This window comes from Hordeum vulgare, chromosome 5H (genome assembly GCF_904849725.1).
Source record: "Hordeum vulgare subsp. vulgare chromosome 5H, MorexV3_pseudomolecules_assembly, whole genome shotgun sequence".
Taxonomy (NCBI): domain Eukaryota; kingdom Viridiplantae; phylum Streptophyta; class Magnoliopsida; order Poales; family Poaceae; genus Hordeum; species Hordeum vulgare.
The window spans coordinates 398,532,608-398,676,786 of NC_058522.1; the positions used below are offsets into that span (position 1 = coordinate 398,532,608).

General features: G+C 43.6%; 1 protein-coding gene across 1 annotated transcript; it reads right to left on the bottom strand.

Moving 5' to 3' along the window:
* Positions 1-119,215: 119,215 nt before the first annotated feature.
* On the bottom strand, positions 119,216-121,207 carry LOC123396768. Its single transcript, XM_045091603.1, has 3 exons — positions 120,509-121,207; positions 119,999-120,425; positions 119,216-119,811 (listed from the first exon to the last, which is right to left on the bottom strand). Exons 1-3 carry the CDS (start codon positions 121,205-121,207, stop codon positions 119,216-119,218), a joined length of 1,722 nt encoding a protein of 573 aa, XP_044947538.1.
* Between the last annotated feature and the right edge of the window lie 22,972 nt (positions 121,208-144,179).

Genomic DNA, 144,179 nt, shown 5'->3' on the forward strand with positions numbered 1-144,179 from the left:
TCACTTTCAAAGTCTTCGAGGAAATACCAAAGTCTTCAGCCGAAGACATACATTTTTAGGGGTCGATATTCTTCGAATAACTCAAACTCATCAGCGACTTATGGAGCCTATGTACACTCACAAACACATCGGTCTCTTAACCTATAAGTCTTCCAGACACCAAAATCACTAAGGGGCACTAGATGCACTTACAACGGTCCATTCAAATCATTTCCCTTTTTGGTGTCTTGATACCAGTAGGTGGATAATTGAGTTCTATTCAGTTTCTCTAGGATTTTTATTTTGTTGTGTGTTGGATGATCACAAGCTCCCGCTCCTTGATTTTCTTCTTATTTGAGTTAGTGAAACTCTTTTAATAATCTTGCACTCGACTTTATTTGTGTGTGATGGCTTGCTACTCATTATTTATCATATATTTCATACTATGTGTTGTCATGCTTAGTTGATAATTGTGGATGTAAGTTGAGTACTCTTATAGTTGTCGTATCTTGGCCAATCTATCTCTTCATGATTATATATTGCCAGGAAAAGCTAGGAGAGGGAATGAGTGACCCCTCCCCCCGTAACCCCCTCATCGCCTCCGTGAGCGAGGCGACCAGGGTGGCCCCTTCTCCCCCCTCGCGCCGCCAAGCCTCCCCACCTTCCCACCCTCTTGTTGCTATCGTCAGCATGCGCGGCCGGGCGGTTGCCCTTGCGGCGCCGTGAGGCTCGCGATGGATGCCCCTTCCTTTTCCCATCGCGGTTCCCGATTCGGGCGGCGAGTTCCGGTGGCGGTGGACCTGGGCGGGTCGTGCCCCGATGCAGATCGGGCGTTGGCGCGACCCCTTGGCGGTGATGGCGGTTGACGGAGGGCTTGGTCGGCGGCGCCATGCTATCCCAAATCTGGGCCTTATGGCCTAGATTTGGATCAGGGTGGGCCGGTTCGGTCTTCGACATGCCGTCTTCGGCTGGTCTGGCATGCCATGGGCGATGGGGGCGGCGGCTACTGCAGCACAGTGACGGGGGCTTAACGAACCCGATCTGCGCCCGACTGGGCAGTTCTTCTAGCATGCCCCTGCTCCTTCATCTCGTGTGCTACCGCTTGAGCCGGTGGAGTTTGTCCCCTCCCATGCGGTTGTGGTACTGTCGGTCCCTGTCTACGGTGACTGTGTCTCAGTCCTGCCGGCCTCACTGCGTTTGTTGTGGTGACACGACAGTGGTGTCCTTGTGACTGTGGTGGTGCATGTTGGTGGGTGGTTAGCACGGTGGAGCTAAGGATTGGCCCTGGACACGTGGGTGGTAGGTGCGAGGGGTCGGGAGAAATCTTTATTGGATCTGGCCGATACCAATGTGGTGATGCGTGCGGGCGCCGCCACCCTTCTTGAAGGGCGTCGGATGTACCTCTCCTCACTCCCCTCCGTGTGCGGGGAGAAATCCTAGGACTTGTCCGGGCTGTAGCGTCGTCGTCGTCACAGTCCTTCTTGAAGGCAAACCGATGGCACTAGAGTTGGTGGAATTCTCGAGTGGGCGCAACAATTGCGGGACACTATAACTTTCGTTGATTTGGTGCTGCTCGCATTTTTTATTTTGTTTTATCTTGTCTTTCTTTCGGGCATGATTGTGTTGTCTGCCTTAGTACCTATCGTTGGTTGTATCGGTTGGCTGCTTTATAATACAAACTAGGAGAAACCATTTTTCGTGATTTTATATTGCCATGTTCTATATCAAGTATTTTTACGTCATGGTACACGCTAGTGCAAAAATTGTTTATATTTCATATGTTCCACACTTTGCACCCTCCACTCCTAAAGATATGATGGGATCACATTCAATTCTAATTTGTCCATTATTTATATTCAAAAGCAGAATTTTCAATTGTGGAAAATATAGGGAGAAAACTCTATATCGAAAGTAACCAAAACATTTTATGTTAACATTCTATTGTCATCAACCACCGAAACAGGGAAGATTAGAAGGACATGTTTGTGGGTTTTGTCTTAGTCACAAGTGATGAGGGTACTAATTGTATTCATGTGTATATGACCAATGTGGAGGATATTTTATCAGGTAGCTCACGAAAGTACGGTAGTCACACCTATTTTGGTAGTGGAACATGACCTAAGGTCATCAAACGAACAAGGGGCACACATTTTCATACCCGTGATGCAGTTAATAACCCTACTCATGATTATAATGGGTTGATATAGATGTAGAGCACAATGTGGGTCTCGGCGAGTTGGGTGACAACTCGGCGAGTTCTATATGAGCAATTTAGATGAGATGCCATGGACCAATCTTAAAAACCGTAAATCATAAAAGAGACACAGTTAATAATTCAATTGGAGGTAGCGATGGGGGGCGACTCGGGCTCGTCCTTCCATCACCGAGGCTGACGGCTATCGGCGAGTGGGTGGTCGGTTCTGGGCTCTAGCGGAGGAAGCTGGAGAAGATGAAGAGGAGGACGACGAGAAGCCAAGCTCCGTCTCGTCTGAGATAGCGCGCCGACTTCATCAGATACGATCTGCGAGGCTTTTGATGTGGGTTATTCGGAGGACGAGGTGGCGCTACTGTTGGATGCGGTGATCCCGCATGATGATCCGGCGAGGCTCGGCCTAAAGAAGACATATCGGGTGGAGGTGGCACGGCATGTAGTTCGTTGGAGGACGGCGGCGATGGCAATCCGGCCATGGCATGGACCTCTCCCAAAGGTATGTCTTCCAAAACATACACTCCTCGATTTCATTCGGGAAGAGTCCTGGAATGTGGTACACAGGAAGAACGGACGGCGGAAAATGGTGGCGCCGGTGCCTGATCCGGTCGTGGTGATCCGGGAGGCCCGGGCGAAAAGATTGATTGAGATTTTGGGCCATGATGGGCCGGTTGCGGAAAGGACAGACTTGGGCTCGCATTGCACTGGATATTTGGCCCAGTGTGAGTCCAACCTGTTACTTCTGCTCTTCGTGAACAAGCCGAGTCTGGGTCCAGCGACGTTCTTCCTATACGTGCGTCGGCTGCTCCTAGGGTTCTCGCTCGACCTTGGTTTCCATCGCCGAGTTCGGGACGTGCGCCCTGGATTCTTACGATGGAATGGTGATGCTAATGGCTTGCCGCGGAAACGCACAACCACCACCGCCCAAGGGTCCGCCGGCTAGGGCCGATGCCCAGCGACCTCAGGCTCCTGCTAGGGACGGGCAGGCAGCGGCCGTGAACGCGGGTTCGCAGGGACCTGGATCGCTTGGGACTGGTCATGGCTGCGGGAACTTTGGGCCGAGCCAAAGCTATTCAACGCAGGTGGACGGTGGACACTACGATTGCCGGGGTAACAACACCTTCAACGCCTCATGGGGAGGTAATGGTGTGCATCAGGGATCTTCTTCCAGCAGTGCTGGCCGAGGTGACGGAGGAGGCTGGGGATTCAATGGCCCTCCTGGCGAGTTCGTCAAAGGAGCAAAGGGACCGATATATCGCGAGCGCCACCAGGTGCATCGCCCGAATCATGGTGGGCGCGGGGGTGGGAGACGGACCTACCCGCGTCAGGATCCACCTAGGGTCGATCCTACCCCGCCACTGGAGGACGCTGAGGCTGGGACGGGGCTAACGACAATCACTGATGGTGCGGGCACTAGTTCTACATCTCTTACAGGAGCAACCATGGAGGCGGTTCGTGCTCTAGGGGGTGAAAGTGCATACTGTCAAGGCTACTGCTCGTCGGGATGTGGTGTCGGATAAAGCCAGTGATAAGTCTGATGGTGAGAGGGCTACGAAGTGGGCTCGCAAGAACGAGAAGATGACCTGCTACCGATGCGGAGGACAAGGGTATTTTGTGGCTGAGTGTTAGGTTGAGTTATGTGACTTATGTCGTAAGCCGAGGCATAAGACGGAGAATGTCCTTTGCTCCTGGGGCCGAAGCCAGTGGTTACTATTTATGGGGCTTGCTGTTCGGAGCTTATGTTCTTTGAGTCTCCTCGCTCTACTTCGACTACACTAACTCAGGAGAGTTCCCGGACGGGTGTGGTTCGGGTAACCCATGGAACAATGACTATGGAACAGGTTGTCCAGCGCATGCGCGAGTTGGTTTCTGCTAGCTTCCAGTGGGATCCGGTCAGACTGGGCGAGCATTCTTTCAGGATGGATTTTCCTACTAAGGAAGACCTTGCGAGGCTGCTAAAGTTTGGAATGAGTAGGGTTCCAAATAGAAACTATGTTCTTGAGTTTGATGCTTGGACTCAGAAGGAACCTGAGGGAACTCCATTATCTCAGCTTTGGGTCAGGTTCATTGGGGCTCCACGTGCGGCCACAGATGATTTTTTGGTAACTTGGAGCCTTGGTTCTCTGATGGGAAAACAGAGAAGGTGGATATGCCTTTCACACGCGCGCAGAGAGTGGTGCGTCTGCTCGTTAGCGTGGTTAGCATCGAGAATATCCCAGACATTGTCAGATGGACTTATGCTGGCAGGAGCTTTGACTTGGATATTGAGATAGAGGAGAGTGAGCACTTTCAGGAGTTGGCCCGGCACACCGATATGGATAGTCATACTAGAGATGGGAACCAGGACAAGGGTTCAGATCAAAGGGATGCTCCTGATAGGGGTCCCGCGCCAGAGGCCAAGTCACATGAGATTGTTTCTGTGAAGGAGACACCACGTGGTGTCACCTTGACTCATCAGCTCAGGTTTGTGTCATTTGGGTCTTCTTCGGCACCGGGCCGACTTTGGGGTGTCGGGGCGGAGTCAGATGATCTGGTGGAGGAGGAGCTTCCACCACTAACTCCACCTGTCACTTCGAGGGCATTGGGGGTGTTGTCGCCTTCCGCGAGACCAGCGCCGGAGGAGGCCCCGCCGAGGAGGATCAAGAGCTCTCCCTCACAGTCCTGTTACCAGAGTCAGGTTCATCGCTCGTTCACGCTCATGACGGCGGACGTGCAGAATGGGTCTACTAAACCACTTGTTAGTTCTGGGGCTTCGGATGCGGTTGGGATGCTGGCAGGAGGCCATACGCCAACTGCTTTGTCCACGAGGCACTCTGCTGGGGCCGTGGTAGGATACCACAACCGATCTAGGGGCGTGTCTGTTGGGGGCGGAGCTGATGGGCAAGTTTGCTTGCCCATCCACGTGATGGGTGACCGCGCGATTGTTGGTACCGCGCAGGCTAGTCCCGTCAGACTGGAGGCAGGAGACCACGGACTGATGGGACCCACCGCAAAGGAGATTATTGCCTTCGGCGGGATCCCCAACCCGACGACGGGAGACAGGCGGACAAGTATGCGTCTCCAGACTCAGCCGGACGTCGATGATTTGTAGATGGGCCGTGCCATGCGGGCGTCTAAGCTTCGTGACATTGAGGCCACTTCACGTATGTCCATCAATGTGAGTTGTTCTATTCTGCATTTTTCTGATGATGATATTATTTTAAATCCAAACGACCTTGGGGTATCTCTGGGTAATAATAGTAAGGAGGTATCAAAATCGATGAATGATCTCTTAGACTTAGTAGCTAAGCGAGCTATGGAGATGATTAAAAATATAGCAGTGGTAAAACCTATGAGTGATTCGGACATTAATGCATTAGGGATGGAGGCGCTAGATGGTCTATGTGAGGACCTTACGCCGCCATCTTTGATACCTGAAGAGGTAGAAATTTTAGATTCGGAGGGGTATATGGCTCCTTCGCAACCACATGCTTCCGCACAATATGAATCCAGTTATATGGACACGATGACTGCTCAGGATAGGCCAAAACGTCCCTCAAAGAGGAAGGTCTATCCTGAATCTACGGTTCACATAAGCGCAAGACTTAAGACTGCAAAAAATTCTATGATGAAACATGAAAGGGATCTTTTGGAATAGTAGAGGTCTAGCGGACTTGGCTAAAAGAAGATTTCTTGTGGAAGCAACACTTGAACACAAGCTAGATTTTATTGGACTTTTGGAACCCGATAGAGATAATTTTACGTCACAATTCCTTAGCACTCTCTCTGGTGGGATTGATTTTGATTGGCATTGTTTACCGCCAAGAGGAAGGTCTGGTGGGGTCTTACTTGGTGTAAGGTGTGAGACGCTCGAAGTCCGAAACGTAGTGTACGGGGACTTCGCCGTCAAATTTAGGGTGCACTCGAAGGAGGATGGGTTCCAATGGGCACTCGTCGCAGTGTACGAAGCTGCTCAGCCAGAACTTAAGATGGACTTCTTGGCTGAACTAGTACGGATGTGCGGAGCCGAGACGGTTGCAATCTTAGTTGGGGGCGACTTTAATATCATTAGGCGCAGAGATGAAAAAAATAACGATAACTGTGATGGTCATTCATGTTTAATACAATTATTGAGAACCTAGACCTGCGAGAGATAGAGCTCTCAGGCAGAAAATTCACTTGGGCAAATAGCTTGCCCAATCCAACATTTGAGAAGTTGGATTGGGTTCTCACTAGTGTGGATTGGGAGCAAAAGTTCCTATTCGTGACAGTAAGAGCGTTGCCAAGAGCGATCTCTGATCACACCCCACTGCTTGTTGACTCGGGGGAAGCAAAACACGTAGGTAATAAAAATACTCTCTCTTTCGAGGTGGCATGGTTTGAGAGAGAAGGCTTTGTGGATCTCATAGCCACAGAATGGGCTAGGGACACACGAGGAAGATCGAACTTGGATAGATGGCAAAATAAAATCAAAAACCTAAGGCAGTTCCTTAGGGGATGGGCAAAACATGAGAGTGGCAAATATAAGATGGAGAAAGAAAGATTAGTCAATCTTATAAATAGCCTAGAATTAAAAGCCGAAACCACGCTGTTAGATGACAATGAGAGGGCATCTAGAACGGCGGCTGAGCAAGATCTCAAGCAGCTTCTGAGAGAGGAGGAGTTGAAGTGGGCACTTCGAGCGAAAGCACGACGCGTCATATTAGGTGATGACAATACGCAGTATTTTCATTTGATTTGTAAAGCACACACACATCTGAAAGGTTCAGACTCGTTGAGTAAAACCTCTCTCACAAGCAAGACGTGACCAAACCCCAGAACTGTATGGGTGTTGGATTCGTTAAAATCACATAGTGATGTGAACTAGATTATTGACTCTAGTGCAAGTGGGAGACTGTTGGAAATATACCCTGGAGGCAATAATAAATTAGTTATTATTATATTTCTTTGTTCATGATAATCGTTTATTAGCCATGCTATAATTGTATTGATTGGAAACACAATTACATGTGTGGATACATAGACAAAACACTGTCCCTAGTAAGCCTCTAGTTGACTAGCTCGTTGATCAAAGATGGTTAAGGTTTCCTAACCATAGACAAGTGTTGTCACTTGGTAAAGAGATCACATCATTGGGAGAATAATGTGATGGACAAGACCCAAACTATAAACGTAGTATATGATCGTGTGAGTTTATTGCTACTGTTTTTCTGCATGTCAATGTATCTGTTCCTATGACCATGAGATCATGCAACTCCCAAACACCGGAGGAATACCTTGTGTGTATCAAACGTTGCAACGTAACTGGGTGACTATAAAGGTGCTCTACAGGTATCTCCAAAGGTGTATGTTGGGTTGGCATGGATCAAGACTGGATTTGTCACTCCGTGTGATGGAGAGGTATCTTAGGGCCCACTCGCTAATACAACATTGCAACAAGCCTTGCAAGCAATGTGACTAAGGAGTTAGTTACGGGATCTTGTATTACGGAACGAGTAAAGAGACTTGCCGGTAACGAGATTGAACTAGGTATGGTGATACCGACGATCGAATCTCGGGCAAGTAACATACCGAAGGACAAAGGGAATAGTATACATGATTATATGAATCGTTGACATAGAGGTTCAACCGATAGACATCTTCGTAGAATATGTAGGAGCCAATATGGACATCTAGGTCCCGCTGTTGGTTATTGAACAGAGAGTGTCTCAGGTCATGTCTACATAGTTCTCGAACCCGCAGGGTCTGCACACTTAAGGTTCGGTGACGTTTCGGTATAGTTGAGTTATATGTGTTGGTGACCTAAGATTTGTTCGGAGTCCCGGATGAGAACCCGGACGACACGAGGAGTTCCGGAATGGTCCGGAAATGAAGATTGATATATAGGAAATTGGTATTTGGATTCCAGAAGGTTTTCGGGCATTGCTGGCAGTGTACCGGGAGTGACGAATGGGTTTCGGGGGCCCACTAGGTGGGCCCACCACGCCCCAAGGGGTCCACATGGGTTTATTGGATGCGCAATAAGGTATAATGGGCTGACAAATTCATCCAAGTAAAGCCAATGAGGAAAAAGTGGAAAATCCAAAAGAGGTGGGAAATTAAGGAAGGAGTCCTAATCCAAGTGGAGTTGGAGGAGGACTCCTCCCTCCTCCAATTCGGCTGACCCAAGGGAGTCTCCCTTGTGGCGCCAAGGCTTCCTCCTCCCTCCTCCTATATATACTAGGGATTTAGGGCTTTTTGAGACACAAATTTGCCACGTGCTGCCCTCTCCTCTAGATCGTAGTTCTTCCTCTAGATCGGTTTTCTACGGAGCTCGGGCGGAGCCTTGCAGGAATAGATCACGACCACCACCGGAGCGCCGTCGCGCTGCCGAGGAACTCATCTACATCCCCGTTCTCTTGCTGGATCAAGAAGGCGGAGATCGTCATTGATCTGTACGTGTGCGGAACGCGGTGGTGTCGTTCGTTCGACACTTGATCGGGACAGATCACGAGACGGTTCGTGGGACGGATCGTGGGACTGTTCGTGGGGCGGATCGTGAAGACGTACCACTACGAAAACCACATTTAATAACACTTCCTCTTAGCGATCTACAAGGGTATGTGGATCCGATCTCCCTCTCGTAGATGATCATCACCATGATTGGTCTTCGTGTGCATAGGAAATTTTTTGTTTCCCATGCAACGTTCCCCAACATCTATATCACAAATGAAGAATAACAAAGTGCCTGGACCAGATGGGTTTCCGACTGAGTTCTATAAGAGGTGTTGGCACATTATTAAAGGTGACTTACTTCCGATGTTCCAAGATTTGTTTAATGGACACTTGCAGCTTTTCCACCTAAACTTTGGGAGGATCACCTTGTTGCCAAAGAAGGAGGGGGTGGTGCCCATTGAACAATTCAGGCCTATTTGCCTACTTAATGTGAGCTTCTAAATATTTACAAAAGTGGGGAAAAATAGATTGACGTAGATTGTGCATGCTGTGGTACAGTGGAGTCGGATGGCTTTTATGCCGGGCAGAAACATACTAGAGGGTGTTGTTATCCTTCATGAAACCCTGCATGAAATTCACTCGAAGAAACTAGACGGGGTTATTTTCAAGGTGGATTTTGAGAAGGCTTACGATAAGGTTAAATGGCCTTTCTTACAACAAGCCTTACGTATGAAGGGATTTGACGAGATATGGAGGAAGCACGTTCAATCCTTTGTACAAAAAGGAAGCATTGGAATGAAAGTTAATGATGATATTGGGCATTACTTTCAAACGCTAAAAGGTCTCCGGCAGGGAGACCCAATGTCCCCCATCCTATTTAATATAGTTGTGGATATGCTAGCAGTGTTAATAGGAAGCGCTAAGGAGAAAGGCCATGTAGGTGGATTAATACCACATCTAGTGGATGGTGGTGTGTCTATGCTACAATATGTCGATGACACTATCTTGTTTATGGAACATGATATGGCAAAGGCAAGAAATATGAGGCTTATTCTCTATATTTTGGAACGGTCATCAGGATTGAAAATTAATTTTCACAAGAGTGAACTGTTCTGCTTTGGGAGAGCCAAAGACGAACAAGATAGGTATAAACAACTGTTCGGTTGTGAATTGGGAAGCCTACCGTTCAGTTATCTAGGCATACCAATTCATCACCGTAGGATTTCAAACAAAGAGTGGAAGTGTGTTGAGGATCGATTCGAGAAAAATCTTAGCTCATGGAAGGGCAAGCTTTTGTCTTATGGAGGACGGCTAATATTGATTAACTCGGTGCTTACGAGTATGCCAATGTTCCTTCTGTCCTTCTTTGAGGTACCGGTAGGGGTACGCAAAAGGCTGGACTTTTTTCGATCCCGCATCTTTTGGCAATTTGATGAAGTTAAGGGGAAATACATGCTTTCAAAGTGGGATATTATTTGCAGACCCAAGAAACAGGGAGGACTAGGGATTGAGAATTTAGAGGTAAAGAACAGGTGTCTGCTAAGTAAATGGTTGTTCAGGTTATCTGTAGAGACTGAAGGTCCGTGGGTACAAATTTTCGGTAATAAGTACCTACAATCTAAAACCTTGGCCCAGGTCACAGTCAGACCCAATGATTCACCTTTCTCGAAAGGCTTGATGAAAATGAGATCGGCTTTTTTCCATAGAGCTAAATTTATCATTGGAAGTGGAGAGTCCACGAGATTCTGGGAGGATACGTGGTTGGGGGAACGCCTCTAGCCATTCAATATCCCTCTCTTTATAATATTGTGCAGCGTAAGGAGGCATACGTTGCCACAATATTACAGTCTACTTCTCTAAATATTCAATTCCGTAGAGCTTTAGTAGGTCATCGATGGGAGGCTTGGTCACATTTAGTCAGAAGACTCATGGATATTTGATTAACTACCGAGTCCGATAGGGTTCATTGGAAGCTAACAACTAATGGCATCTTTAGAGTCAAATCAATGTATTTGAACTTGATTGACACAACACCAATCTCCAAGTCCATTCATATCTGGAAGGTCAAAGTTCCCCTACGAATCAAAGTATTCATGTGGTTTGTTCACAAGAAGGTGATTCTTACTAGGGATAATCTGGCAAAACGAAATTGGCCGATAAGTATGCGTTGTAGCTTCTTTGATCAGGATGAATCTATGAACCACCTTTTTATCCCGTGTCCGCTTGCAAAATTTTTATGACAGACAGTTCCTATAGCTTTCAATATAAGACCCCCGGATAGCATTGAGATGTTGTTTGGGACGTGGCTAAATGGAGTGGATATAGATATTGCAAAGCATATTCGTGTAGGAGTATGTGCATTGCTTTGGGCTATATGGAACTGCAGGAATGACATGACTTTTAACAGACAAACAACTATAAATTTTTTCCGCCGGCTGTGGCATTTTCAGTTTGTCTTTATTTTTTCATTGAACCTTGAGAGGTTGTTTGAAACCGCATTTGATTGCTTTATCTAATAAAGTGGTTGCATGCATCTCATTGATGCAGAGGCCAGAGGAAATCCTCCTTTACTAAAAAAACAATTCAATTGGAGTAATTTTTCAAAATTACAAAGAGCATTCCAACGTTTCACGTCAAATCAACACATTACCTTAGGCCAAAAATCAGTAGAAGAACAATCAATCAATTTGCAGCTTCGAAGAAAAGAAGCAGGGGTTGCATTTCCTTTTCCTCGCACATACTGAGCACTTGAATCGAATCACCAACAACCTGGATAGACCAAAAGCTAGGTCATAGTAAGCGAAAAATCAGGAAAGCCCTTCACTTTAGGTCATGTTTGGAACCACTCAGATTATGACAATCCAGTTTTTATAATCTATATTGCCTCCAAACAGGATATATTATGTTGTAGATTATAAAAACAAGATGAGCAGATTATTAGAAACCCACAATCTACTCTACCCGAGATAAAACCAGATTATGGATTGCTAACGATCCATTATCCTTGTAAAGATGGAGGTAATTACTAATTTCTACCACCGCCACCCTCCTCCTTTTTTCTCCTCAACACGCGCATAGGACACACAGGTCATTATGCAATGTAAAAATCTGGATTACAATTTATATAACCTGGCCTTCAAACATGCCCGCCTAGATTATTTTTATAAACTCGATTATATAATTTATCTTCATAATCCAAATTATCATAATCTATTATGGTTTCAAACAGGGCCTTAGTAGGTGTAGGGTTTATGTCTGGTTACCTCAGCAGTTTGGCCATCATACAAGACCCATTCCTCGCCATCGATAGCAAAACAAATATTGCGCTCGCTGTAAAAGCAAGACTGCAGGAAAATAGCAAACCAATCGATATTAAGCTTCTTAGCATCTCCAACAGATGTGCGCTAGCGCGGCACCTTAAAAAAGTTATACAATGTCAAAATAACCTTTTTAACACGTTAAAGGACATTTGCTCCAACAGACGCGTGCTAGCGCAACGTCCAATCCAGCAGCCCGACCTGCAGCAGTTCAGAGTTTGCAGCGTGGGCTAGCGGATGCACCAAATACGCAGCATGCGATGCTGTTTTGATCCACGCGTTGGATCGAGTATAGTGCACCCATAATTTTTGCGCAGCCGGTGGAACGCCCAAATTGGGTCAGCATGTTAAAAACAGGTTTTTTTTACAACGCCCAAATCGGGTCAGCATGTTAAAAACAGGTTTTTTTTACAACGCGTCGCTTAGATAACGTACCTGTTAAAGTTGCTCTTATGAATATAATCATATCAAATCTATTTTACGGGCAAAACACATTTTACTAGGCAGTCTGTAATTATGAAACAGCAAAGAGGGGTCTTTTATAGGCGTAACATTGACACCACGGAGTGTTTGCTCCGTCGACTTGTATCAGGGTAGATCTTCTTTTTAGAAGGAAGTTAAAATCCTTTGCCTCGACATCAATCGATTCATGCAGCTATGTTTATTAATTATTTTACAAAGATTTGATAAAAATATGCATTAATTCATCTGATCATCCATCACTCACATGTATTAACTTGATAATGTGAAGTGCTCTCATTTTTTATATTTAAAATCGGTGTCGTTCTCAATTCATCCACTATCGGGACCAACAGCAGGTGCAGCATACCTAATAAGCACATCACATGCACATGTTTTAGAAATCGTCATCATCATTGAACCACTGATCCATTTCTAGAAAAGAGATCCGCATCATCCTTGCCGGTTTGAACATCCATCGATACCACCACGGTGTCCAACGACGCCACCGCACCACGCTTGTCCCTCCAGACGCGAAGACTCTGAAAAATATGTTGTGTATAGCATCTGTCAACCAGACACAACTCAACGTAGCACCTGTTATCGGAGCAGATAACTCCCAAATCTACTTCTGTCCCAAGGGCAACCAAAATATAAGGTAGCATGTCCCTCGCACTCCCATTTCCAGTTTGCCATCCCAAAGCTAAACAGGTAAGGAGGGATTCATGTCGATTAATAATCTTATTAACAAACGAGCACAGAAGCAGATTTTATAGTAGTTGCTTTAATGATCAATTCCGTGGGCAACGACGAACGTTTTTTAGTCATCGACGGCCTAGTCCACTAGCCTGCGGTGTGATGGTGGTTTGCTGCTGGTACTCGACTAATAACCCCCCCTTCCTCTATTCGTGAAGCCCACCTAACTAGACACTCGACTAACCAGACACTAAGTGTCCAAGCTAGCTGCTGACTAATCAGACACTAAGATGTCTTGACACGGCATGGCGACGCAAGAACCTTTTCAGCACGCAAAATCCTAAAAAAACAATTAAGCTAAACACTACGAAAAAGTTTAAGAGTACAAATGACCAAATGCGTGTTAGAATCTCCAGACCAAATATGGATATATATAGAAACTGTGAAAACATGAGGGGAACTAGACAGAGTGTGGCTCATAGGATTTGTTTTTCCACAGCCACCCGCATCAGGATCACAAGTTCTGTACCCATCCATTATCACAGTCTTCAAAAGATCATTAAATTGATTGCCTGGACATATCCTCTGTACCATGGAACAACCAGTAAACCCAGGCGGCAGGGACGATTCCAAGGGGGAAGCTTTTTTTTTATGTACACGGTTTGTGGCCTGTCTCGCCGCAAAATGCTACTCCCTCCGTCCCAAAATAACTGTCTCAACTTTGTACTAGCTCTAGTACAAAATTGTACTAAGCTCAAGACACTTATTTTAGGACGGAGGGAGTATTTGACACTTTGTGTGAAGCCGGGATTTAGCATAGAGTAGGAGAGCTATAGGACTGGCCCACTTACCGGGGTTGTAGTGCCCGGTTTTGGGAACCTTTTAGAGTTTTCAGCCGGTTTTTTTTTTCTATTTTGGAAGGTTCCTTGAACCGATTTTTCTCTTTTTCATTATTCTTTTCTGTTTTTTTCTATTTTGTTTCTGTTTCAAAAAATATTCTGGATGTTTAAAAATGTTTATGGATTTTCAAAGAACCTTCTTAATTTTTAAAAAATTGTCCTCGGTTTCAAAATTTGTTTTCCTTTTCAAAATTTTGTTCTCAAGGTTTAAAAAACTGTTTGTGCTTTAACAAAATGTTTGCGCTTTCAAGTTTGTTCAGGATTTTTCAAAATTGTCCTCAGTTTCAAAATTTGATCTCAAAATTCAAAAAATGTTCATTCTTTAATTTTTTTCGTGCTTCCAAATATGTTCTCAGTTCCAAAATTTGTGTTCAAGATTCACAAAATGATCATGTATTAAAAATGTTAATGTTTTTTAAATTGTTCTCGGTTTCAAAATTTGTTCTCAAAATTCAAAAAATGATCATGCTTTAAAATTGTGTTCACACTTTCAAATTTGTTCTTCGTTCCAAAACTTGTCCTCTTCTTCAAAATTTTGTTCTTGCTTTAAAAAATTGTTCGCGCTTCCATATTTGTTCACTATTTAGAAAAAAATGTTCTCTGTTTCAAAATTTGTTCTCAAATTTCAAAAATGTTCGTGCTTTCAAATTCGTTTTGAGTTTTTCAAAATTGTTCAAATTTTCAAAATTTTCTTCTCAAGATCCAAAAAATGTTCTTGCTTCCAAATTTGTTCATGTTTTTTAAAATCATTCTAGGTTTCAAATCTGTTCAAAAAATTCAAAAAATGTTCGTGCTTTAAAAATTTGTTCGCACTTTCAAATGTGTTCTTTTTTTTAAAAATTCTTCTCCTTTTCAAAATTTTGTTCTTGAGATTCAAAAAATGTTCGTGTTTAAAAAATTTGTTCGTGGTTCCAAATTTGTTCACGTTTTTAAAAATGTTCTTCGTATTCAAAAAATATTTTTTGCTTCAAACAAAAAAAGAGAAGCAAAAGGATAGAAAAAACGAACAAAAATATAAAACAAATAGAGAAGGAAGATAGTAAAAGGAAAAAAGAACAAAACTGGGTCGGCCCATTCGGCGCGCCGGCGAAGGGATCCCTTCCGTCGTGAGCGGCAGGTATCCCCCCCTGTGTGTGCCTCCCATAGTCAAAAGCCCATGTATGTATTATGCATCCGAGTCAGCCGATCAAAGGCCCAAATATCAGGAGAAGAGAAAAGGAATAATAACCCACCGTGGAATAGAAGGACCCATGCTCAATCAGGACGCACATATATGGTAGTTTTCCATCTCGGCTAGGTGCTTTCCTTTCCAATCTTCTAGTCCTTGCAATCTGGAAAAAACCTGGCCGCTGCCGCCGGTCGCCTAGCAGATTGTCTACCGTCGAGAAGGAAAGGCAACAAGCAAGCACCATCCTGCCAATCCACGGGCCTATTCCAGCCGGCCGGTCGGCCACACGGACGAGCAACCAAACGAGAAATAGAAAGGTTTGTTTATTTTCACGACCAGTTTACTTTGTGTAGACATTAAAAACTAATTAGAAAATTTTCAATTGTCTAATTTTGTTTGTGTAGACATGACTGAGGTAGAGAGGGATTAAGGGGAAGCGCATCACCATGGGTGACCATGGTCCTAACTCCTAAGGATGAATGACATCCTCTATGCCACCATGGTACGGTCCCTCTCATGAACTTCAAACCTTTCTTTTTTGCCTAACATGACTGATGATCGTTTAGTGACTGACATGAAAATTGGATTGGAATCAGTTATTTATAATACAGTTTACCAAATTTTGCTATATCAAAATATATGCCTCGTCAAAAAATGGACAATTCGTTAGTCTATCTTTCAATCTTTAGATCAAGGAAAACATGATTTTAGTTTAGGCCCCTTTCACGGTCTAAATGTTTTATAGCTTGGGTCAATGCTCATTAGTCCGTAAGACGTGAGGTGTGGAACTCACCCCCTCCCCCCCCCCTAATACCAAATTCCTGGCTCCATCCCTGCCAGGCGCAACATATCAGCAACCATAAAATACATAATACAATAAACCAGTAGAAGAACACAACAAACCATTGCACAAGTAAGTGAACAAGTATTGATATGGTGGAGAAATGATGTATGTTTAGGTTGTCTAGACTCAAACCCACAATTGTAGCAGATCATCCTTTCATGCACGTCTGCACCGAACATATATATATATATATATTTTTGGAAAAGAAGGAACGAAACCCCCATCCTCTACATCAATTGATGCATGCAACCATACTATTAAACACGTATAAAAACAAATTCATATGTCCAAGAAAGGCTCACAATCTGAGCATGACAAAAGAAAAATACATGAAATAAAAAAATGCCACATCCGATGAGATCAAAATTAGACTATGATGCCTATACACCTAGTCTATTATTAGCTCGTCATCCAAATCGGCTGAAGATAGTCTGTGCGACCGTCTATCACCGGTTGCATCCAGTAATCATAAGCTCTATGTAGTCCGCATGAATGAGTAAAAACTACGTACGGATCCAAGCTGTAGCTCCAAAGATAACTTACAAAAAAGTATTGAAGATCTTGCAATTAAAAATCATGTCATTTCTAGTGTGATTCATTCATTGATTGCACAGTCCCATAAGCCACCACAATTACGCTCGTGAGATTCAGCATGGTAGTCACCACGATAAGTGTATGAATCATGCATGCGCCTTAAGATTGCCTCCAGTACCTCAGATGCATCATTCATTTGTCCCTGATCATGGTCAAAGAGTATTAGATAATCAAAGGAGTCATCTGTAGATAGAGGGATCAACATGATAGCAAAATGATGTATAAATATGTGTAAGCAGAACCATGTGTAGTTTGTGTTTCTGATACTTCTGTGTATGTGCGTGGCATGTACTCTCTGATGACCCTGGTGATTTGCTTTATCTATAAAACGGGATGGCAGCCTTTTTCCTTAAATATGTGTAAGAGCGAAACTATGTATAAAAAAGATAGAAACATACCATCCGAATTAACTTCTCAGCACGGAATGAGATGCTCAAAGCTATCCTCAAAGAATTAGGTGCAACAACCTCTCCTTCCCCTTTGAAACTTTGCTCAACTTGGTAAAAATATGACACAACGGGAGGGGAACTTTTAAAACCTGGGTGTATATACACCCTATAAGCAAAAGAAAAAAAAAATAGAAATTCAATAAAAACTCAAAAAAATCTGAAGATATTTTTGAAATAAACTTGACCTTTCATTGTATTTGTAAGAAAAATTCCATAACACAAATTCGACTTTGTCTTATTTTTAAAAATACAAAATTTTGGTCAAAATAGTGTGAATAGTAACCTATAATAGCTAATAAATTTGTCTTTTTTGCCCAAAAGTCAATGCTGACTTTTTTCATGAAAATTTATATACTAGTGCAAAACAAAGTGAAGTTTAATCTAAAAATACTTTGGAATTATTTTAACTTTTTAATTAATTATTAAAAAATTATCTCATACAGGGAGCATATACAACCAGAAAAAGTGTATTTCCGTGACACAATGCACATACAACACAAGAAACAACACGAGGATCTTCAACATGTTTATGGTGTGATGATGTTTTAAGAAACTCCTCTTGAAATCCCCTTAAATGCCATAATGACTGAATATAGAGAAAAATAATGGTCATTATGTGAAACAAATTAACAGATGCATGTGTCATAAGTCGGATAGTTACCTGGATAATCCCATTCAAGAGACAACTCTTGTCGTTATCATCAGTTTTAAGACCATACCCATGAACTACTTCCCCATTTGTAACAAATGCTGCAATTGCACTAGAGGGATCTCAAAAGATTATTGTAAACAACTAAGATGACGAAGAGACTGGACAGTGTTAATATCGTAGCATATTGTTGGTATGGAAGATACAATTATGCATACTGTTGATATCATACCTATTGTTGGTATGAAGGATACAATTATCATAGCATACTGTTGATATAGTATGCAATTATAAATGTACAACAATAGTAAAGCAATACGGAAGAAGACATAGTATCATAGGTCCTAATCAAACATATATCCATATAAGTTGCTACTTCTATAGATCAATTTGATAACCTGTAATTGCAGCTCTTACCAGATTCATTACATATTGTTGTATTGATTATATTAGAGTCAGTTTGTACAAACTATTTTATCCCTAAAACTAATCTTCTCTATTTCCTAAGGCATCAAAGTTTTGTTTGTGATAATCGAACTCTTATTTATCAGGGTAATATAATATCACCAGCTCAACATAAACTACTTAAATTACATGGTGGGCACGAGGAAAGCATGTTCTGTGATATCTGAATAACAAGTAAGCATCCGTGGTAAAAGTATCCCTCGTCGTGTTCTCCAATCGTGTATACACCTTCGTAAAAAACATCTGTAGTAAACTAGCAATAAGAACACATTAACAAAACATAGCCGTTGTTATGATGCTAATTGGTTGTTGAATGGATAGGATATATGCACTATCCGTGGCTATTCAAGGCCCAAGATATGAGATTGTTGAGAAGCAAAAGGGAATCAGCAGCAAGAAGACAGTACTGGTATACCAATGCTTTGGCGCATGTCTTCCAGGAAACGTCTGTCATAATCGTTATCATAGTGGTCCTGCATGCGTACAATTTCTGATGGGATTGCGCCATCACTAAGTATGAAGGGAACAACTTCAAATATGTTCAAATGAAAAGTGTCAAACACCTGAAATACATATCACGTTAAGATAGATACATATCAGGTTAAGATAGATCTAGAGATAGACCAATGGTTGTTTAAACTCTGATCTTAACTGACTTAGCTTATCACTTCCTTCCTTTCTTCTTCTCCAATATGTATCTCAATATTGTACGAGTATTCAGGTTCGCCCCCTGCTTATATAACATGCAACGGTCTTCCACGATGGGTAAGACGTTTCCTGCATTGTTGCACATGGTATAGAGCTACCTTCATCCATTAATCTAGCTAGTCCACCTCCATCCAAAGTGCACAGCTGCCATGTCTTCCTCCACCTCCCACCACATGTTGCTCAGCGGCGGAGTCCCGAAAAAACTCTCCCGCACCAACTATGTTCTATGGCGAACACAGATTACGCCACAGCTGCGGGGCGCGGGCGTCTACCACTCCGTCGACGACACGACACCTGAACCGGCCAAAGTCCTGGTCACCAAGGACAACGTCGGAAAGGAGATCTCTAAGCCAAATCACCTTCATCTGACCTAGGTGAGGGAGGATCAGCAGGTCCTTGGATACCTGCTCCAAAACCTCTCCAAGGAGGTGCTCGTCACGGTGACTATGATCACCACGGCGCGAGAACTCTGGGTGGCACTGTCGAGCATGTTCTCGTCGCACTCACTCAGTCGCGTCAACAGCATCCAAACTGCGCTGATCAACGCGCAGAAGGGAAACCAACCAGTGGCCTCCTACTTCGTCGCCATGCGAGACTTTGCTGACGAACTCGCAGGAGCCGGCAAGTCCATCCAAGATGACGAGCTCATGTCCTACATCATCCATCGGCTTGACCAAGATTACCAGCCCCTGGTCTCCGCCTTGGACGCTCGCGTCACTCCGGTAAACCTCGACGAGCTTTTCACTATGCTTAGTAATTTTGATCAACGCATGGCACAGTACCACGGCTCCTGCGGCGGCTTCAAGTCGACGGCCAACTCTGCCTCCAGGGCCCGCCACGGCGGATCTCGCTCGCGTGGCTCCTCCCGTGGGAGGGGACGTCGCGGAGGTAGTGCTCCTCATGGCAACATCAACGGGCGCCGCGGTGGTGGTTCCAACAGATCCTGTCCGGACATGCCTCGCTGCCAGATCTGTGGCAAGCCTAGTCATACGGCGAAGGACTGCTGGTACCGCTACGATGAGAATGAAGACTCCTCGCAAGATGAAGAAAAGGTTGTCGCGGCGGCTGATGGCTCCTATGGCGTCGACACAAATTCATATGTCGACAGCGGCACCATCAACCACATCACCAACGAACTCGAGAAGGTCACCATGGAGGAGAAATACCATGGCAAGGACCAAATCCACACTACCAGTGGTGAAGGTATGGGTATACGTCACATTGTCCATTCAATTATTAATACCCCTAGTCGAAAAATTCATCTTAAAAGAAGCTTGCACGTTCCCCGTGCCCACAAAAATCATCTTTCCGTTCATAGAATTGCCATCGACAATCATGTTTTTCTTGAGTTTCATCCTTATTTCTTTTTTATCAAGGATCAGGAGATGAAGAAAGTTTTGTATCGAGGTAGATGTGTTCGAGGGCTCTACCCGTTGATTCTGGAGTTTAGAAGATTCAATAAGCAAGCTTGTGGTGCTATGAACCTCTCGTCCACTCGATGGCACGCTCGTTAGGACATGCCTTTTTTCTTTAGTTGAAAATTTTCTTAGGAAAAATAAGCTCTCATTTGTTGGTGAGCGCAATGTTGAAACTATTTGTGATTCCTGTCAATGTTCTAAGAGTCATCAGTTACCTTATCCCATATCTACTAGTGTTTCTACCAAGCCTCTATAATTGATTTTTTTCTGATGTGTTCGACTAGCCCTATATGTTCATGAGTCCTTCTAGTCTCCTTCAGATAGAACTAATAACAGTTGAAGACTACGATGTTTGGTGGGTTTTCACCATAGAATTGAAGTTCATAAATTACTTCAACTCTTCCATAATACTCGATACCACCTTCGCCGATAGCAGACACACCACAATTTGTAGATTTCTGGTACAACATAGATAGCTCTTTGCCAAAGGTATGAAAGTGATACCCGTTGATGTTTTATTTCTCAAATGAATGGACCTTATAGTCAAAACCATTACGGCTTGTCTCAATTCGGTGTCCATAGACTCTGAATTAGCCTACAATTTTAATATGCAACGATTGTTGCATTAGCCGCAAGTTAGACCATGGAATGAAATGGTCCATTATTGATAATTACCGTTTGTTTGAACCAAGAGATGAAACCGGGATAGCCGCCTCCATGCTTTGCTATAAGATCATACTCTTCGACGGAATAATTTTGGATCACCGCTCCATGTGCGAATTTGGCGATGTTCGACTGTATCAAATATCCAGGAATAATAGCAGTTCAAAGGAACTAGAAGTTACGAAAAAGTGTGCCGAGAACTTACTCGATGTACGGCCGCACTTCTGTTAGGTTGTTGAAGATATACAATGAAATGTTCCGTCATTCTTCGACATCCAACGTTATTGGTTTCGAAGCACTGGCTGGTGCGAGCTTCGCTTTGAATAGGCTGAGGTTGGATCTACCTTTTTTAGGGTCGGCATCATTGTACCGAGGCTTCGGATTATGCAAGTGACGATTTTTGGCTTCATAGTGTGCTGTCACAAAGTTAGCCACCTCCTCAGTAATGAATGCATCGACCATTGATGCTTCAACTCTATATTTATTTTTACATTTAGCTCAAAGCGTCTTCCGCTTCCTCTCAGCTACATAGCACCAACGATTTTGCACGGGCCCACCCAATCTTTCCTCGCTGGATAGATGTAAAATCAAATGCTGCATTGGATTAAAGAAGCCCAACGGAAAGATCTTCTCTAACTTGCAGATAAACCCCGGCACAAACTCCTCCATGTCATCTACCACGCCAGGCGACAGTTCTTTCGCACAAAGAACACGGAAGAAATAGCTCAGCTCCGCCAGTACTAGCAATTCATCCTCACGAATAAAGCCACGTAACATCATCGACATTACCCGCTCAAGCCATATGTGCCAATCATGACTCTTGAGACCAAATATTTTTAATTTTTCAAGACTCGCTCCCCTCTTTAGATTTGCTGCATACCCATCGGGAAACATCAAGTGCATTTTGACCCACAAGATAATTTCCCTCATAGCTGGCCTTCCAAGATTGAACCAGACCTTTGGCTTCGACCACTTCTTCTTTCCTTTGCCTTCTCGCACGTTTTGTAATGGTCTATGACATAGTGTCTCTTGATCGACTCTAGCCTTAGGATTATCCTTTGTCTTCCCATCTATGCCAAACAATGTACCAAAAATGACCTCTCCGATATTCTTTTCAGTGTGCATCATGTCGATGTTGTGTGGAAGAAGGAGGTCTTTGAAGTAAGGCAGATCCCAAAAGCATGACTTGTGAGTCCAGGCGTGTTCTGAATTATACCCCTTGAAATACCCTGGAAGCTTTGGATCAGGCTCGAGGGCTAACTGATCCATGATCTGTTGGCCTGTCAACACAGGTGGTGCCAAGGTTTTGACAACTTTACCTTTGGTAAAGTTCTTCTTGTCTTTTCTGAACTGATCGTGAGGATCCAGGAACTATCTATACAAGTCAAAGAAAGAGAACTTCCCACCCGCCTGCAACCAATGAAACTGAAGAGCTCCCTTGCACAAGGGGCACAGGAACCTTCCATGCACACACCATCCAGAGAATAGCACATATGCCGACAAGTCATGCATCGAGTACATGTACCACACATGCATTTTGAAGTTTTCTTTTCTAGTGGCATCGTATGTCTTGACCCCATTATCCCAAGCTTCTTGCAATTCGTCCTTAAGCGGTTGCATGTACACATTCATATTCTTCCCTGGATAGTTGGGCCCTGGGATTATCAACGTCAGGAATATGTTCTTTCTTTGCATAATCTGACCGGGGGAGATCGAGTGGAATGGCAAATACAGGCCAACTACTGTATTGGGTTGTCGTCATGCCGAAGGGATTGAACCCATCCGTGGTGACGCACACTCGAGGATTCCTTGGATCTGCCTTTTTATCCAGATGTAATCCACTGAAATGTTTCCACGCTTCCCCATCCGATGTGTGTACCGCCATCTTATTCCCATCCGCATCTAGTTCAGTTCTTTTTCCCAATTTGGGCTATGTCATCTATCTGGATGTCTCTTCTACCATGAAAAGACATTCAAGCCTTGGTATGATTGGCATATACCGAAGAACACTAACTGTGATTTTGGTCTGCCTCTTCTCTCCCGTACCGTTGTCTACCACAAGATATCTGCAAGACTCACAATTGGGACAATAGTCCAAGTGTGCATACTCCCTCCTAAATAAGACACATCCTTTCTCATAGGCATCTATCTTCTCATAGGGCATCTTAAGTACATAAAGTATTTTGTCCGACTGTTACAGGTTTGCAGGCATGACATGGCCTTTGGGTAGAAAGCATCCAAATAGTGTCATCATCGCGTCGTAGCATTCTATTCCCAAGTTTAACTGAGCGTTCAGAGACATTACTTGTGCAATTTCATCTAGCTGACAAAGCTTAGTGTGCTCGTGGAGAGGACGTTTTGAAGACTCCAACATTGCATAGAAGGCCTTTGCAGATTCCTCCATCTCTTCGTCTGAATCCCGAGCATCATCAAAGTCTTGCACCATGTCTTCGATCCCAGTACCATGCTAGTCAGTGCAACGATGAACCACCTTAGCTCTGGTGCGTTGTATAAACTCACAATGAAATGTCCACACCGTATAATTAGGCTTAAAACCCCTCCTCTGAAGGTGTTTAATCATTACAGCTTTTGTCCTCTTTGTATAGTTGTCGCATTGTGGACACGGGCACCAGTTTGTTTCCTGGCCATTTTCAAATGCAACTTTGACAATGTCCTTGGTTTTTAGAAACCATTCTTTCGTTATCTCTTTCTCACTAGGGTGACTGGTGTACATCCACGCACGATCACTGATCTTGCCTAGCTACTAAACACACAAGAAATATATATATATATATATATATATATATATATATATATATTCAGCATATATGTTCAACAGTTAATCAAGTTCGCTAGTTTTATTACGTCCATGTAACCTACACGCTAATAGGTAAAGATAGGTCCTAATCCCACCCGAGTATGTATAGATTGGGTTCGTTTTCCCATGCTCTACTCCGGATCCAACACAAAATTTCGGCAGCACCTCCCCGTTGTTCTCTTGATACATGTTTCGGCAATAAACAAAGAGGATGTGTATCCGGAGAACAACAGGGAGGCACTAACGAAATTTTGCATCCGATCCGGAACAAAGCATATGGGAAAATGAACCCAATCTATACATACTCGGGCTGTCCATGGATAACGTTGGACAATTCAGAAGAATCACGGTTATAAATATATGCAAATGCATGCATATTTATAACTGTAACCCTTTCGAATGGGAGACGCATACTGGTCATGCATACTAATAATTTAATGTACATATATCTAGGAAGTTTCATGTACAGACTGACCTAGAGGAAATTAAGGGGCGAGGAGAAGATGTCATTTGTACTCACCCACGAACGCAGGGGCGGAGCTCGTCGAACGCACGGGGAGGTCTTCAAACAGCAGACGAGACAACTGCACATGTAAATCCATCCGATCAACACAAATTTTGTGTGTTCATTAATAAAATCAAAAAATATATGACCTAACACAAATATATGACCTATATAGATGTCATCTAGGGTTCCATCATCGTCGAGGAACGCCCTAACTCTCTTCTTTGCCTCTCCTATCCTCTCCAAGCATTCTCGTGATGAGGTCTGCGGCCGGCGGCCACTGGAAGGCCGAATATCACATTTTCGGTCAACAAGAGGCCGAAGAGGTGTCGGGGGTCGGGGGTTGGTGGTTGGGGGTCTGTGGCATCGGGGGAAGCGTATAAACAGCTGCGCGGAGTTTTGTGCTGGGGTGTCGTCGGGATGTCGTGTCGAGGTGTCGGGCGTCGTGCCTGGGTGTCGAGGCATCGGTCCGGGGTGTCGGGGCATTGCGCCGGGGTGTCGGGTCGTCGTGTCGGGGTATCGGGATGCCACCTTCTTCTTCTTCTTCTTCTTCTTCTTCCTATTCTTCCTTCTTTTCCTTTTTCCTCTTCTTCTTCTTCCTTCTTTTCCTTTTTCCTCTTCTTTCTTATTCTCATCTCTCTTCTTCTTCTTGTTCTTGTTGTTGTTGTTGTTGTTGTTCTTCTTCTTCTTCTTCTTCTTCTTTTTTTCTCCTCCTCCTCCTCCTCCTCTTCTTCTTCTTCTTCTTCTTCTTCTTCTTCTTCTCCTTCTCCTTCTTATTTTCCTTCTTCTTCTTCTAATTCTTTTCTTCTTTTCCTTTTTTCTTTTTAATTTTTTCCTTTTTTTTCTTCTAACCTAACTAACTAACCTAATTGACCTAATAAACTAACTTAATAAACTAATAATACTAACCTAATTAGCCTAAGAAACTAACCTAATAAACTAATAAAACTAACCTAATTAGAAACTAACTAAATTAACCGAGATAAAAAACATAAAAATGGAAAAAGGGGGCGGCCGGCGGTGGTACTCACCAGCGGGGGGCGGCGGGGCGTCGTGGGCGTTGCTGGACAGGGGCGGCGCGGGGACGCCGGGGGCGGGTGTGGCTGCAGGGGTCGCCACGACGACACGGGCGTCCGCGAGCGGCAGGGGCACCGGGGGGCAGTGAGGGTGGAGTGAGGGGAGCGGTGCAGGGAGGAGGGCCAGCGAGGGTTGGAGTGGGTGGCCGGTGCGGGGGGGGGGGGGGAGCAGCTCCGGTGGTGCGGCAGAGACGTTGGGGTGGGCAGGGGCGAGAGAGAGAGAGAGGGTGCGAATGGGTGGAGAGAGTGGGAGAGAGAGTGGGGGAGCGGGCGGGGCTGAGGACCGTTAGGGGGCGCCCCCTTTGCCGTCTGCAGCGCACGAGAAAGGTTGGGAGGCAGACGACAAAGGGGTGGGGTGGGCTCCGACTGCCAGGTCCGTCCTCTTTGCCATCTGCCTTTAGCTTTTGTGCCGTCTGTTGGCAGACGACAAAGAGGTGGCTGATGGCCAATATATTTTTTGCCAACAGCCAGCTCTTTGCCATCTGCCTCCACCTTCTCTACCGTCTGTTGGCAGACAGCAAAGAGGTGGCTGATGGCAAACAGGCTCTTTGCCATCAGCCAGATCTTTGACATCTGTTTTCTGAAAGCTGACGGCACAGAGGCTCTTGGCCATGAGCCAGCAGACGGCAAAGAACTGGCTGATGACAAATTCCCTGATTCCAGTAGTGCACTTTTTTCCCATCTCCATTCAATTCTTTGAAGCCTAATGTTGCGGTTCTCTTTGGTTCTTTGCCATGAATTGCCTCATCAGGCATGTAATAGTCAGCATATATTTCTTTAGGTATCTCGAAAGCAGTATTGATCTTTGGCTTCTTGCCACCTTTGTTCTGTTTCTTAGCCATTTTCTTCGATTGAGGAATTTGCTAAGGAATTTGAACTCTTGATGAATCTGATTACAAGGGCAGATTTTCTTCAAGAAACGCTGCAAATGAGTTAAGTTGATGAGAACCTAGTGATTCATCAGCTGACATTTTGTATCTGTGAACAGAGGTTAGGTGCAAAGAATTTGAAGAGGTCATATGCGTTCTCAAAGTTGAGGAATTTTAAAAATGACTCAATTTGAGGAATTTGACCAATACTGTGTTTGAAGAATTTCGCTAAGCATTCTGGTATTGGGTTCCATAGTTGTGAAGATTCAAAAATTTACACAATGGAGGAATTCCATGAAGAATGTGGTGTCTTAGGGAAATTCGTCGAGTGTTCTAGGCATGGATGTTCATCTAAAGAGTTTTCTGAGGAATAACAGTTTTCCCGTAGCAATGTAAAAATGAAGATCAACATGGGCAGTAAAATTAGCTTTAATTTACCGCGTGCGAAGAACACGATGAATTGAGATGTGTAGAACTAAAGCTCGTCGGTTCATATCTACAGTACCCTAACTTGGTGACTGAAGATAGCTACAACGACGGCGGAGGAAGATGACGCTAGGTTTGAGCTCGAGTGGAGAAGATGGGAGAGAGAGAAGAGTTTTTACTAAAGTGGTAAGGGGGGCTATTTATAGCTCAGGTGAAAATGGTTCGGAGCGAAAACTTCGGACAGAAACACCCCAGACTCTTCCTCTCCGCATGACACGCGTCACCCACATACGAAGCGGTGGATTTAATGGAGATCGTGCTTATCTACCATGGGTAGTGGGTGCGGTTAGAGTGGTAACGCCCGGGAATTTTCGTTTTTGAAATTTTGACGATTTTTGTTACCAAAGTCTTCAGCTGCCACACGATTCAGTGAAGACTTTGAACAAGTGTCAAATAGAATGCATATGAAGAATTTAAAATAGTTTGGGTTGAGTTTAGCATAGAGGGGAGACAGGTCTGATCATATTCACTTAGAAGAAAAACCAAGTTGAAGACTTACCAATAAGTGAATGTTGTTGAGGACATTGAAAGCTCCTAACTTAGAATATAGTCAATGAAGATTATCACATAAAAAGTTGAAGTATTGACATTTTGAGGAATTTGGAATCTTGAGGATTTTGAAAATTTGAAGACTTCCAAGATCTGAAGAATTTGGAAAAGGTCTCAATTTTGAAGAATTTCAGCTTTGAGGAATTCCAACTTGGGTGGTGGCGTGACCCACCGTATAAGAATGATGATTTTGGGCACCACGTACAATTGTCATAGGGCCGTGAGAATCGAAATTTTCACACTTAGAGTGTTATTCTTCATTGATTGAAGAAAAACGTTTCGTCATGTGTTGCACATCTAAGTCATCAGTTTTGCATAAGTGTTCCGATGTGTGCGTATTTCATAGAACGTTCGAAGATTCTAAGATATTTAGCTCATACCACAATTTGCAAAATCTCTTTTCATAGGGCTTAGTGAACATATCCGCTAGCTGGCCTTCACTCTTCATGTGGTCGATGATGATGTTGCCCTTGAGTACATGACCACGAAGAAAATGATGTCGAATCTTGATGTCCTTGGTCTTCCAGTGTTGTACTGGGATGTACGCAATCTTGATTGCACTCTTATTGTCATAGTAGAGGGGCACATTGTTCATGTTGATGCCATAGTCCTTAAGGGTTTGCTTCATCCACAGAAGTTGAGCACAACAAGAGCCACCAGCAATGTACTCAACTTCGGCAGTGGAAAGTGATACGCTGTTCACCTTCTTTGAGGACCAACATACTAAGGATCGTCCAAGGAAATGGGAGGTGCCAGAAGTTGACTTGCGATCCACACGGTCACTGGCATAATCAGAATAAGAATATCCAATGAGGTGAAGATTTGAGCCCTCAGGTACCATAATCCAAGTGTTGGTGTGTGAGCTAGATATCGAAGAATGTGTTTCACAGCCTTATGGTGTGATTCCTTTGTTTTTTCTTGGAAACGAGCCCACATGAAAACACTAAGCATTATGTCTGGCCTAGATGCACATAGGTACAATAAAGAACCAATCATAGAACGATATACCTGCTGATTGAAATCTTGATCTTGTTCATCAGTGCACAGGTGGCCGTTGGTTGGCATAGGAATTATAACGCCTTTGCATTCATTCATGCCAAATTTCTTCAGGACATCCTTGAGGTATTTCTCTTGAGAAACGAAGATGCCGTTGCGTTGTTGACGAATTTGAAGCCCTAGGAAGAATATCAGCTCCCCCATCATAGACATTTGATATTCTTCACCCATCATGTAAGCAAATTCATCACTGTAACATTTGCCAGTACAACCAAAGATGATATCGTCCACATATATTTGGCATACAAACATTTCATTATCATCGGATTTTTTGAAAATAGTGGGATCAAGTGAACCGGGTTTGCCTTTCTTCACAAGGAAATTCCTTGAATGTATCATACCACGCCCGAGGGGCTTGCTTGAGGCCATAGAGTGCCTTTTTGAGTCTGAAGAGTTTGTCTAGATTCTTCGGGTCTTCAAAACCTGGGGGCTGAGCAACATATACTTCTTCCTCAAGCTTACCGTTGAGGAATGCACTTTTCACATCCATTTGATAGAGAGTTATATTGTGATGGTTATCAGAAGCAAGCAATATACGAATAACTTCAAGTCTAGCAACAGGTGCAAAAGTTTCATCAAAGTCAATTCCTTCAACCTGTGTGTACCCTTGGGCTACAAGTCCTGCCTTGTTCCTCACTACTTGACCATCCTCATCTTGCTTGTTTCGGTAAATCTACTTGGTACCGATGATATTGTGCTTGCGAGGATCTGGTTGTTTGACGAGTTCCCAAACATTGTTTAGCTTGAATTGAAGAAGTTCATCTTGCATGGCTTGAATCCATTAAGGTTCCATGAAGGCTTCATCAACTTTTGAGGGTTCTGTGATACACACAAATGAGAAATGCCCACAAAATTTAATGAAATGTGAAGCTTTTGAGCGAGTGAGGGGGCCTGGCGCATTGATTTCATCAAGGATTTTGTCAATTTCCACTTCATTTGCAATCCTTGGATGAGTAGGTTGAGGATTTTGATCTGGTTGAGGAATTTGATTTAGAGCAATTTACTCAGGTGCACCCGCTTGAGTTTTCATCATTGTTGGGGATGACTTCTTCAACGGGAGGCTGTTCCTCAGTAGGAATGATATCTTCAGTAGCTTTGAGTTAAATGGCTTCCTCATGAGTCATTTTATATGTCACACAAGGCAGTTGCTCTCTTTGTGAGCCATTAGTTTCATCGAACTGCACATCTAAAGTTTCGAAAATCTTGTTGTGATAGTTGTTGAAGAATTTGTAGGTGTGCGAATCCTTTCCGTAACCGAGCATAAAACTCTCATGTGCTTTTGGTGCAAATTTAGAACTATCGTGAGGATCTCTAATCCAACATCTTGCACCGAAGACTTTGAAATAACTTACATTGGGTTTTTTGTCAGTGAGGAGTTCGTATGAAGTTTTCTTGAGGAATTTGTGAAGATATACCCTATTGATGATGTGGCAGACAGTGTTGATTGCCTTGGGCCAGAAGTGACGAGGAGCCTGATATTATTCAAGCATTGTCCATGCCATTTAAACAAGAGTCATGTTCTTGCGCTCGACGATGCCATTCTGTTGAGGAGTATAAGGGATAGATGATTCGTGAGTAATACCAAGTTCATCAAGATAGTCATCAATGCATGTGTTCTTGAATTGTATCCCCTTATCACTCCTGATGTGTTTGATCTTGACGCAGAAGTTCATCGAGGCCCTTGAGGAAAATCGTTTGAAGACTTCCCGCACTTTAGTTTTGTAAACAATGATATGTACCCAAGTATAACAAGAATAGTCATCAACGATGACAAAGCCATATATAGATGTTGCATTTGTTAGAGTAGCATAATGAGTAGGTACAAAGAGATCCATGCGAAGCAATTCAAAAGGACGAGTAGTAGTCATGATAGTCTTCGACGGGTGCTTGGATCTGGTCATCTTTCGAGACTCACAAGCCCCGCAGAGATGGTCCTTGAGGAATTTAACGGTTTCGATGCCAATGACATGCTTCTTCGTCGCCAATGTGTGAAATTTCCTCATGCTTGCTTGACCTAGTCGTCGATGCCATAACTAGCCTTCTAAGGCTTTTGCAAGAAGACACTTGGCTGGTTGAGGGCGTGCAGAGAAATCGACAATATACAAGTCTCCTCTCCTAAAGCCTTTGAAGACTTCGGATTTGTGAGATTCCATGATGACTACGCATCTAAACATTCCAAAGATGACAATCATACCAAGATCACAAAGCATTGAGACTCACATGAGGTTAAACCCAAGGGATTCGTCAAGCATGACTTTGTCCATGTGTCGATCCTTGGAGATAGTCACTTTACCAAGTCCCAATACTTCGCTTTTACTTTTGCCAGTGTACGTGATATGCTTCAGTAGTGATGGAGTCAATGGGATATACATCAGTAGGCTTTTGTCACCAGTCATGTGATTTGTACACCCATTGTCAAGAACCCACTCTGTGGTTTTGGGTTTGTCATCCTGCAGATGAATTAGTACTGGTTACCATCTCATATACTTCAAAGTGAAGAATATGATATCAATTTGATGAGACTTGAATTTGATCACATGATATAGAGTTAGGACAATATGAGGACTTGTGAAATGAGAATTATTTCATCATGATTATCTTGAATCCTTTCAAGCAATTTCCTCAGGTCTCCAGCAAATTCTTCAAATGATGACTTTCATTTGGAGAGCTGGCCTGCATAAGTGATTAGTTTGATTTCTTCAGCACCCACATCTGAAGGGGTGGTAAAGAGTTTATCAGCCTGCAAGCACCATATGAGAATTGAGGCGTTGAGCCTAATACACTTCGTTTCACAGGAGGGGGGGTTAGAGTACTCAAATGAATAGACACATAAATTCTTTGAGGACTTATGAACATAGTGATTTGAAGAATAATGCACATATTCATATCCCTTAAAGTTTACCTGCATATCAGAAGCATTAGTGCGAGTATGAGCATATTTTTGAGCATATGAGGATTTTGATCCTTGTGAAGACTTTGGTCCACTTGAGGAATTTAATCTGGGGTTCCTATTCTTCAGTGGTGGTGTCATGAGGACATTTACCTGAAGACTTTCCAAGACGCTTTTGGGAACCTAGATTTTCCTCAGGGGTGGTCTATTCCTGCAGTTAGTTCCAACATATTGAGCAAATACTTCACCAGCCTGATTTTTGAATAGTTTATAGTTTGAGTCAAGTGACTCATGAGAGGAATATGAAATTTCACAAGTAAATCCTATTAGAGTGGATGGATCAACAGGAGGTCCTTTTGCAGCAACCCATGAGGTTTTTGGATACTGCCCAGGTTTCCAGTATGAACCATCAACATTCAGTTTCCTCTCAAAGGCAATGCCCTCTTTCCTTGGGTTCCTGTTCAAATCTTCTTTTTGAGCACATCGCAAAGGGTTTGATGCCCTTTGAGGCTTTTGTATATGTTTGTCACATACAATTCCTTCAACCGTGCATTTTCATCAGTGACACTTGTGGTTTCCTCAGGTGAGAAATTCGTTACCACAGAAATAGTTGAAGAATTTGTAGCAATAGAAGCATTTGAAGTTTCAGGTGAAGAATTTGCAGTTTCATGTTCGATGCATTTCAAACAGGGTGGAATGAAATCTTCCTGAGCAGTACTGATCTGTTGGGCAATCAAAGAATCATTTTCGACTTGAAGATCATCATGAGACATTCTTAGCTTCTCAAGATCAACCAAGAGTGTGCCATAATGTTCTTGAAGACTATCAAACCTAGAGTGAAGACTTTCAACATCTTCAGTGAGGATTTGAGTCTGATTCATTTCATCGCTCAATGGGTCATTACTTTTGTATAGTAGTTTCAGAAGCTTTTCAACAGTAGTTTGTCGCTTAGTGGCAATATTAGCAAGTTTATAATAACTGGGTTTTTGATAATCATCAGGTTCACAGTCACTAGAATTAGAAGAGGAAGTGTGACTTGGTACCTGTGAACCTTTTGCCATGAAGCAATAGGTGGGAGCAAAGTCGTCCTCATAGTCACCAGTGTTGTTGACGTTGTCATTTTCTTCGAGGTCGAAGATGAACTTGTTGACGAATGTGGTAGCTAGGGCTAAGCTTGCCACCCCAGACTCTGACTCCTCTTCAGAACCTTCCTCTTCATCACATTCCCTAGATTCTTCTTCACAATCCATTTCCTTGCCAATAAGCGCCAGAGCCTTTCTGGAACTGGTCTTCTTGTGCGATGACGACTTTGAAGATTTCTTTATTTTTTCTTCGAGTCATCAGAACTGTAATCATTGTACTTCTTCTTCTTTGATTCCTTCACCCAACGAGGACAATCGACAATGTAATGACCAAATTTATTGCATTTATGGTAGGTTCTCTTCTTGTAGTCTTTAGATGAGGATTCTAATTTCTCATATCTGTTCTTGAAGACCACACCTTCAGAACTTTTGGAATTTCCTCATGAGCATAGTAAGTTCCTCACCAAGTTCTTCAGGATCACCAAGACTACAATTAGAGTCTTCTTCTTCAGATGAGGAAACTGCATTTGCCTTCAGCGCACAACGTCTTGCATAGCTTGGTCCATAAAGATCTCTCTTCTCTTCTTGTTGGAACTCATGAGTATTGAGTCTCTCAAGGATATCAGCAGGATCAAGTAGCTTGTAGTTTCTTCATTCTTGAATCATCAACACCAGTGTATCGAATGAAGGATCAAGAGATCGTAGCAGTTTCTTCAGAACTTCATGGTCAGTGATGTCTCTTGCCCCAAAAGCTTGAAGCTCAATGGAGATACCAGTGGGCGATCAAAGGTGTCTTGATAGTTTTCATTATCAAGTCTCTTGAAGCGATTGAAGAGATTGCGAAGAACATCGACATGAGAGTCGCGTTGTGTGGACACGCCTTTGTTTACTTTGTACAACCTTTCCCAGATAAGCTTTGCAGAACCCAAAGCACTCACTCTGCCATACTGACCTTTGCTCAGATGGCCACATATGATATTCTTTGCTTGAGAGTCGAGTAGCTTGAATCTCTTCACATCAGCGGCAGTGATAGTTAAAGTGACACAGGGAACACCATTTTACACAATGTACCAGAGATCGTTGTCAGTTGCTTCAAGGTGAATGCACATCTTGTTCTTCCAGAAGGGAAAATACTTTCCTTAGAAGGTAGGACATCCCGCAGTAACCTTGATCATACCTGCGGTCAACATAACTAAAACTCCAGATTGTTAAACCAAAATCACACAAAACAAGGGAGTACATTGGTGTGATACCAATTGAAAGTGTGTTATATCAACTAGAGGGGGGTAAATAGGAAATTTTTGCGAATTCATCAGTGAGGAAAGTCCTCAGTCATGAACTGAGTGCAGCGAAATAAGTACTCAAGCAGTGGTGCAAATGCGACTATAGCTTAGTCTTCACAGGGATTTGTAGCGTTCAGTTTGCACAGGTTGCATGAATAGGATAAGCAGGTGATGAATAACTCAACTGAAGGATTTGAGGTGAGAATTTCAGAGTAAAGCTTCAGTCAAATTCTTTAGACATCGCAAATAAAAGTCATCAACTTGCAATTCAGGAAATGAAAGAGTTGAAGAATTAGAACTCGTAGCTCGATGAAGACAAAGGTTTGATGACCCAGTTTCAACTATTGTGGTAGTTGTACATCTAGTTTGGAGCAGCTTGGTATTCAAACCAAAGGACACATGGTCCCAGGACACACAGTCCCTACTCTATTCTCCTAGAGCTAAGGACACACAGTCCTCACCCAATACTCGTGGTAAGTATTCAGGGCAGACTTCCAAACCCTCACAAACTCGGTCACCCGGCGATCCACAATTAACTGGTGGATGCTCTAGACCATTGACACCTAACCGTCTAGAGGATGCACAATCCTCAAAGGTAACAAGCGTCGGTTCCACATAGGAACAATCTCTTAAGTAATGCTCAATCACTATGGGTTTTGGTTTGGGTTTGGGTGTTTGGGATTTTTCCTCACTTGATGATTTTCTCTCAAAGTCCTCGAGGAATGGGTTGTTCTAAATGACAAGTATCAATTTCTCTTGGAGCAACCTGTTGGAATTATGCCCTAGAGGAAATAATACATATAGTTATTATTATAATTCATGTATCATGATAATCGTTTATTATCCATGCTATAATTGTGTTGATACATAGACAAAACACTGTCCCTAGCAAGCCTCTAGTCGGCTAGCCAGTTGATCAAAGATAGTCAGGGTCTTTTGATTATGAACAAGGTATTGTTGCTTGATAACTAGATCACGTCATTAGGAGAATCACGTGATGGACTAGACCCAAACTAATAGACGTAGCATGTTGATCGTGTCATTTTGTTGCTACTGTTTTCTGCGTGTCAAGTATTTGTTCCTATGACCATGAGATCATATAACTCACTGACACTGGAGGAATGCTTTGTGTGTATCAAACGTCGCAACGAAACTGGGTGACTATAAAGATGCTCTACAGGTATATCCGAAGGTGTTCGTTGAGTTAGTATGGATCAAGACTGGGATTTGTCACTCCGTGTGACGGAGAGGTATCTCGGGGCCCACTCGGTAATACAACATCACACACAAGCCTTGCAAGCAATGTGACTTAGTGTAAGTTGCGGGATCTTGTATTACGGAACGAGTAAAGAGACTTGCCGGTAAACGAGATTGAAATAGGTATGCGGATACTGACGATCGAATCTCGGGCAAGTAACATACCGAAGGACAAAGGGAATGACATACGGGATTATATGAATCCTTGGCACTGAGGTTCAAACGATAAGATCTTCGCAGAATATGTGGGATCCAATATGGGCATCCAGGTCCCTCTATTGGATATTGACCGAGGAGTCACTCGGGTCATGTCTGCATAGTTCTCGTACCCGCAGGGTCTGCACACTTAAGGTTCGACGTTGTTTTATGCGTATTTGAGTTATATGGTTGGTTACCGAATGTTGTTTGGAGTCCCGGATGAGATCACGGACATCACGAGGGTTTCCGAAATGGTCTGGAAACGTAGGTTGATATATAGGATGACCTCATTTAATTACCGGAAGGTTTTCGGTGTTACCGGGAATGTGCCGGGAATGACGAATGGGTTCCGGGTGTTCACCGGGGGGGGGGGGGCAACCCACCCCGGGGAAGCACATAGGCCTTGGGGGTGGCGCACCAGACCTTGGTGGGCTGGTGGGACAGCCCAAGAAGGCCCTATGCGCCAAAGGATAAGAAATCAAAGAGAAAGTAAAAAAAGGGGAGGTGGGAAAGGAGAGAAGGACTCCACCTTCCAAACCTAGTTGGATTCGGTTTGGAAGGGGAGGACTCCCCCCCTTGGCTCGGCCGACCCCCTTGGGGCTCCTTGAGCCTCAAGGCAAGGCCCCCCCTCTCCCTCCTACATATAGTGTGGTTTTAGGGCTGATTTGAGACAAATTTTGCCACGGCAGCCCGACCACATACCTCCACGGTTTTTCCTCTAGATCGCATTTCTGCGGAGCTCGGGTGGAGCCCTGCCGAGATCAGATCACCACCAACCTCCGGAGTGCCATCACGCTGTCAGAGAACTCATCTACCTCTCCGTCTCTGTTGCTGGATCAAGAAGGCCGAGATTATCGTCAAGTTGTACGTGTGCTGAACGCGGAGGTGCCGTCCGTTCGACACTAGATCGTGGGACGGATCGCGGGACTGTTCGCGGGGCGGATCGATGAACGTGAGGACGTTCCACTACATCAACTGCGTTCACTAACGCTTCTGCTGTGCGATCTACAAGGGTACGTAGATCGGAAATCCCCTCTCGTAGATGGACATCACCATGATAGGTCTTCGTGCGCGTAGGAAATTTTTTGTTTCCCATGCGATGTTCCCCAACAGTGGCATCATGAGCTAGGTTCATGCGTTGATGTCCTCTCGAGTAGAACACAAAAGTTTTTGTGGGCGGTGATGTGCGTTTTGTTGCCCTCCTTAGTCTTTTCTTGATTCCGCGGTATTGTTGGATTGAAGCGGCTTGGACCGACATTACTCGTACGCTTACGAGAGACTGGTTTCATCGCTACGAGTAACCCCGTTGCTCAAAGATGACTGGCAAGTGTCAGTTTCTCCAACTTTAGTTGAATCAGATTTGACCGAGGAGGTCCTTGTATAAGGTTAAATAGAAATTCATATATCTCCGTTGTGGTGTTTGCGTAAGTAAGATGCGATCCTACTAGATACCCATGGTCACCACGTAAAACATGCACCAACAAAATTAGAGGACGTCTAACTTGTTTTTGCAGGGTATGCTTGTGATGTGATATGGCCAACGATGTGATGTGATATATTGGATCTATGAGATGATCATGTTGTAATAGATAATATCGACTTGCACGTCGATGGTACGACAACCGACATGAGCCATAGGGTTGTCTTTAAACTAACGTTTGTGCTTGCAGATGCGTTTACTATTTTGCTAGGATGTAGCTTTAGTAGTAATAGCATGAGTAGCACGACAACCCCGATGGCGACACGTTGATGGAGATCATGGTGTGGCGCCGGTGACAAGAAGATCGTGCCGGTGCTTTGGTGATGGAGATCAAGGAGCACGTGATGATGGCCATATCATGTCACTTATGAATGGCATGAGATGTTAATCCTTTTATGCACCTTATTTTGCTTAGAACGACGGTAGCATTATGAGGTGATCTCTCACTAAAATTTCAAGACGAAATTGTGTTCTCCCCGACTGTGCACCGTTGCTACAGTTCGTCGTTTCGAGACACCACGTGATGATCGGGTGTGATAGACTCAACATTCACATACAACGGGTGCAAAACAGTTGCACACGCGGAACACTCGGGTTAAGCTTGACGAGCCTAGCATGTGCAGACATGGCCTCGGAACACATGAGACCGAAAGGTCGATCATGAATCATATAGATGATATGATTAGCATAGGGATGCTTACCACTGAAACTATACTCAACTCACGTGATGATCGGACTTGAGCTAGTGTAAGTGGGTCATGAACCACTCAAATGACTAGAGAGATGTACTTTTTGAGTGGGAGTTTAGCAAGTAATTTGATTAAGTTAAACTCTAATTATCTTGAACATAGTCTAAGTCCACTTTGAATATATTTGTGTTGTAGATCATGGCTCACGCGACAGTCACCCTAAATTTTAATACGTTCCTAGAGAAAGCTAAGTTGAAAGATGATGGAAGCAACTTTGTAGACTGGGCTCGTAATCTTAAGTTAATCCTACAAGCTGGGAAGAAGGATTATGTCCTTAATGCTGCGCTAGGAGATGAACCACCCTCTACGGCTGACCAGGATGTTAAGAACGCTTGGTTAACACGTAAGGAGGACTACTCAGTAGTTCAATGTGCAGTCTTGTATGGCTTAGAACCGGGACTTCAACGTCGCTTTGAGCGTCATGGAGCATGTGAGATGTTCCAAGAGTTGAAGTTTATCTTTCAGAAGAACGCCCGGATCGAGAGGTATGAGACCTCCGATAAATTCTATGCTTGCAAGATGGAGGAGAATTCGTCTGTCAGTGAACATGTGCTCAAAATGTCTGGGTACTCAAACTGTCTAGCTGAGATGGGGATTGAACTCCCGCAAGAGGCTATCACTGACATAATCCTTCAATCACTACCGCCAAGCTATAAAGGCTTTGTGTTGAACTACAACATGCAAGGGATGAACAAGTCACCCAGCGAGTTGTTTGCGATGTTGAAAGTCGCAGAGTCTGAACTTCGTAAAGAGCATCAAGTGTTGATGGTGAATAAGACCACTAGTTTCAAGAGAAACAACAAGGCAAGAAGGGTAATTCAAAGAAGAGCGGCAAGCCTGTTGCCAATCCGACGAAGAAACCCAAAGCTGGACCTAAGCCTGAAACAGAGTGCTACCATTGCAAGGGTATGGGTCACTGGAAGCGCAACTGCCCCAAGTATCTGGCTGATAAGAAGGCGGCCAAAGAAAAATCAGGTATATTTGATATACATGTTATTTATGTGTACTTAACCGGCTCTCATAGTAGTGCCTGGGTATTCGATACCGGCTCTGTTGCTCATATTTGCAACTCGAAACAGGAACTGCGAAATAGGCGAAGGCTGGCGAAAGATGAAGTGACGATGCGCGTAGGAAATGGTTCCAAGGTTGATGCAATCGCCATCGGCACAGTTTCACTTCAGTTATCGTCAGGATTAGTTATGAACTTGAATAATTGTTATTTAGTGCCTGCGTTGAGCATGAACATTATATCTGGATCTTGTTTATTGCGAGACGGTTACTCTTTTAAGTCAGAGAATAATGGTTGTTCTATTTCTATGAGTAACATCTTTTATGGTCATGCACCCAATGTGAGAGGATTGTTCATATTGAATCTTGATAGTGATACACATATACATAACATTGATACCAAAAGATTTAGAGTTAACAATGATAGCGCCATATTTTTGTGGCACTGCCGCTTAGGTCGTATTGGTGTAAAGCGCATGAAGAAACTCCATGCCGATCGACTTTTGGAGTCACTTGACTTTGATTCACTTGACACGTGCGAACCATGCCTCATGGGCAAGATGACTAAAACTCCATTCTCCGGAACAATGGAGCATGCCAGTGACTTGTTGGAAATCATACATACCGATGTGTGCGGTCCGATGAGCGTAGAGGCACGCGGCGGATATCGTTATTTTCTCACCTTCACTGACGATTTGAGTAGATATGGTTATGTCTACTTAATTAAGCACAAGTCTGAAACATTTGAAAAGTTCAAGAAATTTCAGAGTGAAGTTGAAAATCATCGTAACAAGAAGATCAAGTTCCTACGGTCTGATCGTGGGGGTGAATATCTGAGTTTCGAGTTTGGTGCTCACTTAAGACAATGTGGAATTGTTCCACAGTTGACACCGCCTGGAACACCACAGCGTAATGGTGTGTCCGAACGTCGTAATCGTACTTTCTTAGAGATGGTGCGATCTATGATGTCTCTTACCGATTTGCCGTTATCGTTTTGGGGTTATGCATTAGACACAGCTGCATTCACTTTAAATAGGGCACCATCAAAATCCGTTGAGACGACACCATACGAACTGTGGTATGGAAAAAGGCCAAAGTTGTCGTTTCTTAAAGTTTGGGGATGTGATGCTTATGTCAAAAAGCTTCATCCTGGAAAGCTGGAACCCAAAGCGGAAAAGTGCATCTTCATAGGTTACCCAAAAGAGACAGTTGGGTACACCTTCTATCTCAAATCCGAGGGCAAAGTGTTTGTTGCTAAAAATGGAGCTTTTCTCGAGAAGGAGTTTCTCTCGAGAGAATTGAGTGGGAGGAAGATAAAACTTGATGAGGTTGTCGAACCTTTCATCCCTCTAGATGGTGGCGCAGGGCAAGGGGAAACCTCTGTCGTTGCGATGCCGGTTGAGGAGGAAGTTAATGATGATGATCATGAAACTCCGATTCAAGTTCCTGTCGAACCACGCAGGTCGACGAGACCACGTGCTGCTCCAGAGTGGTACGGTAATCCCGTTTTGTCAATCATGTTGTTAGACAACAATGAACTTGCAAATTATGAAGAAGCAATGGTGGGCCCAGATTCCAACAAATGGCTGGAGGCCATGAAATCCGAGATAGGATCCATGTATGAAAACAAAGTGTGGACTTTGGAAGTACTACCCGAGGGCCGCAAGGCTATTCAGAACAAATGGATCTTTAAGAAGAAGACGGATGCTGACGACAATGTGACCGTTTATAAAGCTCGACTTGTGGCAAAGGGTTTTTCACAAGTTCAAGGAGTTGACTACGATGAGACATTCTCACCCGTAGCGATGCTTAAGTCCGTCAGAATCATGTTAGCAATAGCTGCATTTTTCGATTATGAAATCTGGGAGATGGATGTCAAAACGGCGTTCCTTAACGGTTTCCTTAAGGAAGAGTTGTATATGATGCAACCCGAAGGTTTTGTCGATCCTAAGAATGCTAACAAGGTGTGCAAGCTCCAACGATCCATTTATGGACTGGTGCAAGCATCTCGGAGTTGGAACAAACGCTTTGATGAGGTGATCAAAGCATTTGGGTTTATACAAGTGGTTGGAGAATCTTGTATTTACAAGAAAGTGAGTGGGAGCTCTGTGGCGTTTCTAATATTATATGTGGATGACATATTGCTGATTGGAAACAACGTAGAGTTTTTGGAGAGCATAAAGGATTACTTGAATAAAAGTTTCTCTATGAAGGACCTAGGAGAAGCTGCTTACATTCTAGGCATTAAGATCTACAGGGATAGATTGAAACGCTTGATAGGACTTTCACAAAGCACATACCTTGATAAAGTTTTGAAGAGGTTCAAAATGGAACAGTCCAAGAAAGGGTTCTTGCCGGTTTTACAAGGTACGAGATTGAGTAAGACTCAGTGCCCAGCAACTGATAAAGATAGAGAGCATATGAGCACCGTCCCCTATGCTTCAGCCATAGGATCTATCATGTATGCAATGCTGTGCACTAGACCGGACGTTAGCCTGACCATAGGTATGGCAGGAAGGTTCCAGAGTAATCCAGGAGTGGATCACTGGACGGCGGTCAAGAATATCCTGAAGTACCTGAAAAGGACTAAGGAGATGTTTCTCGTGTATGGAGGTGACGAAGAGCTCGCCGTAAAGGTTTACGTCGATGCAAGCTTTGACACAGATCCGGACGACTCTAAGTCGCAGACCGGATACGTATTTATTCTTAATGGGGGTGCGGTAACCTGGTGCAGTTCCAAGCAAAGTGTCGTAGCAGATTCTACATGTGAAGCGGAGTACATGGCTGCCTCGGAGGCGGCTAAGGAGGGTGTCTGGATGAAGCAGTTCATGACGGATCTTGGAGTGGTGCCAAGCGCACTGAATCCAATAACCTAGTTCTGTGACAACACGGGTGCCATTGCCTTAGCAAAGGAACCACGGTTTCACAAGAAGTCCAGACACATCAAGCGATGCTTCAACCTCATCCGCGACTACGTCGAAGGGGAGGACGCAAATATATGCAAGGTGCACACGGATCTGAATGTAGCAGACCCGTTCACTAAACCTCTTCCACGGGCAAAGCATGATCAACACCAGAACTGTATGGGTGTTAGATTTATTACAATGTAATTCGCATGATGATGTGAGGGCTAGATTATTGACTCTAGTGCAAGTGGGAGACTGTTGGAATTATGCCCTAGAGGCAATAATACATATAGTTATTATTATAATTCCTGTATCAAGATAATCGTTTATTATCCATGATATAATTCTATTGAGTGAAGACTTATATACATGTGTGGATACATAGACAAAACACTGTCCCTAGCAAGCATCTAGTTGGCTAGCTAGTTGATCAAAGATAGTCAGGGTCTTCTGATTATGAACAACGTGTTGTTGCTTGATAACTGGATCACGTCATTAGGAGAATCACGTGATGGACTAGACCCAAACTTGTAGACGTAGCATGTTGATCGTGTCATTTTGTTGCTACTGTTTTCTGCGTGTCAAGTATTTGTTCCTATGACCATGTGATCATATAACTCACTGACACCGGAGGAATGCTTTGTGTGTATCAAACGTCGCAACGTAACTGGGTGACTATAAAGATGCTCTACAGGTATATCCGAAGGTGTTCGTTGAGTTAGTATGGATCAAGACTGGGATTTGTCACTCCATGTGACGGAGAGGTATCTCGGGGCCCACTCGGTAATACAACAGCACACACAAGCCTTGCAAGCAACGTGACTTAGTGTAAGTTGCGGGATCTTGTATTACGGAATGAGTAAAGAGACTTGCCGGTAAACGAGATTCAAATAGGTATGCGGATACTGACGATCGAATCTCGGGCAAGTAACATACCGAAGGACAAAGGGAATGACATACAGGATTATATGAATCCTTGGCACTGAGGTTCAAACGATAAGATCTTCGTAGAATATGTGGGATCCAATATGGGCATCCAGGTCCCGCTATTGGATATTGACCGAGGAGTCACTCGGGTCATGTCTACATAGTTCTCGAACCCACAGGGTCTGCACACTTAAGGTTCGACGTTGTTTTATGCATATTTGAGTTATATGGTTGGTTACCGAATGTTGTTCGGAGTCCCGTATGAGATCACGGACGTCACGAGGGTTTCCGGAATGGTCCGGAAACGAAGATTGATATATAGGATGATCTCATTTGATTACCGGAAGGTTTTCGGAGTTACCGGGAATGTGCCGGGAATGACGACTGGGTTCCGGGTGTTCACCGGGGGGGGGGGGGCAACCCACCTCGCGGATGCCCATAGGCCTTCGGGGTGGTGCACCAGCCTTTGTTGGGCTGGTGGGACAGCCCAAGAAGGCCCTATGCGCCCAAGGATAAGAAATCAAAGAGAGAGAAAAAAAGGGGAGGTGGGAAAGGAGAGAAGGACTCAACCTTCCAAACTTAGTTGGATTCGGTTAGGAAGGGGAGGACTCCCCCCCTTGGCTCGGACGACCCCCTTGGGGCTCCTTGAGCCTCAAGGCAAGGCCCCCCTCTCCCTCCTATATGTAGTGGGGTTTTAGGGCTGATTTGAGACAAGTTTTGCCACGGCAGCCCGACCACATACCTCCACGGTTTTTCCTCTAGATCGCGTTTCTGCGGAGCTCGGGCGGAGCCCTGCCGAGATTAGATCACCACCAACCTCCGGAGCGCCGTCACGCTGTCGGAGAACTCATCTACCTCTCCGTCTCTCTTGCTGGATCAAGAAGGCCGAGATCATCATCGAGCTGTACGTGTGCTGAACACGGAGGTGCCGTCCGTTCGGCACTAGATCGTGTGACGGATCGCGGGACGGTTCGCGGGGCGGGTCGAGGGACGTGAGGACGTTCCACTACATCAACTGCGTTCACTAACGCTTCTGCTGTGCGATCTACAAGGGTACGTAGATCAGAAATCCCCTCTCGTAGATGGACATCACCATGATAGGTCTTCGTGCGTGTAGGAAAATTTTTGTTTCCCATGCGACGTTCCCCAACACAACCAACTAGTTAGTGGTTGTGGGGGGGGGGGCGGCTATTTATAGCCTGGGAGCATCCCGACATGATTTGACATTAATTCCCTTAATGACATGACCGTTGTGTGGATAAGACTGGGCCACGTGGCCTTTGGCGTGTGGCGTGGCAACGGTCGGATCTTTCAAATGTGAAAGTCCTCATGTCTCTCATGTTGCTCACTAACAGGCAGTTTGAACTCACGAAATCATAACTCCTCGGTTAGTGCAATTTCTTCAGCGACCAGAAGAACTTCGTCTCTATCACCAAAGACTTTGACCAATCCGTAATAGATTTTCGAAGGCTTCACTCCGAGGATTTGGTTCTGTAGGCTTTGAGTTGATATCATGAGGAAATCTTACCTTGGTATTACCTCGACCCCCTCTCAGTGAAAGGATCGACACCTATGGGGGCCTCAACGGTCCCCTTTTGCTGGTTTGGCGGGGAGAGGGGTCGCGGCAAGAGCAGAACCAACAGTGAGGGCCCATCAAGGTCATTTTTAGCCAGGTTCGGGCCGCGTGGTGTGTAAAACCCTACTCCTACTGTAGATCTGTCCCTCTTACAGCCTTTCGATTGGTCAAAAAGCCAAAAGTCCTTACTACTGAGCCTCGGGCCTCCTTTTATAGGCGAAGGGGTCACCACAGTGGCTCAGTGGGTGAACGGTGGGTTCACGAGTGGAACAGCGTCGACCGACCGCCAAAGTGTTACTGCGGTGCATTAAATGCTTCGACAGACTTCCCTGACCTCGTAAGGGGGAGTTGGACACGTACCCACACATGGAAACTTCAGGGTGTTGCGCTGGCATGCGGGTGGACGCGTGGTCCATGCATCGGTGGTGGCGTGTTCATCGGTGGAGGCGTTCACAGGACGCGAAGGCGCCCTCGGCCCGTGCCTCTCCTCGGGCCTTCTCTTCCTTCCAGGCAGGGTTACCTTGCCGGGGGCGCTTCTTGATCCTCTCGGCAGGGAGGTGATGGCCTACCGAGGCCTTGTCAATCTTCCGGGCAAGGATGTCTTGTCGGGGCTCAGTCTTTCTTCCTTGGTGGGAGGGTCTCAGCGTGGCGTTGTCTATCTCCTCGGCAGGGAGCTCCTGCCGGGGTCTCCTCTTTATTCCTAGAAAGTGAGTGCTTGCCGGGGGGTTGCAATCTGTACTTGGGGGCTTTTGAGTCTTGCTTCCGCCCTAAGCTCTAGCAACGCGCCTTGCCGCTTCAGAGGGGCTGCCTGTGTCCGCGCACTAGTCCGGGGCACTGGAGACCCCAATATTTAGTGCACCGACAGGATCCCCCAGGCCTAGGCCACACACGCTTGCGAGGCGTTGTTGGGCCATGCCCAAAGCGGTGCGCGGACTCGCGGGCATCGGGCTTATCAGAATCGAGCCGTTACAGGCTTTCTTTCCCCACGTTGCGCATTGAATGCGTGAAGTGGGAGGGTGTGCGACGTGCGCATAATGGCCTCTTTATTCCCTGAAATAGCCTCTGCCACGTGCAGGACATGCGCAGCGGCGGTCGGGCAAGTGGCGATCGTGGCCTCAAAAGGCGCGGGCGTGGATGGGCCGGCCCCTGCATGCATTGGCGCATCAGGGTGGTTCCATGTTCCGTTCGTGACTTGAGGGCCATGGGGCGAGAGGGCGGTGGCTTCTAGAGCAAGGAGGGTGGCCTTCGAGCGTTGCCCTATAAATTAAGTGTTTTCGCGGAGGTTTTGCCCACCCATCTCACTCTCGAAGCCTTCCGCACATATCGCCTTGTCTTCTCTTGTTTCTTTCAGCTTTGCCGGTGGCACCTGCGCCTAACCATGGTTAGGGGACGGGGCTGCCCTCCGTTGGCCGCCAGGGCGGCAAGGGGATCCCGCTCGGATCATGCCACAACTTCAGGGGCCGCAGCCAGCGGCAGCCCCGTCGACCGTGGCAGGAGAGGTTTGAGGGTCGGAGGACGTTGGGGACGTGGCCGAGGGAGGCGGAGTGCTGCTCCAGCGTCTCCGCCTTCTCCTTGGCTTGGCGGGCACTCGGACGGGACGATGCTGGAGTTTGTCGTGGAGGTGCACGGCGTTCCGCGGGGCCACCTGCATATCCCTCACCCTTCCGCTAGGGTGATGGAGGCTGCCAGGCCCCCTGTCTTGTGGTTGCAGGCGCATGGCTGCTCCCACGGCGCTATGCAGGCGCGCATGGAGTACCTGAAGAGCCACTCCATGCTGCTCGGGCGGGGCTGGAAAGCCTTCGCCCGCGCCCACAGCCTCGAGGATGGGCATATCCTCCGCTTCAAGCTAGCGGAGGAAAATATGCTATCCGTCAAGTTTTACGGGCGCACATGTGTGCGTCTCAGCTGCTGCCAAGAGGGCTCGAGCGGCTCCGAGTGTCCCTCCTCGAGCGATAGCGACAAGGGGGGCAGCGGCAGTAGTGGAGCTCTTGGCAGGTCGGGATCCCGGGGGGTCAAGTCGGAGTACGACTCCCCGAGCTCCGGCTGACTGCTGGCCCTGGTGCAGAGGCCCGCTCACGCCCTCCCTTGCCAAGCGGGGGTACCTTGCCGGAGCCCACATCGATGCCTCGTCTTTGAGGAGGCGCGACCATTGGTTCCGGCCCCTTCAACTCCTCCAGTTGCCTTGTCCATCGGCGCTGTTCTCCACTGCGCAATGCTGGTCCAGGAGGGACCATCCTGAGTTGCGCCTGGGGGCTGACCCGCTTTTTGTCTTCTTGAACTTCACTCCTCCGCATAGGTTTTTCCTCATCAAAAGACATATTCTTTATGTTAGGACAACAATGCTTTGTAAGTGGTATCAAATGTGTCCACACAAATGAATGAATAGATGCATCCTTTATTCGACTCTCATTTTGTATGATTATTCCTTTGCAGTTTCCGGATGCTTGCCGGCTTGACTTATCCTGCCGCGAGTACTTAGAGGAGGAGATCCTTAGAAAACTCGTCAGAGGAGGTCGTCACCGGTAAGACTCCTCACCACACTGAGTGCAACCATGTAAATCATCGAGCGCGGCACGAGGCGAAATAAGGTGCTACCTAGCCGTCCGAAACGTTGAACGAGTTCGAAACGAGATGAGGGCGCTCTTTTGCCGCTCAAGTCATTGAACAGGCTCGAAATGAAGTCGGAGTGCACTAATCCTAGCAAGGTCCATCTTCGCGCGGGATTCTCACACAAAAGTCGATGCTTCAAAAGGATACAACTAATCTACCAAGAGTCTGGCCAGAAGTTTGCCTCAGTACTTATGTGGCGCGTCATGGCATTCCTAGCCGCAGTGCCTGAAGGTGCATCCGGGGAGGAATATCCGTACCCCCGGCAAGCTGATGTTGCCTTGCTGCCTCTTGAGCTTGCGTTGGTTTTCCCTTGAAGAGGAAAGGGTGATGCAGCACAGGAGCAGTAACTATTTCCCTCAGTTTTGAGAACCAAGGTATCAATCCAGTAGGAGAATCAAGCCAAGTGTCCAGAGTACCTGCGCAAACACAAACGAACTTGCACCAAACGCTATAAAGGGGTTGTCAATCCCTTCAAGATTGATTGCAAAGTGAGATCTGAAGGCGGAAAGTGCAACGAAGTAAAAAGTGTAAGGCTGAAAATATGATGTGAAGTAGACCCAGGGGCCATAGTGTTCACTAGAGGCTTCTCTCAAAATAGCAAATATTACGGTGGGTGAACAAATTACTGTCGAGCAATTGATAGAACCGCGCAAAGTCATGATGATATCTAAGGCAATGATCATACATATAGGCATCACGTCCGAGACAAGTAGACCGATACTTTCTGCATCTACTACTATTACTCCACGGATCTACCGCTATCCACCATGCATCTAGTATATTGAGTTCATGACGAACATAGTAAGGCCTTAAGCAAGATGACATGATGTAGAGGGATAAACTCAAACCAATGATGTAAACCCCGTCTATTTACCCTTGACGGCAACAACACGATGTGTGCCTTGCTACCCCTTCTGTCACTGGGTGAGGTCACCGCACGGTATGAACCCAAAACCAAGCACTTCTCCCATTGCAAGAATCGTAGATCAAGTTGGCCAAACAAAACCCACAACTCGAAGAGAATTACAAGGATATGAAATCATGCATATAAGAGATCAGAAGAAACTCAAATAAGATTCATAGATAATATGATCATAAATCGACAATTCATCGGATCTCGACAAACGCACCGCAAAATAAGATTACATCGGATAGATCTCCATGAAGATCATGGAGAACTTTGTATTGAAGATCCATGAGAGAGAAGAAGCCATCTAGATACTAGCTATGGACCCGAAGGTCTATGGTGAACTACTCACGCATCATCGAAGAGGTCATGGTGTTGATGAAGAAGCCCTCCATATCTGAATCCCCCCTCCGGCAGGGCACCAGAACGTGCCCCAGATGGGATCTTGTGGAGACAGAAGCTTGGGCGACGGAAAAGTATTTTCGTGGATCTCTCGTGCAGTTTTGGATTTTTCGGGAATTTATAGGCGGAATAGGTAGGGCAGACGAGCCACAGGGGGCCCACAAGCCTGCTAGGCGCGGGCCCCCTGGCCGCGCCTAGGGGGCTTGTGGAGTCCCCTGGTGGCCTCTGCCTTGGTTCTCACGTCCCGTGCGCATCTTCTGTTTCGAAAAAAAATCTTTTCAGAAGTTTTATTCTGTTTGGACACCGTTTAAAATTCTCCTCTGAAAGGGGTCAAAAACACGGAATAAACAGGAACTGGCACTTGGCACTGAGTTAATAAGTTAGTCCCAAAAAAATATAAAAGGCATACAAAACATCCAAAGTTTGATAAGATAATAGCATGGAACCATCAAAAATTATAGATACGTTGGAGACGTATCATGCCTTCAGCGGCCTCCTTGCCGACGAGGTTCTCGCTTGTGGCCTTTGGCCACTCTGAAGGAAAGAGGCACTCCAGGGCGTATCACTTTCTCATCTCTTTTGCAAGAGATTTCCTGGCGGAGCCCCCGAGCGCATCATTCTGGCGTCACAACACTCTAAGGAGAAATGTAAGCCGGAGGGCGCGTAAAGGGGCGGTTCGGGGCCTCGGACGCGTCCTCGACGACCATGCAGCACTCCGGAGATGTGCGATGGTCGGAGTAAGCGTCGGCAGCATGGCCGAAGCCCGCTGTCACGCCCTCGACAGCAGCGCGAGCGTTCCGAGGAGGTGTGTCGGCCGGGCGACGCAGAGCTCGGGGCTTCTGCTCCTTCCACCCGCGCTCGCATAACACCTATGGATGCGCTATGAGGTCTTGCGCGAGCAGTGCAGCCACTGCCTCCTCCCACTCAGGGAAGATGCTGCGGCGAACTGAGATCCATGGAGCCGTCAAACGGCTCGTCACATTGGGGCGGCGCTGACCCCGGCCTTCTTCTGGCGATCCCCCTACCTGGCGCGACAAAGATGTCGGTGAAAGGATCGACACCTATGGGGCCTCAACGGTCCCCTTTTGCTAGTTTGGCGGGGAGAGGGGTCGCGACAAGAGAAGAACCAACAGTGAGGGCCCGGCAAGATCGTTTTTACCCAGGTTCGGGCCGCGTGGTGTGTAAAACCCTACTCCTACATGTGTTTAGTTATTCCTTTTAGTTTATTGTAGATCTGTCCCTCTTACAGTCTTTCGATTGGTCAAAAAGCCAAAAGTCCTTACTATTGAGCCTTGGGCCTTCTTTTATAGGCGAAGGGGTCACCATAGTGGCTCAGTGGGTGAACGGTGGGTTCATGAGTGGAACAGCGCCGACCGACCGCCACCATGTTACTGTGGTGCATTAAATGCTTCGACAGACTTCCTTGACCTCGTCACGGGAGTTGGACATGTACCCACACGTGGCAACTTCGGGGTGTTGCGCTGGCGTGCGGGTGGACACGTGGTCCATGCATTGGCGGTGGCGTGTTCGTCGGTGGAGGCGTTCACATGACGCGAAGGCGCCCTAGGCCCGCGCCTCTCCTCGGACCTTCTCTTCCTTCCCGTCAGGGTCACCTTGCCAGGGCGCTTCTTGATCCTCTCGGCAGGGAGGTGATAGCCTGCCGAGGCCTTGTCAATCTTGCCGGCAAGGATGGCTTGCCGGGGCTCAGTCTTCCTTCCTTGGCGGGAGGGTCCCGCCGTGGCGTTGTCTATCTCCTCGGTAGGGAGCTCCTGCCGGGGTCTCTTCTTTATTCCCAGCAAGGGAGTGCTAGCTGGGGGCTTGAAAGCTCTACTTGTGGGGCTTCTGAGTCTTGCTTCCGCCCTAAGCTCCAGCGACACACCTTGCCGCTGAAGAGTGGCGGCCGGTGTCCGCGTACTAGTCCGGGGCACTGGAGACCCGAGTCTTTTGTGCACCGACACTCCCTTTAACAGTGTGGTGTTCCTATGACTCAAGAAAGAAGAAAATGAAACATAAAGAGTAAATCTACAAGCTTCAAATTCTTCAACGCATTTTCTTCGGGACACGCCGAATTCCTCATATTCAAAGTCTTCATGAGGTATAGCAATTTCTTCGCCATCAAAGTCTTCAAGGATCGACCAGAGTCTTTACCCGAAGACATACATTTTTAGGGGTCGATATTCATCAAATAGCTCAAACTCCTCAGTGACTTATAGGGCCTATGTACACTCACAAACATATTAGTCTCTTAACCTATAAGTCCTCAATCCACCAAAATCACTAAGGGGCACTAGATGCACTTACACAAGCTAACAAAAGTCATTGGTAGGATTGCTGCTCTTACTCAAGGACAAAGATGAGTTGCACAACAAGTCAAGGGGTGGTTATAAAGCTTCAAGTGATGCTCCCTCTACTTCAAAGGACAACCTTGTTACCAATGAAGAGATAAACCTCACGATCAGAAAATTCAACAAGTCCTACAAGGGTAGAGGCAAAGAGAGAAGCTCAAGATCAAGACATGATGAGAAGTGTTCGTCCAGTCATAACCGGAACTGCTAAAACTATGGGAAGCCTGGTGTCACGCCCAAGATGCGACCCTATCCTCAATTTGGCACGGGGGCCTCGTCAGGGATAGAAGCACATCTCGTCGTGTCGCAAGAATGGATATCATTACAAGTACATGTAGTGAAAAGAAGAGACATATAAAAGAATTGGCTTACACTCGCCACAAGCTACATCAGAGTCACATCAGTACATTACATAATCATCAAGAGTAAGAGCAGGGTCCGACTACGGACGAAGACAAACGAGAAAAAAAATAACGACGTCCATCCTTGCTATCCCAGGCTGCCGGCCTGGAACCCATCCTAGATCGATGATGAAGAAGAAGAAGAAGCAACTCCAAATGAATAGTCAACGCGCTCGCATCAAGTAACCTTTACCTGTACCTGCAACTGGTGTTGTAGTAATCTGTGAGCCACAGGGGACTCAGCAATCTCATTTCCAAAGGTATCAGGACTAGCAAAGCTTAATGGGTGAGGTATGGCTAAGTGGTTAGGTTGCAGCAGCGGCTAAGCATATGTTTGGTGGCTAACTTACGAGTACAAGAAATAAGAGGGGGAAGATCTACGCATAACGGGCGTAACTACTGATGAACAAATGAATGATCCTGAACACCTACCTACGTCAGACATAACCCCATCGTGTCCTCGATCGGAGTAAGAACTCATGAAGGAGACAGTCACGGTTACGCACACAGTTGGCTTATTTTAATTAAGTCAACTTCAAGTTATCTAGAACCAGTGTTAAACAAAGTTTCCACATTGCCACATAACCGCGGGCACGGCTTTCCGAAAAGATTTAACCCTGTAGGGGTGCTCCAACTAGTCCATCACAAATTACCACAAGCCGCAGAGAAATCCTCAATCACGAAGCTCGCAAACTCGACGGATTCCTTAGTGGAAAACCTCAAATCTGAGATTACCCAAAGCATCATTGGAATCCCGATGCACAAGACATCTCATCAAAGGTAAAACTATTCCAACAAGGCCACCCGGCGTGTCGACGATCCCGATAGGAGCCGCGTATCTCGTTCTCAGGACATGTCGGATGAGTGATGGTTACCACGCCAAACGTCGAGTTGCCCCGGGTAGCATTAGTAAGCTGCTTTGTTTTGGACCAGCACCATCAACACTGGCCCTCCCTGTATTATGTGAAATTACTCCTCGGGTTCATGACGCCCTATGCTTTCAGTATTAACAAAATTATTATGTTGGGCAAATGTAGTACCAATGTTGGGCCTTGCCAGACCAGCTTTAATATAAAACGAATTATCAAGGGGTCCCCATAACAACCCCGATCGTGTTAGGAGCTCTCGTTTATGGAAAATAACACCGGTAGCCGAAACTAAGGGGGCAAAGGTGGAACAAAACACCAGGCTAGAAAGGCCGAGCCTTCCACCTTTTACCAAGTATATAGCTGCATTAAATTAAATAGCATTTAAATAGGGTGATATGACAAGGAACCCATGTTATCACATGGAAGCAACTACACCTACAACTAGCAACGCTAACAACATGGTTAAGCAAGCAGTAACATAGCCAATCAGTGGTTTCCTAGGTTGAACAGGTTGAAGGTATTCATGGCATTGTTGAGAGGTTGGTATTTAACAAGTGGTAGGCAACGAGACATAAACAATAGAAGCGATAAACTAGCATGGCAATGATAGTAATGGTATGAGGGGAAATGGTTATCTTGCCTGAGATCCCGCTTGGAAGAAGAACAACTCGGTGGAGTCGGCGAACCAACGTAGACGAACGGGTCCTCACATTCCGACACGCTTGCGGAACTCTATCGAGACGGGCAAACCAGAAACAAACATCAACACAAATATTCACCACACGATGCACACGTGATGCACAACCTAATATGATGCATGAACAAATCAATGATGCAAGTGATGGCATGGCAATTCACCTCATGCAAACCCTACACATTAGGTGAAGCTCGATATGTAACGAGTTGCATATCAACAAAACTCCAGATTTAATTATTTAGTTCACTCCCGACTATTAACAAGACAACGTTTAATGTTGTTTAACATGGCAAGGGGTGAAGCGGTGATTCTACATGGCATCCTAGACGGTTAACATGCGGAGCCTAGAACGGAGCTATGTTACAAGAGACAAGCAACACAAAGAAATATTATGCCATGAATGCGTCATGCATGCAAGATCATCACCACCACGGCAAGAAGAGATAGAAACACATGTCGCCACGGCGAGCGAGATGAAACCATGGAGGCAAAACGGAAACGATGCCACGAAAACGTTCCTATCCCGAAAACTCAACGGGGTATCGTGCCAACATATAGGAAGCGTGTGCGGGAACGTTAAGTAAAGATGGGGTGATGCCGTATATCGGGTTCCCATGTGTCGGGACACAACAAAAGAGGAACACAACGTGCAACGGCCAACACACGGTGCAACACACTATACAACTCATACATAACATTCGTTCGTTACACGACACGTTCTCACGGTATACCTTCGACGCGTGTGAATTGGAGCGGTTCGGTTCGGAGAAGGAGACCAACGGTCGTCGTGGAAGACGTGGTCGTCGTGGAAGTAGTCGTACACGGTCTTGTCGATGATAGTCGTTCGCTCGGCGTCATGGTTCTCGGGTCTTCGGCGTCGGTAGTCGATCACGTCCCCGTCGATGTTCGGGGTTCGTCGTTGTGCACGGTGATCTTGTCGGTTCCACGGCGGAAGGGAACGGCGCACGCGACGACGCAAGCAGCAACACAGGAAAAATGCAACGGCGCCGGCAAACAACGGCAAGCAGCACAACAACCAAGCCTAGCAGGGCATCTACAACCACATAGCAGCAACTACAGCCCTTTGGATCAGCAGGCCAAACGCAAGCAGGCAAGGCAACGACAGCACAAGCTAGCTAGCTATGCTATAGCATGCATCAGGAAGAGCAACTCCAAGCAGCTAGGCACAACAAGCTCTCCAACCTAGCGAGCTAGCATCTACAACAACAGCAGCGGCTCGGCACATCTAGCAAAACGGTGACAGCAAACTACGGCACTAGGCAAGCAAGCACAGTAAGCAGCGCAAGTAGCCTAGCAGGCAATGACAGCAGCACGCGACAGGATCAGTAAGCAACGGCAGCAGGTTCGGCACAGCAACCAGCAAAAGCAGGGAGAGCAACAGCGGCATGGGAAGCAACATGCATGAGCACCAACAGCACTCGCATCAGGCAACACAGCAACGCCAGCAGCAAGCATCCAACACGACAACGACAACAGCAAACGGCACAACAACAGCAGGCAGGAACGGCAATGCCAGCAGGCAACAACATTAGGCAGCAGCAAAATGCACAGCAAGCAGCTACAGCCCCAACAACAAGGCAGCAGCAACGGCGCAGCAACAGCAGCATCGACAGCGGCGCAAGCAGGCAATGGCCAGCAACTAGCTCGCAGGAGGAGGCCAGGCCTGGAGGGAGCTTGGCGGAGGCGCGGGGAGCTGGGCCACCGGCGGCCATGGCGGAGGAGAGGGAGGCCGCGCCACAGGGCGGCTGGGCGCTGGACATCTCGGGGCAGAGACGCGCGCGCGGCTCCGGCGCGGGAGGAGCTTCGGCGGGCGGATGCGGGAGGACGAGGCCGGCGACGGCGGACGGCATCTCCGGTGAGAGGTCGCGGGCCACCGGCGGCCATGGCGGAGGAGAGGGAGGCCGCGCCACAGGGCGGCTCGGCGCTGGGCATCTCGGGGCAGAGACGCGCGCGCGGCTCCGGCGTGGGAGGAGCTTCGGCGGGCGGATGCGGGAGGACGAGGCCGGCGATGGCGGACGGCCATCTCCGGTGAGAGGTCGAGGGCGGCCAAGAACGGGGATTGGGGAAGAACACAGGGGAGGCTCGCGACTCGCGAGGTCCCCGACGGCGAGGGGGCGAGGCCATGGCGGCGAGGGCGAGGCAGGCCGAGGGCGACGACGGGCGCAGCGCGGTGGGGTGGAGCAGCTCCTGGCCTCGGAGGAGGAACCGGGAGGAGAGGGGATTGCCGAGGGGTAAGAGGGGATCGGGCAAGAATGGGAGGAAGAGAGGAGGATGAGAACGGCACACGCCGGGGAGGACGAGGAATGCTGGGGCTGCGCTAGGGCAGGGGGGAGCTGGGCCTTGGCCTGCTCGGCTGGGCTTCCTCCCCCTATTGGTTTTTTTAAAACCTTTTTTTTAAATCAGACAATTTAAAACAAAGAAAGCTTTTAACAAAAAATAAAAATAAATAAGGTCTTTTGACTCCTTTGAAAAAAATATCCCCAACTATAAGAAATAGTTGGGCATTTTTAAAATAAATAAAATAAAACCTTTGAAGAATAAAAATTAAAACTTTTTTTTAATTTTAAGAATAAAATAAAAGTGCTTTAAAAGGGAAAAGAAAATGAGACGGTTTTTAAAATAAAACAGAAGGAGAAAATATAGAAAACCCAAGGGGTTCCCCCACATTTAATAAAAGGAACTTTTATTTGAAAAGAAGAAGAAGAACCCTTTTAAAAGAAGACGAATTTTTAAAAGGGGTTAAAACGAAACTTTAGCAAAAGCACAAAACGAAATAAGAGGGGAGAGGGGGAGCTACTATCGCACTATGACTCGGTGATCACTCGAAGCACAACACTCAAAACACCACACGTGACAGACGATGCAAGATGCCATGCATGATGCGACGATGCAAACTAAATGACGAGGCACAAATAAAACTAATCACACGACGGAAACGGAAATATAAGGGGGAGTCTTCTGGGCGTCGGTCTCAGACTGTCACAACTCTCCTACACTACAAGAGGATGTCGCCCCAAGATCCAGGAAAGAAAGGGGGATAGGATGAGAAAGAACAAGAGGTAAAACTTAGTCGCTTCTTTGACAAACGAGTGAAACCAACAATCCTTGAAGGTTGCAAAGAAATGAGGACTGATATGAGAAGAGGCAAGAATTCACGGAAAATTTCGGCAGCACTTCGGTAGGAAAATGGGACAAAAAATTCGATAAGAACAGAGAATTAGACAATATACACAACAAACAAATAAATAGAACAAGGGAGCACCATGAACTTGGTAGAACAACATAAAAGACCCAAAAGAGCAACATCACAATGCCTCTGGAACAAGAGAATATGAACTAGCTCAAGCGGAAAAAGAGAATGAAGAAAAAGAATGACAACTACCATCACAATAGAATTGAAGAGCCTCTGGTCAGAGAATTGACGTAGTAGTTGGAAAACCAACAACGAAGAACAAGATAGTAGTGGGCTTATGAAAATCATCTCAACAAATATGAGGTGACAACCAACCACTACAAGAACCAAGGATAGATGAAAGCAAAGATATCAAAACTTCTTACACCAAGAGGATACATTAAGAACTTGGATTAAAGAAAAGCACCATGATAGCAACAATCCATAGGAAAAGCTTTAAGTGAAATCCAAACCAAGATAGCTCAATGAAGAAATCATGGGTTGAAATATCTCATGATCATAGAATTGGTGGATTTAATTATCTTATTCTTGAAAGGAAAACTCTTCGAGGCTCCTACACTAACAAGAATGGTATAATACCACCTCAAAGGATAAAGGAAGAACAAATGCACTTGGAAATGCAAGAGAAAGGATATTTGAGGTACTCCAACATGAATGTTGAAGAACACTTTGAGAAAAATCACATCCTTGAAGAACCACCATGACGAGCCTCCGTATCGAAAGGATGATGCAAGATAAGAAGGATGAAAGGATAAGATTGAAGCCTTGCAAAGACTTCGAGGAAACTTCACGAAGAGATACTTGAGAAAACTTGGAACTCTGGAAAAGAAAAGATAAGAACACTTGAGAAAAAAGGAATTGATATCAAGAGCCCTACGGAAGAAGAATTCAGATTACTGTGAACAAGAATAAGAATTATGTTATGCTTATCCTTCATCAAGTTTAATTGATGACAAGCAACGGATTAAGCATACAACTTATTCTTCTAGAAATGATTGAGGAGAGATATAAGCATCACTTGAGGCATGATTGAAGGAAGCACCGGTAAGAATTCACAGTTGAATGGGAAACCAAGAATCAATGGAGAAACATGAGAACGAAGAGATCATGAGCCACCTGAGAGAAAAACTAGAACAAGGCACCAGAATAACTGAGAGACGAACGAAGAGACAACAATGGAGAAGAATTGAGGATGAAAGCTGAAAGCTGAGAACGAAGAATCTTCTAAAATGATGGCCTTCGGAGGAATGAGAATGAAAACAACTCAGAAAAGCACCGGATAGCGAGAAATGGATTCTCATGAATGAGAACAACTAAGATGAAGGCACAAAGCTGAAATGATGAATCTCCTAGAGAATGAACCAAGATTAAGAGAAACACTCCTTCGAATCTTCAAAGCTGAAATGAAAAGGAGAACACCACCATGAATAACTGAGACACTCCGGAATAAAGAAGAATGCAAGATTTAGCCAAATATGAGAATTAGTTCAAATAGGCCTTGGAGAAGGGATATGACTGATGAAATCCATACTTACGTCATAGTTGAAAGAATTAATGATCTCCGAGAAAGATTAAAAGAGCCAGGAAAGATCCTGGGGAAAACCTGTGGGTTATGGGCCCACTCAAAGAAATCACCGTTGAAAAGATTGCTAGAAAGATTGATATAGCACCGGTACAAATGAAGACTAGATGAGGTTAGCACCTCAAAATAATTAAAAGAATTGAAAACACGAAACTCAGAGATATCTTCAGCACTCCGAATATAAAAGAGAGAAATGATAACAACATAGGCTGATAAGAATCTCCAACATAGGAAAGAATTACAAGGATAAATAGGATATAATGAACACGGATAATTACATTGGATTCGCCGGAAAAGATGACAAGAATGAACAAATATGACACGAATCTCCTGAGAATCTTCACAATGAATCACCGGGTAAGAGAGAAAAGAAGAGACAGTGGAAGCACAATGAAAAGAAAAAACTCTTGGATGAAAATCCAATCACTGAAGGAAAGGATGGGAGGGCGGGGAAAAACAAAGACGGCTTGGATCAGATGAGATGAACTCTGGCATAAAAGAGAGAATGATCTTGCAAAATTAGATAAGATTGAATTCAGTTGAAGAGAAGCACACCGGTTGAATGGAATTGATACGATGACTCCGGTTGAAAGGAATTGATAAGACAATTGATAGAGCAAAAGAATTAATACTCTCATAAAAATATGAGAACACCTCTTAGAAAGGATCTTAAATCACCACTTGACATCAAAGCAACACAAATTTGTTGGAAGATCATCCTATAAGTAACTACTTGAATTCCCACCTATGAATTCCCGAAATATCTGGTCATGCAATCTGGTACATGGATACAAGGAGTAATATCACACAACTCCTATACTAACCCGTCACCTGTATCACATCCCTCAACACACAACCAGAATCTCGGACCTTCATCTACTACAGACCCTCGTGATCACAACGATACAAAGTATGGCAGTACTCCCGAACAATCTGCACCAGTACTGGGGACATCGGGGTTATCTCGCCACTACTAGTATTAAAGCAATTACGAATATCCTTCGTTCTGAGATATTTAGAAATCTGAATGATAACGATGTGCTCAAGAATCCCCTGGAGCTCAACTCCCCTGAAACTCAAAGCAGATAGGAGGCACCAAGACAGAACTCCGTCACATCGGCATCATATAGATTCCAAAAATATTCACATGATCCTAATTTTTTTTTTTGAGTGAGAAGAGGAGTAGAATTTAATTATTACGTCAAGATTCCTCACCAGAGCATAGAAGAGGATAAAAAAGAATCCTACTCTCCGATATATAACTAGACTCAAAACAGTTTTTCACTAGACTCGACTCGGCCAAGTTCGATCAATCAAGGGGGCTCCTAGGTCGGTACTGCTCTGATACCAACTTGTCACGCCCAAGATGCGACCCTATCCTCAATTTGGCACGGGGGCCTCGTCAGGGATAGAAGCGCATCTCGTCGTGTCGCAAGAATGAATATCATTACAAGTACATGTACTGAAAAGAAGAGACATATAATAGAATTGTCTTACACTCGCCACAAGCTACATCAGAGTCACATCAGTACATTACATAATCATCAAGAGTAAGAGCAGGGTCCGACTACGGACGAAGACAAACGAGAAAAAAAAGAACGACGTCCATCCTTGCTATCCTAGGCTGCCGGCCTGGAACCCATCCTAGATCGATGAAGAAGAAGAAGAAGAAGAAGAAGAAGCAACTCCAAATGAACAATCAACGCGCTCGCATCAAGTAACCTTTACCTGTACCTGCAACTAGTGTTGTAGTAATCTATGAGCCACAGGGGACTCAGCAATCTCATTTCCAAAGGTATCAAGACTAGCAAAGCTTAATGGGTGAGGTATGGTTAAGTGGTTAGGTTGCAGCAGCGGCTAAGCATATGTTTGGTGGCTAACTTACGAGTACAAGAAATATGAGGGGGAAGATCTACGCATAACGGACGTAACTACTGATGAACAAATGAATCATCCTGAACACCTACCTACATCAGACATAACCCCACCATGTCCTCCATCGGAGTAAGCACTCACGAAGGAGACAGTCACGGTTGTGCACATAGTTAACTTCAAGTTATCTAGAATGAGTGTTAAACAAAGTTTCCACGTTGCCACATAACCGCAGACACGGCTTTCCGAAAAGATTTAACCCTGCAGGGGTGCTCCAACTAGTCCATCACAAATTACCACAAGCCGCATAGAAATCCTCAATCACGAAGCTCGCGAACTCGTCGGATTCCTTAGTGGAAAACCTCAACTCTGAGATTACCCAAAGCATCACCGGAATCCCGATGCACAAGATATCTCGTCAAAGGTAAAACTAATCTAGCAAGGCCACCCGGCGTGTCGACGATCCCGATAGGAGCCGCGTATCTCGTTCTGAGGACACGACGGATGAGCGATGGTTACCACGCCAAACGCCGAGTTGCCCCGGGTAGCGTTAGTAAGCTGCTCTGTTTTGGACCAGCACCATCAGCACTGGCCTCCCTGTATTATGTGAAATTACTCCTCAGGTTCATGATGCCCTATGCTTTCAGTATTCACAAAATTATTATGTTGGACAAATGTAGTACCAAAGTTGGGCCTTGCCAGACCAGCTTTAATCTAAAACGAATTATCAAGGGGGTCCCCATAACAAGCCCGATCGTGTTAGAAGCGCTCGTTTATGGAACATAACACCGGTAGCCGAAACTAAGGGGGCAAAGGTGGAAAAAACACCAGGCTAGAAAGGCCGAGCCTTCCACCTTTTACCAAGTATATAGGTGCATTAAATTAAATAGCATTTAAATAGGGTGATATGACAAGGAACCCATGTTATCACATGGAAGCAACTACACCTGCAACTAGCAACGCTAACAACATGGTTAAGCAAGCAGTAACATAGCCAATCAGTGGTTTGCTAGGTTGAACAGGTTGAAGGTATTCATGGCACTGTGGAGAGGTTGGTATTTAACAAGTGGTAGGCAACGAGACATAAACGATAGAAGTGATAAACTAGCATGGCAATGATAGTAATGGTATCTAGGGAAATGGTCATCTTGCCTGAGATCCCGCTTGGAAGAAGAACAACTCGGTGGAGTCAGCGAACCAACGTAGACGAACGGGTCCTCACATTCCGACATGCTTGCGGAACTCTATCGAGACGGGCAAATCGGAAAGAAACATCAACACAAATATTCACCACATGATGCACACGTGATGCACAACCTAATATGATGCATGAAGAAATCAATGATGCAAGTGATGGCATGGAAATTCACCTCACGCAAACCCTACACATTAGGTGAAGCTCGATATGTAACGAGTTGCATATCGACGAAACTCCACGTTTAATTATTTAGTTCACTCCCGACTATTAACATGGCAACGTTTAATGTTGTTTAACATGGCAAGGGGTGAAGCGGTGATTCTACATGGCATCCTAGACGGTTAACACGCGGAGCCTAGAACGGAGCTACGTTACAAGAGACAAGCAACAAAAAAAATTATGCCATGAATGCGTCATGCATGCAAGATCATCAACACTACGGCAAGAAGAGATAGAAACACATGTCGCCATAGCGAGCGAGAGGGAACCATGGCGGCAAAACGGAAACGATGCCACGGAATGTTCCTATCCCGAAAACTCAACGGGGTATCATGCCAACATATAGGAAGCGTGTGCGGGAACGTTAAGTAAAGATGGGGTGATCCCGTATATCGGGTTCCCATGTGTCGGGGCACAACAAAAGAGGAACACAACATGCAACGGCCAACACACGGTGCAACACACGATACAACACATTCGTTCGTTACACGACACGTTCTCACGTTATACCTTCGACGCGTGCGAATTGGAGCGGTTTGGTTCGGAGAAGGAGACCAACGGTCGTCGTGGAAGTCGTGGTCGTCGTGGAAGTAGTCGTACACGGTCTCATCGACGGTAGTCGTTCGCTCGGCGTCGTGGTTCTCGGGTCTTCGGCGTCGGTAGTCGATCACGTCTCCGTCGATGTTCGGGGTTCGTCGTTGTGCACGGTGATCTTGTCGGTTCCACGGTGGAGGGGAACGGCGCACGCGGTGACGCAAGAAGCAACACAGCAAAAATGCAACGGCGCCGGCAAACAACGGCAAGCAGCACAGCAACCAAGCCTAGCAGGGCATCTACAACCACATAGCAGCAACTACAACCATTTGCATCAGCAGGCAAAACGCAAGGAGGCAAGGCAACAACATCACAAGCTAGCTAGCTACGCTACAACATGCATCAGGAAGAGAAACTCCAAGCAGCTAGGCACAACAAGCTCCGCAACCTAGCGAGCTAGCATCCACAGCAACAGCAAACGCAGCAGGCAACAGCAGCGGCTCGACACATCTAGCAAAACGGCGGCAGCAAACTATGGCACTAGGCAAGCAAGCACAGTAAGCAGCGATAGTAGCCTAGCAGGCAATGACAGCAGCATGCGGCCGGATCAGTAAGCAATGACAGCAGCTTCGTTACAGCAACCAGTAAAAGCAGGGACAACAATAGCGGCATGGGCAGCAACATGCATCAGCACGAACAACACTCGCATCAGGCAACACAGCAACGCCAGCAGCAAGCATCCAACGCGACAGCGACAACAACAAACGGCACAACAACAGCAGGCAGGAACGACAACGCCAGCAGGCAACAGCATTAGGCAGCAGCAAAACGCACAGCAAGCAGCTACGGCCCCAACAGCAAGGTAGCAGCAATGGCGCAGCAACAACAACATCGACAACGGCGCAAGCAGGCAACGGCCAGCAACTAGCTCGCAGGAGGAGGCCGGGCCTCGAGGGAGCTTGGCGGCGTCGCGAGGATGCAGGCCACAGGCGGCCATGGCGGAGGAGAGGGAGGCCGCGCCACAGGGCGGCTCGGCGCTGGGCATCTCGGGGCAAAGACGCGCGCGCGGCTCCGGCGCGGGAGGAGCTTCGGCGGGCGGATGCGGGAGGACGAGGCCGGTAAAGGCGGACGGCCATCTCCGGTGAGAGGTCGAGGGCGGCCAGGAACGGGGATTGGGGAAGAACACAGGGGAGGCTCGCGAGGTCCCCGGCGGCGAGGGGCGAGGCCATGGCGGCGAGGGCGACGGCGGGCGCAGCGCGGCGGGTGGTGTTGGAAATATTCCCTAGAGGCAATAATAAATTAGTTATTATTATATTTCTTTGTTCATGATAATCGTTTATTGTCCATGCTATAATTGTATTGATTGGAAACACAATACTTGTGTGGATACATAGACAAAACACTGTCCCTAGTAAGCCTCTAGTTGACTAGCTCGTTGATCAAAGATGGTCAAGGTTTCATGACCATAGGCAAGTGTTGTCACTTGATAACGGGATCACATCGTTAGGAGAATCATGTGATGGACTAGACCCAAACTAATAGACGTAGCATGTTGATCGTGTCATTTTGTTGCTACTGTTTTCTGCGTGTCAAGTATTTGTTCCTATGACCATGAGATCATATAACTCACTGACACCGGAGGAATGCTTTGTGTGTGTCAAACGTTGCAACATAACTGGGTGACTGTAAATATGCTCTACGGGTATCTCCGAAGGTGTCCGTTGAGTTAGTATGGATCAAGACTGGGATTCGTCACTCCGTGTGACGGAGAGGTATCTCGGGGCCCACTCGGTAATACAACATCACACACAAGCCTTGCAAGCAATGTGACTTAGTGTATGTCACGGGATCTTGTATTCTGGAAACGAGTAAAGAGACTTGCCGGTAAACGAGATTGAAATAGGTATGCGGATACTGACGATCAAATCTTGGGCAAGGAACATTCCGAAGGACAAAGGGAATGACATACGGGATTATATGAATCCTTGGCACTGAGGTTCAAACGATAAGATCTTCGTAGAATATGTAGAATCCAATATGGGCATCCAGGTACCGCTATTGGATATTGACCGAGGAGTCACTCGGGTCATGTCTACATAGTTCTCGAACCCGCAGGGTCTGCACACTTAAGGTTCGACGTTGTTTTATGCGTATTTGAGTTAGATGGTTGGTTACCGAATGTTGTTCGGAGTCCCGGATGAGATCACGGACGTCACGAGGGTTTCCGGAATGGTCCATAAATGAAAATTGATATATAGGATGACCTCATTTGATTACCGGAAGGTTTTCGGAGTTACCGGGAATGTACCGGGAATGACGAATGGGTTCCGGATGTTCACCGGGGGGGACAGCCCACCCCGGGGAAGCCCATAGGCCTTGGGGTGGCGCACCAGCCCACCAGCCCAAGAAGGCCCTATGCACCATAGATAGAAAATCAAAGAGAAAAGAAAAAAAAGGAGGTGGGAAAGAAGAGAAGGACTCCACCTTCCAATCCTAGTTGGACTAGGATTGGAGGAGGACTCCTCCTCCCCTTGGTGGCACAGTCCTTGGGGCTCCTTGAGCCTCAAGGCAAGCCTCCCCTCCCCTCCTCCTATATATATTGAGCTATTAGGGCTGATTTGAGACAACTTTTGCCACGGCAGCCCGACCACATACCTCCACGGTTTTTCCTCTAGATCGCGTTTATGCGGACCTCGGGCGGAGCCCTGTTGAGATTAGATCACCACCAACTTCCGGAGCACCGTCATGCTGCCAGAGAACTCATTTACCTCTCCGTCTCTCTTGCTGGATCAAGAAGGCCGAGATCATCATCGAGTTGTATGTGTGCTGAACGCGGAGGTGCCGTCCGTTCGGCACTAGATCGGAGCGGATCGTGGGACGGATCGCGGGACGGTTCGTGGGACGGTTCGCGGGGCGGATCGAGGGACGTGAGGACGTTCCACTACATGAACCGCGTTTCTTAATGCTTCTGCTGTGCAATCTACAAGGGTACGTAGATCGGAAATCCCCTCTCGTAGATGGGCATCACCATGATAGGTCTTCGTGCGCGTAGGAAATTTTTTGTTTCCCATGCGACTTTCCCGAACAGGTGGAGTAGCTCCTGGCCTGGGAGGAGGAACCAGGAGGAGAGGGGATTGTCGAGGGGGAAGAGGGGATCGACAAGCACGGGAGGAAGAGAGGAGGATGAGAACGGCGCCCGGAGGGGGGGAGGACGAGGAACGTTGGGGCTGCGCTAGGGCAGGGGGAGCTGGGCCTTGGCCTGCTCGGCTGGGCTCCCTCTCCCTATTGTTTTTTTAAATCAGACAATTTAAAACAAAGAAAGCTTTTAACAAAAAATAAAAATAAATAAGGGCTTTTGACTCCTTTGAAAAAAAATATCCCCAACTATAAGAAATAGTTGGGCATTTTTAAAAGAAATAAAATAAAACCTTTGAAGAATTAAAATTAAAACCTTTTTTTTATTTTAAGAATAAAATAAAAGTTCTTTAAAAGAGAAAATAAAATGAGACGGTTTTTAAAATAAAACAAAAGGAGAAAATATAGAAAACCCAAGGGGTTGCCCCCACATTTAATAAAAGGAACTTTTATTTGAAAAGAAGAAGACGAACCCTTTTAAAAGAAGACGAATTTTTAAAAGGGGTTAAAACGGAACTTTAGCAAAACCACAAAACAAAATAAGAGGGGAGAGGGGGAGCTACTATCGCACTACGACTCGGTGATCACTCAAAGCACAACACTCAAAACACCACACGTGACAGATGATGCAAGATGCCATGCATGATGCGACGATGCAAACTAAATGACGAGGCACAAATAAAACTAATCACACGACGGAAACGGAAATAAAAGGGGGAATCTTCTGTGCGTCGGTCTCGGGCTGCCACAACTAGACACTACTCCAGTGAGTGCTCGGCTCCCTACAAACGAAGAGAAGAGTCACCTTGAAGACGAAGCTCAAGAGATGAGTCACCTCGCAGAGAGAGAAGGAGTAGAGAAGATCGTTATAAACGAAGACACTCACGGAGAGGCAAGGAATCAAAGAAGAAGGACAAATACACCAAGAGCAGCTCTAGAAGAAGACATCAAGCTCATGTTGGTGAATGGGTTTCTGGCTCCGAGTCTGACAACCAATCCGAGAGAAGCTACCACTCCAACACGACTATAGTCGAGATGAAGGTGTTGCCGGCATTGCACTCATTTACTCCAACTCCTATGACTTATTTGATTCACCAAATGAGGGGTTTGAAAACTGCTTCATGGCTAAAGGCCCCAATGTATCACACCCTGAATATCTTGATTTTAATAGTGATGAGGATGACTTGTTAGGAGAAGATGACTTGCTCTTTGATAAAGCTAGTGATAGCACTGAAAATGAACTTGCTAATTATCATGATAGTCAAGAGAAGTCGAATGATGATGATAAGAAAGAGATTGAACTACTAACTAAATAATTAAACACTCTTAAGTTAGTTCATGGAAGTACTCTAGAATATCATAGAGATCTTGCAAGAAATCATGGGAAGCTACGCTTCGAGAAGCTCAACTTGGTGCAAGAGCATGACTTCCTAAAAGAAATCAATGATGATCTTCGAAAGAAGAGTTCTTCTTATCTAGCCAAATGACTACTCTTGTCTACTTTTGTTCCACAAGTTAAGCCTAAGAACACTAGTAACAAAGGCAAGAAATTTTGTTCATCTAGTAACAACAATGCTAAAGTTAAATCTAATGATGTTCTTGCTAGTAGCTCTCTTGATTCCACTAATGATTCTCTTAGCAAAGGTACACTTGAGCAAGAAAATGATGTATTGAAAGGGATTATAGAGAAAGGTGTCTTCAAGTGTCTTGCCGAAAGTAAACAATTTGAGGAAATTGTGCACAAGCAAGGAGGACATCGGAAGAAGCAAGGTGTTGGCTACTTCAATGCCAAATGAGATGTTTGGGAAGGAGGTCCATATCCCACTCCCAAGTTTGTTTCTCAAGATAACAAGCTCTCAAGATGACCTTATACCACAACACCACAAGGGCAAAGGAAAGATTCAAGAGGAGCTTGACTTATTTGAAGAAGAACCCCAAGCCAAGGTCAAGTGGATTCCCAAGGACACTACTAGAACTACCTCATCTAGTGCTACCACAACTCCAAGGATTCCCATCAAGTTGATGTGGATTCCCAAGAGGAAGAACTAGAAAGTTCTTGAGGGTGACTCTAGAAATGAAATTCACTCTTATTCATTTTGGAAAGAACTATATGCAATTAACCTCAACCATATGCATTAGTTCAAGGAGTCACACATTCCCTCAAAGGTAAGCAAGGGACAAGGTAATTAATGTATCTTTGGACATCATCCCACATCTGCATCACTCCATGTCCATAGATATTTTTGCATATGTTCCTTGTGTTCGGGACTGACCCATGTAAGTGAGAAGAGTAAGAAACAACCAGGATTGCTCCCAACTCAAGATGATCTTCATCAACATTGAGCATCCATCACTACTTCACCTACTTGCAGTCTTCTACGACAAAATCCAAGGTTAGTTTATCCCTCTTAGCGGGGATGTCATAACAAGGAGGAGCTTTACTCTAAAACTTTAGTATAAGAATATCCTAAGGATATGAACACATTAATGCATTATGTAAAAATGGCAACCCCACTTGTGCTTAAACGATGAGTATGATCAATGATCAAGTATTCTTACTTGACTCCTATGTCAATATACTCATATATAGATGACTTCATCATCACCAAATTGCTTGATAGATGCTAGGATGTTTGTGCATGTTCACTTTGTTTTGCCCATCATCTTATTGTGTGAGCATGTTGGTCTGCATATTTTTCTCATTCGAGGACATCCAATTGTTGTTGTTTGGTTTTTTGATTTATCTTTTGCCAATTGGATGGACAAGAATGCCTAGGACCCTCCTCTAGCTATCTATGCTTTCTCGTCTCAAGTTCTATTCATGCTTCATCACAAAACTTGAACAAGCACTTCTCGATCCCTCTGTGTGAAGGAGCACTTTGAGTTCTGTATCGACAAAGGCTGCATTCCAAAAGCCCTTTGAGAATCTCGGTGAAACCAACCCCACAAACTAGGTTCCACTGAATTCCCAAAGCTGATCAGAATTTCTATCTCGGTACCACCGATATCATCATCCCGGTTACACCGAGTGTCCGTGTAAACGGATAACAGACGAACTTGGTGACACCGAAATTGTAATATCATTGACACCGATAGTGACGGGTATGAAGCCTGGCGGACCGAGAATTTTGAAATTACCTCTTGAAATGCCTCGACCCCAAACCCTAATCTTCTGCACCTGGACACGTGGTTGTCGTCTTTGCATCCCTGAGCACCTCTGCCGTTCGGATTCGTCGCTGTCGACGGATTCTTCACCGCCATCGTCGTTGTAGTTGGACTGCCACCAAGCTAGGCTTCGGATCCACCTTCTCTTGCGCTCCACTGGTCTATCGCATGCGCATTAGAAACTTTTATCTATTATCCACCATTTGCGAACCCTCCTCTCCACCAGAAGATCTCGTAGCAAAGAGAACGATGAAATTTTGGATCTAATCCCCCGCAGCATGCATCTCAGTGATACCGAGTTGGTGAAATCGGTTCCACTTTTTAGGTTTCCTCACAAATATCTCGGTGAGACCGAGTAGTTCTTTTCAGTGACACCAAAAAGACTTCCAAGTCTCTGTTATGTGAGTGATTGATCTTGGTGACTCCGAAATGACCAACCTCGTGCTACAGATTTATATTCTGGAGAAGATCATACCCTAAGTTTCTGGATTCAAAATTTGAAAAACTCTTCTGTATTTTATGATGCTCAACCCTTCTGCTCTTCTATATCTATTTCACAGGGTTTCTTGTCTACTGGTCTGTTGGTTGCTAGTCTGCTTTGATTGCAAGGAGTTATTATTCTGAGGATAGCCAAAATAACTTCAGGGAAGACAATGTTGAGATGGACTCAGACACAAGTCCTGAGAGGACAACTTCTGACCCAAGTACCCCCAGCTCCCATGGCTTGCCCAAGGCAGCCACAAGGTCACGAAAGAAGCTTAATTCTGATGAAGAAGATTCAGACTTTGTGACACAAGAATCTTTTGCCCCTCTGAAACAGAAGGACAAGGCTCATGTCAAGAAGACTATCACGAAAGAGTATGCAAAGCTTGCTGATCTTAGAGCCCCTGAGTCTGCAAGGAAAGGGATGGCAATCACCTATGAGAAACCTGGTAAGAAGACAGGTGTGAAGAGAGATAGGAAGAGAGTGATTCATGTTGTTGGGAGACAAGCCTCAATGTACGAGGACCGAGAAGCTGCTGCTGAAGAAGAAGAGATCCCAACTGATGCTCCACCTCAGAAGAAGAACAAGCTCATGGTTGATGCCATGCCGGGGACATCTGCTCCTAAGCCTCCTACTAAGGCAAAGAAGGTTGTAGCTCCCAAGAGGACTACAAAGGACATACCCGCAGCTTCCAAGGAGAAAGGCCCTGCTTCCAGTGCCTTTGTTGGAGAGGAAGAAGATGATGCACCCATTCTCATGAAGCTCATACCTCATTTGCCACTTCATAATGCTACTCACCCAGCAGTTGAGGACATGAAGAAAATGAGAGATGCATGGCTGAGGAAGTGGAGATCTAGTGATCCCTATCCTGTCAGGAGAAGGACTATTGTTCGTCCTATATTCCACACAAAGGAGAAACAAAAATTTTATGAGACTGTTCTATATGCCAAGAGTCCAGCTGTTAGTGACATGAGATACGTGGATTGGGCTTACATCAAAGCCAATGAATATTTATTTCCCCATGTGCAAGAAAATTTCAAGTCTGTGGACATTGAGGAATTTGTTGGGAGAGAGCTGACCCCATGGAATGATGAACTTATTATGTCATTCTATTCAACTGTTCAATTCTATGGTGATGGCTCAATTGTCTGGAGGACTGATGGTCACAGGTATGAATCCACAACTGATGAGTGGGCCACTATCATTGGTGCCCCATAGAAGAAAGAAGATGATCTAGATGTCTACTCTAAGAACAAGATGAACCTCAAGTCCATGGCTAATATGTATAAGCCAATTCCTCACGAGTTTGTTGCCACACACAAGCTTGGCTCTGTCCATTTCTTGCAAGCAGGAATACCAACTACCAATACCATTATGAGACACACCTTGATGCCTAAGTCAGGCGATGACACGATGATTAGAGGCTATTCCATCAACATGCTGCACCATCTAGACACCCACACTCGCTTTAAGGTGATGGATTTGATAGTAGAGACTATCAGGAGGACTGTTGCAGATCAACATAGATCTTGTGGATATGCCCCATACATTCAGATGCTTATCAATGCCAAACCTGGCAAGCATGCATATCTGCTTGATCGTCCCCATTTGCCCCTTCAGCCTGAATTTGAAGAGAATGTGGTTGTGGTGGATGATAATGATCCAAGCTCACTCGCAGCTAGAGAGGCAACAGAGGTAGCAGAAGCAGAGGCTACTAGGAATGTGCCACCACCAGTTCCACAGCTCAGTACTCAAGCTGAGCAAATGGCATTTCTAGTGAGCACTATCCATGGTATGGAGAAGAACATCTCGAAGATTCTACTAAACCAAAAGAGCTTAGAGAGGATCGTTTAAACCAAATTCCATGATTTGGACATCAAAGTGACAGAGATATGTGCTAGTGTTGATCATCTCAAGGATGAAGTTGATGGTGTGAGGATACCCAGTTCAACTAGTGATGATGAAGAGTCTCCTCCTCGCATTACCACTCAGTTTAGTACCAAGCCCCGGTCAACAGGTGTGCCAACATCGGAAACAATACCAACTTCATCAGCTGAGGCATCTGCACCTTCAACTTCAACCCTAGCTCGAGCACCTCTAGTATCAACACCTCCAGCTCCAGGACACTCGGCGGAAGCCTTCACAAACACCCTTCTGTCTACTCCATCATTGATTGGCGGAGGAGATAGAGCTAGAGAGAAGACTAGCTCTATACTTTTGAACTTTTTGGTAACTTTTTGCCAAAGGGGGAGAAATGTATAGATCATAGGGCTGAGAGAGAGAGAGAGCATTTTTACTTTATTTTCTCTCATTTTGTTTTTTACAGAACTTTTGCTTCGAGAGAGAGAGATTTTGACTTTATTTGCTCTCATTTTGGTTTTTACAAAACTTTTGTCTCGTTGGATGACTTTATGTAGTTACCTGTGTTTGATCATGCGCTTTGCTTGGTTGATGCTACAACATTATTATCTTTGAGCTATCTATATGATGATCATTCACTTATCCTTTTGGTGTCATGTAAATTACTATTCTTTCATATCATATATGCGCCCCACCAAGGTGTATGGGACATGGAAGAGTGACCCATGATCCTAATTGATTGTGCATTTGCATTCAAAGGCGAACTATAAATAATGCACAAATTTAGGGGGAGTTCTTGATTTTCACGTACTTCTCAAAACGTCGATGCTAAACATGGACTATATCTTTTGTCGAAGCTTTGATCTATATGTTGTCATCAATTACCAAAAAGGGGGAGATTGGAAGAACCATTGCTCCCTAAGGTGGTTTTGATAATTGATCACAACATATGCATCATTGGACCAATGATTCTATCCAAGTATATTTCAGAAAAGTTCAAAAGATGCATTGGCTAAAAGCATATGTGGAGATGCCCCTTGATGCAAGAAAGGAATAAGATTGGCTCAATTTTCAAGGAAGAAGACTCTTCATTTTGTATTTGTGAGAAATCACTTTTGAGTCCATAGGAAAGCCAATACTATTAAAAGGGGATGAGGTATTAAAATGAACTGGTTGCTACGTGCTCAGAGATAGCCAGCAAAAGTACTCAGTCATTTTCCCACATAACATTCATGTCCAAAGCCAAATAATACAAATCGGTGCCACCAAGTTTTCAGATTCGGCCCTACCGATTTTCAACCCAAATAGAACCCTAGCCAAACCTACCATTTTGGTACAACTCATTTTGCATCGGTGCTACCGAGTTCAGGTGACCAACCTTCTGTTGCCTCGGTACACAAAATCAGAATTTCTGAGTTTGGGTCTCGGTGTCACCGAGTTGGGTCATCTAACCTTTAGCCACCTTTTCGGTTCTACCGAGTTGTGTATATCGGTCTCACCGAGATTAAAAAGTTGTTGCCTTTTGTGCAAGTCGGTACCATCGAGTTTATGACTTTGGTGTCACCGAGTTGGTCACTTTAGGTGTAACAGTTGGATTTTATGTGGTGCCTATATATACCCCTCCACCAACCTCTCATTCACAGAGGAAGCACTCAGAACACACACTTCATTGCCAGATCCATTTTTCTCATAGAGAACTACCTACTCATGTGTTGATATCAAGATATTCCAATCCATTCATTTGAAACTTGATCTCTAGCCTCCCCAAGTTGCTTTCCACCAAATCAATCTCTCCTACCCATGCCTGTTCTGTGAGAGAGTGATTGAGTGTTGAGGAGACTATCTTTATAAGCACAAGAGCAAGGAGTTCATCGTTCTACCGCATCTAATACCGTTTGGAGGGTGGTGCCTCCTAGATTGGTTAGGTGTCGCTTGGGAGCCTCCTACTTCGTGTTGTGGAGTTGAACAAAGATGTTTGTAAGGGCAAGGAGATCGCCTACTTTGTGAAGATCTACCGTGAGTGAGGCTAGTACTTCATGGACGGAATCCATGGTGGAATAGACAAGGCCACTTCTTCATGGACAACTTGTGGGTGCAGCCCTCCATGGACTCTCACAGTCATTACCCTTCGTGGGTTGAAGTCTCCACTAACATGGACGTACGATAGCGCCACCTATCGGAACCATACCGAAAATCATTGTGACAACCTCTTGCATTTGATCTCCCTACCTTAGGCCCTTTATTTTACACTTGCGTGTTTTACATTCCGCTGCTATACTCTTAGATGCATGTGTAGGGTGTACTTGACTTGCCATAAATGCTAAAACTTGCCCAGACCTAAAATTGGGAAAATGCCAAGCTTTTATTGGTCAAGTAGTCAAATCACCCCCCTCTAGACATACTTTTGATCCTATAGCGGTGGAGGTGGAGATAGAGACAGCGGTGGTTGAGACAGCGACGATGTGGAGTCGAAGATGGCCACGACGGCTGGGGCCTTGGTCGTTGCCGGCGATGGCGGAGTGATACGTCTCCAACGTATCTATAATATATTATTGTTCCATGCTAATTTATTATCGTTCAAGAATAATTTTGGGGTATTTATTTACCAATTTATATTATTTTTGAGCACTCACCTATTGGCCTAGTGCCAAGTGCCAATTGTTATTTTTTGTGTGTGTTTCACTTTTTAGGTTTTCCATACCAAACGAAATCCAATTGTCGTGAAACTTTTTGGTGACTTTTTCTGGACCAAAAGAAAACCAACGAGCATTAGAAGAAGGTTGGAGGCATCATGAGGGGCCCACAAGCCAACAAGGCGTGACCTGGGGGCGTGCCTTGATGGCTTGTGCCTCCCTCGTGGCCCTCCTGATTCCGTTTTTTTTGGCTTATAAATTCTCATCTACCCTAATAACACAAGAGGGAGTCCCGAAACAAATTTTATGCTCCTGCAAGTCTCTGTTCCGACGGGAGGCCATCTAGAACTCCATTCCGGCACCCTGCTGGAGGGGGAATCGATCATGGAGGGCATCTTCAACAACCTTGTTACCCTCACTATGATATGTGTGTGGTTCACCATAGACCTATGGGTCCATAGTCAGTATCTAGATGGAAATATCTTTCTCTCTTTGATCTTCAATACAATGATCATCGCATCTTCACTTTTATCCATATGATGTAATTCCTTTTGTGCGGTGCGTTTGTTGGGATCCAATGAATTGTGGGGTTATATTCAGATTATTCATGATAAATATTTGAGTCTCCTCTGAATACTTATATGATTCTTATGTCCATGATTATGATTCGTAATTCTCTCCGATCTACTGAAATAGTTTTGCCAACTAGATCGATATTTCTTGGGTGAGAGAGGTGCGCTGTGGTAGGTTCAATCTAGCGAATTTCTATATCCCAGTGAGAGAAGGGGACAATCTGCGTCTTTGTGCTGCTGCTACTAAGGATAAAGCGATGGGGTTTATTCATATTGCTTGAGTTTACCTCATCTACATCTTGTCATTGTACTCCATGCATAACACTGTTTTACTTAATACTCTAGATGCATGCTGGATAATGGTCGATAAGTGGAGTAATAGTAATAGGTGCACACAGGTGTCGGACTATTTGTTTATGGACGTGATGCCTATATACACATGATAATTGTCGTAAATATCACATATCAATCTGCTTTTCTGACAATTGCCCAACAATAATTTGTTTACCCATCGTATGTTGGGGAACGTTGCATGGGAAAAAAAATTCCTGCGCACGCGAAGACCTATCATGGTGATGTCCATCTACGAGAGGAGATTAGATCTACGTACCCTTGTAGATCACTCAGCGGGAAGCGTTAAGAAACGCGGTTGATGTAGTGGTACAGCTTCGTGATTCAAATCACCGTCGTCCCACGATCCGTCCCATGAACGGTTCCGATCTAGCGTCGAACAGACGACACCTCCGCGTTCAGCACACGTACAGCTCAACGATGATCTCGGCCTTCTTGATCCAGCAAGCAAGACGGATAAGTAGATGAGTTCTCCGGCAACGTGACAACACTCCGATTGTGGTGATGATCTACTCCTACAGGGCTCCGCCCGAGCTCCGTAGAAATCTGATCACGTGGTAAAACTATGTGGAATAGCCCTTAGTTGCACGTGGCAAAGCTGTGTCTCAAAAAGCCCTAAACTACCAATATATATAGGAGGAGGGGAGGGGCTAGCCTTGGGGCACAAGGGCCCCAAGGTGCGCCGGCCGCCAGGGAGGAGGAGGACTCCTCCTGCAATTCGGTTTGCGAAGGAGGAGTCCTCCTCTTCCTTCCCACCTCCCTCTTTCCTTTTTTTCTTCTTTTCCTTTGGTATTTTTACATGTGGCGCCATAGCCCTCTTGGGCTGACTCCACCAGCCCACTAAGGACTTGGTGCGCCACCCTAGGGCCTTGGGCTCACTCCCGGGTGGGTGGGCCTCTCCCGGTAAACACCCGGAACCCATTCGTCACTCCCGGTACACGGTACACTGCGGGTAATGCCCTAAATTTCCGTTGACCAAATGAAACCATCCTATATATCAATCTTCGTTTCCGGTCCATTCTGGAAACCCTCATGACGTTTGTGATCTCATCCGGGACTCCGAAAAACATTCGGTAACCACACATATAACTCAACTATACTAAAACATCATCGAACCTTAAGTGTGCAGACCCTACGGGTTCGAGAACTATGTAGACATGACCCGAGACACGCCTCGGTAAATATCCAATAGCGGGACCAGTATGCCCATATTGGATCCTACATATTCTCCGAAGATCTTATCGGTTGAACCTCAGTGCTAAGGATGCATATAATCCCGTATGTCATTCCCTTTGTCCTTCGGTATGTTACCTGCCCGAGATTCGATCGTCGGTATCCGCATACCTATTTCAATCTCGTTACCGGCAAGTCTCTTTACTCGTTCGGTAATACAAGATCCCGTGACTTACACTTAGTCACATTTCTTGCATGGCTTGTGTGTGATGTTGTTCCAACTCCGAGATGCTTGCACTAGTCCATAAATGGATCGCTGGAGCTTGCATACTTTGTTACCATTCTTTGGATCGACAAAACCTTTGGGTTGCATCATATACAACTCTTCCTTAAGAAAACTGTTAAGGAACACTGTTTTGACATCCGTCTGCCAGATTTCATAACCGAACTTAAGCATCGCTACCAGTGAGAAGGTCTCATCGTAGTCAACTCCTTGAACTTGTGAAAAACCCTTTGCCACAAGTCGAGCTTTATAAACGGTCACATTACCGTCTGCGTCCGTCTTCTTATTAAAGATCCATTTGTTCTGAATAGCCTTGCGACCTTTAGGTAGTACTTCCAAAGTCCACACTTTGTTTTTGTACAAAGATCCTATCTCGGACTTCATGGTCTCCAGCCATTTGTTGGAATCCGGGCCCACCATTGCTTCTTCATAATTCTCAGGTTCATTGTTGTCTAACAACATGATTGATAAGACAGGATTACCGTACCACTCAGGAGTAGTACATGATCTTGTCTACCTGCGAGGTCCGGTAGGAACTTGATCCGAAGTTTCATGATCATCATCATTAACTTCCTTCTCAACCGGCGTCGCTTCGACAGGGATTTACCCTTGCCCTATGCCACCATCTAGAGGGACTAGAGGTTCGACAACCTCATCAAGTTCTATCTTCCACTCAATTCTTTCGAGAGAAACTCCTTCTCAAAACAAGCTTTGTTTTTAATAAAAAACACTTTGCCCTCGGATTTGAGATAGAAAGTGTATCCAACTATCTTCTTTGGGTAACCTTTGAAGACACACTTTTCCGCTTTGGGTTCGAGATTTTCAGGCTGAAGCTTTTTGACATAAGCATCACATCCCCAAACTTTAAGAAACGACAACTTCGGTCTTTTGCCATACCACAGTTCGTATGGTGTCGTCTCAACGGATTTTGATGGTGCCCTACTTAAAGTGAATGCAGTTGTCTCTCATGCATAACCCCAAAACGATAACGGCAAATCGGTAAGAGACATCATAGATCGCACCATTTCTAACAAAGTATGATTACGATGTTCGAACACACCATTACGCTGTGGTGTTCCAGGCGGTGTCAACTGTGAAACAATTCACATTGTCTTAAGTGAGCACCAAACTCAAAACTCAGATATTCACCCCCACGATCAGACCGTAGGAACTTGATCTTCTTTTTACGATGATTTTTAACTTCACTTGGAAATTGCTCGAACTTCTCAAACGTTTCAGACTTGTGCTTCATCAAGTAGATATATCCATACCTACTCAAATCGTGACTGAAGGTGAGAAAAAAACGATATCCGCCGCGTGCCTCCACACTCATCGGACCGCACACATCGGTATGTATGATTTCCAATAAGTCACTTGCACGCTCCATTGTTCCGGAGAATGGAGTCTTAGTCATCTTGCCCATGAGGCATGGTTCGCACGTGTCAAGTGATTCAAAGTCAAGTGACTCCAAAAGTACATCAGAATGGAGTTTCTTCATGCGCTTTACACCAATATGACCTAAGCGGCAGTGCCACAAAAACATGGCAGTCTCAATGTTATGTATATGTGTATCATCGCTATCAAGATTCAATATGAACAATCCTCTCACATTGGGTGCATGGCCATAAAAGATATTACTCATAGAAATAGAACAACCATTATTCTCTGACTTAAACGAGTAACCGTCTCGCAATAAACAAGATCTAGATATAATGTTCATGCTTAACGCAGGCCCTAAATAAAAATTATTTAAGTTCATAACTAATCCTGATGGTAACTGATGTGAAACTGGGCCGACGGCGATTGCATCAACCTTGGAACCATTTCCCACGCGCATCGTCACTTCATCCTTCGCGAGCGTTCATTTATGCCGCAGTTCCTACTTCGAGTTGCAAATATGAGCAACAGAACCAGTATCAAATACCCAGGCACTACTACGAGAGTTGGTTAAGTAGACATCAATAACATGCATATCAAATATACCCGATTTTTCCTTGGCCGCCTTCTTATCAGCCAAATACTTGGGGCACTTGTGCTTCGAGTGACCCAGTCCCTTGCAAGAATAACACTCTGTTTCAGGCTTAGGTCCAGCCTTGGGTTTCTTCGTCGGATTGGAAACAGGCTTGCCGCTCTTCTTGGAGTTACCTGACAACCCACAAGCGTATGGGATCGCAGCAGTTTTCGAGGGTAGAGTATTCAACCCAAATTTGTTGGTTCACACAAGGGAAGCGAAAGAATATTCTCGAGTATTAGCAGATGAGTGTGTCAGATTCAACCACACCTGAAAGATTAGTGTCTGCAAGCAAAGTATCAGTAGCAAAGTAGTATGATAGCAACGGTGCCAGAAACGATCTGTTGACGGCAGACTATTCCTAACTGTTGTATCAATGGCGCCAGTAAAAAGCACGTTGACGGGGGACTATTCTTCCCCAGCAACTGCTCCAGAAAAGGTCTTGCACTAAGTAGCAGAGTAGCAAGGAACAACAGTAGCAGCAGTAGCAACAGTAGCAGCAAAGCGGCCCATTCCCTTTTGTAGCAAGGGACAAGCCTAGACAAAGTAACGTAGCAAGGACCAGTAGTAGAAGACTCATAGGCAGTCGATCGGTGATGGATGAGTATGAGGGATGTGATTCATCATGTAACAGCTATAACACGGAGATATATGTAACTAGCTCCCGTTCGTCAATCTAATGTAGACATGTATTCCGTATGTAGTCATACGTGCTTTGGGAAAAGAACTTGCATGACATATATTGTCCATCCCTCCCGTGGCAGCGGGGTCCTAATGGAAACTACGGGATATTAAGGTTCTCCTTTTAATAAAGAAACGGACCAACGCATTAACACGCGGTGAATACATGAACTCCTCATACTATGGTCATCTCCGGGAGTGGTTCCGGCTATTGTCACTCCGGGGTTGCCGGGTCATAACACATAGTAGGTGACTACAACTTGCAAGATAGGATCTAAAACACGCATATATTGGCGACAACATAATAGGTTCAGATCTGAAATCATGGCACTCGGGCCCTAGTGACAAGCAGTAAGCATAGCCAAGTAGTAGCAACATCAATCTAGAACATAGTGGATACTACGGATCAATCCCCGTCAAGAACTAACTCGGTTACATGATAGATCTAATCCAACTCATCACCGTCCAGCAAGCCTACGATGAGATTACTCACGAACGATCAAGAGCATCATGGAATTGTCGATGGAGAAAGGTTGATGATGACGATGGTGACGATTTCCCCTCTTCAGAGCCCGAAACGGACTCCAGATCTGCCCTCCAGATGAAGAATAGGATGTGGCGGCGCCTCCGTATCGTAAAATACGATGAAACCTTTTCTTTGATTTTTTTTCCAGGCGAAACGGAAGATATAGAGTTGAGTTTGGGGGCGGTGGTGCCACGTGGGCCCCACAAGCCTGCACGGCGCGACCTAGGGGGATGGTCGCGACCTGTGGGCTTGTGGCCCACTGGCACGCCCCCTCCGGTGGATCTTTGTGCATGTATTTTTATTTTATTCCAGAAAAAATCTCCATAAATTTTCAGGACATTCCGAGAACTTTTATTTCTGCACAAAAACAACACCATGGCAATTCTGCTGAAAACAACGTCAGTCCGGGTTAGTTCCATTCAAATCATGCAAATTAGAGTCCAAAACAAGGGCAAAAGAGTTCGGAAAAGTAGATACGACACAGACGTATCAAGTCCTCCAAGCTTAAAGCCTTGCTTGTCCTCAAGCAATTCAGTTGACAAACTAAAAATGACAAAAGAAAAACTGTGACGAACTCTGTTTGATCTTGTTGTTGCAACTATGTCTAACTCATAACCAGAGTTTCAGCAAGATCACAAGCAAACCACAAAAGCAAATGACATCTAGATCTCATGGTAAACTCATATCAATGGCATAATCAACTAGCGAGTAAATAATAATAAGCCTCAAATGTCAACACTTCAATCAAAACAACATGAAGCAGTACGAACAAATGGTATCTTGCTAGATCTTTCTGAGACCGCAAAACATAAATGCAGAGCACCTTCAAAGACCAAGGGCTCACTAAACATTGTAATTCAAGGCAATGAAGATCCAGTCATAGTCATACTCAACACAGTTAAAAAGCAAAGCATAAAAATAACAGAGGTGCTCTCTAATTGGTGCTTTTTTAAGAAGAGGATGACTCATCAGGAACATAAATAGACAGGCCCTTCGCAGAGGGAAGCATTGATTTGCACAGGTGCCAGAGCTCAAGCTTTGAAAACAGAGATAATAATTTTGGGTGGCATGCTTTCATTGTCAATGCAATGACTAAGAGTTCTCAACATCTTCCACGCTACACATGCTATAGGAGGTTCCCAAACAGAAAATTAAAGTTTTGACTCCCCCACCACCAATCAATCACACTCCACGGCTAGCCGAATCCTCGGGTACCGTCCATACGAACAACAATCCTGGGGGAGTTTTGTTTGCAATTATCTTTTCGATTTGAGCATGGAACTGGGAATTCCAATTACCGGCCCCTTTCTCGTGAATGATAGTGAACAAACACATATCGAGGATAACATGCCTAGCATGGAAGATAGAAATAGCCCCCTGTCACCACATGAGCGGTTCGGGAATGCAAAACAGATTATTTCTTGAAGATTTAGAGAGTATGCAAATTTACTTGGAACGGTAGGTAGATACCGCACATAGGTAGGTATGGTGGACTCATATGGAACAACTTTGGGTTTATGGAAGTGGATGCACAAGCAGTATTCCCGCTTAGTACAAGTGAAGGCTAGCAAAAGACTGGGAAGCGACCAACTAGAGAGCGACAACCGTTATCAAAATGAATTGAGATTAACTAACATTGAGTGCAAGCATGAGTAGGACATAAATCACCATGAACATGAACATCATAGAGGCTATGTTGACTTTGTTTCAACTACATGCATGAACATCCGCCAAGTCAAGCCACTTGAATCATTCAACGGAGGATACCATCCTATCATACTACATCATAGTCATCTCAACATTCATGTGGGCAACCAAGAAACCATTATAAGCTCCTAGCTAAGTAAGCATGGCATAAGCAACTATGATCTCTAAGTTGTCATTGCAAACATGTTTCTCTCACAACAAAGATGAATCAGGCATGATGAGGTAGTCATATTAACAAAAACAAAATAGATCGAGTTCATACCAGCTTTTCCAGGCTCAGTCACTTCATCATATATCGTCATTATGGCCTTTCACTTGCACGACCGAACGAGGTGAACAATAATAAGAGTGCTCGTGCATTGGACTAAAGCTGGAATCGGCAGTCAAACACAAAGGAGAAGACAAAGTAATATGGCTCTTTGAAAGCTAAACAGGTATGTTTGCAAGAGCCACTAAACATTGTAAACATGATCTTCTACCTTGACCCAAAGAAAAAGAAAACTATTTACACGGGAAAGCTCCCAACAAGAAAAAGAAGAAAAGAAAATCTTTTTGGTTTTTCTCAAACTAGACAGACACACGAAAAGAAAACAAGAAAAAGAAAATAAACTAGCATGGATGATATAGTGGCAAAGTGTGAACACCGACGAACAAAGTGAAAGCATAAGCAAGAATGTAAAGTCGGTGAGAACACGTACTCCCCCAAGCTTAGGCTTTTGGCCTAACTTGGTCTACTCCCAAGGAGGGAAATAACCAGCTCCTGGGTACTCCGGAGTGGACTGAGGATGCCACTGCTGTGTGAGCTCCTCTGGCTCCCACTGATAAACTTGCGTCTGGTACTCGACTGGCGGCTCGGGCACGGGCACCTGCGGTTGGGCTAAGCCCCAATATGTGTAGATGTCCGAGGGCCTAATAGTGTACCTGCCTGCCTGCAAAGTAATAGTCTCACGAGTACCCTAACTAAATACCAGGTTATAAATCATCCTTCTATTTATATCTCTATCAAGAATGTCATGGCGAACCATGCTATCGTAATCTAGATATCTCTCGGGAAGAAGAATCTCTCCTTCCTCCTCGAGTCTAATAGGTATCTCAAAGTTTCTAGAAAGCCGAGTAGCGTAGATACCTCCAGAGACAACACCCTTAGAACGGTTCAGGTTCAACCGTTGAGCTACTATAGTGCCCAAGCTATAAGTTTTATCGTTATAAAGGGCTTCACGCAAGACCGCAAGATCTGGGGACATAAATGACCCAGCTTTCCCACGGCCAATCAAACATTTTCCCACAAATAGTGAGAAGTACCGAAGCACGGGAAAATGTATGCTAGCAGCTCTAGCGCAAGACACTCCTCTCTCCTCTCCTACAACAATTGTACCGATGAAAGCTCCAAGTCCCGTGGACGAGGTTCATGAATATCCCCAACGTAAGGCAATTTGCAGACATTGCAAAAATCCTAGTGACATGCGCTGGGGGATATCATAAAGTTTAAACTCAACCGTAGGAGGATTCTTCCTCGGATAGAAGTTAAAGCTTTGTACAAAGATATTAGTGAGGAGGAGGTATTGCGGACACTTATCTTCAACGAAGGCGGTAAGGCCTGCGTTCTCCACCAAGTGATAAAAGTCCTCATATATTCCAGCGGCGCGTAAGACCACGTCGCTTGGCCACTCACACGCTCGAACTTCTGTGAGTCGAGGGACCAAATACTTGGGCTTCTTCTCACTCCCATCATCCTTGGGGTCACGGCTTGATGAGCCTCTTAAGAACCTCCTCATCTTTCCCTTTTCTATCTCTGAAAATTTCTGAAATTTTTAGTGATTCTAAGGAAAAGTGAATAAGGCTCAACGAAACTTGTAGCAACTACTCCAACAAGTGCCTAGAGACCATATTACGCATCAAAACTACTTGGGACCAGCTAGAATCAACATGCAAAGCTCAAGAACATGGTCACCAAGGCAGCAAAAATACGCGGAGTATAAGGCACTAGAGCAAAAACTAATTGGACCAATGGAGGAGTCACTTACCAAGGAGTAATTTCCCCAAAACAGTTCGGAGAACGGTGATTTGAGCAAAGAGATCGAAAATCCCAACAAGAGGAGCAAGAACATGGGTTTGAGCTGCGAAATGATTTTTTCTGGAGGTAGGAGAAGCGGATGAGAGCAAGAATGAGTGGAGGGGGAGCCCGTGGGCCCCACAAGCCTGGGTGGCGTGGTCCGGGGGGTGCCCGTGCCTCTAGGGCTTGTGGCCCACTGGTGTGGCCCCCAGATAGACTCTTTGTCCCAGTATTTTTCAAAAAATCCAGAAAAAACCATACTTGATTTGCACAGCTTTCGGAGAACTTTGATTTTCGAGGTATTTTTCGACGGGATGCTAAAACAGAAAACAGGGAAAACTAAACTAAATCTATCATTTTTCCTCTAAGCAACCTAAAGTGAAAGCTTGGAACAAAGGTTTGTGACTCCTCGATTCATCCATCTCATGGTCATCGAAAGAAAATCCGCCAATGGGGTTGATCAAGTCCCCTCGACAAAACTTTCTCAAATCGCAAAAGAAGACGGAGAATTTTCGAATAGTCACTAGGTCACCTCAGTGGGGATGTGTATCTCCCCAACAAACAAGTCATACTTCATCTTGACACGAGGAATAGGGCATTCAAAGCTCCCAATAAGAATCGTTGAAGTTTTTTCAATAACATTGATGCAATGTACTCGATGTTGTTTCTTCGGAAAGTGTACCGTATGCTCATTACCGTTGACATGGAAAGTGACATTGCCTTTGTTGCAATCTATAACAGCCCCTGTGGTGTTTAAAAAGGGTCTTCCGAGGATGACAGCCATGGCATCGTCCTCGGGAAAATCCAAGATAACAAAGTCTGTTAAGATAATGGTGTTAGCAACCACAACAGGCACATCCTCGCAAATGCCGATAGGGAAAGCAGTTGATTTGTCGGCCATTTGCAGAGAGATTTCAGCGGGTGTCAACTTATCTAGTTCAAGCCTACGATAAAGAGACAGAGGCATAACACTAACACTGGCTCCAAGGTCGCATAACGCAGTTTTAACGTAGTTGCCTTTAATGGAGCAAGGTATAGTGCGCACACCGGGATCACCTGGTTTCTTCGGAGTTCCACCCTTGAAAGTGTAGTTGGCAAGCATGGTGGAAATCTCAACCTCAGATATCCTCCTCTTATTAGTCACAATATCTTTCATGTACTTAGCATACGGAGACATCTTGAGCATATCCGTCAAACGCATTTGAAGAAAGACAAGTCTGATCATTTCAACGAATTGCTCAAAATCCTCATCATCCTTTTTCTTGGATGGTTTGGGAGGAAAGGGCATGGGTTTATGAACCCATGGTTCCCTTTCTTTACCATGCTTCCTAGCAGCGAAGTCATTCTTATCGTATCTTCTAGTCTTAGGCTGTGGGTTATCAAGGTCAACACTAGGTTCAATCTCCACATCCTTTTCATTGCTAGGTTGAGCATCTTCATGAACATCACTATTGATATTATCATTAGGCTCATGTTCATCACCAGATTGTGTTTCAGCATCAAAGATAGACTCTCAGGGGTAGCAACAAAAGGGTTGCTAGCGTGCATGTTCCTATCATCTTTCTTCTTCTTTCTAGGATGACTAGGTGCATCAGTGCTAACTCCTTGAGAATCTTGTTCAATTCTCTTCGGATGACCCTCAGGATACAGAGGTTCATGGGTCATTCTACCGCCTCTAGTGACGACTCTGATGGAATTGTGATTCATCTCATTGAGCAAGTCATTTTGAGCTTTAAGTACTTGTTCTACCTGAGTAGTAACCATAGAAGCATGTTTACTCAGAAGTTTAAGATCATTGATGTTTCGATCCACACAAGCACTTAAATGACTAAGCATATGAGCATTCTTTTCCAATTGTCTGCTAACATAATCATTGAAGCTCTATTGTTTGGCAACAAAGGTATCAAATTCATCCATGCATAAGCTAGCAGGTTTATCAAAAGGAATATCACTCTCATCAAACCTACGCAGAGAATTTACTTCTACTACCTGTATCGAGTTATCAAGACCATGGATGTCTTCGATAGGTGGTAGACTTTTGACATCTTCAGATATAATGCCTTTCTCTCACATAGATTTCTTGGCTTCTTGCATATCTTCGGGACTGAGGAATAGAATACCTCTTTTCTTCGAAGTTGGCTTAGGAGGTGGTTCGGGAATAGTCCAAGCATTCTCATTGCATAAAATGTTGTTCAACAGAATCTCAGCTTGTTCTACAGTTCGTTCCCTAAAAACACAACCGGCACAACTATCTAAGTGGTCTTTGGAAGCATCAGCAAGTCCATTATAGAAGATATCAAGTATTTCATTCTTCTCAAGAGGGTGATCAGGCAAAGCATTCAGTAGCTGGATGAGCCTCCCCCAAACTTGTGGGAGACTCTCTTCCTCAGCTTGAGCAAAGTTGTATATTTCCTTCAAGGCAGCTTGCTACTTATGGGCAGGGAAATATTTTTCAGAGAAGTAGTAGACCATATCCTGGGGGCTACGCACACAACCAGGAGCAAGAGAAGTGAACCAGGTCTTAGCATCATCCTTTAGCGAGAAAGGAAACAGCTTGAGCATATAGTAGTGGCGGATCTTTTCCTCACTAGTGAATAGGGTGGCTATATCGTGCAGTTTGGTAAGATGGGCTACAACCGTTTGAGACTCGTAACCGTGAAAAGGATCAAATTCTACCAGAGTGATTAACTCAGGGTCGACAGAGAATTCATAATCCTTGTCGGTCACAAAAATAGGTGAAGTGGCAAACTTCAGGTTGTATTTCATCCTAGCGTTCAGAGATTTTTCTTTCCACTTGCGCAAAAGTTTCTCAACATCATAGCTATCCTTACACGCAAGAAAATCCTTAGCTATCTCTCCCTCCATAACATAGCGCTTATCAGGCATAACAGGCAATTTAGGCATAGTAGCAGGTTCTTCTTCAATAGTATCAGCAGTTTCAGAAGTATCATCACATCTAGCAACAATTCTAGCAAGTTGTGCATCAAGGAATGCACCAATTGGCAAAGCAGTATCAGGCATATCATCATCAGGCATAGTATCGAGCATAGCATCATCAGACATAGTATCAAGCATGGCATCATCAGGCATAGTATCAAGCATAGCATCATCATAAGCATCATGGGCAGCAGAAGTAGCATCATCAAGCACACGCGACATATCAAGATTTCTAGCAGGAGGTGAAGTCGCAAACTTACTCAAAACAGAAGGTGAATCAAGTGCAGAGCTAGATCGCAGTTCCTTACCTCTCCTCGTAGTGGAAGGCAAGATTTTAGTTCTTGGATCTTTCGGATTCCTCATAGTGATCAGTAGACGTCAATCCCAAGTGACTGAGACTATAGTTGTGCCTCCCCGGCAACGGCGCCAGAAAAAGCCTTGACAACCCACAAGCATATGGGATCGCAGCAGTTTTTGAGGGTAGAGTATTCAACCCAAATTTGTTGGTTCACACAAGGGAAGCGAAAGAATATTCTCGAGTATTAGCAGCTGAGTGTGTCAGATTCAACCACACTTGAAAGATTTGTGTCTGCAAGCAAAGTATCAGTAGCAAAGTAGTATGATAGCAACGATGCCAGAAACGATCTGTTGACGGCAGACTATTCCTAACTGTTGTATCAATGGCGCCAGTAAAAAGAACGTTGACGGGGGACTATTCTTCCCCAGCAACTACTCCACAAAAGTTCTTGCACTAAGTAGAGGAGTAGCAAGGAACAACAGTAGCAGCAGCAGCAATAGTAGCAGCAAAGTGGCCCATTCCCTTTTGTAGCAAGGGACAAGCCTAGACAAAGTAACATAGCAAGGACGAGTAGTAAAAGACTCGTAGGCAGTGGATCGGTGATGGATGAGTATGACGGATGTGATTCATCATGTAACAGCTATAACACAGAGAGATATGTAACTAGCTCTCGTTCGTCAATCTAATGTAGACATGTATTCTGTATGTTGTCATACGTGCTTAGGGAAAAGAACTTGCAGGACATCTATTGTCCATCCCTCCCGTGGCAGCGGGGTCCTGATGGAATCTACAGGATATTAAGGTTCTCCTTTTAATAAAGAACCGGACCAACGCATTAACACGCGGTGAATACATGAACTCCTCATACTATGGTCATCTCCGGGAGTGGTTCCGGCTATTGTCACTCCGGGGTTGCCGGGTCATAACACATAGTAGGTGACTACAACTTGCAAGATAGGATCTAAAACACACATATATTGGCGACAACATAATAGGTCCAGATATGAAATCATGGCACTCGGTCCCTAGTGACAAGCATTAAGCATAGCCAAGTAGTAGCAACATCAATCTAGAACATAGTGGATACTAGGGCTCAATCACCGTCAAAAACTAACTCGGTTACATGATAGATCTCATCCAACTCATCACCGTCCAGCAAGCCTACGATGAGATTACTCATGAACGATGAAGAGCATCATGGAATTGTCGATGGAGAAAGGTTGATGATGACGATGGTGACGGTTTCCCCTCTCCGGAGCCCGAAACGGACTCCAGATCTGCCATCGAGATGAAGAACATGATGTGGCGGCGCCTCCGTATCGCAAAACGCGATGAAACCTTTTCTCTGATTTTTTTTCCAGGCGAAATGGAAGATATAGAGATGAGTTTGGGGGCGGTGGTGCCATGTGGGCCCCACAAGCTTGCACGACGCAACCTAGGGGGGTGGCTGCGGCCTGTGGGATTGTGGCCCACTAGCACGCCCCCTCCGGTGGATCTTTGCGCAGGTATTTTTCTTTTATTCTAGAAAAAATCTCCGTAAATTTTCAGGACATTCCGAGAACTTTTATCTCTGCACAAAAACAACACCATGGCAATTCTGCTGAAAACAGCATGAGTCGAGGTTAGTTCCATTCAAATCATGCAAATTAGAGTCCAAAACAAGGGCAAAAGAGTTCGGAAAAGTAGATACGACGAAGACGTATCATTACCCTTCTTGCCTTTGCTGTTTCTCTTGAAACTAGTGGTCTTATTGATCATCAACACTTGATGCTCTTTCCGGAGTTGTGACTCTACGACTTTCAGCATCGCGAATAACTTGCCGGGTGACTTGTTCATCCCTTGCATGTTATAATTCAACACAAAGCTCTTGTAGCTTGGTGGCAGTAATTGAAGAATTCTGTCAGTGATAGCTTCTTGCGGGAGTTCAATCCGTAGCTGACGGGAGTTCAATCCGTAGCTCAGCTAGACGGTTTGATTACCCACACATTTTGAGCACATGTTCACCGACAAACGAATTCTCCTCCATCTTGCAAGCATAGAATTTATCGGAGGTCTCATACCTCTCGATCCGGGTGTTCTTCTCAAAGATAAAATTCAACTCCTCGAACATCTCATATGCTCCATGACGGTCAAAGCAACGTTGAAGTCCTGGCTCTAAGCCATACAAGACTGCACATTGAACTACTGAGTAGTCCTCCTTACGTGTTAACCAGGCGTTCTTAACATCTTGGTCAGCCATAACGGGTGGTTCATCTCCTAGCGCAGCATTAAGGACATAATCCTTCTTCCCAGCTTGCAGGAGCAACTTAAGATTACGAGCCCGGTCTACAAAGTTGCTTCCGTCATCTTTCAACTTAGCTTTCTCTAGGAACGTATTAAAATTCAGGGTGACTATTGCGTGAGCCATTGATCTACAAATATTGCAAAGTGAACTTAGACTATGTTTAAGATAATTATAGTTTAGTTAATCGAATTACTAATAAACTCCCACTCAAAAGTACATCTCTCTAGTCATTTGAGTGGTACATGATCCAAATTCACTAACTCAATTCCGATCATCACGTGAGTTGAGAATAGTTTCAGTGGTAAGCATCTCTATGCTAATCATATCAACTATACGATTCATGCTCGAACTTTCGATCTCATGTGTTCCGAGGCCATGTCTGCACATGCTAGGCTCGTCAAGTTTAACCCGAGTGTTCTTCGTGTGCAACTATTTTGCACCCGTTGTATGTGAACGTTGAGTCTATCACACCCGACCATCACGTGGTGTGTCGAAACGATGAACTGTCGCAACGGTGCATAGTCGGGGAGAACACAATTTCATCTTGAAATTGTAGTGAGAGATCACCTTATAATGCTACCTCGTTCTAAGCAAAATAAGGTGCATAAAAGGATTAACATCACATGCAATTCATAAGTAACATGATATGGCCATCATCTTGTGCTTCTTGATCTCCATCACTTAAGCACCGACATGATCTTCTTGTCACCGGCGCCACACCATGATCTCCATCAATGTGTCGCCATCGAGGTTGTTGTGCTACCTATGCTATTACTACTAAAGCTACGACCTAGAAATATAGTAAACGCATCTGCAAACACAAACGTTAGTTTAAAGACAACCCTATGGCTCCTGCCGGTTGCCGTAGCATCGACGTGCAAGTGGATATTAACTATTACAACATGGTCATCTCATGCATACAATATATCACATCACGTCATTGGCCATATCATATCACAAGCATACCCTGCAAAAACAAGTTAGACATCCTCTAATTTGTTGTTGCATGTTTTATGTGGTTGCTATGGGTATCTAGTATGATCGCATCTTACTTACGCGAAAACCACAACGGAGATGTGCAAATTGCTATTTAACCTCTTCAAGGACCGCCTCGGTCAAAACCAATTCAACTAAAGTTGAAGAAACCGACACCTGCCAGTCATATTTACGCAATGAGGTCGCATGCCAATCGATGAAACCAATATCTCGTAAGCGTGCGAGTTATGTCGGTCCGGGCCGCTTCAATCCAACAATACCGACGAATCGAGAAAAGACTAAGGAGGGCAGCAAATCGAACATCACCGTCCACAAAACCTTTTGTGTTCTACTCAAGATAACATCTACACATGAACCTATCTCATGATGCCACTGTTGGGGAACGTTGCATGCGAAGCAAAAAAAATCCTACGCACATGAAGACCTATCATGGTGATGTCCATCTACGAGAGGAGATTAGATCTACGTACCCTTGTAGATCGCTCAGCGGGAAACGTTAAGAAACGCAATTGATGTAGTGGTACAGCTTCATGTTTCAAATCACCGTCGTCCCATGATTCATCCCACGAACGGTTTTGATCTAGCACCGAACGGACGTCGCCTCGCGTTCAGCACACGTACAGCCCGCGATGATCTCGGTCTTCTTGATCCAACAAGCAAGACGGAGAAGTAGACGAGTTCTCCGGCAGCGTGACGGCGCTCCGGTGGTGGTGATGAACTACTCCTGCAGGGCTCCGCCCGATCTACATAGAAATCCGATCTAGAGGTAAAACTATCTGGAATAACCTTGATTTGCACGTGGCAAAGTTATGTCTCAAAAAGCCCTAAACCACCAATATATATAGGAGGAGGGGAGTGGCTAGCCTTGGGGCACAAGGTCCCCAAGGTGCGCCGGCCGCAAGGGAGGAGGAGGACTCCTCCTCCAATTCGGTTTGGGAAGGAGGAGTCCTCATCTTCCTTCCCACCTCCCTCTTTCCTCTTCTTTTTTCTTTTCCTTTGGTATTTTTACATGTGGCACAATATCCCTCTTGGGCTGAATCCACCAGCCCACTAAGGACTTGGTGCGCCACCCTAGGTCCTTTGTCTCACTCCCGGGTGGGTGGGCCCCTCTCGGTAAACACCCAAAACCAATTCGTCGCTCCCGGTACACTGTCGGTAATGCCCGAAACTTTCCGGTGATCAAATGAAACCATCCTATATATAAATCTTTGTTTTCAGACCATTCTGAAAACCCTCGTGACGTCCGTGATCTCATCCGGGACTCTGAACAACATTCGGTAACCACACATATAACTCAACTATACTAAAACATCATCGAACCTTAAGTGTGCAGACCCTGCGGTTTCGAGAACTATGTAGACATGACCCGAGACACTCCTCGGTCAATATCTAATAGAGGGACATGGATGCCCATATTGGATCCCACATATTCTCCGAAGATCTTATAGGTTGAACCTCAGTGCCAAGGATTCATATAATCCCGTATGTCATTCCCTTTATCCTTCGGTATGTTACTTGCCCGAGATTCGATCGTCGGTATCCGCATACCTATTTCAATCTCGTTACCGGAAAGTCTCTTTACTCGTTCCATAATACAAGATCCCGTGACTTACACTTAGTCACATTGCTTGCAAGGCTTGTGTGTGATGTTGTATTACCGAGTGGGCCCCGAGATACCTCTCCGTCACACGGAGTGACAAATCCCACTCTTGGTCCATACTAACTCAACGGACACATTCGGAGATACCTATAGAGCACCTTTATAGTCACCCATTTACGTTGCGACGTTTGATACACACAAGGTATTCCTTCGGTGCCAGTGAGTTATATGATCTCATGGTCATAGGAATAAATACTTGACATGCAGAAAACGATAGCAATAAAACGACACGATCAATATGCTACATTCATAGTTTGGGTCTAGTACATCACATGATTCTCCTAATGTTGTGATCCATTTATCAAGTGATAACACTTGCACATAGTCAGAAAACCTTGACTATCCTTGATCAACTGGCTAGCGAACTAGAGGCTTGCTAGGGACATTGTTTTGTCTATGTATATACACATGTATCTATGTTTTCATTCAATACAATTATAGAATGGATAATAAACGATTATCTTGTAATAGGAAATATAATAATAACTATTTATCATTGCCTCTAGGGCATATTTCCAACTCCGTATGCTATTTTTCATGAGAGATGCCATTGGGTCCCCCCGGGTCTATTCATAACATATTGATAAAACCCTCATTACCTTGCTGCCATTTACTTGTTTTTATTTACTCTTGCTATCTATAATTATCTACACTTCACTTGCTTGCAAATAACAATACAAGAGGGTTGCCAATCCTCTTGCCTGTGTTGGGTGCAAGTTGTTTGTTATTTTGCGTGCAGCCACTAAAGGCGGTTGTGGCTGATATTCCTATTGGTTCGATAAACCTGGGTTTCACAACTGACGAAAATACTTACCCACATTATGTTGCGATAATCTGTTCCTCTTCATTGAAAACCCAACACGGATCATAGTATCAGGAAGGATTTCAGGCGTCGTTGCGAGGGAAAATCATCACCAACTACCAAGTAACTCCACACGAAATTTCATTCACTTGTTCCTCTTTTTATTTGCTGCTATATTTATTTTGTCTCATAAAAAAATTCAAAAATAATTACTTTTGCTTGTTTAGCTTGTCACTTGTTTGCATCTTTACAAAATAATTACTTTTGCTTGTTTAGCTTGTCACTTGTTTGCATCTTTACTCCCTAGTTTACTTGCCTAACTATGCTATCTTTATATTTTTCACACCAAAATAGAAAGTAAAATGCAAAAATAAAGATAAATGAATCCTCATCCACTAGCCAATCTTTTCAAAAGACCCATTTATGTTGAAACAGTTGCTAGTGAGAGTGCACTAGATTATCTTTATGAGGTCTTGCTTGAAAATCATGAATCCAAAAATTGTGAAATTTATAAAGTGATTCATGAGAGAGGAAAATATGGTTATAGTTTTTTTCATGTTAATCACTTACCTCTTTTGATATTCCAATTGTTCATGATTTATTCTTCCTACTTGCTTATGCTAGACACTCCTTGTCTTGATACATTGTTTGCTTATAAAATGCCTATGCATAGAAATTATGTTAGACTTAAATGTTCTTGTCACATGTTTTATGATGCTTTCTTTGTGATTCAATTCTTGTCTTTTATGTGAGCATAATTGAAATTTAGGCCTATCTTAATGGCTATAAAGAACGAGCTTATTGGGAGACACCCAATAGTTATCATTTACTCTCTTTAGTTTGTCATACATGATTATTGCTTGTGTAATGATTGTGTTCTTATGTTTTAATTAGTGTTTGTGCCAAGTAAAGCCTTTGGCATGATTTGCATGATGAGTAGAATTGATACGTACAGTGCAGAATTTCTCTCATTTTACTCGACCATATTTTTAAACTAAATTTTTACACGGTATTGGTATAAAAATTCCTCAGCTCATCCTAATTTTTCAGAATTTGTGGAGTTACCGAAGTATAGGTTCATTACAGATTACTACAGACTATTCTATTTCAGTCAGATTCTGTTTTTGCATGCGTAGTCTGCTTGTTTTGATGATGCTATGGATTGAATCGGGGGGGGGGGGTATAAGACATGTAGCAGCTAAGGTCAGTACCCTATGCTAAAATAAAGTAAGAATCAACTTGTAATAGTACCTGAAAGTATTTAATATGTTGCTTATACTTACGGATCTCACGAAGTTTTGTTGAGTTTTATGTGATTGAACTTTTCAAGTTTTGGGTATTGCCCCGATTCGGGATGCCCAAGGCACCCCAATGTAATATTCTAGGAATACTCAAGCGTTTAAGCTTGGGGATGCCCCGTAAGGCATCCCCTCTTTTCGTCTCAATCCATAGGTATGTTACTTGGAGCTATATTTTTATTCGTCACATGATATGAGTTTTGCTTGGAGCATCATTTTATTTTGTTTGATTTTACTTTCAGTTTACCAAAATCATTATTTGCAGGACACACCTATTTGAGAGACATAACACATCATCACAATTTGTTAGAATACGCTATGTGCTTCACTTATATCTTTTGATCTTAGCAGTTTCTCAAGTACTTCACTGATATCTTTTTGAGCATGGTGGTATGTAGATCTTATAGGAATATTATGATCTTGTTATTCACTTATATTTGTTTACGAGCTAGAAAAATAGTGACGGTAATTTGCATGGGTCATAATACTAGACAAAAATAATGAGTATTCGATGAGGGATAATAGAAAACTATCATGTAGAACATATATAGAAATTGTGGGTTAATGATATTGATGTGGTGATTTGAAAAAGGTACAAGTGCATTATTATTAATTCAGATAGGTGTCTATATTAAGAGATGTTAAACTTCTTGTTCATCTAAATAATTAAAAAGGCATGGTAATGGTGTGTGAGAATTTATATTCCTCGTTGAAATCCTAGTGTTGTTTTGAGTCGGAGTTGTGCGATGGCTAATTCCTACCAACCCTCTCCCTCGGAGAATGCAAGTAGTACTTTGATATAAAACTAATAAAACATTGCAATAATTATATGAGTTCTTCATGAATAATGTGACACCATGGACATACGCAATCTCACCTCCTCATATTTGTCAACCTCTTGGGTACCATGGATCGCCCGTTCTCACCTTCAGGATTGGTGAAACTTTCGCTAGTGCATCCAAACCACGTGACATGACATGCTCTATTGCACATAAAACTTTTTATATCCTCCTCAAAACAGCCACCATACATACCTATCATGGCATTTCCATAGCCATACCGAGATATATGGCCATGCAAATGCCATTGTCACTTCACATGACTAGTTCGTTCATCATCATAATGCTTTCCTTGATCATATAGAGTTGACATAGTTTTTGTGGCAAAGCCACCGTTCATCATATTTGTGATACATGTCATGCTAGATCTTTGCACATCCTGGTCCTATCAGTTTTCATATTGATTTTAAGTAAATAAAAGTGTGATGATCATCATTATTAGATCATTCTCCCATTGAAGAAATAAAATGGGGGGGGGGAGGAGAGAAGGGACTTTGCTACTATCCTTTACTACACTTGTGCCTCAAAGTGGCACCTTATTCTTCATATAGAGAGTCTCATGTTATATCATTCATATGCTAGTAGGAATCACTTTTTCATAAACTTGGCGTGTATATTCCGATGACAGGCTTGCTCAAATGCTCGAGATCTTCATGAACAAGCAAGTTGGATGCACACCCCACTTAGCTTTAGTGGAGCTTTCATACACTTATAGCTCTTGTGCATCATTTGCATGGCAATTTCTACTCTTCGCATTGATATCCATCGACGGGCATCTCCATAGCTCATGGGTACTCCTAGTTGATGTGAGACTACCTTCTCCACTTTTACACCTTTGAATCCTACCACCATATTCTATTTCACCTTTATGATATGTCCAATGGTTCATGCTCTTGTATTGCATGAAGAATAAAATGTTGATGCATATTGAAAAAGTACGATCCAATTGCCTGACTTGGACAACGTGGTGCTTGACATTTGTATTAATGTGGCGAAGATGGAGCCATGCCTTGCTAATATAATAAAGATGTATGTGGGGTAAAACAATCTTTGAGGATCGTATACTTTGAAAAATAAATGATTGCCAGGATGACGGGCCCACAAGCTAACAGGGCGCGGCCAGGGATGCGGCATGATGGCTTGTGCCTCCCTCGCGGCCCTCCTAACTCTGTTCTTTGGCCTATAATTTTTCATCTACCCTAAAAAACCACAGGGAGTCCCGATAGACTTTTTACGCTGACGCAAGTCTCAGTTCTGACGAGAGGCCATCTGGAGCTCCGTTCCAGCACCTTGCCAGAGAGGGGATCGATCAGGAAGGGCCTCGTAATCAACCTTGATGCCCTCAAGATGATGTGTGAGTAGTTCACCATAGAACTACGGGTCCATAGTCAGTAGCTAGATGGTGTAACATCCCAAATTTGGGAATGTTAATATAATTATTATATTGTTTGTTTGTTTGCTTGAGTGATTGAAACTTTTGAATGAGAGGGAATAAAATGACTTTCCCCTTCTCCGGTAAATTCAAATTCAGCCAGTTAAAAGCAATGAGAGAAGATGACATGACTTCTTCAACTATAAAGAATTTGAATGGACTTTGCATTTGAATTCTTTCAAATTTTTCTTTTGCATTTCTATTTGTTTTCTTCGTGCAAGAAGTGCCGGGAAATAATTTCTTGCAAGCAAGAAAGAGAGGACGAATATGACCCTCCAAAATGACCAGGGGCACTTTTGATATATTTCGAGCCAAGGAAACACAAACGTCGTGGAGAAAATAATTTCAAAAAGAGAATAAAGCCTTAGGGGTTTTTCTGAAAAAAAACATTTTTAAAAAGTTTTTATTTTGGTTTTGGAAAAATGATAATCAATTAGGACATATTTTTCTGATCGATTTGGTATATAATACCCCATATAAATTATTTTATTTTGTTTACTTTTATTCTTTTTCTCTTGCAGTTTAAAAAAAAAGAGAAAATCTTTTTTTGGAAACCGCCAGCAGGCGTTAGTAAAGGATCGGGCCGAATCCCCTAGCCCAGATCCGAAATCCCATTGGGATCTCCTCCACCCAACGCACCCACCCCCTCTTCTTTTCTTTTTCTTTTCTTTTCTTTTTTTTCCTTCCTTCTTCTTCCACTTTCCTTTCTTTCTCCCGTGCCTCTTTCCTTTCCCAGTGCACCCATGGTGTCGCCCCTGCCTCGCCGGGATCCGATGGATCCGCCCCCGATTCGGCTCCCCCTTCCTTCCCCGAGCCCCCTCGCCCCTATATAACCGCCGCCTCCAGCCCCCCCCCCCCTCGGCCCCCTCCTCCCACGCCAGAGCTAGATCGCCCCCACGTTCACCTCGCCGGAGCCAGACTCCAGTAGAAACACCACCTCACCACCCTGCGCCACCCCTCGCCTCCCCGCCCCAACCGACGCCGCCACGAGCTCCCCCACCGCCCCCGCAACCCATTTTCCCCATTAGCCCGAGCCCTTGCCGCCTCCTCACCACCCCACGCCTCGCCGGAGTTCGGCCGTTCGAGGAGCCCGAGAAGCTCGAGCACCATGGCCGCCCCCGACCTCTCGCCTCGCCGTCGCCGCCATCCGTCGGAGGAGCCCCTTCACCATCCTCTGGTGCACTCGGCCTCGTCGGAGACTCGCCGGAGACGCAGCCCCGACCTCGCCACCTTCTCTGCCTCGCCGAAGGAGAAGCACCAGCAGTCCCACGGTGAGCTACACCCCATCTCTCCCTCCTCCGTCCGATCTGTTTTAGATGGCTAGGATTAGGTACCATGTACCCCTTCGGTTTTTAGTTAAGAACCGAGCCGGTTTTACTTCACTTACTATTTAGCCGAGAGGTTTTACTTACATAGCGGCCGTTTGCTAGAAAGCCCCGCAGCACACACCACCTAGGCCAACCAGAAGCTGCCACGTGTACCCTGTCCGATTAGAAATCAGTTTTTCTTTTTCTGTTTTAATTCCAAAACAGAGAAAGTTCCAATCTTGTTTTGATCATAACTTTTGATCTAGAGATCCAATGATGTTGATTCTTTTCCCAGTAGATCAAAATTTCTCTGTAGTTTTTAAAAACATATAATTTGTCTATGTTTGAAAGTTTCAAATGCGAATTAGATCAGATTTAGTTTAAACCTTGTTTTGCTTATTCCAGGAGTTTAAAAATAGATTTTAATTTGATTCTTTTTGCTACTGATCACTAGTGATCTTAGTTATCATTGGTCAAAATTTCAGAATTTGTTGAGTATTTTAGCTCGTTGTTTCTTGTGAAACAATTTCTGTTTCACCTCTTTTAGGATTATGACTATATTTCTTTCTTTAGTTGTTTTTAAATTATTTTCTTTTATATTTCATAAATATTATATTTTGTTTCTGTTAGTTAACAGTAGGTTTGCAACAAGTTTTGATTTTATTTTTATTTTTTATTATGAAATCAATTCTAGTTCTCTAATAACTTGCAATTGATTTCTCTATTAGTTTAACTCCCATTTGAAAATACCTTCAAATAGTTTTATGAAATTATTTTATTTTATCTCGGTTAAATTTATATCTTAGTTCTATGTTATGATAATGTTTTATTTAGAACAAAAACTATTTAGTGTTTGATATAGTAGAAGACTCCCTAGTTTTATTTGGAGTTTCTTTCGGATTCTTATTCGCTCTCTCTTTTGTTTTGATTGCTAGAATGATTGCTAGTATGAGTGCTTATGTGAATGATATGTTTGTTATATAGATTTCATCGGAGAGTGATGAATAGTCTATCAAGTTATTTCTCGAGAACGATAATTCTTCTTCATCAACCTCACCAGGCAAGTCATTTGATCATGTATCACCTATGTTTTATGCATCGTAGTTCTACCATCCTATGCCCAATTGCATGCTGAGTTTGTACTTGGAAATTATGGTTACATATTGTAGTATCATGTGGTAGGCACCCAACAACCCCGTTACTTGGCCCGGGATGACAAATTTCATATTGCTATGCTTGAGTAGACGGGATTCTGGTTGAGAGTTTATCACGAGTGATGCAAGAATAATTTAATAACCAAGAGCGGTTAAGTCAAGACTTTTCAAGACCTCGTGATGCAATGCAACTCTGGGTGAAGGACGGTTGATCGGCTCCCTGGAGAAACCAGTGGATGACCCGGGATGTTGGAGACGGCCATGACATCTTGCGGAAAGCTTCACCCAGGCTCAAAGAGACGGACGGATATTTTCAAGACCCAAGGCTGACCTGCACAGCCACAAGTCATTATGGGCTCTCGCTTGGTTGGACAACGCGGCGACTCTGGACACGCGGTGCTAGCAGATGTAGAAGAACGGTAGGATTGGATGCGCACCGACAGGGATTCAGAGGGACCCGTTGAAAGACCATGTTTTGATCATCCGGTCTTCAAACACCCTGAAGTGCGAGGACATACACGGAGGCGATCAAATCTTGTGGGGAGCGTTTGTAATACTCTGCAGAGTACTCAAACCTAATCGATTAGCCGTGTCCACGGTCATGGACAACTTGAGCCAAAGGAACTGAAATTATCTGGAATTCTCAACACCATTATATATATTTGATGAGGGTAATATTTATAACTTGGGTATGAGAACTGGTTGGCGGAACCATCTCGTTAACAACCAACCTTGTAGTAATAGTTTGCTTTTAGCCCCTCTTGTTGTACGAGAAAATTTTCTTTACGCTAAAACTTACAACACCACCTGCCATATATGCATATAGTATAGATGATATTTTACCCCCTCTCATATGTGACTTGCCGGCATATTCAATATGCTGACCTACACGGCTGCAACGTCTTATGTTGCAGATATTTTTCTTCGACGAGTAAGAGTACGATTCATGGTTACGGTCTACACTCAACTTGCCGTTGGTGTTTACTGGGACTCCACTCCCTTGACTGCTTTCACTGAGATATTTAAGGTATATATCAGTTTTACGCTATTTACATGTGATTGCACTTTGATATATACATTGATGTACTGTGTGTGCCAGCATACTGATCCAGGGATGGCACAGAAACACACAGGCTTGACTCGTTTTGAGTCGGGTCGCTACAGAAATGGTATCAGAGGACATGTTGACTGTAGGACGTGACCCTAGAAACTGGAAACTTCTTAGGATAGGATCTCTCAAAAATCTTATTTTCGAGAACACCTTTCATTTCTCATCTCTTCTGATTTCATGAAATATTCTCCCTCACCTCAAATAGTTAGACAATGCCCTTTCCCCTTTGACCACATGAAGGATCAACCGACTCCCAATTCAAAGTAAAGAGGATTTCATCATGCAGTTGTAGCTACACCAATTGAAGACTCTCAAGACCCGAAGAACTCGAAGACCTCGAAATGTTCCAATGTTTATTAGAAGTCCAAACCCCAATTATATACCCACGTCAGTTACGATGATTTGTGAGCCGTCATTGGTGTGTGTTTTCCGATGGCCACAAATAAAACCTATTCTCAAAAAAATATTGTTTGTATTGTGTGTATCTCCCTCCCTCGCTTACCCGTCTCATCCCCAAAACCTCAACCCTACCAGATGCAGTATGAAGCTGGACTTGTAGTCTGTGAACAAATGACCCAGCTGGAGGCTGAAACATGGATTCAGAACATGGAGAACCACTTCGGGAGCAACTTGATCTCAAGGAAGTATGAAGTGGAACACGCTCTTCAGTACTTTACACAAAGTGCTGCAATCTGGTGGAAAATGCATCATGCCATACAAGGATTTAGTGGAGCAAAAACCTGGGACGAATTCAAGAAGACTTTGTTAAGATCCCGTCTTATTCAAAAGTGCTATAATAATCCGAAGGAGAAGACTTGTGCATGCAAGATCTGTGGAGAAATAGGACACACCCAGGAAGAACACCAGGATGGATGCACTCATTGTGAAGGAAATCACCCAGCTGAGGAGTGCCCAAGTAGTCAGGTGACTTGTTTCCTTTGTGAAGGAACCACCCACTACCCAGCTCAGTGTCACATTTACCACAAGGTGCAACAAGTTGTCAAGCAGCAGAGAGATGCAGTGAAGGAAACCCTCAAGAAGAAGATTCTAGAAGAACCTGTGATGAACGAATATATTGAAGACCCTGATGGACAAGGTCTGACCAGATTTTTCTCCAATGCATGCTACTCATGTGGAGAAGAAGGACATTATTCACAGGATTGCGCGAAGAGAAGCCAAGAGTATCTGGGAAACTTCCCGACGGAAAAAGTGGAGTTTGATCCATTTGAAATAGAAGAACTGGCCAAAATAAAGGAGTCCGGAAAGTAGAAAAAGTACCTTCGGAAGAGCCAAATCTCTGTAGATATAGACCTGAGTCATGTCAGATGTTACAAGTGCCTGGAGTTTGGCCACCACAAATACATGTGCTCAGGAAGGAAGCCGGAAATCCAAGGAGCAAAAGAAAACGCTAAGAAGCCTGGAGACTTGTCAGAACTCATTTGCTTTCGTTGCAAGGAAGCAGGACATTATGCTAGTGATTGTCCACAAGGGAAGAAAGCTAAAATGGAGTAGATAAGTTTTGACAGTGGCAATAAGTGGAACCTGAAGCACTCTTGTTTTTCATGAGATTATGGAGTTGAATTTTTGTAACAGAAGCCTCTGAGATTGTAATAACTCATGAATCAATAAAATTGTAGTGTCATGATCTCCTATGTTGAAACTGTATGCGTTGTTTTCTTTACGAGCAAAGATCTCTAAACATTTATGAGGATATGAGAAAATATGGTCTATGCAGGCATGAGTATAATTCATTTTAAGTGTGGTAGTAATCGGTAAACCCACATGATCCACTGAGTAGGAATGTACCATGATTACCAAGGAGACACATACATTCCTCTGAGTACCTATTTACTGACACCTGCAGATGACAACCCTCTACGAGTCATTCCTTAAGGGCCCAGAAACGATCATGACCCTGACCAGTGATCATGATTACCCGAAAATCCTAAAGGACATGATGAAGCACATTCACCTTGAAGGAGATGCAGTCTACAAAGGCTACCCATTCATGGAAAATGGAGTGGAACTTTGGTACATGGAAGTACACCTCCACCATGTGAAATAAGTTTGTCCAAAGAATATGGGGCAATACTTTTTCATTTCACGTGTACCCAGAGCAACCTTCTTTGATGATGTTCGTGAAGCTTCCATGGAAGCCATACATCAGATTGGAGAAATACTTGAAGCAAGACTCCGTCATACCCAAGAATACCTGAGTGAGGTACGTGCGGAGATGATGGAGATGAAGCTCATGGCCACCATGATGAAGCAAAAGATGGATGATTTCAAGGAGCACCTCGGAAAGTTCGAGTGGAACTAAAGTACCTCCAAGAGAGACAGATGAATAAAGTTGGCAGAAATGCTTGACCATACCGAACAATGTGGATGGCAGCATTTGTAATAAATTATTTTTGAATTGGAGTTTTTGATAAGAAATTAAGGATGTAATAAAGGATTGATTATGAAATGAATATGATTTATGGATGAACCAATACCTTTTGACGGTAAACACACCAATGGAAAGTATCCCACAGAATGGAGTGTGTACAAAAAATAAGTCCGAGGATTATTATTATATGATGATTACCCCAAGAATATGATCGATTGAAACACTATGGAATTTAAAGGCGTAGTAATTCCAAGTATGTCCGCAACCCACAGACCCCGGGACTAATACGGATCTAGCACCACCTTTATGAAGAAAGAAACTTGGAAGAAACTATGATGGATCAGCAAACGTTTTCTTAGGAACATACGAAGACCTGAGAGTTGTGAAGTTACGATAGATGTTTTGTTCCGCATGCAGAACCAATGGATTATTCGAACTTCGTTCATGGACAAGAGGAATGCTGCAATGCTTGTGAGGATGCCCAAGTGTTAGAATACGAGATTCACTAAGCCTTATACAAGGTAATGATTTCAGTGCGACATGGCTTGGCCACCATGACGACTTACTATTATCATTCTCTTGCTATTCGGAATGGTAAATCTGAGAGACTTACCCATAGAAAGAGACGACGTACTTTGAACCTTTTGTTTAAGCCTTAGAATGGTATGATGAAAGCCCCATGTACATGGCATTTGTTGTCACGCGTAGGAAATTTTACGGTGAGGATGAAGACAAGACCCCTCTCTCTGCAGGATAACCACAAATGGTAGACCACCATGAGAACCATCGATATGTTATTTAGAATTGTCCACGAGACTGTGAGTTAAAGAAGATCCAGTAACAGAAGAAGCTTATATCCACAGAGGAACCCTCGATTTTGATGGAAACGTTATGAATATAACGGGAGAGCATCACCAAAGGATTTAATATGAAGATTGTGCGAAGTCAGTTGACAAAACCCCAGAGGATCTTTAAAACATTTTGAGGGACCAGTAATCTTCATTTTAAGTGTGGTAGCATCCCACTTTGCCGGAAGTTGGATTTGTTAGAAGACCCCAAACCCTAACCTTTCTTTCTAGCCTCTTCGAATCTCGAGGACGAGATTCATTTTAAGTGTGGTAGGTTTGTAACATCCCAAATTTGGGAATGTTAATATAATTATTATATTGTTTGTTTGTTTGCTTGAGTGATTGAAACTTGAGTGAAATTTGAAACTTTTCAAAAACTTTTGAATGAGAGGGAATAAAATGACTTTCCCCTTCTCCGGTAAATTCAAATTCAGCCAGTTAAAAGCAATGAGAGAAGATGACATGACTTCTTCAACTATAAAGAATTTGAATGGACTTTGCATTTGAATTCTTTCAAATTTTTTTTTTTCATTTCTATTTGTTTTCTTCGTGCAAGAAGTGCCGGGAAATAATTTCTTGCAAGCAAGAAAGAGAGGAGGAATATGACTCTCCAAAATGAACAGGGGCACTTCTGATATATTTCGAGCCAAGGAAACACAAACTTTGTGGAGAAAATAATTTCAAAAAGAGAATAAAGCCTTAGGGGTTTTTCTGAAAAAAAACATTTTAAAAAAGTTTTTATTTTGGTTTTCGAAAAATGATAATCAATTAGGAAATATTTTTCTAGTCGATTTGGTATATAATACCCCATATAAATTATTTCATTTTGTTTCCTTTTATTGTTTTTCTCTTGCAGTTTAAAAAAAAGAGAAAATCTTTTTTTGGAAACCGCCAGCAGGCGTTAGGAAAGGATCGGGCCGAATCCCCTAGCCCAAATCCAAAATCCCACCGGGATCTCCTCCACCCAGCGCACCCACCCTCTCTTCTTTTCTTTTTTTTCTTTTCTTTTTTTTCCTTCTGTAGGGACCCCGATCCTAAGTCCTAGGAATCCAGCCTGTAACACATCACATCTCTTTGCGGTCTCACGCACGGTTAACTCCACGGCTGCAGCCTTACCTTAGCCGGGACCGTTTGCGTCTTTTGACTCACATATGCAATAGTGTCGCTAGCATTCCAATGTCAAAGAACCCGGATCGACAAGTCTAATCACAAACCAAAGTGGCAGTACCGCACAAGGACAGGCATACATGACCCAACAAAGCAGGTGTCGGTCACCAGCAAGTGTAGACGAGTCGTAGCAAGCTACAAGGACTCCATTACATTGCGTGACATTTCCCCAAAGGGGACAGACACAGCAGCTAAGAAGGAGACATGCCGGTCAACCAATGTGTCCGGAGCAGTAGCGAACTACCAAGGCTTGTAGGATCACAAAGGGGCATTTCCTTGTAAGGAGTGCTACTAAATTTCACGACTAGGTAATCGAACCCCATTCATATCAAGTACGACACACGTACGCATGGCATACCGATATGTATAGATACATCGATGGCATCACAACATAACAATAAACATACAAGCTTTATTTAAGAGGCTGGGAAGAGCCACACACATAATATTACACATTAAGGGTCTCACGACCCATAATACCAGTCATTCAGTTACAAGCCAGCGGAAGAGTTTAAAACTGTCTGAGTACAGACAGGTGCAACTAGAAGGCACATGGCCTGACTATACTACACACCCAACCTAGGGCCAGATCGTAGCTGGGACACCAGCTACTCGTCGTCGTCAATGTCTATGAAGAACCCTCCATTAGGGTCATTAGCAACCTCTGCAACATTTATTAAACAAACATGAGTACGGAGGTACTCAGCAAGACTTTAGGATAACTAACTACTCATGCAATGTATCAACAAGGTATGGTGGGGTTTCATGCGGAAAGCCAGCATTTGATCTGTGGCTAGACAACTTGCATGTTTAAATAATTTTGACAACTTGATTTCTCGCACACGAGTCCACTAACACCAAAACAATACACCATCGTGGAATCATTCCGTCTCCATACGGAAATGCCGTCCACGACACTCACGCTTATCTTGACAATTTTATGAGTAGCCATTGAAGTTATCTATGAACAACACATGTCCCCAAGTAGTCCATATCCGCGGACGCGACTATTCGAATAGATCATAACCCTGCAGGGGTGTACTTCGTCACACACGCTCTCGCCACTTATCGCCATGTGCACGTCATGCACCTCGGCAACCTTCAAGCGGAAGCCTAGCGAGGGAGTCGGACACGACCGTTAACCACACTAGTACCTAGTCCAGGTTTATCGCCTATCTGAGAGTAACCCGTACGGAAGTCCGGCCGAGGTTTCTGCCACGGCCTCAAACGATGTGCGCAGGGTTCCCAAGCCCACCATCCGGGTGCCACTTGGTACACCGTGCCACTGCCTACAACATCACAGCCCACCTCTCAGGTCAGCACCATGCATGGCCTCCAGCATGACTATAAACACCAGAAACTACTTGCAACTCCTGGACCGAGTACTAAGCGATTAATAAGTCGAGCGAGGTCATATTTCAGGGCCCAGCATGTGGTAGTATCTAGTCTTGAATTACATACACGGAACTCAGTTCCTAAGGACGGTTCCAACGAAACAACCCGCCATGTACTCCTACACATCCTTTCACCGGTACCTTTACCAAATCAGGTTCAACACACAACCTTTGCTTACCGAACACATTCTCCCAATTCTGTTCATCTCCCAGATGACAGACCATACACAACTCTTAGCATAGCATGCATAGCAGGATAAGGCACATCACGGCTCAAGCAACTACCAGGTATGCTAGGTTGCAAGGTTCGGCTATTTACTGTGACAAGGATAGGCCATGCAAAGGAAGTGGGTTCAACTATCGTGGCAAAAGCATTTGAAGCATTTGATCCTAATGCAATAAGTAAGTGCAGGAGCAAGAACATGGGATTTATCGGGATGATCAAAATGGTTGCTTTCCTTGTTGCTCAGAGGAGTGACAATATCCGTCAGACGGATGTTCGGTGGAATCCGGGGGAGCGTAGCCTACTGAAAGGAATGACAGCAATCAATAACAAACATATGCAATCAAGATCATGCATGAGCATGGCATGAGAATGCAAGGTGATATACTAATATAGCTAGCATGTATTAGGTTTGAAGTTGATTTGAATCAAATTCAAATACCACTTCAAATGAGGTATTCTCGGATACCGTTTTAATTGATTTGACCTGATGCTCAGATCAACTTGATGTTAACATGCATGGAATGACATGTTAGGTTGCTGGTTTGTAATTAGGACAGTATTTGATCATGTCAATCATAGTGAAAATTAAATATTTCCCATATTCCATTTATAAAGTATTTATAAAAATTGACTTATTCATTAAACTACATGTTTGGGTTCTGTAACATTTTCAAACATGTTTGAAAATGGCATATTCAGATTCCTTGAATTTTTCTGATACTTTTTCATATATAAATTATTTTCATTGGAGTTACAGATTAATTTCTATGAATTTTTGAAGTTTTAAACATTTCTGGAATTATTTCTATACTGGAAAATCCCTTTATTGCGTCAGCCTGACATCAGCAGGTCAACTGACCTGATCAGGTCAAACCTGACATGGGGGACCCACTAGTCAGCCTCTCAGGGGCTAATCCCGCGCTGACCAGCCCCTAAGTGGGTTTGACTTGGTCTTGGGCCCACTGTTAGTGATTGTTTAGGCATTTAAACTACTGGATTAGGTTGGCCACGTCGGCCCTCGCCGGAGCCTGGCCGGCGGCGACCAGATCCGCGGCAGAACCTCGCCGGAGACATGCTAGAACGTGATGTGGTGCTCGGAACAAGATGCTGAGAGCACTGGAGTGATCTCCAGGCTTGACCACATCCAACGCTGGCCTCAGGGAGAGCTATAGGTGGCCGAAGTAAGACGGCGACGAGCCGGAGCGGCTGCCGGAGTACGGGTTCGATGGTCCAATGGCTAGGGGGACTCGGATCCGAGGGGAAAGAGAGGGGAAATGACCGCAGGCTCACGGGGAGTGCAGAGCAGGGCTTAGACGGCTCGGGGAAGGGCTATTGCCGATGTTTCACCATCGATTTGCCGGCGACCGAAGGTTGAAAACGATGGTGTTGGGGGCGTTGCAGAGCTCGGGGAGACTTCGGCCATTGCAGAGAGAACCAGCTCGACGAGGCGAAGCTGCTGGACTACTCGGAGGGAGGTTCCTATGGCTAGAGGCGCGGCGGCTCAAGCTCGAGCTCGTGGCAGTGGCGGCAGAAGGAGGGAGGAGAGATCCGAGAGGAGGGGGGAACTGGAGCTGGGGAATGGATAGGGTCGGGCTCGGGGTGGATATCCCCGAGCTTGCCAGCGCGAAGCGGCGGCCAGGCAGCCAGGGAGCTGCGTGGAGGCGCGCGGCGACGCGGCGGCCACCTCCTGCTCCTAGTGGCGAGGAGGAAGACGACAGGAGCAGTTGGGCCGGGCCAGGTGAGCATCACGTAATTTCTTTTCTCTTTTTTCTCTGATTTGTTTCTGTTTTGCTATTTCATTAACTTGCTATTTATTTCAGCTCCCAAATAGTTTGTAAAAACTATTTTAAACACACCAGAATATTTGCTGGAATATTTCCAACCATTCCTAAAGTTTTCAACATTTTTGAAAGTTTAAAGTTTCTGATTTCAAATTTAAAACTTGAAACTAGTAGCTTTTTGCATTTATTTAAAATGCCTAAAGTATAAAATAAATGGTTTCCCTTATTGATTATTTGTTTCCAAGAATTATCAGGAAAGTTGAACTTTTCTTAAGGCCATTTTGGGTTCATTGATTTTAACTAGTTGGATTTTCCTTTATTTTGAGAAGTGGCTAGGGTTTTAGAATTTTCCTTCTCCACTTGCTTTATTCTTGTTGAGAATTTCCTAGATGCAATGCAAAGAAAACATGAGCACAAAGCTAACTTGCTTAAGGGGTCAGGGATGTGACACCTTCCTTCTTCTTCCTCTTTTCTTTCTTTCTCCCGTGCCTCTTTCCTTTCCCAGCGCACCCATGGCGTCGCCCCTGCCTCGTCGGGATCCGATGGATCCGTCGCCGATTCGGCTCCCCCTTCCTTCCCCGAGCCCCCTCACCCCTATATAACCGCCGCCTCCAGCCCCCCCCCCCCCTGGCCCCCTCCTCCCACACCAGAGCCAGATCGCCCCCACGTTCACCTCGCAGGAGCCAGACTCCAGTAGAAACACCACCTCGCCACCCTGCGCCACCCCTCGCCTCCCCACCCCAACCGACGCCGCCACGAGCTCCCCCACCGCCCCCGCAACCCATTTTCCCCATTATCCCGAGCCCTCGCCGCCTCCTCACCACCCCACGCCTCGCTGGAGTTCGGCCGTTCGAGGAGCCCGAGAAGCTCGAGCACCACGCCCGTCCCCGACCTCTCGCCTCGCCGTCGCCGCCATCCGTCGGAGGAGCCCCTTCGCCATCCTCTGGTGCACTCGGCCTCGCCGGAGACTCGCCGGAGACGCAGCCCCGACCTCGCCACCTTGTCTGCCTCACCGGTGGAGAAGCACCAGCAGCCGCACGGTGAGCTACACCCCATCTCTCCCTCCTCCGTCCGATCTGTTTTAGATAGCTAGGATTAGGTACCATGTACTCCTTCGGTTTTTAGTTAAGAACCGAGCCGGTTTTACTTCACTTACTATTTAGCCGAGAGGTTTTACTTACATAGCGGCCGTTTCCTAGAAAGCCCCGCAGCACACACCACCTAGGCCAACCAGAAGCTGCCACGTGTACCCTGTCCGATTAGAAATCAGTTTTTCTTTTTCTGTTTTAATTCCAAAACAAAGAAAGTTCCAATCTTCTTTTGATCATAACTTTTGATCTAGAGATCCAATGATGTTGATTCTTTTTCCAGTAGATCGCAATGTCTCTGTAATTTTTAAAAACATATAATTTGTCTATGTTTGAAATTTTCAAATTTGAGTTGGATCAGATTTAGTTTAAACCTTGTTTTGCTTATTCCACTAGTGATCTTAGTTATGAGTGGTAAAAATTTCAGAATTATTTGAGTATTTTAGCTCATTGTTTCTTGTGAAACAATTTCTGTTTCACCTCTTGTTGACACCGATTTCGGCCCAAGCAAAACATAGTGCTTAGATATTATGCAAATAAAATTATTTACATAAAATAATCAAATAAGATAGTAAATCACCGAATACACGAAAAAAAAGATACAATGATGAATTTTCGCCGCGCGTCTCAACATAAAATAACAACAACAAAAAAAGAAACATATTGTCGTACAAACTACATGACATATGACTTTCATATACATACCCCATCATGAACGGCTAAATTCCAACGTTGACCCAAATGCAAATATCACCAAAATGTTATTTATGAATATTATTCTGTCACCGCTAAAAGAAATATTGGCACAATAATGTTTGTATAAAATAATATAGCGTACGATGATGTATGAGGGAAAATATCAAACCGTCATATATTTATCAGTAGAAGAAATGCTTTTCCATGTCACAACAACTAATTTGGCCTAGCTAGCCCAATCATACAAATAGCTACGTACATATATGATGCAAGTACAAGCGAGGTGCATGCATGTATTATGCATGGATTAATTATGCGGCAAGATTAGAAACTAATGAAGTAATTATCTAGCCCATACCCAAACGCATACGTCTGCCCTTACCTCCCATGCAAAGAGAACTAAAAGCCGACTTAGCGACTTTAATTAAAATAAATATTAATTCGTGGCCAAGCTCATGGGAACGGACGAATGGCACGTCCCGGCCTTCTTCTGTCGCTTAGGTGCAGGTGAGGTGTACGCATATATACAAAGTTCACTTGAGGAAACTTAGCTTTCTAATCTATAACTGACACGCAAATATGCCCACAACTTGCAACACCGTATGAGCAAGGTACGCATGCGTTAACAATAAGACCAAAACTGAAAACGCTCCAGCCGGTAGCTCTTCTGCACGATCAGAAGAACGTGGGCTAACACCCACGATCCCACGATCAAAGGAGCGTGAGCGCGCCCAGCCGGAGGCCTCCCGCTGCTGCCCCGCTCCTATATATACCAGCCCAGCCAGTGTATTTGGGGCTGGCTGATCCATCGCTCATTCATTCAACCCGGCTGCCCTTTTCATTCATCCATCCATCTGCAAGCTTTTCATCCACTGCTTTCATAAACACCAGTGCATTGCTGGTTGGATCCATCGTCAAGCACATCATTCATCTATCGCTTCGCTGCCGCCGGCTGTTCGTCTCGTCGTCGTCGTCGTCGCTACCGTCGGCCGCTCGTCCGATTCTACCGCAAAGGTGAGAAACAAGGCAAGCTGAACTCCTTCCCCTACCACTCCGTACGTGGGAGAATGAAAAGGTTGGGAGATGAAAATATCATTCATTGTTTGCTCTTTGGTTGGTTATATTGACACAATCATGGAGCTTCCTCTTCCGATTCTCTAGTTTGGTCATATTGACACAAACTAGGAAATATTTCTTCATGTTGGCTACATGATTTTTACTTCTTGGTTGGTTATATTGACACAACCATAGAGTTTTATTTCATAATTCTCGAGTTAGGTTACATTGACAGAAACTAGGGAATATTTCTTCATATTTGCCAGATGTGTTCTTACTTCTTGGTTGGTTATATTGACACAACCATGGAGTTTTCTCCTCATAACTCTTGGTTTGGTTACATTGACACAAACCAAGTTGTTATTAAAAATTGACATCTTGATAAAATATTGGCCCTTGGTTTGGTTATATTGACACAAACCAAGTGGCACTAAGAAACATATATTCCTGAAATTTGACATTTATTGGTTCATGATGGTATTATCTAAATATCTCTAAATTCACATATCATTAAATTGGGCCTCTTGGTTTGGTCACATTGACATGAACCAAGTTGCACTAAAATCATTTAACTTGATAAAATCATGTCTTTGGTTTGGTCATATTGACACAAACCAAGGTGTACTCTAAATGTATCTAGAGATAAATATTGTGATTGGTTTGGTCGTATTGACATCAGCCAAGTCACTTCAAATGTATATCACTAAATCATGTTGCATCCTCCATATGTGTCATTTATCCTATGATGCAAAGTAAGATGAAATCAAATAGTATGCCTAGCTAAACCAAAACTATGTTATCACACCAAATATTTTGGTAGTAAAATAAATGAAGCTCGCCAGGTAAATATGTTAACTCAAACAAATATTGTATGACAAGCATACCATGCATTGCTTAAATTATTGTGCATGTAGGAAATACCACGCACATGATCCTATACCCCTTTAGTGCATGCGACAATTAATCATTAAGGAAAAACATATAGTATAATCAAAAGTACAATGTAAAACAAAATGCATCGGCCCCAAATTATGCTAGGCTGCATCATCGGCAAATAACTAGATATTGGAGAATCTAGTAGCGCATGCAAGGTAAAATGAATATGTTGTACGTAGCTAATTCTAGGCTAATTGGCGTGCATCTACCTGACTAAAATGAGGTGTATGGTCCCTGTATATGGACGTACACACACATAAAAAACAAACTAAAAGATGACCAGAGTCATAATTTGAGTCTGACTGCACTTAAAATATTGTAGTGCATGCGTTACCAAAATAAATCAAATATTTTATCCCCCTCATATATGTTATGCTTAAAAAGCACATCTAGCTTATCCTCGCATAAGATGAAAGTTAGACCATGCATCCATCATCCGGCTTGCATATATTTAGAAAACATAGATATAATCATTTACTTACAAAAGAAAGGGTACTATGTCTGTTAGTACTAAAGTGTTTTACATGCATAGCATACGTGCATGATTTCATGCCCCATATTATGATGTTTGAAAGATCATCTAGCAGATTGATTAACCATTAATTAAGATAATCTCCTCATATAAACTAAAGGGAAATAGATCAAAGTATATATGTTGGTTAATCAGTTCGGGAAAATTGATAAAGCCATTCAAGCATGCATACATGTACTGCCAATATCAGTATAAGTCGAACAAAAATATAAAATAAAAGGTATTACATGTGATAACATCAACAAAGTTCAAAGCTCCCCCGAGCATGCCGGCATTGACGACAACGAGGAGGATCTTCCATTTTATTTTATTTTATATTTGTAATAGTCATATGTGATGTAATCCTTTGTATTAGAAATGTTGGAATTCTTAATCAGGGGTTTTCTCTTCGGAGATGTAATTAACAGTTCTTTTATGTAAATGTAAGAGTGCTGGAAATAAAGTACCCGCAATACTTGATATTTGTCTCGTTTACATTCGCACATTTTAAATACTATATTCTATCTGTCTCTATGACGTGGACGCGTAGTTAGTATTTTTCTATCGCACCATTTTCCCGTCATCAGATTCTGGCACGCCCAGTGGGACCTATTTTTTTCCCTCATCTTTGAATTCCAACATAGGATTAAAACATATGACTTCATAAAATAAATATATATAAGAAAACATGTATGCAAGAAAACTAATATATGGTTTTCTTCATTTATATGAAGGTATGGAGGGACAGGTTCAGCAGTTTGTCACTCTCCGCTTTGGTGACCTCTGGCTGGATGTGCCGATCGGTCCACTTGTGGCTTCAGTTAGTGAGAGCTGGAAGACTACAGCTGCATCACCAAGTGAACCCGAGAAAGAAAAAGAAGTCTCTTCAGCTCCAAGAGATGGATTTGTTCCTGTGCTCTCTAAGTCAGCCAAGAGAAGGATGCGAGCTGCGGCAGCAAAAGCTTCAAAAGCTGTTGCACATGACCATCACATGAGTATGTGCAAGGAAGCTACATCTGATTCGGTCCCTCCTGGGTTTGCAAAGGCAATGCATGTTAAGCCTACAAGCCAGGAAGCTCCGATCAAATTCCACGGTACATCACTTGAGGAGTGGCCTGTACTTGCAAAGATAGCTTCCCCAACACGTTCTGTTTCAACTCGAGTCACTCCAGCTCGACGAGAACCATCTGCGTCATCTACATCAACCAAGGTCGCGGTGCCGCTCACTCCTTCCAAACTGAAGGTGGGCGTGTCGTCGACAACATGCACAAGGAAAGTTGTCCATGAGGCGTCAGAGGGAGGCTCATATAAGCCTACTTCAAACGCGATAGGGGCAGCTCGTAAGGCTTCTGCAGCGGATAAGGGCAAAGCTGTCATGGTAGAGGAGGCGGAGTCTCCTCGACCATGTGGACAACTTCGGGTTGATGCTCCCGAATTCTTCCCCACATATGTGGAACCAAAAAACAAACGCTTGCTCATGTGGAAAGGAGTATACCTCACTCCGAGCGACATAAGGACGGGTCATGTTGATCCAACCGCTACAATTACAGATCCCTTGTCATCATCAGTGCCGATGCCACGACCATCATTTGAAGTTTCATATGACCCAGCTCGTCAGCGTCGCCGACGGCAGAAAGCTCACCGGGCCTGGGTTGATCTTCCGATGGCAATCGACTCCAATCAAGCAAGGCAGCAACGGAAGCAAGTCGCTTGTCCCATCCGGGACAGAGATGGGAGGAGCAATGCAAGAATTCGTGGAAGGCGTCATGATGATTTTCACAAAAAGTTAGCACAAAGCATATGTGAAACATTGAAAGAAATGTTACCTGGTTGTTCTATGTCAGCAGATGACGAGGGCGGCGCAATCATGCGGCATGCACACACTCTCGCCAAATGGCCGGAGTATGAAGAGTTTGTAAAGGAAAATCCCAAGCGACAAGGATATGTCACCCAAGCTGGTCGTGCAAGTGCAAGACGTGCTGCCCTTAAGAGAAGAGAAATGGCAGTACGTGTTGATTCTGGATATAGCAGGATCCAAGGAAGAGATGCTCCAACATCAAGTGAAGGTAGTAAAGTACAAGTGAGCAAAGAATCATCAAGGAAGGCTGCCACGACGCTCACTCCTTGGCCAGCTCGTAAGAGAGCTTCAAGCAATTCATTTGAGGTGTTCAACTCTCTCCCGATTGGTGTCACGGAGGTGGCGGACAGCAATAGTGAAACATCATCAACTTCAGTACATTTCAAGAGAAAGAAAGCCAAGAAAAATGTTGTACCAGGCCATCGTCCTGTAACTCGCAGTCAAAAAGATGCAAGCAGCGAAGACCAAGATTTAGATTGTGTAGAGTCTCGTCTTCTGTTGAAAAATTCTCAGCTTGATTATGAAAATGAGTTGAAATTTCATGAAGAACAACAACATAATGTAAGCCGAGTGGAGCAGGTCCTCACAGCAAATACAGGTCAGTCAGCCGAAGAACAACTTAAGCAACTCACAACTGCACTCCAACAGAAAGAAGATGAGTTGGTTGCTTTACGCAATCGTGTAGCTAATAGTACAAATACTGAAGTTGAGAGGAATGCCTCGGGTAGTCATAATACTAACCAAGGAGGGATCGGAATCAACCTTGAAGCTATTCAGAAAATGATAGCTGAAGGGGTCAAGGCCCAATATATGCAAACTCATTACTCCATGCGGCCGGGATATGTTAAGCCGTACCCGCCGGATGTTGATCTTGTGCCATTCCCGGCCAATTACCGGCAACCTCAGTTCAGTAAGTTTAGTGGCGGAGGATCCCCACATGAGCACATAGCTCATTTCCTAGCAGCGTGTCAAGACACGGCTCAAAATGGTGCACTCCTGCTCCGTCAATTTGTGCAAACACTGTCAGGTCCTGCTTTTACTTGGTACAGCAAGTTGCCACCAAGTTCCGTCAAGACTTGGGAACAAATGCAAGATGCTTTTCTTGAGCGCTTCTACAACACTCAGAGAACAGTCGGCATCACAGAGTTAACCCAAACAGAACAAGGGATTAACGAGAAAGCTGCAGATTTTATTAACAGGTGGAGAAACCTAAGTCTGCACTGCCCACAACCTATCACAGAATGTGAGGCTGTGCGAATGTGTATGAACAATCTTCGTCCTGATATGGCTGTGTATCTTCAAGGTGTGCGGCCTATTACATTTGAAGAGCTGGCCTCAAAAGCCACAGATATTGAGAATTATATGCAGCTTGTTGCACGTCGGACAAAGACGGTGTACAAGCCGGTGGACAAGAGTGGTCAGCGTGACAAGTTACCCGCTAAGCCTAAACCGGCGCAAGTCATGGAAGCAACGGCGATGAAACCACAATTCCAGGCTGGAGCATCTAGCACAAGAAATATAGAGCGTACAGGTGCACCAGCTCGTAGAGGGCCGACTCTTGCCGAGCGTCAGAACAGGGAGTATTCTTTCCCTGTGGATGAGATTCGTGATTTGTTTGCCGGTCTTCTTGAACTGAAACTTATTGATCTCCCAAGCTCAAAGAGACCAGAGGAAGCTAAGAAGTCCAATGATCCAAACTTCTGTGAATACCACCGTATCTTGGGTCATACTCTCAAAGATTGCTTTGTGGTCAAGAATATTATTCAGAAAATGATAGATGAAGGAACCATTGATGCACATCTCCTTACAAGTCTAAAGAAAGGAAAGAAGGTTGCTACAGCAAACGTGGCCACCCTTCAGGATGACATGGAGTTGAACCGCACTTCGGATATGGAGGACGGTGTAGATGTCAACTCGAAAGAGACATTCTCCGCAGAGGAGGACTACACGCCGTCAAGCCCCGAGGATTACACGCCATCGAGCCCCGAAGATCTGAAGATCGAGGACGACGGCGACCTGGACTCATCGTCCAGCATCAAGTGAAAAAGGAAATTAATGTTCCACGCTCTAGGCCGGGAATATCAGAGAGCTTGGCGAAGCGTTTAAAAGGACTTCCCCAAAAATTTGATGTCCTGGCCATTGGTGTTTTTGAGGATGATAGCGAGTCTCTTCATTTCCCTGAAGAAGAAGCGCCAGAAGTTGATCAAGTTCATCTTAGATCAGGTCGCCAGCTAGCTGACCCTTATCCTCCACCTAGAAAGGAGCCTAGGAACAAAGATGTAGTTCCAAATGAAACCACTGACCCTACTGCTAAAGTATCGATCAAGTATGATGTAATCTCGCACTTGAAGAAAATACCAGCTATGCTTTCTGTGTATGATGCTTTGTCTCTTTCTTCTGATTTGCGCAAGGCTTTGGTTACAGCATTATCATTCCCGGAAGATTATCGAGTGGAAGTGTCACATACTGAAACTGAACCGGCTGATGCGCTAAATATTATATTCACCGATGAGGACATGCTACTAGGTTCAAAGAAGCATAATAGACCTTTGCTAATGTTTGGTGAGATGGATGACGTACCTACAAATCGGATAATGATTGATGGTGGGTCTGCTATAAATTTGTTACCGTTGCGCACTCTAAAAAAGACGGGATATTCTACTGAAGATTTGAGCCGGTCTAACGTGGTTATCCATGGATTCAATCAATCAGGTCAAGAAGCCATGGGAACTATATCCTTGGTTTTAAAGTTAGAATCACTATGTACACACGTGACCTTCCATGTCATTGATGCAGCCACTTCATATAATGCCTTGTTGGGTCGGCCATGGTTGCACGATAACCAAATTGTACAATCTACACTCCATCAGTGCATCAAGTACATGGACCAGTCCGGACAAACAATAAGAATATTCGCGGACAAAAGGCCATTCACAATAGCTGAATCCTTCTATGCTGATGCAAAATTTTATTTCGAGCCTGTCGAAAAAGTGTACAAGCCAAAGGCAGTCGTCGGACCTGAATTAAACAGCTTAAAGCAATATGTCGTAGAGTCTTCGTCAAGCAAGAAAGTTTATCAATATATACCAAGTAATCAGAGGAAAAAGGGGACCCAATATTCCGCATTGTGAATAAATCTTCTGCAAAAAGAGGTACAAAATTTCCAACGCCTCTACCCCCTTTGGTTCAACATAAAATTGAACAAGCTAAAAAGGAGTCACATTACCAAAATAAAAATAAAAAAGGCCATGCGGCGCAAATTACTTTGTCGAATAAAGACGACAAGTCGTTACCAATTTCTTTGTATGATAACAGAGTTTTGTATATGATGCAGAACATGAAATATGACCGTCTTTATGCGACGGCCGGGGCGAACTTGTGCCATTCGAAAGGGCGTTATCCCGGGCGCAGCTCAAGGCTTTGCATGAAGACCAAACTCTGGTAGAAAAAAGATATGGACTGGGTTATGAGGTTTGCATGACCTCAGCTGAATTAATAGACATGACCGAGGCTTCACAGGAAACGGAAGATGGTAATCAACCTACCATCGACGACTTGGAGGAAATAAATATTTGTACGACTGATGATCCTCGTCCAATTTTTATTAGCAAATATTTGTCTAACCAAAATAAAGAGAAGTATACTAAATTTCTCTCTACAAATAGAGACGTGTTTGCTTGGACTTATGAAGAAATGCCAGGACTAGACCCAGAAGTCGCTGTCCATCGCCTCGCCGTACAAGACGACGTTGCGCCGGTGAAACAAGCACAAAGAAAATATCGACCCGAAGTACTTCCAAAAATAGAAGCTGAGGTGGATAAACTCATAGTTGCAGGTTTTATTAGAGAAGTCAAATATCCTACATGGGTCTCTAATATTGTACCTGTTAAAAAAAATGGTCAAACCCGTGTATGCGTTGATTTTAGGGACTTAAATAAAGCATGCCCTAAAGATGATTTTCCAATACCTATTTCTGAAATATTAGTTGATGCCACCATGGGGCATGAGATATTTTCTTTCATGGACGGTTATTCCGGTTACAATCAAATAAGAATGGCGCCGGAAGATGAAGAGTTAACAGCATTCCGCACACCTAAGGGTATATATTGCTATAAAGTTATGCCCTTCGGATTAAAAAATGCTGGGGCAACATACCAGGGAGCCATGACAATTATCCTAGACGGATTGTTGTATGATATTGTTGAATGTTATATAGATGACATAGTGGTAAAGTCAAAGCGTGAACAGGATCATTTGAAACATCTTGAAACTGTTTTCGAACGTCTCAGACAACATAATCTAAAAATGAATCCAATGAAATGTGCATTCGGAGTTTCCTCCGAAAAATTTCTCGGTTTCGTGGTTACAAAGAACGGTATTCAAATCGATCCAAGTAAAATACAAGCGATCGTTAAAATGCCACCACCCATAAACCTACACAAGTTGAAAAGCTTCCAAGGGCATTTAGCATATATTAGGAGGTTCGTCTCTAATTTATCAGGGAGATGTAAACCTTTCTCACACCTTATGAAAAAGGGGGTCCCTTTTGAATGGGATCAATCATGCTAGAACGCGTTCTTGGAAATTAAAAAATACTTAATAAATCCACCAGTTTTAGGCGCACCAGTCAAAGATCGACCACTAATCTTATATACAGCAGCCATGCCTGCATCGTTAGGTGCCTTATTAGCACAAAATAACGATGACGGAAAAGAAATGGCACTATACTATCTTAGCCGCACCCTTGTAGGGGCTGAGTATAATTATCCAGACATGGAAAAAATATGTTTAGCATTAGTATTTGCGGCACAAAAATTACGCCACTACATGTTAGAACATACTGTACACCTCATATCAAGAGCAGACCCTCTTAGGTACATTCTTAATAAAATGGTACTTTCAAGAAGGTTGGCTAAATGGGCAATGGTCCTGTCACAGTTTGATATTAAATTTGTGCCACAAAAGGCTGTAAAAGGTCAGGCCTTAGCTAATTTTCTAGCCGCGCATCCAATTCCAGATGATTTCCCAATCGATGACCACCTTCCAGATGAAGAAGTATTTGTTACGGACATCGTTAACTCGACATGGGAAATGTATTTTGACGGTGCTTGTCGACAATCAGGGGCAGGCGCTGGAGTCGTCTTCGTGACACCAAGCGAAGCAATAATCCCGTATTCGTTCACTTTAACCTCAGCAGTATCAAATAATGCAGTCGAGTATGAAGCTTTGATAATTGGGCTTGAGCTGGCTCTAAACATGAGGTTAGACTCACTCACCGTATATGGTGATTCCCAATTGATAATTAACCAGCTGTTGGGAGTTTACATGGTAAAAAAAGAAGAGTTAAGGCCATATTTTAGAAGGGCGAAAGTGCTCATCGCTACATTTGCGAATATAAATATTCAACATATTGTTCGGAGCAAAAATGACAAAGTTGATGCTTTAGCAAGTTTAGCTGCTAGCATGGCACTAACTTCTCATCAGTCAATGGATGTTCATGTTGAGGAAAGGAGGATTCTTCCGATCCTCGTTGAAGAAGAGGAAGAAGAAACAGTGGTATCTTCAGCAATGACGACCGATGTATATGAAATTGAGGTGCGGGATTGGAGATCACCATTCCTAGAATATTTACTTCATGGTTACTTGCCATTGGATGTTAGTGAAAGATCTCGTATCCGCAAGAGATCAATTCATTATACATGTATAAATGACACGCTTTATAGACACTCTCATGATAGTATCTTATTGCGTTGCCTTGCTGGAAATGAAATTATAGAAGCCTTAAAAGAGGTGCATGCCGGAATATGTGGCGCACACCAATCGGGTCCTAAATTACATTACCAGCTAAGGCGTTTGGGTTATTATTGGCCCACTATGTTTGAAGACGCCGCTAAATTTTCAAAGAGATGCCATGAATGTCAAGTGCATGGTGACTTTATACACATACCGCATGAACCACTCCATGCGACTAATATATCTTGGCCTTTTGAAATGTGGGGGATGGATATAGTAGGACCAATTCACCCGCCATCATCCAAAGGCCATAAATTTATTTTAGCCGCAACCGATTATTTTTCTAAATGGGCTGAACTTACACCACTAAAGGAAGATAAGGCGGAAAATGTTGAACATTTTATAAGAACACAACTCATATATCGCTTTGATGTTCCTGCTCGGGTCATGTCTGATAATGGAACTCCTTTTAAAAACAAACATGTAGAGAAGTTATGCTCAAAATTTAAGATAATGCATTCTTATTCTACGGCATATAATCCGGCCGCTAACGGACAAGCGGAGGCTTTTAATAAGACTCTATGTAAATTGCTAAAGAAAGTTGTATCAAAAAACAAACGCGAGTGGCATGAAAAACTACTCGAAGCCTTATGGGCATATAGAACCACAACACGCACACCGACAGGGATGACACCTTATTCCCTCGTGTTTGGAGGAGAAGCGGTTTTGCCTTTGGAAGTACATATTACTTCACTTAGGGTCGCTACTCATGAAAAATTATCAGAGGAAGAATCAACACAATTACGTCTTGATGAATTAGAAAGACTTGAAGGAAAACGACTTCAAGCCTTGCAAAATCTCGAGGCATATCAAGCTAGGATGTCTCGAGCTTTCGACAAACGTGTTAAACGTAGGTCTTTCAAACAAGGAGATTTGGTTCTCGCTGTCATTCGCCCCATGAATATAACTAGGCGGATGAAAGAAAAATTTGAACCAAAATGGAAAGGTCCTTACGTCGTAAAAGAAGTTTATTCTAGCGGTGCATACAAAATTATTTCGCCAGATGGGAAATATTCGCCGTCGCCGGTAAACGGTAAATTCCTTAAGAGGTATTATGCTTAAATTTACTCCATACCCTCACGAGTATAAACTGGGGCACTAAAAAAAAATTACTCCATACCCTCACGAGTATAAACTGGGGCACTAAAAAAGAAATTTACTCCATACCCTCACGAGTATAAATTGGGGCACAAAAAAAATTACTCCATACCATCACGAGTATAAACTGAGGTACATAAAATGTTACTCCAATAAACTTATGAGTATAAACTGTGAAGCAAACAAAAATACTCCATACCCTCATGAGTATAAACTGAGGCACATAAAATATACTCCAATAACTTACGAGTCTAAACTGTGATGCGAAAAGAGAAACAAATGTACTCCATACCCTCACGAGTATAAACTGGGGCACAAAAAAAATTACTCCATACCATCACGAGTATAAACTGAGGTACATAAAATGTTACTCCAATAAACTTATGAGTATAAACTGTGAAGCAAACAAAAAATACTCCATACCCTTATGAGTATAAACTGAGGCACATAAAATATACTTCAATAACTTACGAGTCTAAACTGTGATGCGAAAAGAAATACAAAATATACTCCATACCCTCACGAGTATAAACTGGGGCACAAAAAAAAATTTACTCCACACTATTACGAGTATAAACTGGGGCACTCAAAATACAAAATATACTCCACAACTTCATAAGGATAAACTCGGGCACAAAAGAATATTTACTCCAATAAACTTACGAGTCTAAACTGTGACTAAAAAAACGATCTCAGCACCCTTATGATTATAAATTGGTGCACATATATACGTAAATATATACTCCAAAATCTTACGAGTCTAAATTGTGTGATTTAAAAAAAAAATCAAACATACCTCAAACCCTAATCAGTATAAATTGTGTCATATAGACAAGTATTACTCCAAAATCTCATAAGCCAAAGCTGTGGATGCAAATAGAGACAGTATACTGGATATACGTATCATATAGTATGCGTATCTATTTTGACTGCATTAAGCAAATAAAAATCGCATGAGTGCCAATCATCAGAAAAAGAGGCATACACGTACAATAAGTCCAAATCTGAATAAATAAATAACCTCGCACGTGAAAGCTGCATCAAATAGTCTGATGACATACGGACACTCGACAGTTCTTATTAAACAAAAATGCTAACCCGGATATATTCAAAAGGCTAAAAAAAATCATGGCACAGCAGGAAGATTTTTCATCTGCTCAAGAATAGACTCAACTTCATTGTCCATCGTGGATATCTTCTGCTTCAGGTCCTCAAGTGCCTGATTAGCCTTAGCATTAACTTCAGAAAGTGAGGCACGCAGCTCCTTAGCCTCGGCTTGCTTACTGGACCGTGTTAATTTCAGTTGCTCAACACCCTCCCCAATCTGATGCATTCTAGTATTAACCTTTTTGAGTTGAGCTTTAAGAGTCTCCCCATGCTTCCTCTCCTCGGCATATTGCTCTTCCATAGATGCCAGCTTATCATCTGTACCTTTTAAAAATTCTTCAAGCAACATACATTCCTTATCTGCCACAGTGAAAGCTTCTTCTTTCTCATGAGAATGAGATCTAATCTCTTTGTGGGATTGCTGCATGTCATTTGAGATGGAAATAAGTCTTTTCAGACCTGCACGAATAGCAGCGACGCGAGCGATATCATCGCTGGCTGGAAGAAGCGAATAGACCGCCTCAAGAAGTGCATGACGTTGAGGGTCAATTATCGTAGAGCTGTTCAAGCCTTCAAGTGCATGTCTGAACGATGCATCGACAGCCTTCATAATAACTTCAGTAACAAAAGGAACACCCACAGATGCCATTGCAATATGCGACGACGCTTCTTTCCTACTCACAGGAGCGTCCTCGACACGTAAAAAAAAGTGAATATTCTTGTAAATAAATATATATATAGTAAAACAAGTGAGCAAAACTTTAAATAAAACATAATTTTTTTTTAATATATATAGAGCTACCATTTAGTGCAGAAGATAGGAGGCTATCAATATCAGTCGATGGGGGCACGTTTGAAGCTATGCATGGAAAAGAAACTTGGAGATCCACATCTATGCTTGACTCATAGTCATCCACATTTAATGCGTGAAGATCATCCAAATCGTGAGCTACATCTCCATTAAGTATATTGTCCAGACCCGTGAAACTAATATCATCTTGTACATATAAAGCAGGACCATCTAATTTTATAGGGCTGGAAATATTCTCTACGTCAGCAAAATCAAGTTTTCTTTTGGAGGTAGGCCTCGCCTCCTCATCAAAAGAAATAGCTTTAGTTGTACTTGGTTCCTTTAGCTTGGAAGTTGAGAGGTTTTCACCAACTTGCATATCCGTTGGAGGCAAAGCGCTAAAGGAAGAGTCAATAACATTACTCTTATTCTTCCGCTTCTGAAAAAGAGTGACATGTGTATGTTATATGGATGAATGATGGAAAATTGTAAACCAAAACGAAATAAAGATTGCTAACTCACACGTCGAGAGGCCATAGCAGGTTCATCATCTGAAAGAAAAATACCCAAAATATGATTCCAACGTTCTGCTATCTCTTTCTCTGTGGCCTCAATACCATTAATGTACCTGTCTCGGCAGTCGGCTGACACTTCCTTTATTATAACAAAATCAGAATCTGAGAGTTCGCGAGGGAGCATAAATTCTTTTGCCTTTTGCTTATACGCCTCCTTTCTCTCATCATATGAGATTTCCCCATGTGGACTACCAGCCTTAAGTTTATCCAAAATAATGGTAAACGGATGCAAAAATTTGTTCCACCATCTAGTCCATGATACGTCACATTTTCCCTCATAAGTGCTGTTGAGAGGATGATGAATTCCCTCCTGAGCTGGGAGAAATAGATGTGACCAGTATGTGTACGCCACGCCAACGTCTGTTGTCCATAAGGATATCAAAGGATTATATGGTATCTGTTGGTCTAACTTAAGTTGGCGAGCTACACGGTCCGGGTGATATGGCTCGGCTACACATGTATCAATGTTTTGAAGTAGAAACCTCCATGGAAGAATAGCCCGTCGGATAGAAATCATGTAAGCCCTCTGTAGCTGATCTACTCCAATCAAGTTACGCGAGGAATAAGGACACCAACTTATTTTTTGAGGTTCCTCAAGATACTCATGTGCCATCTCGGACGTGAATTCAATCGGTGGCCTGAACATCGTTTGTATCATGGTTGGTTGCATCGGCACGATCTTAGGAGTAGGAAGATGATTTCCCTTCCCCTTAGGCCCAAATAATTTCCTCAAATAGAGATACATCCAACCTATGATATAATGAGTCGCCCAAGGTTTCTTGCAAAATGAGGGCCCGACAGGATGTCTACTAATACGCCGGAGAGAAAAATATATAGAGGACAAAGCTGGCGGAGCAAGTGAAATTTTGCGTCCTACCGCAATCCAAGATGCCATGAAAAGAACGCGTGGGCGAATATACGGTCCACCACCGACAACGACAAAACTGCACAACCAAATGGCGATAAATGCCGCAAGATAAATGCGTCCATCACGCATGCTAGTAAAAGTTAAAGGTTTGCCATGGCGGTTGTGGAAATGATCACACCAATCTTGGAAATATACCAATTTGTCCTCACGCTTATCAGAAAGCTCTTCCCATGTTCGCAAAAGATCGGATAAGAAGTTTGGGTATAGAAGCAATGCAGGATCTAATTGATTGAGTGGAGGGATATATTCCTCATAAGGATCTCCGGTGATAGGAAGCCCGGCCATAAGAAGCATGTCAAGTAAAGTGATTGTACGTTCACCGCACGAGAATAGGAAATTGTTCGTTTGTGGACTCCATTTTTCTAGAAAAGACCGAAACAAAAAAGGGGAAACATTATAGTTGTAGAGGGAACAATATATAGCCCCACAGATATAATCGGTGTGGTCCTCACCCCCTTTCAGACCAAATGAGTGATTCTGAAGAACCTCGACAGCCCATTCAATATAACCATTCGGGCGCCTGACGTGCCGAACACGATGGTGCTCCCACCCTAACTGTCGTGACACCATTCTAGCCCCTAAAGCACATTTTAAATCAACCCTCGGCTTAGGTGCCGGCGGATGATAACTCAAAGCTTCAAAGGAATTTTCAGAGTGCCACCCGAGTTCCGAGGGGTCCAATTTCCCTACTCTCGCAGTTGACTTGCCAAGTTTAGGGTTAGCTGATTCATCTGTTTCTGGTTCATACATATGTTGTCTAGCTAACTCAGATAATTTGAGTTGAAATGATGAAAGGGTAGGTCCACCAAACGCCATCTAGATAAATACATTTAAAATTATTAACTCATAACAAGAATAAATAAATAAATAAATAAAAGGAAAGCCACTATAATATTACCAGCCTTTGCGAACAATTACCTTCCCCAAAGGCAGGCACCGCTCTGCAAAACAAAGAACGGAAGGAAATAGTAAGAAAATGTTAAAAGATAACGAAAAGTGTAAATGTTTATGCGGCCGGTTGTACGTCGGACCGAGTTTACAAATATAAAACTCGCTGGCACGTCAACCACGAGAATTTTCTTTTAGAAAATAACAATACTATGCTACATACACATATGTACTCATGGGTGTACGACGGACCAAGTCGAAAGCTTGCCGGCACGTCAACCATGAGAGAACTGGCATGACAACATTTTTTCATGTAATCACATAAAATGAGAAATAATTAACAAGATTATAGTACATACACATATGTACTCATGGGTGTACGACCGACCAAATCGAAAGCTTGCCGGCACGTCAACCATAAGTTCATCGTATATAATTTCCAATAAATGGATCATGCATGTCCCATGACTTGGTTAAACTTTGCTATATCTAATGAAATAAATATTAGGTTATACATTTGTACCTTCTGAAGAAACAAGATGTATAACAGCCAAATAGAGAGCAATCCGTTCTGCACCAGGCTGTGATCAGCTTATCTATAAACAAAAGAAAGAGAGGTCAGAAGTGGGATTAAGGTATGAAACACCTTTGGTTTGGATAATACGTAAAACCAGCCATACACTTACCGGTATGCGAAGTAAACACGAGATCGTCGTAAATATTGCTAGCAAGAAATATAGATCGGATGTGATAACTGCACATACATGAAGACACTATAATTAGTCATCAGATCTAGCCAAAATTATCAAACGATGCATGATATGATCAATACCGTATCCTAACTCTAATGAAAAATTGCATCAATTCGCATGGTCGTACGACGGACCAAGCTCATATAGAGGCTTGCCGGCACGCCAACCATGAAAATAAAATACCTAAAGCAGATTAATATGTTGGATCGCATATGCAAAGGTTGCATGTCATGGTGCTGTAGGTACAAGTAAAAAAAAAGGAGAGGATATACCTTGCTGAAGAGGAGACGCAGAGATCAATCTAAATCAATCAAATCCTGATGGAATCTGCCTAATAGAAAGAAGAGGCAAACAAAAAAAGTTAGATCGAAATTTCCCACGCAATCTACGTGATAGATATGGATGCTCGTTTGAACACACGAAACTCACCAGAAGCACATGACGATCTGTTCTACTCTGAGATTGCCAAGTCGTAATGGAACACTTGCACTCCTATGTGTAACAGAGGAAAGAGATCGGATCAAATAATCATCACAACTGAGATATGTACCGCAGATTGGCTGATGACATACTTACCAAAAAGGACCAAGTGATGCAAGCAACGAACTTGCTAGAAGGGTTGAGCGCCTGATTGGAGGCGAACCAAAGGAGAGGAAAGAAAAATAATGCGTGCTTGAATACGAGAAGGAGGACAGGATAAGTATATATTGTTAGCTGGTTTGGGATATACTGCTAACAGCAACGCGCGTTGATAGAGTTTCCAGGAGCCGGACTCCTTATCCGATATACTGCTAACAGCAACGCGCGTTGATAGAGTTTCCAGGAGCCGGCCGGACTCCTTATCCGATCGGAAGCCTCAACAAATTTTCAAATTGAGGCCATGGTACGCGACACACCGGTTGCACCAAAAAAAAAAAAAACTTTCGAGCTCTTAAATCCGAATCACAAATAAACAAGTGTTCGCATTAAGACCTCGAGGGGCATCTGTTGACACCGATTTCGGCCGAAGCAAAACATAGTGCTTAGATATTATGCAAATAAAATTATTTACATAAAATAATCAAATAAGATAGTAAATCACCGAATACACGAAAAAAAAAGATACAATGATGAATTTTCGCCGCGCGTCTCAACATAAAATAACAACAACAAAAAAAGAAACATATTGTCGTACAAACTACATGACATATGACTTTCATATACATACCCCATCATGAGCGGCTAAATTCCAACGTTGACCCAAATGCAAATATCACCAAAATGTTATTTATGAATATTATTCTGTCACCGCTAAAAGAAATATTGGCACAATAATGTTTGTATAAAATAATATAGCGTACGATGATGTATGAGGGAAAATATCAAACCGTCATATATTTATCAGTAGAAGAAATGCTTTTCCATGTCACAACAACTAATTTGGCCTAGCTAGCCCAATCATACAAATAGCTACGTACATATATGATGCAAGTACAAGCGAGGTGCATGCATGTATTATGCATGGATTAATTATGCGGCAAGATTAGAAACTAATGAAGTAATTATCTAGCCCATACCCAAACGCATACGTCTGCCCTTACCTCCCATGCAAAGAGAACTAAAAGCCGACTTAGCGACTTTAATTAAAATAAATATTAATTCGTGGCCAAGCTCATGGGAACGGACGAATGGCACGTCCCGGCCTTCTTCTGTCGCTTAGGTGCAGGTGAGGTGTACGCATATATACAAAGTTCACTTGAGGAAACTTAGCTTTCTAATCTATAACTGACACGCAAATATGCCCACAACTTGCAACACCGTATGAGCAAGGTACGCATGCGTTAACAATAAGACCAAAACTGAAAACGCTCCAGCCGGTAGCTCTTCTGCACGATCAGAAGAACGTGGGCTAACACCCACGATCCCACGATCAAAGGAGCGTGAGCGCGCCCAGCCGGAGGCCTCCCGCTGCTGCCCCGCTCCTATATATACCAGCCCAGCCAGTGTATTTGGGGCTGGCTGATCCATCGCTCATTCATTCAACCCGGCTGCCCTTTTCATTCATCCATCCATCTGCAAGCTTTTCATCCACTGCTTTCATAAACACCAGTGCATTGCTGGTTGGATCCATCGTCAAGCACATCATTCATCTATCGCTTCGCTGCCGCCGGCTGTTCGTCTCGTCGTCGTCGTCGTCGCTACCGTCGGCCGCTCGTCCGATTCTACCGCAAAGGTGAGAAACAAGGCAAGCTGAACTCCTTCCCCTACCACTCCGTACGTGGGAGAATGAAAAGGTTGGGAGATGAAAATATCATTCATTGTTTGCTCTTTGGTTGGTTATATTGACACAATCATGGAGCTTCCTCTTCCGATTCTCTAGTTTGGTCATATTGACACAAACTAGGAAATATTTCTTCATGTTGGCTACATGATTTTTACTTCTTGGTTGGTTATATTGACACAACCATAGAGTTTTATTTCATAATTCTCGAGTTAGGTTACATTGACAGAAACTAGGGAATATTTCTTCATATTTGCCAGATGTGTTCTTACTTCTTGGTTGGTTATATTGACACAACCATGGAGTTTTCTCCTCATAACTCTTGGTTTGGTTACATTGACACAAACCAAGTTGTTATTAAAAATTGACATCTTGATAAAATATTGGCCCTTGGTTTGGTTATATTGACACAAACCAAGTGGCACTAAGAAACATATATTCCTGAAATTTGACATTTATTGGTTCATGATGGTATTATCTAAATATCTCTAAATTCACATATCATTAAATTGGGCCTCTTGGTTTGGTCACATTGACATGAACCAAGTTGCACTAAAATCATTTAACTTGATAAAATCATGTCTTTGGTTTGGTCATATTGACACAAACCAAGGTGTACTCTAAATGTATCTAGAGATAAATATTGTGATTGGTTTGGTCGTATTGACATCAGCCAAGTCACTTCAAATGTATATCACTAAATCATGTTGCATCCTCCATATGTGTCATTTATCCTATGATGCAAAGTAAGATGAAATCAAATAGTATGCCTAGCTAAACCAAAACTATGTTATCACACCAAATATTTTGGTAGTAAAATAAATGAAGCTCGCCAGGTAAATATGTTAACTCAAACAAATATTGTATGACAAGCATACCATGCATTGCTTAAATTATTGTGCATGTAGGAAATACCACGCACATGATCCTATACCCCTTTAGTGCATGCGACAATTAATCATTAAGGAAAAACATATAGTATAATCAAAAGTACAATGTAAAACAAAATGCATCGGCCCCAAATTATGCTAGGCTGCATCATCGGCAAATAACTAGATATTGGAGAATCTAGTAGCGCATGCAAGGTAAAATGAATATGTTGTACGTAGCTAATTCTAGGCTAATTGGCGTGCGTCTACCTGACTAAAATGAGGTGTATGGTCCCTGTATATGGACGTACACACACATAAAAAACAAACTAAAAGATGACCAGAGTCATAATTTGAGTCTGACTGCACTTAAAATATTGTAGTGCATGCGTTACCAAAATAAATCAAATATTTTATCCCCCTCATATATGTTATGCTTAAAAAGCACATCTAGCTTATCCTCGCATAAGATGAAAGTTAGACCATGCATCCATCATCCGGCTTGCATATATTTAGAAAACATAGATATAATCATTTACTTACAAAAGAAAGGGTACTATGTCTGTTAGTACTAAAGTGTTTTACATGCATAGCATACGTGCATGATTTCATGCCCCATATTATGATGTTTGAAAGCTCATCTAGCAGATTGATTAACCATTAATTAAGATAATCTCCTCATATAAACTAAAGGGAAATAGATCAAAGTATATATGTTGGTTAATCAGTTCGGGAAAATTGATAAAGCCATTCAAGCATGCATACATGTACTGCCAATATCAGTATAAGTCGAAGAAAAATATAAAATGAAAGGTATTACATGTGATAACATCAACAAAGTTCAAAGCTCCCCCGAGCATGCCGGCATTGACGACAACGAGGAGGATCTTCCATTTTATTTTATTTTATATTTGTAATAGTCATATGTGATGTAATCCTTTGTATTAGAAATGTTGGAATTCTTAATCAGGGGTTTTCTCTTCGGAGATGTAATTAACAGTTCTTTTATGTAAATGTAAGAGTGCTGGAAATAAAGTACCCGCAATACTTGATATTTGTCTCGTTTACATTCGCACATTTTAAATACTATATTCTATCTGTCTCTATGACGTGGACGCGTAGTTAGTATTTTTCTATCGCACCATTTTCCCGTCATCACCTCTTTTAGGATTATGACTATATTTCTTTCTTTAGTTGTTTTTAAATTATTTTCTTTTATATTTCAGAAATACTATGTTTTGTTTCTGTTAGTTAACGGTAGGTTTGCAACAAGTTTTGATTTTATTTTTATTTGTTATTATGAAATCAAATCTAGTTCTCTAATAACTTGCAATTGATTTCTCTATTAGTTTAACTCGCATTTGAAAATACCTTCAAGTAGTTTTATGAAAATAGTTTATTTTATCTCGGTTAAATTTATATCCTAGTTCTCTGTTATGATAATGTTTTATTTAGAAAAAAACTATTTAGTGTTTGATGTAGTAGAAGACTCCCTAATTTTATTTGGAGTTTCTTTCGGATTCTTATTCGCTCTCTCTTTTGTTTTGATTGCTAGAATGATTGCTAGTATGAGTGCTTATGTGAATGATATGTTTGTTATATAGATTTCATCGGAGAGTGACGAATAGTCTATCAAGTTATTTCTCGAGAACGATAATTCTTCTTCATCAACCTCACCAGGCAAGTCATTTGATCATGTATCACCTATGTTTTATGCATCGTAGTTCTACCATCCTATGCCCAATTGCATGCTGAGTTGGTACTTGGAAATTATGGTTACATATTGTAGTATCATGTGGTAGGCACCCAACAACCCCGTTACTTGGCCCGGGACGACAAATTTCATATTGCTATGCTTGAGTAGACGGGATTCTGGTTGAGAGTTTATCACGAGTGATGCAAGAATAATTTAATAACCAAGACCGGTTAAGTCAAGACTTTTCAAGACCTCGTGATGCAATGCAACTCTGGGTGAAGGACGGTTGATCGGCTCCTTGGAGAAACCAGTGGATGACCCGGGATGTTGGAGACGGCCATGACATATTGCGGAAAGCTTCACCCAGGCTCAAAGAGACGGACGTATATTTTCAAGACCCAAGGCTTACCTGCACAGGCACAAGTCATTATGGGCTCTGGCTTGGTTGGACAACGCCGCAACTCTGGACAGGCGGTGCTAGCAGATGTAGAAGAACGGTAGGATTGGATGGGCACCGACAGGGATTCAGAGGGACCCGTTGAAAGACCATGTTTTGATCATCCGGTCTTCAAACACCCTGAAGTGCGAGGACATACACGGAGGCGATCAAATCTTATGGGGAACGTGTGCAAAACTCTGCAGAGTACTCAAACCTAATCGATTAGCCGTGTCCACGGTCATGGACAACTTGAGCCAAAGGAACTGAAGTTATCTGGAATTCTCAACACCATTGTATATATTTGATGAGGGTAATATTTATAACTTGGGTATGAGAACTGGTTGGCGGAACCATCTCGTTAACAACCAACCTTGTAGTAATAGTTTGCTTTTAGCCCCTCTTGTTGTTGGAGAAAATTTGCTTTACGCTAAAACTTACAACACCACCTGCCATATATGCATATAGTATAGATGATATTTTACCCCCTCTCATATGTGACTTGCCGGCATATTCAATATGCTGACCTACACGGCTGCAATGTCTTATGTTGCAGATATTTTTCTTCGACGAGTAAGAGTACGATTCATGGTTACGGTCTACACTCAACTTGCCGTTGGTGTTTATTGGGACTCCACTCCCTTGACTGCTTTCGCTGAGATATTTAAGGTATATATCAGTTTTACGCTATTTACATGTGATTGCACTTTGATATATACATTGATGTACTGTGTGTGCCAGCATACCGATCCAGGGATGGCACAGAAACACAGAGGCTTGACTCGTTTTGAGTCGAGTCGCTACAGATGGCAATCTCTATCTCTCTCTTTGATATTCAATGCAATGATCATCAGATCTTTGCTTTGATGCATATGGTGTAATTCCTTTTGTGTGGTGCATTTGTTGGGATCCAATGAATTGTGGCTTTATGTTCATATTATTCATGATAAATATTTGAGTCTCCTCTGAATACTTATATGATTCTTATGTGCATGATTATGATAGCTTCGTAATTCTTGTGATCTATTGAAATAGTTTGGCCAACTAGATCGATATTTCTTCGGTGAGAGAAGTGGATTGTGGTAGGTTCAACCTCACGAATTTCTAATCCCAATAACAGAAGGGGATAAGATGCGTCTTTGTGTTGCTGCTACTAAGGATAAAATGATGGGTTTTATTCATATTGCTTGAGTTTACTTTGTCTACATCATGTCATTGTTTTCCATGCATTACTCTATTTTACTTAATACTCTAGATGCATGCTGAATTGCAGTCAATGAGTGGAGTAATAGTAATAGGTGCACGCATGAGTCGGCCTGTTTGTTTATGAAAGTGATGCCCATATACACATGATCGTTGCCGTGAATATCACATAACTATCCGCTTTTATATCAATTGCCCAACACTAATTTGTTTTACCACCGTATTCTATTATTCATGAGAGATGCCATTAAGGAAAGCTATGTCCCGAGGTCTATTCCCAACATATTGATAAAATCTTCATTACCTTGCTACCATTTACTTGTTTTTAGTTATTCTTGCTATCTAAAATTATATACAAACCTCACTTACTTCCAAATAACAAGACAAGAGGATAGACAACCCTCTTGCCCGTGTTGGGTGCAAGCTGTTTTTTCTTTTGTGTATAGCCGCTGAAGACGATTGTGGTTGATATTCCTATTGGTTCAACAAACCTTGGTTTCATAACTTAGGGAAATACTTACCCACATTGTGTTGCGATAACTCGTTCCTCTTCACGGAAAACCCAACGCAGATCACAAGTATCATGGAGTTGGGTGAGTTGGCTTGATTTGGGGATTTCTGGGTGGGGAATAGATCGGGCGTGTAATATGGGTGGTTGGATTTGACAAGCGGTGGTGTGTTTGGTAGTGTTGTCCCACGTGGTCAACTCCTTTTGCTGTGTATTTTATTGTACTTTATTATTTGTTACGTCATTTATTTCATTAATTCTGTTTTTTTATCTTTTGTGAATATATATATATATGCAATATTAAAATAAAAGTTTAAAAGATAACACATATAGATGAGAACAACATAGATTTCATTGTTTAATCTCGTGTGCTTACATTTATACATTACATAAGGATAATTAACAATAAAAATATAATTTACTACTAAATATAGACTAAGAACATCATCAGTGTGATGATGACCATGAGAAGAAACGCTCACATCGATGCACCTAGGAGAAATAGGCCAAGCATGCAACCGACTAAAAATGCATATCGAAGCATTTGAATTTTTTGATTTGGCCTCACATCACATCATTATTGAGTTGCATCTCATCCCTCTATCGTCTGAGTGGTCCAATGGAGTAGTCAAGCAACTTGCTTACATACTTCTGGACGAGATCAACCCATATCCATGTGAAGAAATATCTTCCCTCCATTTTCTATGGATTAGAATACACACACACACACACACACATTGATGTGAGAGACACTTGAGGAGTTGAATTTTGCAAATTATCTGAAAATAGATTAAGATGTATTTTTGGTCATATATGTACCTTTCCACGCTTGGCGCGGATGTAGAACTCTCGCTTTGGATTCCACTCTATGTGCGAAATATGCTTATCAACATGGCGTCGACAGCCGCAAAGTAGCACATGGTCGGTATATTTGACGCTGGTGGCATTGCTGTCGGAATGAATGAAAGTCACGCTTCTGCGGTGGTATGATTCGTTGAACAGGCCAGTTGCATTGGCTGTGGGGAGCTCATGGCGTAGCCAATAGGGCCAGACGGGAGATCGGCCAGGGCGGCAGAGTCCCAAACTTTCAACATGTTTCGCCGATGTGGGTCCATAACTAATAGGACCTATAACTAGTTAGGGAGAAGAATTGGAAGTGAATGTATTTAGAGAACACAGGGGCACTAGCTGATATAGGCCAAACTTAGTGTTGCGATCACGAGTAACGGACGACAGAACTATATAATATATATGTGGCATCGTAGAATGTCCGACGTCAGTTATATACTCCGACTAGTCAGCTAAGCAGGGCCCACATTTTTCTAGTGTTCCACTCTAAATCCACGCCAGCACTAACTACATAAAGCTGGCGAACCAATTCATCCAACACCATCGGTATCTGAAAATTTTTGTGCTGGCATCACATCAAATTTGGGCTCCACCAATGTAAGTTGTGGATAGCCATTTCTCCACTAGTGATATATATTCTATCATTCCAACTCAACTTAGACTAATGCAACAAGATTATTTGTTTAATGTAATGCATGGAAGTCAGTACAAACAAGAAAAAAATCTTGACAGGGATCTTTCTTCCTTTTTTATTGTCTTTGTGACTTTTGAGTGGTTGATACGTCTCCAACTTATCTACTTTTCCAAACACTTTTTCTCTAGTTTTCACCTCTAATTTGCATGATTTTAATAAAACTAACCCGGAGTGACGTTGTTTTCACTAGAACTACCTTGGTGTTATTTTTGTGCAGAAATAGAAGTTCTTGCAATTGGATGAAACTTTTTTTGAATTATTTCTAGGATTTATAGTGAATTATGGAGCAAAGATCTGCCGAAGGGAGGTTTCCAAGGGGCCAGAAGCCAATAGGGTGCCCCGAGGACGCGCCTTGATGGCTTGTGGGGCCCACGTGGCTCCTCCGACCCTAATTCCAGTCCTAAAAATCACATTTTCGGAGAAAAATCAGAGAGAAGTTGTCATTGCGTTTCCACCTCCTCTTCCTCCGGAGGGATGTTGTGAGTCCGTTGGGGGCTCCGGAGAGGGGTATTCGTCGCCGTCATCATCGCCAGCACTTCTCCATCAACACCGCCATGATGCTCACCACCAGTAGTGAGTAATTCCTTTGTAGGCTTGCTGGACAGTGGTGGGATTGGATGAAATTGACCATGTAATCGAGTTAAGTTAGATAGGGCTTGATCCCTAGTATCCACTATGTTTTGAGATTGATGTTGCTATGAGTATGGTATGCTTAATGCTTCTCACTAGGGCCCGTGTGCCATCATTTCAGATCTGAAGATATTATGTTTTCACAAATATAAGATCGATTTGGATTCTATCTTGCAAGTTGTATGCACCTATTATGTGTCTTGATCCCATACCCTAAGGTGAAAATAATTAGGATTCTTTCCGGTCATTGTCGTAGTTTGAGGAGTTCATGTATTCACCATGTGTTAATGCTTTGTTCCGGTTCTGTATTAAAAGGAGACCTTAATATTCCTTAGTTTACAATAGGACCCATCTGCCATGGGAGGGTAGGAAAAAATATGTCATGCAAGTTCTTATCGCAAGCATGTATGGTTATATACAGAATACATGGCTACATTATATTGACGACTTGGCGCTAGTTTTGTGTCGCCCTAGTGTGTAACTCTTACATGATCAATGCCATCTAAATCATTATCCATGATCGATCCACATTCATACGCTTTAAATATACCGAATCTTGCTAAATTACTACTGTTGCTGCTACTGTCACACCTCCTACTCAATTTCTACTGTTACTACTGTTACCAAAATTGTTGCTATCGCTTTTACTATTAGTACTATCATTTGTTGTGCTACTAAATCCTGGCCGCAGAGAGATATCCCAGGTGCGGTTGAATTGACAACTCAATTGTCAAGGTTAATAAATATTCTTTGGCTCCCCTTGTGTTGAATCCATAAATTAGGGTGAAATACTACCCGTGAAGACTTTCGGGATCCCCTATACTTGTGGGTTATCAGTGCTGAATTTACATCACCAAATCAAATCAATTATGCATGCAGACCATAGGTTAAGCATGAATATCATGTCATGATGAAAGCACATATGCTCCCTTTGTGGTTTTGATAATTCAGGAGAACATACATTATCTCTTGGACTAACACTTTTACCTAGTATATTTCAGGTATAGTCCACAGAGAGGATTGGCTAAAGGATTGTGAGGGGAAGCCCCTTGATGCAAGGAAAGGAATAGGATTGGCTCAAGCTTCAAGCAAGAAGACTCTATATTTTACATTTGTGAGAAATCACTTTGAGTCCATGGGAAAGCTAATACAGTTAAAAGGTGTGAGGTATTATGATCAATTGGTTGATCGAGTACTTAGAGGTAGCCACCAAAAATACACAGCCATTCTCCAACAAAATATCTCTGTCCAAAGCCATATCAGGAAAATTGGTGCCACCAACTATTTCCACTCGGCCCTACCGATTTTCCTCTTGGTAGATCCTATGCAAAACCCTAACATCTCGGTACCACCAACATTCACATTGGTGCCACCGAGATTCAGTAACCAACTTTCTGTTGAGAAGAATTCAAGATTCGGAATTTCCAAGTTTGAAATCGGTCTCACTGAGATTTTGAAACTGGTCTAGGTCATCGTATCGGTACCAGCGAGATTCCTATATCGGTCTCATTGAGAATTCAAAAGTTGCCACATTTTGTGCAACTCGGTACCACCGAGATTCATTTTGGTGTCATCGAGTTGGGCAATAATGTTGTAATGTTTGGATTTTGGGGGAATCGTATATATACCCCTCCACCTACCTCTCATTCATAGATGAAGCACCAAGAACAAAACTACACTTGCTAGATCCATTTTTCTCACAGAGAGCCACCTACTCATGTGTTGAGATCAATAGATTCCAATCCAACCATTTGATACTTGATCTCTAGCCTCCCCAATTTGCTTTCCACAAGATCAATCTCTCCTAACCATGCCAAATCTGTAGAGAGTGATTGAGTGTTGAGGCGACTGTCTTTTGAAGCACAAGAGCAAGGAGTCCATCGTTCTACCAGATCTATTACCATTTGGAGGGTGGTGCCTCCTAGATTGGTTAGGTGTCACTTGGGAGCCCCCTACTTTGTTTTGTGGAGTTGAACTAAGAATTTAGTATGGGCAAGGAGATCGCCTACTTCGTGAAGATCTACCGTGAGTAAGGCTAGTCATATATGGACGGATACCATGGTGAAATAGACAAGGCCGCTTCTTCATGGACCCCTTGTGGGTGGAGCCCTCTGTGGACTCTCACATCTGTTACCCTTCGTGGGTTGAAGTCTCCACTAACATGGATGTACGATAGCACCACCTATGGAACCATGCCAAAAATTGTCGTGTCAACTTCTTTGCATTTGATCTTCTTAAACTCTACTCCTTACTACTTGTGCAAAGTCTTTACTTTCCGTTGCCATGTTTTTTGACTAGCATGTGTAGAGTGCACTAGACTTGTTAGGATGGCTAAAATCTGCCAACCACTAAAATTGGGAAAAGGCTAGGATTTTAATTTATGCAAGTAGTCTATTCACACCCTCTAGACACCTCTTCTGTCGATCGGATCATTGGTATTAGAGGAAGGTCTCCATAACCTTGGTTTAATCATCATTGGTGGAAGATGGAGATGCCTAGTTTGGGGAATATTAGTTGTAGAGTGCCTATTCTTGATGGGGAATATTTTAGACAATGGAAATATGAAATGCTTGATATATTTGATGAATTCCATTTGCGCAAGTATGTTGAATATCCCTATGAGCCTCCCATTGATCCCTTACATCCTTCTCATGATGAAGAACTTGATATGCTTGGCAATCTTAGGACTGTAAATCTAATTATTAGAGGAGTGCCAAGAAATGTGCTTAATCAATTGCAAAATTTTGAGTGTGCTCACACTATGTGGAAAAACTTAGAGAAAAGATATCCCGACTATTCCCTGAAAATTCTTGATATCATTCAAAGGTATGTGAGTTTTGGAGACAACTCCGCGGGTAAGGTACTTGGTCTTGGTAAGGTGGCCATATCTCATGATAGTTCCATTCAAAATGTCATTCTTGTTGAATTGCTTGGCTACTATCTTCTTTTCGTATCTAGACTAGCAGACTTTGGTTTCAATGTGTTATTTAAGAAAGTTGACTCCCAGTGTTTTGTAGCAACAATCATAACATGGTCTTTATTTGTTTCCGCAAAGGTGATCTATACATTGTTGATTTCTCTAAAAAAACCGTACATGTCTTATTGCAAAATATTCTAAAGGTTGGTTACGACATAGAAGGCTATGAGATGTTGGTATGCGAAATGTTGACAGGCTTATAAAAGGTGATCATTTTCTTGGTGTTAAAAATGTTGTCTTTGACAAAGATGGACTCTGGAGTGCTTGTCAAGAAGCAAAGCAAGTCGGTGGAAGTCATCCCGTGAATAACATCATGACGATAAGAAGGCTGCTCGAGCTACTTCACATGGATCTTTTTGGTCCCAATGCTTACAAGAGTCTCGGTGGAAATTCTTATGGTTTAGTCATTATTGATGATTTTTCCAGATTCACGTGGGCTTTCTTGATGATAAGCTGCAGGTACAAAAGATCTTCAAGAACTTCACTCGGAAAGCTCAAAATCAGTTCAAAGTGAAGAACAAGAAAGTTTGGAGCGACAATGGAATGGAGTTCAAGAACACAAATGTGCATACTTTTATTAACGAAGAAGGTATCTCATATGAGTTCTCGGCGACGTACACACCTCAAAAAATAGAGTTGTTGAGAGGACGAACCGAACTCTCATAGAGATGGCTAGAACGATGCTTGACGAATACAAGACGCCAAGACACTTTTTGTCAAAAGCCGTGGAAATAACTTGTCATGCTATAAATCCACTCTACTTAGACAAGCTTATCGGCAAAATGGCATACGAGCTACTCACTAGTAAGAAACCCCAAGTTGGATACTCTTGAGTATTCACATCTAAGTGCTACATTCTTGATAAGCATCATCGCTCTAAATTTTCTCCTAAATCTCTTGAAGGTTTCCTACTTGGTTATGGATCAAACTCTTACTCTTGTCGTGTCTGCAACAACTTCACTCGAAAAGTTGAAGAGACGGTAGATGTGAAGTTTTATGAATCTAATGGTTCGCAAGTCGAAAAATGGCCAAATGATGTAGGAGATAAGGAACCTTCAGAAGCCATTCAAGATCTACATATCGACAAGATTCGTCCCATGGAGGTGAAAGAAAGTACTTCATCAACTCAAGTGGAAGCTCCTTGTTTGATTCAAGGGGAACCACTAAACGACATGGAGGCATCCATACGCGGTACACCACATGATGAAGAAGAGGAAGAAGTACATCATGACGATCCACCTCAACCTTCCTCACCACCACCTCAAAGAGATGACATCATCAATGACAAGGAGAAAGATGATGATGATGAAGAAGGTTCACCATCCAACAAGAAGAAGCTATCATGACTTCGATCAAGAGTGGAGAAAGATCATACACTGAGTCAAATCTTCGGTGACATACAAACCGAGAGAATCACTCGCTGTAAATCTCGTTTACCTAACTTCTGCGAGCATTATTCATTCATCTCTATCATTGATCCTATGAAGGTTGAAGAAGCCCTTCAAGACCCGGATTGGGTGAATTCCATGCACGAAGAGCTAGACAACTTCTAGAGGAATCAAGTGTGTACACTTATTGAAAAGCCCGAGGATGAGCACAACATCATTGATACAAAATGGGTAATTCAGAACAAGCAAGATGAAGATGGTCAAGTTGTACGCAAAAAGGCGCGTCTCGTAACCCAAGGATACACACAAGTCGAAGGTATAGACTACGGTGAGATCTATGCCCCCATTGATAGACTTGAAGCCATTCACATTCTTCTCGCTTATGCCAATCACCATGATATTACTCTTTGCCAAATGGATATCAAAAGTGCTTATCTAAATGGTGAAATTGAGGAGGAGGTTTATGTCAAACAATCTCCCGGCTTTATGAACCCCAAGAAACCTAATCATGATTACAAGCTGCGTAAAGCTTTATATGGTCTTAAACAAGCCCCTAGAGCTTGGTACAAATGCCTAACGAAGATTCACATTGAAAAGGGTTTTGAGATTGGTAAAATTGACGCAACCTTATTCACTAAAAGAGTTAATGATGAACTATTTGTGTGCCAAATATATGTGGATGATATTATATTTGGTTCAACTAACCCGCATTTTAGTGAGAAATTTGGAAGTTTGATGTGAGAGAAGTATGAAATGTATATGATGTGCGAGCGAAAATTCTTCCGTGGATTGCAAATCAAACAATCGAGAGAAGGTACGTTTATCTCTCACACCAAGTACACCAAGGACTTAATCAGGAAGTTCAACACGCAAGAGTGCAAAGGTATGAGAACCCCGATGCCTACTAGTGGACATGTTGACCTCACTAAGGAGGACAAACTAGTTGATCAAAAGGTTTATCGATCAATGATCAGTTCATTGCTATATCTATGTGGCTCCCGTCCTGATGTAATGTTGAGTGTTTGCATTGTGCCCGATAGCAAGCGGCACCCAAAGAGTGTCATCTATTGGCTGTGAAAAGAATAGTGAGATACCCGATAGATACACCAAACATTGGCATATGGTATCCCAAGGGATCTTCTTTTAATCTTGTTCGCTATTCTGACTCATACTATGCTCGAGACAAGGTTGATAGAACATGCACCTCGGGTACATGTAAATTTCTTGGGAGATCTCTTGTGTCTTGGTCATCCAAGAAACAGAACTCGGTATCTTTATCTACTGCCAAAGCGGAATATATTGCTGCCAGATCATGATGTGCGCAATTACTATGGATGACTCAAACTCTTAAGGATTATGGCATCCATGTGAGACATCTTCCATTATTGTGTGACAGTGAAAGTGCTGTGAAAATTGACTATAATCATGTGCAACATTCACGAACTAAACACATTCAAGTGCGACATCATTTCATTCATGATCATGTCGGTAAAGGAGATGTAGATCTCAAGCATGTTCATACCAACAGACAATTAGCTGATATCTTTACCAAACCACTTGATGAGAAAGTATTTGCCATTTGAGGAGTGAGTTGAACATCATTGATGCTTCAAACTTGAGCTAGACTCACTCGGATGCATGCAAGGGCATGAGCTTGATTGTCTATTCCATGTTGCAATTTATATGCCACTATCTTATATCTTGGAAAACTATGCTCCGTTGTATTGCATCTAACCCTTTTGTAGGTACTTGGAAGAACTACACTCCACAAGATTGCCATCAAATCACATCAAAAGCAATCTTGTCATGGCCAAGTATCAACAACCCCTTCTTCAGAGATGGAGGAAGAAGACAAAAAAATCATATCCTTGACAATTATATGATAATGAATTTCACTCATGTCATTTGTATATATTATGTTCTTCCTTGCATGACTAACCATTGTAGGTGAAAAGTGAACCAAATAGACAAGGATAGCTCCCAACTCAAGATGATCTTCATCAAACTTTGAGCATCCTCAACAAGATGACCTACATGCCGCACCATCAACATCATTTGAAGGTATGTACTCATATCCTTCATAAAGCTTTGCACCAAGTCATGATCTAAAGCAACTCAAGTGATATGAAGACTTTAAAAATATTAATCGAAAAATGGCAACCCCATTTTGCGCTTAACGATGAGTATGACCTATGATCAAGAATTCTTGCTCGACTCCTCAAGTCTATATACTCTAATATAGGTGACCTAGTCACCGCCCACATCTAGATGGAGGTTCTTGTATGATTCACATTTTTGTTGCATGCTTTATTGGAAACATTCAACTCTCATCTATATGTATGTATATATTTTCACACAAAAAATTTGTTTCTATTTTTTCCTTTTAAATCTTTGGATGTTTCTTTTTCAAAGTTTGTGGATATTTTCTGTCTGGTTTAAGCTAAGGAGTTAATTTTCATTCCAACTCGGTCTCACCAATGTGGGGAACTCGGTCCAACTGATTTATCCTAGAGGCCTGCAATCATTCTCGGTTCTACCGAACCACAACGCCTCGGTAACTCCAAAATTCACCACCGCCTATGATTTTCAGATATTTCTGAACTTTTTCTTTAGGGGGAGAAAACTTATCTAGGGTGATAAACCCTCAATGATCCCACAATATAAGAGGGAGAAACATATAGGATCCCTAACATAGGGGGAGATAGTTCAAGGAACTCTTAACAAATTCTTACGGGGGAGAAAAGACAAATTCAAGGAACCCATATCAAAGAGAGAAGAATCAAGGATCTCTTAATCTCAATGATCCCTTACCATGTGACCTTTTTGGAAGTTAATACCAAAGGGGAGAAATATCAAAGCTTCCAATAATATTACATATAGGGGAGATATATCAAAAGGGGGAGATATATGTTCCTAACGGAAGGTCTCCTAAAGGGATATCTACTAAAGGGGGATATATCAAACCTTACATATTCATGGGGAGGAAGACCACTAAGGGAGAGAGAGTTTTTCTTGTTTTATTGCTATCTTTGGTTTGAGCTTGTCTTACCCTATCTACTCCCAATATCTACATGCTATGATTCAAGGAAGAGTAAATTCTTACATATTCATCCTTAGGGGACAAAGTTCTAAATTCTCTTTGAGACATATCTATCTTCAAATACATATATATCATCAAATCCTGTTTTTAAATGTGTCTTCAATATCTTGGTACTTTTGAAGCTCTTTGCATCTTTACATTAGCGTTCTCTTGTGTTATCTAACATTTGTTTTCCCAATTGTACTCCTACTGCTAAGACGCTGAGGAACCTCAAGGTAAGTATATGCATCATATCCTTGTTTGGGATGATCTCTTTTCTATTGCACATACTGTTTGCAAGGATGAGTCTTTAACATGGAAGTTCTTCATTCACATATGTTTGATGCATATAGCCAAGATTTATATGACTTGTCTTGTCCTTCTACCATGTGCATGCCCATGCTGTCCAAAGCAACTATCCTTTAAAAAACGAACTGCACACATTTAGGGGGAGCTTGTACTAGTCATATATCTTTCAAAGATGTCACATTCGACTATCTTTATTTGAATCTTTGGTTGTATGTTGTCATCAATTACCAAAAAGGGGGAGATTGAAAGCACATATGCTCCATTGGTGCTTTTGATAATTCATGACAACATACATTGTTTCTTGGACTAACACTTTTACCTAGTATATTTGTAACACCCCGGACACACCCGCCGACGGTCGTTACTCCTGGCGGGATCTAGACTGGCCCCACATATCGCACCCGGGATCAACTTCCCGGTAGCACGCTTAACCTGGGAGTTCTGTTCAAATGGGCTCCCGGAAAAGAAGGAATTCCTTATTGATATGAGTAGTCTATCATCCCTAATAAGCCAGACTATCACAATATTTCAAGTATAGTCCACAGAGAGCATTGGCTAAAGGATTGTGAGTAGAAGCCTCTTGATACAGGGAAAGGAGTAGGATTCGTTCAATCTTCAAGCAAGAAGACTCTACATTTTATATTTGTGCGAAATCACTTTGAGTCCGCAGGAAAGCCAATACAATTAAAAGGGGGTGAGTTATTATGATGAATTGGTTGCTCAAGTGCTTAGAGGTAGCCACCAAATATATTCAGCCATTATCCCACAAAATATCTTTGTCCAAAGCCATATCAGCAAAAATCGATGCCACCAACTATTTCCACTCGACCCTACCGATTTTCCTCTTGACAAATCCTATGCCAAACCGTAACATCTCAATACCACCAAATTTCACATCAGTGCCACCGAGATTCAGTAACCAACTTTCTATTGAGAAGACTTCAAGAATTGGAATTTCCGAGTTTGAAATCGGCCTCACTGAGATTTGGAAACTGGTCTAGGTCATCGTATTGGTACCACCAATATTCCTATATCGGTCTCATCAAGAATTCAAAAGTTGCAACATTTAGTGCAACTCGGTACCACCAAGATTCATTTTTGGGTCACCGAGTTAGGCAATAATGTTGTAACAGTTGGATTCTGGGGGAGGCCTATATATTACCCTCCACCTACCTATCATTCATAGAGGAAGCACTCAGAACACACTTACACTTGGCAGATCCATTTTTCTGAGAGAGAGCCACCTACTTATGTGTTGAGATCAAGAGATTCCAATCCAACCAATTGAAACTTGATCTCTAGCCTCCCCAAATTGCTTTCCACAACATCAATCTCTCCTACCCGTGCCAAATATTTGAGAGGCCAATTGAGTGTTGAGGAGACTATCTTTTGAAGCACAAGAGCAAGGAGTTCATCGTTCTATCGCATCTATTACCTTATGGAGGGTGCTACCTCCTAGATTGTTTAGGTGTCACTTGGGAGCCTCCTACTTCGTGTTGTGGAGTTCAACCAAGAAGTTTGTACGGGCAAGGAGATCGCCTACTTCGTGAAGATCTACCATGAGTGAGGCTAGTCCTTTGTGGAAGGAAGCCGTGGTGGAATAGACAAGGCCGCTTCTTCGCGGACCCCTTGTGGGTGGAGCCGACCGTATACTCTCGCAGTTGTTACCCTCCGTGGGTTGAAGTCTCCACAAACATGGACGTACGATAGCACCACCTATCGGAACCATGCCAAAAATTCTCGTGTCAACTTCTTTGCGTTTTATCTTGTTAAACTCTACTCCTTACTACATGTGAAAGTCTTTAATTTCCGCTGCCATATTTGTTGACTAGCATGTGTAGGTTGCTCTAGACTTGTTAGGATCGCTGAAATATGCGAACCACTAAAATTGGGAAAAGGATAGGATTTTAATTTATGCAAGTAGTCTATTCACCCCCCTCTAGACACCCCTTCTATCGATCCGTCACATGACTCAAGAACAGTGCATGTGGAAGATTCATAAGTCTACAAATTCACTTCATAATTTGACAAATTTGACAAGAAAGAATCGGTCTAAATTTCATTGCATACAAGTCTAAAATTTCACTACATACTCGAGATACTAGTCTAAAATTTCAGTGAGTACTTGAATATATAAATTTCACTTGTGTATTTTGTTGAGTGGATATGAGTCTAAATTTCTAATAAACATGATTATCAAGATAATCATGATGGTGGAAATTGTTGAAATTTAGAACATGATTATCATGATGACTTATCTACAAGAACAATTTCAATTGTAAACTGAAATTGCTAATACAAATTGTTGATACATGCCCTTTTATAGTAATATACTCATGTCCTTTTACATGTCCCTTTTTGAATTTCTTAACATAACTGAATGTTGATTTTTTGTTAGGAACTCCAATGGGCATCTCAATTAGGAGGATTCTTGAGTAGATTCATCGCCATGGATATTGTTGGGGAACGTTGCATGGGAAACAAAACATTTCCTACGTGCAAAGACGATCTATCCGTGGTGATGACCATCTACAAGAGGAGAGATTGAATCTACATACCCTTGTAGATCGCTAAGAGGAAGCGTTCAAGAACGTGGTTGATGTCGTGGTGCGCCTTTGCGATCTAATCACCAACTGCCCCGTGATCTCCCGATCAAGTGCCAAACGAACGGCACCTCCGCGTTCATCACACGTACAGCTTGGTGACGCCTTCACCTCCTCGATCCAGCAAGCGATGGTGAAGTAGAAGCCTGAGTCCTTTGGCACCACGACGGCATGGTGAGGTGTTGGTGGTGATAGCTCAGCAGGGCTTCGCGTGGGTGTTTGGAGGAGAGAAACTACGAGGGAGAGGAGGTGCAACGTTGCAACAAGATTGTCGTGTGGCTGCCCTCTCTCTACCTCTCTATATATAGGGGGAAGGGAGAGGGTAGGGTGCCCTAGGGTTTACCCCTAGGGGCCGGCGGCCAAGGGAGGGAAGGGGCGGCGGCTAGGGTCAGGGTGGCCCCTCCACTTGGGTGCCTTGCCACCTAAATTGGGCCGGCGGTGCCCCAAGAAGGTCCACCTCCCCCTTGGCAGAAGTGGGCTGGGGAGAGGGGAAGCGCCCAGCCCACCGGTGGCCTTTGGTTCCCCCTATTTTCGGCCCATGAGCCCCCCCAACAATTGTCGGCGCCTCCCAAAACCCCTTTCGGCACTCCGTGATTCCCTCGGTACACATTGGAACAATTCTGAATTCCGACGACGTTCATCTTATATATCAATCTTCACCTCCACACTATTCTGAAGTTCCTCCTCGCATCCGGGATCTCATCCGGGACTCCGAACAACCTTCGGTCACCAACACAATGACTCATTTATGCTTATATCGTCACCGAACCTTAAGTCTGTAGACCCAGCGGGTTCGAGAACTATATAGACATGACCGAGACACTCTCCGATCAATAACAAAAATTGGGACGTGGATGCCCATATTGACTCCCACATATTCTACGAAGATCTTTGGTCAGTTGAACCTCAATGTCAAGGATTCAATCAATCCCGTATGCTATTCGCTTTGTCCATCGGTATGTTACTTGCCCGATATTTGATCGTCGGTATCTCCATACCCAGCTCAATTTCGTTACTGGCAAGTCTCTTTACTCGTTCCGTAATACAAAATCCCGTGACCAACTCCTTAGTCACATTGCTTGCAAGCTCATTGTGATGTTGTATTACACAGTGGGCCCAAAGATACCCCCTCCGTCATACGGAGTGACAAATCCCAGTCTCGGTTCATGACAACCCAACAGACACCCTCCGAGATACATGTAGACCACCTTTATAGTCACCCAGTTATGTTGTGACACTTTGATACACACAATGCATTCCTCTCGTGTCCGAGAGTTACATGATCTCATGGTCATAGGCACATATACTTGACATGCAGAAAACAGTAGTAGTAAACTGACACATCATATGCTACATTTATAGTTTGGGTCTTGTCCATCACATCATTCTCTTAATGATGTGATCTCGTTTCAAATGACAACCCATGTCTATGGTCAGCAAACTTTGAGCATCTTTGATCAACAAGCTAGTCCATTAGAGGCTTACTAGGGATAGTGTGTTGTCTATGTATCCACACATGTATTTGAGTTTCCAATCAATACAATACTAG

Bases quoted from the DNA above. Each gene is read 5' to 3' on its own strand.
- LOC123396768 (XM_045091603.1), bottom strand. From the start codon at position 121,207: ATGTTCAGGCCACCGATTGAATTCACGTCCGAGATGGCACATGAGTAT. The intron at 120,426-120,508 runs GTGAGTTAGCAA...ACTCTTTTTCAG, and splicing joins CTGCTATGGCCTCTCGACGT to AAGCGGAAGAATAAGAGTAA. The intron at 119,812-119,998 runs GTAGCTCTATAT...TTGTTACTGAAG, and splicing joins CCTATCTTCTGCACTAAATG to TTATTATGAAGGCTGTCGAT.